At 38.8% G+C, this 144179-nt stretch overlaps 2 protein-coding genes across 2 annotated transcripts in view; one reads left to right on the top strand and one right to left on the bottom strand.

Moving 5' to 3' along the window:
• The first annotated feature begins 26186 nt into the window (after window positions 1-26186).
• Window positions 26187-126449, top strand: LOC120785912 (gamma-aminobutyric acid type B receptor subunit 1-like). Its single transcript, XM_040120891.1, has 18 exons — window positions 26187-26327; window positions 37606-37740; window positions 50530-50700; window positions 51674-51775; window positions 58699-58764; window positions 60407-60598; window positions 76244-76489; window positions 76645-76708; window positions 86416-86493; window positions 98180-98330; window positions 99534-99666; window positions 101718-101834; window positions 104057-104164; window positions 106518-106611; window positions 107406-107533; window positions 117474-117602; window positions 123446-123589; window positions 124371-126449. The coding sequence occupies exons 1-18, from the start codon at window positions 26202-26204 to the stop codon at window positions 124656-124658; spliced, it is 2472 nt and encodes an 823-aa protein (XP_039976825.1). The 5' UTR covers window positions 26187-26201; the 3' UTR covers window positions 124659-126449.
• A 14578-nt stretch (window positions 126450-141027) lies between these two features.
• Window positions 141028-144179, bottom strand: part of tnfa (tumor necrosis factor a (TNF superfamily, member 2)) — a 3165-nt gene continuing 13 nt past the window's right edge. The window contains exons 1-5 of the mRNA XM_040121790.1: window positions 144128-144179; window positions 143093-143472; window positions 142935-142962; window positions 142587-142643; window positions 141028-141979 (exon numbers count right to left, since the gene is read on the bottom strand). The exon at window positions 144128-144179 is cut by the window's right edge and continues 13 nt beyond it. Coding sequence (XP_039977724.1) covers window positions 141504-141979; window positions 142587-142643; window positions 142935-142962; window positions 143093-143263 — 732 coding nt within the window. The 5' untranslated portion in view covers window positions 143264-143472; window positions 144128-144179 and the 3' untranslated portion in view covers window positions 141028-141503. The remainder of the gene's footprint in view (window positions 141980-142586; window positions 142644-142934; window positions 142963-143092; window positions 143473-144127) is intronic.

The following is a 144179-nucleotide window of genomic DNA, read 5'->3' as shown; positions in this document are numbered from 1 at the left end:
TGCAGGGATGGGGGAGTGGATGGTTGAGTAATAGCAACCCCATCTCCTAGAAATGACATTTATATACAATTGATTTGCAACAGCAGATATATTTTGAATGAAATATAATGCCATGCACAGTGCATTTTTAATTAACGTAATGAGGACATGTTGTTAGATGTGGCAAGTCACAAAACTGTTTTGTACTGAATGTATCAGTAAAATGTTCACTGACAATATATTTGGTTGTTTTCCACCAAAATATCCAATCTTGTGATACAATATCTGCTAGTAGTGCCTACAGCATTATTGAATTTTCTATGCCTGTTTAGGCACACAAAGCACTTGGTTGAGGTTACACAGTTATCATGGTCAGATTTAAAACAGAAGAAATTCACAGTGACTTGAATCTCAAAGCATATGTTTTCCCTTTTAAAAAGGAAAAACTGAAATATCAACTTGACATAAGTATTCAGAACTTTTCCTGTGACACTAGAAATTTAGCTCAGGAGCCTCCCATTTCTCTTGATCATCTTTGAGATGTTTCTACACCTTGATTGGAGTCCACCTGTGGTAAATTCAATTGACTGGACATGATTTGGAAAGGCACACACCTGTCTATAGAAGGTCTCACAGCTGACAATGCATATCAGAGCAAAAACCAAGTCATGAGGTTGAAGGACCTGCCTGGAGAGCTTAGAGACAGGATTGTTTTGAGGCACAGATCTGGGGAAGGCTACAGAAAAAATTCTGCTGCATTGAACGTTACCAAGACCACAGAGGCCTCCAAAATTCTTCAATGGAAGAAGTTTGGAACAACCATGACTCTTCCTAGAGTTGGCTACCCGGTCAAACTGAGCAACCGGGGGAGAAGGGTTTTTGTAAGATATGTGACCAAGAACCCGATGGTCACTTTGGTTGAGCTCCAAAGATCTTGTGTGGAGATGGGAGAAACTTCCAGAACGAAGACCATCACTAAAGCACTCCACTGATCTGGGCTTTATGGCAGAGTGGCCATACAGAAGCCTCTCCTCAATGAAAGACACATTAAAGCCACTTGGAGTTTAAGAAGAAGGAGCTAAAGGACTCTCAGACTGTGAGAAACAAGATTCTCCGGTCTGAAGAAACCATGATTGAACTGTCTGGTATCTACTTGAAGCCTGGAGGAAACCAGGCATCACTCATCACCTACCCAATACCATCCCAGAGGTGAGGCATGGTGGTGGCAGCATCATGCTGTAGGGGTGTTTTTCAGTGGCAGGAACTTCAAAACAGGACGCGACTGGTCAAGACTGGAAAGCTGAAAGGAATGAAGTAAAGAGATGTTGCTCAGGAGGCAGAGCGGTTCGTCCACTAACCGGAAGGTCAGTGGTTCAGTCCCTGGGCTCCTCTTCCGGATGTCGAAGTGTCCTTGGGCAAGATAGTGAACCCAAAATTACCCCTGATGTATCATCGTCTGAATATGTGTGTATAGAAAGCGCTGTTTGTACAGAAAAGCGCCATATGAATGTGCGTGTGAATGGATGAATGTGGCAGAAGTGCGAAGCGCTTTGAGTGGTCGATAAGACTAGAAAAGCGCTATATAAGTTAAGTCCATTTACCATATCCTTAATGAAAACCTGGACCAGAGTGCTCAGGACCTCAGACTGGGTTGAAGGTTCACCTTCCAACAGGAAAATTACCCTAAGCACACAGCCAAGACAATGCAGGACTGGCTTCAGGACAACTCTGTGAATGTCCTTGAGTGGCCCAGACAGAGCCCTGACTTGAACCCAGTCGAACATCTCTGGAGAGACGTGAAAATGGCTTTCTTACCAAATGCAATGTAAGTGAACACTTTCCGAATGCAATGTAAGTTTGGCAGTGCAGTATAACTGGGAAAACAATTTAATAATATTTAAACGTAATTTCTACGAGACAAGGCTGGTAATAGACATAGGTATTTTTATTTACTTTACTTTTTTAAGCAGTAATTGTTGTAATGAATAATGACTAGACCTATTACAATACACAGACTAGTTGTTATAATGATAATAATAACAGTGATGCTTATGGGTGTAATAATGGTATTAATAATAACCGCAGCAATGATAGGAGCCCCAATAATAATAATAATGATAATAATGATGATGATGATGGTGATAATAATGAAATTAATAATCATGATGAGTGTTGAGCAGTAGTGGCAGATCTGGATCCTGTAGCTCCTGTAGAGTCAGAGAGACCTGCAGAATGAGGACAGGGAGAGAGAGGACAGATAGGGAAAGCACAAACTATGTGAGAGAGAATACACAAAGTTAATGACATGCAGTAGTGTGATATAAATGAATGGAAGGGAGAGACAGAAAGAAAAAAAAGAGAAGTGAAGAAGTGCTGAGTGCGTCATGGGAATTCTCCAGGCAGCCTCTTCCCAAAGCAACAAGGCTGAGGGACGGTTCAGGGCTCACCTGAGCTAGCCCCAACTATATTCCAAAAGAGATATATCTTGAAGAATCTATGTTTAAAGGTTTTGTAAATAATCAGGTCTCCGCTTAATTATTCGAGGTGAATCGGTGTACACTTTAATTTAAGTTCAAATTTAATCATTTCATTTTAAGTTAGTATTATCTGATCAGTTTTAATTACACGTTTTGGTATAGGATCCAGATATTACATTATCTGCAATTTTTACATTTACATTTGTAAATTAAACCTTTACTTGGTATCATTTAAACGTCATAGTTAATATGTCAAGACATTATTACAATGTTTTGTAAATATTTATTATATTCACATGTAAAAATAATAATGCAAAAAAAAAAAATGCTCAATGTGGTTAACAATAAGTTTATTTTTCCTATAAACAAGTACTATCAGGATATTTTTCTAATTTTGCAGCTCACTGAACAATGATGACAGACAACAAGCTTGCAATAATTATCCTCAGGTCTTTTTGTCTGCAGAAGGTCCCATCGACATGCTTTGTTACACATAGTGAGCAGACTGAGGTCTCGATTTTGCATATAATGAAGAAACACCGCAGTCAACACATTCCGTTTTTTTTCCAATTGGCCACAAAGGTCAATGTGTCAATCAGTCGTCAGTTCCTCGGTAAACAACAAATAAAATGTATTATTGACAGAGCTGCTCACTTGTTATTGCTCCCTGCTGTGTGTCTGTGCAGGAAATCTCGCTATGACAACAATATAATTGCTTCCATTTATGGATTTACTGTGTTGTTTATAAGTGTGATGTTTGTACATGTCACACAGAGGGAAAGGCAACATAATGTATTGGAGCAGAGACTGTGTCCTGTGGGTATTTAGATGCTGGTGATGCTGTATTGTGTTTCTCAGGCTGTTAAATTGGAGGCAGCATTAATCCAGGATTTAACAGTAATTTGATGTGACCTGGAGCTGTGGCTGAAGCCAGTAGGTAGCAGCATGCATTAGCATCTTTTAATTAAGACTGAACCCCCAATATCTCTCTGCCATTACGCCTCCACCTCCTACCTTAGACCAACCCAGCGAGGGAAAGGGCAGTTTAGTGTGTGTGGGAATACAGAGAAGGAGTTAGAAGAAGAGACTTTTGTTTTTCCTCCATTTTTCCACAGATACTTAGAAAATGAGAAACATTAATTTAACTAAACCTATAAAAGGAAAGAGAGCTCATTTTTACATTCAGTGACACTAAGCCAAAGCAGAGTTGGACAGTATTACAAAAGGTCATATTCTCTTCTAAAAAATGCACCAGAATTGAACAGTTAAAGATATGACAAAGTGCTCTTTGTAGTAAAGACTCACATAAAAAATGATCAATCAAATAAAACATTATCTATGATAAAGTTTAAGGCATGTGATTGTAATATATAAACAGAGTGGCTAGAGCAGTTAGGGACCAGGTGGTGAACATAGTTGAGCATTTAGCAGCTAAAGAGCCAGAGATTTCCCTCAGGAGTTGGTTGAGACCAAAAACAGAGCTAAAAGAGAGAAAATATTGCACTTAGATACATTAGGTGGAAACAAACGCCACTCCAAATGAATGTTCCTGTTGCTCTGTTTCCACTGGATGTTTAAAAATATTTGCTAACATGTAAACTGTATCATAGAAGGCCATGATATATCACGTGTGGGATTTTTAACCCCATGCAAGGATGGCATTGGGGAAAATATTGATAAATGCAGCTTTAAATCTAATTAGTGTACTTATCTTACTGTAAACTGCTTATTTATAGGTCTCAAAACTTAATTTGCCAGGTTTAATTTAGAACCAGCTCATCTTCTTTAATTTAGTCGTTAGATTGGTAATAAAGCCCATGACAGGTAGCACTGAATGTCTCAAAAGTCTTAAATGTAATTTTCGGCAGTCCCCAGAACAGCTGATGTGGACATATAGCATATGGAGGAGCAAAGTGTTGATGTACTGCGTTCTAACAATTCCCATTGTCATTTGCTAGCTGAACGGCATGTGTGAGTATACATAATGCATGTATCCATGATTACATCATCTAGTTGATGGCACACATATGCTACTCGGCTTCATCTGTTTTCCGCATTCATGAGCTCCTATGACTGTAGCTGTAAACAACAATATGAACATGCACGTCAGAAGTGGGGGATGGTGTTGCTGTGTAGGTGTACAGACTGAATGACAAGGTGGGTTGTTGTCTCTGCTTCACATCTCCCATGGGAGAATGACTGGGAAAAGACCCTTTCAAGATTAAAACGCCATATGTTGTGTCACCCTCACCAATAAAAACTATTAAATAAATGAGTGTGTGAGAGAACAAGATAACAGGAGAGGGAGAAATGATCAGCAGGCTAAGTGTGGCAGCATAATTAGTGTGTCATGGCCTGCTGATTTAAGATGCTGTATGAATTATGTATGTGGTTCTGACAGAGTGCTAATGACAGGAGAGGTCAGAGGGCATGGCAGGATTCAACAGTACATGGGTGCCCACTTTATTAATCTCAGCCTGAGCATTTCAGCTTGTGCTGCTACCCAGCACAGTGAAAATAACACCTTTCACTTGATTTTAGAGACAATCCTCTCAGGACTATGTCCTCCACCATATCTGTTACTGCACTCAATTAGCCATCACGTCTTATGATAATGATCTCATCATCCACCTGGCACTGGTGCCCAAGAAGCTAATATAACACACTGTTTTGACAATGCTATAACTTTGACATAGATGTTCAGGTTTGCTTAGCACCTTAAATAAACACCCAGAGCAAACTGCAGCTTGTGTCCTTTTAGAGACTGGGTTCAAGTCAGGGCTCTGCCTGGGCCACCCAGGGACATTCACAGAGTTGTACTGAAGCCAGTCCTGCATTTTCTTGGCTGTGTGCTTAGGGTAATTTTCCTGTTGAAAGGTGAACCTTCAACCCAGAAAGAAAAATCTTGAAAAGTCTTCAAAGTTGAGATGACCTGAAGAATACAGAACATCTTTGCAGACGTATTGGGCCCTGGAGGCTATAATTTTTATAACCCTCCACAATATGGAACTTACACACACTAACACATCAACTCAGGTGTAATATTGCCACAAGGTTTAGATATTCTTTTTGTTCTGATTCACCCCTTAGTTAAAATGAGTGGATCTGGGGTAACTGTAGGTCTGATTAATAAAGGAAGAATAAAACAGCTCTCATAACTCATCAGAGAGATTTTTCTTTTCATTTTTATTCATTTTCCCATTTATCCTTTATCATGGATAATTTTACAGTCGGAAAGTATCTGCTGTTATTCAGCAGTATAAACATTTTAATTAAATATCGATTTCAATGAGGATTTCAAATCCCTGTGCGTGAGATATTTACATAATTTCCACTTTCCCTAAAACATATATGTTCCTAAATAAATTCTAGAAATTAGTAAACATTCTCATCATGACCTAGATAATTGCATAATGAGTTTACAAACAGAATATTAATGAATGCCGTCACAAATAATAAAAAGATAAATAAAACAGTTACTGTCTGAACAGTAACTTTACAACCTGTGCTTTGACAGATCTGTTCATAATATAATTACAAAATACAGGTTTTTAATTAATGTGCAGATGCTTGTCAAACAGTTTATTTAAACGGGAAACATGCAGAGAAATTTTAAATTCACACCGCTGCACTGGCAGAAAAACTACACACCCTTATCATTATTTGGACAGTACTTCGAATTTGCTTTGCAGATTGCTGTGCAAAAACAAAGGCATAAAAAGCTCTTTACCAGCTGATCCAGCTGTGCCATTGTCTTTGGAAGCTGACATGCTTCAGATGAAGAGACGAAGGAAAGGACATCTCATTTCTTGATAAATGTGTGTCCTTGATTACTCTGTCCTTGTGTCTTTTCCTTGCATCTCTTTCAGGCATCTTACATGGGAGGGACTGAGATACCAGGATAAGATGCAAGCAAGGGAAACAAAGAGACATTTAAGACATATGAGAAGCACTATATAAGCCTGTTTGCATCCAAGATGACTCTCACTCTTTCTCTTTCTGAAAGGCTGGTGGTGAAAGCTAGAGCCTAGCAGCCATCCAACTTACTTTTGTTTGGTTTGATTGTGTTTATTGTATCCTTTGTTCAGGACACATTTAGTTTTAGGTTAGCTCCTAAGGATTCATAGCACCTAACTCCCACACTTCACCACCAAGCTTTGCTTCAGCACGACAAAGCATAAATCTAACCTTTGTGTTGTTTTTCCAAGTAACATTTTATTTATTTCTATATTGTCTGTAGTAAATATCTGAATGACATTATAGTAGATATTGCGAAAAAACTTGAGTTAAAAAAACTACCCCACTGGTCGTCTGTGCAAGCAGTTTATTATGACCAATAGTTACATTATTATTGTTAGGTGAACTCTAGCAGCAGTAATAATTATGACAGGAGCAAAGGAGGAAGTCAGATAATGTAGTATATAGAGATACAAAGTCCATGTTAGGAGGAGGTTTGGGTGGATGGATGAATCCACAAAACGCAGGACTTTAACACAAACGACTGCTGTTCATTTCCTGTGTGAAACCAATAGTCAACATGGTTTGTTTTATTCAAGACTGTTCCACAACCTTAACCACATGTTTATTACTGTACCCATGGTAACAAAGATCCTCTAACCTTAAGGAAGAACTTATTTTACCTCAAACCCTGATCTTTCCGTAAACCTAACCAAGTAGTTTCTGTGCCTAAACATAACCAAACCGTAATGGTTCCATAACCTTAACTACATGTTTATTAGTGTGACCACGACGACAAAGGTCCATTATGGTAGACCACTGGCACATTCCTATGGGTCGTATCTGAGGGTAAGAACAAATGGCCCATATGGTCGTTTAAGTTGGAGGACAAAAGATTTACAGGTGTAGCAATGGCAACTAATTGAGGTAGGGCTTATCAAAGGGTCAATTAATAGGAGTATTTCCACCGCTGAGGACAACCTTAGCGTTTTTAGGTATAGAAAAACTCCAGCATGATGACCATCTGTTTATTATGTGGGAAACTTGACCAGACATGAAGTATATCTTCTGCCATTTAACATTAAGACAGTTTTGTCCTTATGGGTTATCAACAGGCTGGTGCGCATGTTTATACTTTCTGGCTTTTTTAATCATTCCTTGCCATTCTTTTGTTTTTGAATTGTACATTAGCTATTAATGTCAAATACATCATGAGAATACAAAAATTACAAGAGCACATTTTGAGAAAGAAATTTATTATTTGTTATTTCTAAGCAGTGGTCCTTGCATATTAAGGGTTTAAATTAATTAAACATCTGGAAGTAATTTCAGACATTCACTGCAAAATAATATTCACACATCCTCCCTGTAAAACGGTTGCCGTGAAAGCCTCATATCACATAGTTCCTGTCTCATATGCATGAGGACAGAGTTCCAGTGTTCAGAATGGCCAGAGCAGATTGTCAAATGCATGTCTAATACAGCTATGTGTTGCCTCCTCTCACATTCTGATACTATTATTAATGCTGTGATTTATTGGCATGTCAGTTGCCTCTCTTCTCATCTAGCTGAGGCTTTAGAAGGTCAGCGCAGGTTAAGTGCCTCGCCTGAGGGCAGGAGAGCTATGATCTGAGTTGCATTCTAATATTCGGGGCCTGTCGTGCTTCCAGCAGGGACTTCAGGTTTACTTTGCCCTGAGGAAGAAGTAACACATGCTGCTGTTAAATGGGATCAATAGTGAGTGCTTTGGGGCAGCAGGTATAAATGAAGAAGCATTCACTGTATGTACAAATCCAACAATGAACAGGCACGCCCATAACTGTTATTGTGTCACCAAATATAGTTGAAAATCTGTTCCCATGTTGTCAGAGATGTAAGCACCCACTAATCGACCAGTCATCTGACCAGGTAAGGCAATGTCCATGATCACCCCCGGTGAGAATGGTCTGATTTCTGCAAGTCACTGTACATAACAGTGACATATCAGATGTATCTGTTCATTTTTTCTCACAGTCAATGCAGTTGACTTTGAAAAAAGATAGGAAGTGGACCTTTGAGTTAAGATTATTTTGTCACATAACAGGTTCACAGTTATGTTAAAATGCAATCACTGGAGATTGAATGCTGTTGTCCAACTGTAACCTACTTTAGGCGTACTCATTTTCTTGGGACTCCCAAGGATGTAAAGTCATACTTGGTGTACTCTGTATTAAAAAAATACCTTTTGTGTGACAGTAACTGTTCACATTCCACTTTGCAGTGTCTTTGTAGATAGATCATTTCATTTCGCTTTCTTAATTCCTCTTGTTATCATGTTAATGTCATGTGTTAGCCAATTTCTGTTTGGGAGGGGAGTTATTTTATTCAGTTGGACCTAAACAATTATAATTGAGTGGCATACCCATCCCTTCTATGACATTTTCAGATCACAGAGAAGCTATGGTAGCATTTGCTACAAGCAGCAAATGTAAACTTTTTTGCCACTATCAAGGAAACATGTTGATTTAAAGCAAATCTATAAAACTTATACATTTACAAAATTTACGTTCTTTCTAATCAAAAACAAAAATTACTTGTAAGCCATAGACATAATACACATCTACCCTAACATGTTTTTTGACCGCTACAGTCTAATTTTCTAAAGAGGTTGGGTACAAGGATGTGACTGCGGAAAGTGCTGTTATATCTGTTTTAAGCAGAGTTTCCAAACGGACTAGGAGATGACAACTCAGATGGTTTCTGCTGTGTTGGTAATTATGTTGAAGTAGCAGTTTCAGATGGGGGATTACATTCTTCACTATTACTGTTTGTAGCTGTTAGTCATATCCTAACATTAGGAAGGTGACTGCTACAAAGTCAAATTATATTATATTTTGTTTTATTTATCAGAAGCATAGGTAAGTTAAGTACGCTTGTAAGTTATACAAACTACCTGTTAGCCTAGCTAACCAGGTTTGTTTTTGCCATAAGGTTACCACTAATAGTAACAGCACATATTGAAACATACAACCCAATTGCTTTCATTCTTTTATCATCCCTTCTGTGAATTATGCTCGCTTGTTAGCTCACCAATCTGCAACTTAGCTGGTTATCAACAGAGCTAAGCTACATAGCCTACTAGCAGCCACCAGATTGTATTTTCCAGGGTATGTGAAGATGATGTGGATATTAACCTTAGTGGAACATGTTCAGGTGTTGGCTAACTCACTAACTGCCTGTTGCCATGGCTTTGGTTGTCAACCCTGCTGAGGCCAGACCCATAACTGTTTTTAGTTACTCAGTCAGTCAGCTTTTGATGTGTAATGCTAGCTGTTATCAACTACATTTTAGCATGCAGCTGCTGCAGGTTAAGATGTCTTGGGTAATCAAATCAGCCATATGCACAAAAAGCGATGTCACAACAGTAAAATAAAAAGGTCTTGTGATGAAATATTTTCCCCTTCGATTAGTGTTCTCCTACATATATAAATATAGTCTCACTATAGTTGTTACTTTAGTAAGTCAAATTAGAACAACCTGGTACAGCTACACGCAACTTGTCTACGCTTGTTGCCATTTTCATGATCATTTTCTGTCACTGTTTCTAATAGATGTGGCTACATAGCTATGTACTATAGAAAGATGACATCCCCATTCTAAATCTGGCCTACAAAGCTCTGATTGGTTGATTGTTTCTCCATCTGGCACAAACAGCCATAAGCGAGCACTGAACAAATCACAGATGTGGGCAGTGTTCCAGAGGTCTGGAACCAGTCACTCTGCCTGTAAAATGTCTTTGTGTTAAATATAAACACACTGAAACTAGTAAATGCATTCTTCCATCTAGAAGTTAGTCAATGTAAGCTAAGCACATCACTGACTCCCTTATATTTGCAGTTGTACATAGCAACAGTGACATTCAAATTGATGCATGCTACAGCAGAGAAATAAGCTCTTCAGGGATAACACAGTCACAACAACTATGAGAAATAGAGGAGCCAGAAATAGCCGAACAGGTCCATCCACATCCCCACAGACAACCAGGGAGATTAGAGTGTGTTTTATGGATGTACTGCAGATCACATTAACATTATTATATTGAAAGGGAATGAGCAGACAGAACGATAGAGGAGAGAGGAGAGCTCGAAGGGAGGGAATGGAGATGGAAATGGGTGAGAGAGCAAACAAGACATTAAATGGAAAGGGAAACTGGGGGAGTGAAACGGAGCAGAATGAGCAACAAACAAGTGTGAAAGAAATAAGGGGACAGCGTAACGGAGATGAAAGGTCAAAGTTGTGTATATGAGAATCAGAGATGTTGACAAGCAGAAAGCGGGTTATTAGGAGGAAGGGGAGGGTGAACCATATTCTGTATCTGGACTGCTCCCAATTGCTGGAGACCAATTGAGGAAGGGTGAGCGTGCAGAGAGAGGGTGGTCATCATACAGAGCACTCAAATGATGATCAAATACTGCTGCCTCCACAGCAGACAATGAACTTGGCTGTTACTACATTCAAATAGTGCCATGACAACGGAGGCTGAAAAAGACACACCAAAGGTTCATCACTTTGGATTGTTTGGGTTCAAGGCAAAGGAGGTGACATGAACTAAGGTAGGGCTTTTCCAGTGTTCTTCTTTCAATGTAAGACATTGAAAAGATCAGATCAGCCTCTGCATGAACACAAATTCAACCCTACATTATTTTTGTAAGAGAATGTAGTTTTTATGCTGCCTCACTAGCCAAAGCCCTGGCCAGAGGCACTATGTTTTTGGGTTGTCTGTCCATCCGTCCGTCCGTCAGTCCGTCCATCCCATTCCAATGAACGTAGAATTTCAGGAATGCTTTGAGGGGATTTCTTAAAATTTCTTACAAATGATCACTTGGGCTCAAGGATGAACTGATTGGATTTTGGTGGTCAAAGATCAAGGTTACTGTGACCTCATGTCCATCCCATCCTTGTGAACGCTATATATCAGGAACGTCTGGAGAGAATTACATTACAATTAGATTAGAATTCAGTGGTCAAAGGTCAAAGGTCAAGGTCCCTGTGACCTCAAAAAAAATGTTTGAACGATAACTCAAGAATTCATATAAGTTATGAAAAAGTAAACTGTTCTTAAAAATTATTCCTTCAAAGTTTTCACTACATATATATGTCTGGACAGATATGGATGTACACTGCAACTTGACAGGTTGGTGGAGGCATACAGGTTGCAAGGAAGTAATTCCAGTTTTCAGTTTTGTTCACAATATCGCTACAAAAAAATCACTGCACTTTTCTGACAACTTTCGCCAGTAATATGTCAACTTCCATTTTAGATTTTATTTGGCTTGATGTATGCTTCTCAGGCAGCTCTTACTCTGAGGTTGTACGTGGCCTACACTAACTTAAGTCCCACTAAACTACAAACATTTCAGTCCAGTATTCCTGGACTGAAATGTTCCAGTAGGAACTGTGTTCATGTTAAGTGATTCTGCTATACACAGTTTATGCCCAATGCTAACCTTCAAAGCCGATGCAGGAAGTAGTGAATCCTTTGTGTAGTCAGATGGAAAGAAAAGCGTATGGAGGTCAGGGTGGTGGGTCAGCATGTAGTGTGTGAAACTTTCATGCTGACGTCATGACAGATTTTGCACCCTGTCACAGACACAGCTTTCTGTTTCTTTTTAATGATTACCACAATCTCCTCCTAACTGTAACCAAGTATTTTACTTGCATAAACTGAACCACATCTGAACCATAGTTTAATTGCAATTACCAAAGTCTTTCCTTAGCTTCAACAATAGCTCAAATGAAAACTGCAGTTAATTACAACTTGTTTTTCTTTTTGTAGGGCTGCCATTGGTTCTGTCTGTTATGAAACATTGTACTCACCAAAGTCATTCCTTCAAGTTTCTCCACAGATTTAATATGGCGTGTAAGTCTGGGCTTTGGCTGGGCCACTCAGCCAAAGCTAAATTCAGGGAATGGTTGCATGTAAGGTTTATGATTGTGAATTTTACTATGTGGGAGTTACTGACCAAAATGTTTTTACCTTGATTATAGCACCACCTGTTAGAGGACATGTGTCATTTTTCGTGTCTGACATGTGTGCACCCTTCTATATCTCCCCTGAAAACTTCACTTACATAACTTTCACAGTTTGTGCTGTAGTACTACTTTCACTAATGGAAGAATTAACAATAAAAATAAAAGCCTGAGTGATTGCATGTGTGGCCCCCAGCCAGGCAGACTTTGACCCCTAAAAATCTGAGCAATTACAATAGGGTTCCCATAACCGCTGGTACTGGGAGGCATGTTGCTTTGCATGCGTAACCCCCAGCCCCAAGGGCTATGGAGCCAGAGCTGCAGCTCAGTCCCCAGTCCTCATTTTGCTGAACCTATCAGCAGCCTTTGACACGGTGAACCACTGCCTCTTGCTATCTGTACTCTACAATACGGACATATCAGGCAAAATGCTTGGTTTTAATCCTGTCTGACTGGGCATTACTTCAGTGGGTCATGGCAAAAATATACAGTTATGTACATGAGCATTTGGACAGTGACAAAATTTTCATAATTTTGCCACTATACACCACCACAATGGATTTGAAACGAAGCCATCAATATTTGATTGAAGTGTAAACTTTCAGCTTTAATTCCAGGGGTTTTACAAAAATATCACATTAACCGTTTAGGAATTACAGCCATTTTTATACATAGTCCCTCATTTTCAGAGACTGAAAGGTAACTGGACAAACCAAGATAATTATAAATATAACGATGATTTTTAATATTTGGATGAAAATTTGTTGTAGTGAATGACTGCCTGAAGTCTGGAATCCACGAACATCACCAAATGTTGAGTTTCCTCCCTTGAGATGCTTTCCCAGGCTGTTACTGCAGCTGCTGTCAGTTGCTGCTTGTTTGGGGGACTTTCTGCCCACAGTTTTATCTTCAGGAAGTGAAATGCATGCTCAGTTGGGTTGAGGTCAGGTGACTGACTTGGCCATTAAAGAATATTCCATTTCTTTGCCTAGAGAAGCTCTTGGGTTTTTTCCTAGTATGTTTTGGGTCATTATCCATCTGTACTGTGAAGCTCTGTCCTATCGATTTTGCAGCATTTGGCTGAATCTGAGCAGATAGTATAGAACTATACACTTCAGAATTCATCCTGTTACTTCTATGAGCAGTCACACCATCAATAAATGCCAGCGACCCAGTTCCATCGGCAGCCATACATGCCTATGCCATAACACTGGCTCCACCATGTTTGACAGATGATGTGGTGGCTTTGGATCAGGAGCCGTTCCTTTCCTTCTCCATAATCTTCCCTTCCCATCATTCTGGTACAGTTAACCTTGGTTTCATCTGTCCAAAGAATCTTGTTCCAGAACTGGGCAGGCTTTTTTAGAGGGTTTCAGGAAAAGTCTAATCTGTCCTTGCTATTCTTGAGTGTTACTAGTGGTTTGTACCTTATGATAAACCCTCTGTATTTACATTCATGAAGGCTTCTCTTGATCGTGGACTTTGACAATGATACACCTACCTCCTCCAGAGTGTTCTTGACCTGGCTAGATGCTGTGAAGGGGTTTTCCTTCTCCAAGGAACGAATTCTGTGATCATCCATTCAAGTGGTCTTCCGTGGTCTTCCAGGCCTTTTGGCGTTACTGAGCTCGCCAGTGTATTTCTTCTTTTTTTAGAATGTACTAAACAGTGGATTTGGCCACTCTTAAAAGTTCATTCCATCTGTCTGATAGGTTTCTTGGGTTTTCTCAGCCTGATGATGGCCTCCCGCATTTGCATCGACACCTCTTTGGACCATATATTTCGTATAGTTCCCATGTACAGTTACCAAATGCAAATTCTACACTTGGAATCAGTACCGGACCTTTTATCTGCTTAATTTGTAATGAAATAACAACGGGACAGGCCACACCTGGTGGTGAAACTGATTGTCAGTCAATCGTCCAATTACTTTTGAGCCTCTAAAAATGAGGGACTACGTATAAAAATGGCTTTAATTCCTAAACAATTAATGTAATATTTTTGTTAAACCCCTTGAATTAAAGCTGGAAGTCTATACTTCAATCACATCCTGATGGTTTTGTTTCCATTGTGGTGGTCTACAGAGGCAAAATTATGAAAATTGTGTCACTGTCCAAATAGTTACGCACCTAACTGTAAATCATAATAAATGTCAGCACAGAAATTTCAAAGAAATGTTTGAGGTCATTTAGAAATTTTGTTTCTATTACATAGTTTTTCCACCATGGAAAACTGACAAGTAAATTTTTACATAAAAAAGTCCTCTTTAGTACATATCTTGGTCACAAATGTGCGATTGCACATTATTCTCAACATTATTATCAAATGTTTATGTTATGTGTTTATGTAAAAAAAAAATATATAAATTTTCTTCTTTTCATGTCCTTTTTAAAACTATAATCTTGCAGCACTATCTTTATTCTTGGATGCTGTCCATAGAGGTTGACTTCATGTAATGTCCTTCACACTGTCTGATCAGTCACTGAATCACCAGTTTCCAGGGATAATCCATATGCCAAATCAGAAGCACTTCCTCATCTGTTTTTCAATGCAAGACTGTGTAAATAGCGAATTGTCCGCAATGTCATTTTTTGAGGATGGCCACTGCACATTCTGTTGTTGGTAGTATGGCTCTTCCTGTACTTCCTAACCACTGTTGCAACTGTGTTTCAGCTTATGTTCAGAAGCCTACTGATACTCTTGTACCCTCTCCCATCTTAATGAAGTCTCACAATCTGGATTTTTACTTGTTCAGGCAATTCCACACCATGTGGAGCCATGTTTCATCACACAGGCCAAAACTTAGAAAGCGGTGGTGTCCATAGATTCTTTTACAACCTTGTTTATGCAATTGGCCTTAACTGGAAATCACAGGTATAATCACTTTTGTTGCATTGATCACAGGTAAACTGACTAGCCTACTTGTTTTTAAAAATTTCCTACACTTCAATTTAAAAATAATAAAATTATTGTAAGATGGTACAATTTTGAACCATTTAACACATTAGTGATATTGCATAGGGGTGTACCGGGTTTCGTTGTATGCTGTTATTATATTACTTACTTCAAAGTATTTTTAAACCTGGTTTTAAAAACTGGATTTACCTGCTCTTGATTTTTTGAAATTATTTAATCTGATTTGAATTAAATCTTCAGGGGAAGTCTTGAAACATCTGAAATTTGACTGTGTGAGCAGGGGGAGGTGTTGGCCGGAGTGGAGTAGATAAGAATATATGTATGAAGTTGACAAGAGGGAGCTTGCAATAGCGTACAAAGAGGGAACATGAGGCATCAGAGGGTGTGGAAGAGCTGATTAGGATTTGGAGGGACAGACGGTTTAAACAGCAGGTGTGTTTGAAAGCATCGGCCGTTCATATTTCACACTCCAGTTCAACAGAGCAGATTGGGGGGTGGGGTGATCCAGAGGGGGGCTAACAGCCATAATTCCATCACTGACTGTTTCTGCATTAGTCGTGCGTTGTCATAAAATCTGCAACAAGAGCGCAGTTTCCAACTGTGTCAGCCCAGAGAGGAATCAGCTGACAGATGACATCATGAACTCCCAATGCACGTCAAGGCTTTTATTTTGACTTTGTAAACTGTTAAATGTCTTCTTCTCACCAATGGGAGAGCTGGAGATTGGTGTGATGTAATTTGTGTCTAGAAATATATGAACAAATGCCATTTAGTGTCAAATTCTGCAAACGTGTCTTGAGACATGTAAGGAGGCTGCTTTTAGTGAAGAAATGATGCAGCTCATTGAGGCCAGTGTGAGGGAAATGAGGACAGGTTTTATGCGGGTCAAGGCTTTATGCTTATTGTTCTATTTCCCACGCTTTTAATATTTAAAAAACAAACTTGTCCGTAAGTAAAGAGCATGCGTAATGGGGAGGAGAAATTGTCTGAAGGTAGTTGAATAACAAATCATTTTGATATTTCATGAGTAAAAATTCTGATGCAAATTGCTATGTGCTTGAACTACTTCTTAGTGAACGACAACCTGGTGCTGTAACTGTGTGCAGCTTCCTGAAGTCTTTTTGTCAAAGTGAGATTCTGGTTCTTCTTTAGATAGTGATGTAATATAGAACACCATTTCCCATAAGCACTCCACCACCACGAGTTAAACATCACCAACTTTACAGAATGAGGGGAGTTGAGTGGCTGCAGCTAGTTCAGATATGGCTGAAACAACAGCAGGAAAGACAGTTCTAAATGGTGTTGACATTTTTAGACAGCAGAGAATACAGCAAAAAAGTTGGAAAAATGACAATGACGTTTCATTTTTAAGAAAGACTGAGAATTACTGAGTTACAGACGCCAGCAGAACAGTTGCTAGACGGGAAGAGATGTCAGGACTCCATACAACATGTTAATCAGTGAGCTACCTCTATCCCCTTGCTTCCAGTCTTTATGTTAAGCTAGGATGACCACATCCTGACTCCAGTTCTGTACTTAAAAGACAGTCACGAGAAGTATTTTCAAAACTTAAGGTGAAGGTTTTTTTTAAAAAATTAAAGGGTGAAAAAAGACTTTATTATTAAAGTTTAATTAAAATTTGAGATGATGCATATTCATCCAGCTTGCAAAACTGTACAAAGGCATCCCTATTTCAAATAAATGGGCGCAATTCAGTTTGATATTTATTTAAAGGGATTAGTCACTTGAACCAGTGTGTAAATGAAATTTAGGTAGTAGATGCTTTGTATCATGAGGATATGGTAAAATGTCAAGTCAAAATAGTGTAAATACAATGTGGTCATTATGTAACATTTTGGCTGTTTTTTTTTACAATTTTAGTCATAAATTGTTAACTGTTTGCAAATTGCAAATTCAATTTCTGTCACAATATTTTATATGATGTTCTCTTTCCCCCACTCAAAAGGAAGTGCATTTTGCATTGCTAAACTGTTTGCATATCAAGCCTTTAAGAATTTTATGTCTTTTGTGTCTTTTAATGCTGGCATGCTTTTGTTTTGGATAGAAATTTATATCAGCTGTATTTCTCAGAGTTGGGTGGTAAATTTTTAGCTCCCCGTCTCTACCACCATTACCTTCTGCCTGCCGTGGGCTTGGCAGCCTGCTGAGCCAGTCGGGTCGCCCTGTGACATGCCTCCCTGTGTGACCTGACAATCCCCATGCCCATACACAAAACCCTGAGGAATCAATCAAGGCCTTGCAGCCTAAAGTGAAGTTCCACCTTCAAAGATGCCCGCAGTGGAATTCATCAGCAGAATGCCAGAGGAAAAGAGGTCTCAGGATCAGATTTGTCTTTTTTTCCTAATATGATGCAGATGGTGTGAAGATGTTAATGAGGCTTGCTTGGCACGTCATATTTATTTGGATCAGCTATTTATTTATTATTGATTATTTTATAGGCTATTTTTAGTACTACAGTATTACTATATAATGAGAATGAACAGCTCTATGTGCACCACAGGTCGACATCTCCTGCTGAGTGTAGTACATTAACTGAAATGAGTAATAGAGTAAGATGTATTATCTGACTAGGATTGAAAGTGTAGGCTCTGGATGTTTCTTTCTGATTTCTTTGTCACTTTGAGCCTGTACTTTAGTTTAGAACAACCCTCAAGGCTCACTAGTGAGTGAGCCAGGGACAGGAATCCCATGAATATCAGATGTAGCCTGCAGCTCCTGGAGTCCAGGACCATCGCACAACCATAGATCCCTCCTATTCACTTCACCCACGCCCCCCTCTAATTGCCTCTGTTTCAAACCCCCAGCTGTAACAAGCCTAGCCACTTTCATTATTGTCATTAACAGATGTCAGCCACAGCCAGCATATCTAAAGTGTGAGGGTCCATTGGGAGGTTAGAAAGCACTGTCTGTCTTCAGGACATTGCTGTATGAAGCCTACACAATCTGGTAATTAAGGTTTAACCTTAATTCATCTCCCCCTGTAACAAGAGTAATTTAGTTTAATGGCTGTGTTTGAGGCATTGGTTTCACACATGTCTCATTTAGAAGAGGACACTTCAGCAATAGACTCAGAAGCTCTGGACTCAGGGGGATGGAGAATGAATGCCTGGTCATGGCTACTGTAGCACTTACCTGGATATTATCACCTAGAACAATTTGTCAGTCTGACAGTGTAAGGATTGTACATTATTCCATTATGAATGTTTGTATGTAACAGTGTATTTACTCAATAGTGAAAAAAATATACTATGGGCAGAACTCTTCACTGACAAATGAATATTCAGCAGGTGACTAGTGAATACCCAGTTACTGACCAGTATTTATCAGTGGAAATGTAGCTACTGACCAGAATGCATGCAGTACCGTGTCTGGTTGTTAGCACTGTTCTCCAAGCTGCTTTAATTTTGGTTTTTGTGCTGTCATCACCATGGCTGACATTTGTCTCTGGTGCGCTGTTGAAACCTGCATGCTAATGTGGTTTCATGCAGCCAACCCTGACGGGACCCAGTTTTGACAGACAGCAGGGATAGATTTCTCCTCTGTACATGAAATACATATAAAGAGAGCCAGCCTCATTTGCATTGCAATTTCACCACATTAACCTCATTCAAATCATGTAATCGGCTAAACTGGGTTAGAAATGATAGTAGTGATATTGTAGTTGTTGGTGTAGAGATATGTTCAGTCAAACAGGCAATCCTTACACTCCAGACCAACAAGTTATAAACAACAAAACAGGTTGTTTGTCATTGCCTTCCAAATGACCAACATGAGCCTCTTCTGATCTGCTGTCCCTATGGGCATGGTGACACTGATTGTCAGTGACTTCCAAGGACCTATATGAAGGCAATATAGCACTCTTGACTGACTTAAATGAAACTAATTCACCAAATAATGGGCCTTAACTTAAATCAACTTTCAAAACAATTGAGTAAAAACAGTTCTGAGCTTTTTCTGATCTGCCACCTTTTAAGGTTAAGATTTTGTGGTCCTATAAGGTGACAACAAAACTATTTTTGCTTTGCTTTATGGTTTCTCCCACAACCACAAGAGGCCCCTTATCAGGTAAACAAAAATACAGGTCAACAAAATAATCTCTGCTCAAGGTTTACTCTATTTACACACTTGTTCTGTCGCTTTCAACCATATCACCCTCTCTTCATCAGCAGGTGAAGTTTGTTCAGTTGTCATAGAATTGTAGCTGTTCCATTTTTAAAAGTGGTTTAGGTCATCTCATCCATTTTGCCTTAAAAATTGAGCTTTACAGTTCATTCTTGACCATGGAAACTACAAAGCCACTTTTTTCTGCAGTAAAAAAATCTATTTCTTTAAAGATTATATATATTCATATATATTGTATATCTAAAATGTATATATATATCTCTTCGATTCATCTGATTTTTTTCTGTTCGTGTACAGTAGAACTACAGACAGACATATCTCCACTGAAGAAACTCCTTAGTTGTAAGTTTTATATTTAGAAAGAGATTTAGATTCTGGATTGTCTATTCAGCAAGAAGCTAGATTACCAACTAGGCAAAAGTGAGGAACTACCACAGGGCCCCAGCCCCTCAGGGATGCCCCAAAACCCCAGGTTGCCTGTGTTTGTGGTAATTTGATTAGTGGTTAGTGAATATTTGCCACTTCATTACAATATCACATGAAACAATGTTGACAAGGGCATTTAAACAAGTCCTGCATTATTATGTAATCTTTATGCCTTGTCTTGTAGAGGGGCCCTGAATGTTTTAATATTTTCAGTACTGAAAATTAAATTGTGCTCACATGATGTGTATTCCTAAATAAAATTTTTAATTTTAACCCTTTGAAGTGAAAGAGGACACAATGCAAAGAGAAATAATGATATTGTTTGGGGAGGGGGTCGATAAGGACTCACAACTCCTTTTTGCTCCAAGGGCCCCCTAGTGGGTAAATCCGGTCATGCTGCTCTGGTCTCAGTCTTTACTTGGTATTCTTTGGACATGGTCTTAATTTACAATAAACTGGCATGTCATGGATTCAAGGTGGATTTATGCTGTCCTGCGCGCTGCCATTTATACATACTGTGCCTAATACACTACATAGTGTAGATTAGAAGGTAGCTTTATACAGCTCCACTCAAAAAAATCTGGAGCACAGCAGCAGCGTAAGTAATGGTAACGTGTCACGTGCTATTTTTTAGTAGCTATCCCGCATTGGCTTTATTGCATTGGCAAATATAGAAATGTAAAACTTGGATATAAAAGGGAGAGTGGAGAAGCAGAAAGTGAGGAGAAGAGAGAGGAAAAGGCAAAGCAAAGAGAAGAATAACTGAGAGAGAAAGAGAGAAAATGAACCATTACAGAAGCTCTCTGTTCGATCCATTATTTATACTCAACAAAATTGGGCCATCTGTTTCTGTTTTTTTAACCTTAACATTGTTGAAAATGTCATTAGAGTTCATTTGTGGAGACAGTGCAAGTGATCACTATTTGTTAGTTTTACACTAATCAGGAGGTAAAAGAAGACTACATTATCAAATACACCTTCATGCTAGACATACTAATTGATGTATAAAGAAAGCTGGATTACCAACTGGGCTAAGAGAGGAACTGCTCTAGGGCCCCTGACCTGCAGGTTGTCTGTGGGGCAATGACTTTGTTATTATTTGATTAATTACAAATTTGGTTTAAAAAAGGAAGGTGGATCCTGCAATTTTGCCTAATCTTGCAACCTTTTCCCCCAGAAATTATACTTATATGCTACAAATGTGCTTTGCCTAATGCATTTTTAAGAAAACATAATTACCTCCGCCAAGGACGTTATGTTTTAACCTATGTCTGTTTGTCTGTTGGTTTGTTTCATTATTTTTTAGCAGAATTACGCAAAAAAAGTATTGAACTGATTTGAACCAAAACCAGGTGTAGAGGTGGGACATCGGCCAGAAAAGAACCCATTTAATTTGGTACGGGTCCAGTTAAAGGGGCAGATCCAGGAATATTTTATCACTTTCCTTAACATTGCAAGATAAGGCATTTTTTGACATTTTTTCTTCCATATTGGGCCTTGGCGGAGGCATGCGCTCTGCTGAGGGCCATTCTAATTACTATCTGGATTATGGTCACTGCCAGTTTTTTTCATCCATGGAAGTGTTATGTTCTTGAACCGAAAAGAAACTGTAGGGTACTTAAGGTAATGATCATGGTTATGGCAATTAAATGATAGTTAAAGTATGGTAAAGCTTAGGTAACTAAAACACTTGGTCAAAGTTAAGAAAAGATCACAGTTATGGTTTCAAAAAATCACACATTAACTGTTAAGTCCCATTTTAAGACAGAGTCATGGAAAATGTGTGTGCTATGGCCTCCAATCTGGTTGAATACATTACTCTCATCCATCAAACCTAAACCCCAAACCCTTACTTTCCGCTTTGCTGCATAAAGGATTCACTGCTTTCTTCACCGGCATTGAATTTAATCATGCACTGCAAGTTTGATTGTAAATCCAAGGGATACTTGGATGTCAATAAAAAAAAAAAAGTCTTAAAAACCTCAAAATTTAATTTGATATTATGCTTAAACAGTGCATAACCTTAAATTAATTTATATTTAATCAAATGATCTAACTGATGTCCAGAAAACCCTAGGCCGAGAAGTAGTCTTGCAAAGACATACTGGTTAGTTTCAGGTACCCTTGGGAAAATGGGTTGAGGTAACGTGTTATGGGGGACTAAATAAGGTCCCACAACTAGATTTTGCCCAACGACCCCCTAATGGGTTAATTTGGCCCTCTATATGAACATGTTCCTTTCTTTAGAAAATCATGATTTGTACAGTTTATAGCACATAAATGACCTTGACTCATGCATAACTGAAGAAGAAAGCGGAACAGGATTAGAAGAGCTAACTATCCTCTGCTCTTTAATTGTATTAATTGAAGACCAGCAGCTCTGCTTTTACCCACTTCATCGTCAGTGCTCCATTTTACAGAATGAGGCTATTACTTAAAAAGCCAGAGAATCACTTATCAGCTCTGCTCAGGGCTATTTAAATTTATTGAGGGAGCAAAAACTTCAAACAGATCAGGAGGCATATTAGCGCTATGTGTTCTTTCCAGTTTCATGTCCATGGAAACTGGTTTAACAAGTTGTGTGAGCAGAGCTGTCTACTCTTAAATCATGGTAAATGACAGCAACGTTTGTTGATAGAAACAAGCTGGAGCCCAGGGATGTGGGATGCACAGACAATGCATGGATAGTCCCAGAGAGATGGCAAAACAGATAGGAGGAGACACAGAGAAATACATATCAACCCAGCCAAGCAAGTGAGAGTCGGTCAGGTAGAGAGGTAGGCCTGGAAACAGAAATGGGATGGAGCAGAGAGAGATAGACATTATGCTGCAGTACCAGATTGAAGGGGAAAAAGCAGAGGTTCTATGGCTGCTGGAAATTATAAGAAGGAACGATGCAAATAATGACAATGAAGGGAGAAAGATCGGTGTCAGGCCACACTGTGCTGATACATTATTAAAGAAACACTCAGCAAGCACACACACATACAGGGACAAAATGTCAGGCATCACCACTCTCAGGAAGACAAAGTGATGAAGAACGAGTATATGGGGAGAGGCGGGGCATGATTCATTATGGCTCATTAGGCTCTCTTAAATGTGGTTTACTAAATTAAAATTTTTTATCGGCCTATGAAGAAGAAAACAATGAAGGAGATAAATAGATGAATATTTTAAAGAAGCAGAGATTTGTGCCATTAAAAACACAAGAAAGAAAACATCTTAACTGTTACCTAACTTTTTAAAAACTTTCTAATTTCAGAATTACTATCTCCCACCTTTTTAGAATAGCATATATTTTGCAAATAGATTAATAGCATATGTCATAATATTGATAAATATACTAAACACTATTTAATATATTATTTAGTATATTTAAACTCATGTATGTTATCATAGCATATGAAAAAAGAAAAACAAATGTTCAAAAATAGTTGCTGTTTGACACTTCAGTAATGTGGTATGCACCTCAACCATTAGGCTGTCAGGGTGTCAGGGTAAAGTATTGACAGTACTAATACTACAAATGCTAATAGCAGCAGTACTATTACTAATATTAGTTTGACAAAGAAAAGTCTTTACTGAAGGTCCACTTAAACTGGACAACTGACAGTGGGAACTGAGCAAATCCCCTCCTCTGATGAATAGTCACCAAGATATGTAGTGAGTGTGGAAGTGCTCTCTGGTGGCGGCATATATTCCAGTCCTGAGAAGGAGAGAAAAAAGAGATCAGGTTGGAAATGAGAATGCCCAGCGCATCACCAGCACCAACATTTCTTTGATAAACTAAAATCAGCGGAAGGTTATGGGTGAGTCATGAACAAAAGTGGGTTACCAATGAAGGGGGTAACTGCGCTAGTTTGACCCATGTTTGGCCCATGAGGCTCCCAGACCCTCATGGGCCCCAAAGGCCTAAGGCTTGCTGTGCCGCAATTACCTTGTGGTATTTTGGTTAATTGTTTATAATTATTTTTTAAGGAATCTCCACCACTACCCCAAAATATAATTATGGCTAAGGGCCGTTCCTGTATTTGTACTTTGAGGCCCTGTCTTAAGGTACAAATACAGCAACTTGTGAAGGGTTGGGTGTGAATGTTGGCTTTTGGGTACTAGGTCAAATTTAGTTTAATACCTTTATTATTTCAATTGATAATATGTAAACATACAAATGAATGCATACGTACACAGTATATGTCTATATACACATGGTGCATATTCCTAATTTAAATCTGTGGCATGGTTGGTTTCTGGGGATCTGGTAAAAAAAATATAATGGCGCCTCTATTTGTGCACTTTGCGCCCCATGCCTGATGGGTAAAGCAAGCTTATTTAACTCTTGCTGAACAGCAGCCACAAGTGGGTGGCAACTGTTACACACAGTCTCATATTAGCAAAAGAGTCATAAAGTCAGTAAACTGACTCAATAATGCCAGCTACACAGCAGTATCAATGTAAAGTTATGTTTGCTAACATTACCTACAATTGGCCACCAGAAAGCGATTGGGTCATACCACACAGAGTAAGACCGTAGATGCAAAACATGAGTCGGCTGAAGGGTGGTGCAATTTATTTCCTACACATTTAACTATGAATGATGAGTGATTTTTATGTTCAAAGGTTACAGTGTTGCTTTAAAGGCGACATATTAGATGCACAGGGCAAGGAGAATGGGAAAAACGGGGGGGACCAGTGGGGGGCCCGCAGCTCAATTTTGCTCCGGGAGTTTGAGTGGACAATTATAGCGTCCCATAATGGTGTTGATAAGGCTTTTCCACGCTGGCAAAAATACAGTTGGCGGGGAAGAATTGACACTGTCCTTAAATTGTGAACGTGAAAGGACGACGGAGTAATGCGCGAACTCAGAACTCTCAAGATGGGGGAAGTGCGTCACCAGCTGAAAACCAGTCCACAAGGTGAAGTTAGGTAGACGGGAAAGGAACATTTGTCCCATGGTGGAGGGTATAGACACAGAGAGGGCAGGGGGAGAGGAAGGCTTGTCTCGGATGAGCAGGTGGAGAGGGGGGCGGAGGAGGAAAGATAAATGAGTGGGACAATGTGAAGGGATTGCAAATTCAAAGTGGATTGTGAAACGGAGAGACTGAACATCCCTCCTCCTCATTCTCCTCCTCCTCTCTCTCTCACTCTCACGCGCTGCTGCAGTCAGGCACAGTCCAACGCACAGAGCTGCGAGCTGAAAACTGCTCCCGTCGTTTTCTCCCTTTTCTCCTCCCGAGGGGCTGACCGCATTCCAGCAACGATCGGGCGACTTTTCTCATCCTGAAATCGACCGCGCTCACGTTAGACTCAGTTGGATTGCTGATGACAGACATATCTCGCGTGTCTCTGCTCCGATACAACATGCTATGTGCGTTAAATGGGCTCTTCGACTGGAGAGCCGTGAGTCTGTAGGCGGAAGGATGAGGAAGGGTAGATACATGACAAGAGCATCCGGACAGAATCAAGCTCGCCGTGTGTTTCCCCATCAGCTCAACGTGGATGTTTGTTAATATTTCATGAGGAGGAAAAGGGACGAGGTGTTATCATCTCTGCTAAAAAGGCTCAGGCTGAATCACGAAGCTTGCGCGAGTTTAGTTTCAGCACCTTGGACAGCTGAAAGAGCTTAAAGCCTGGTTTAATCACGAGTCTCGACTTAATATTCAAGTTCATTTAGAGAACAGCAACTCCAGCCTGCTCTCATGTGATTGAACTGTCTCTGTTCATCACTTTACTCATTCTGTGCTGCTTATTGGTTGCGTTAAATTAGTTGTTCGTTTTACCCGCAACCGCAGGTAAAAAAGGTTATAAAAGCTTTGACGTTGACATTTAATGAAGTTCTTCTACAAAAATGCCAGGTAATAAAAAAATCCAGTGCTAAACCTGCCAGACAATAGCCGGAGTTCACAGCAGCGGAATGACGTGGTTTTCTATTCATTTCATTGGTTTGTCAGCTGTCAGATGTTGTTCTTGCAACAAAAAGCAGTCAAATTAAAATTGTTCACTTCCAGTAAATTAGTATTCTGAATGTGCTCCCATCTCTGAGGTGCATCAACTTGTGGGAATTCATTCCTCCTGACCGGCGCACATTAAACCCTGCAGATTCAAAGTTGAACAGTACCACAGGACTAATCTGACATCATCGGACTCCAGCATCCACCAGCTATGGCTCAGCTCTGCCAAATGCCTCTCCGCAGGTCTGTCCTGCGACACTCTCTGACCCTTACCCTCTCTGTCCTCCTCTCCTGCTCCTGCCTGGCTCTAGGCAAGAAAAAGCTCTACATTGGAGCCCTCTTCCCGATGAGTGGAGGCTGGCCTGGTGGACAAGCCTGCCTCCCTGCCGCTCAGATGGCCCTCGACCTAGTAAATGACAGGACTGACATACTTCCGGACTACGAACTGGAGCTGATACACTACGACAGTATGGTGAGTAACTAATAAACTATGCTGCTACGCTGTTTATTTCATTCCCAATATAAGACTCAGTTCTTCCCATCTTTCACTTCTTTCCATATGTTGATCACAGTCAGAGTTGGTTTGATTTGTCACATGAGACTGCAAGTAATGTACCAGGAATTTACCTTTTCAACTGTGCAACATCCATGCAATCATTAGCATAATTTCCCTAACCTCATTTCCATTTTACAATAAATGCATGTCTGCATGAATTGGAAGCATGAATGCATGAGTAAAATTTACTGTCGTTTGGGTTATTAAAAAAATAGGAATTTCAAGATGAAACCCTTCTTTAATGAGTTACAATCACCTATAACAACAGGCTTGAGGAGGTTAAGTAGAAAGTGTGAGACCCATGAGCATTTATCAATAGATTAGCAAGGTATGTAAATACGCTATTACTTTAAAGAAAGGATAAAAACACCAATCGGATAGTTCACAACCTAGCCACTAAACATTTGTTATTATCAATGGCTTTAACCTAATCCGTAAAGAATTCATGATTTATGATATAATAACAATCGATAAAGCCATTAGTTACACCAATAGGTGCAAAAAAAGCTAACCATAAGACTTTTGTAAAAATGACATTATTTGTGAGATTGTCATTTCTGCGGTGAAGGCATTCATTCCGCCTCCTTATGTACTGATCATATTCATATCTTTGGAGTCCACATAGCAGACTGTTTCACTGTGGCTATTTTATTTATAGCTCCACACTGTGATTAATTTTCCCACATCATGTTAAGCCATTATCAGGATAATTGGAAGTCTTCTGTGTATTGTGTGTTTTAAAATGCAGCATACATTTCTTTCATCCCTAGAGAAATTTTCTACCTACAGTGGCGTAACAACTGCATCTGTGTGTGTTTGCGTAAGAACAGCAGCTATACAGCCTGAACACGTTCAAATAGCACCACACTCCACACCAGGAAATGATATGGTTGAGGAAACACAATTAACAGAAAGTCGTTTGACATTAGAAAGGTGTACTGAAAAATAAAGGTGGGAAGTTCAGGAGAATGAATGAGCAAGAAGTGAACGGATGTTTAAATGGCTAATCATTGTTCAAGTCTACTTGCATATACAATAATTGTTTCACTAAGTCATGTGACACTGGGTTGCCTCATTTGTCTCTAAAAAGTTAAACCTAACAACCAAAGATCTACTGCATGTTAGTTAAAAACAATATAAATATACCTGTAAGATTGCACTTGATAGACTTTGCTGCTGTATAAAATTTAACAGCTGAAATGTTCTTACCTTATTTTTCTTAGACCCACACTCTTTGCAAGGTAGTACTGTTACATTTCAAAAACCATACAAGCAGCAATTCTGTATCCTTCATATCCTTTACTACTGCCTTCCATTGCCAAATGCATTATGGGGGGAAAGTTCATTACTACCTGGCAACTGGCAACATACAGATGGTTGACAAATTAAAAGAAAAACCAACATAAAATGCCCTAGTAAAGTGCTGGGCCACCACGAGCCATCAGAACAGCTTTAGTGCACCTTGGCGTAGATTCTACAAGTCTCTGGAACTCTACCGGAGGGATGGGTACCATTCTTCTTCTTCTACCATTCTGTGTTGATGATGGTGGTGGAGAGTTCTGTCTAAAACATCGATCCAAAATCTCATATCGGTGTTCCATTGGGTTGAAATCTGGTGACCGCGAAGGCCATAGCATATGATTCCCATAATTTTAATACTCATCAGATCATTCAGTGATCCCTCCTGTCCTATGGATGGGGGGCATTGTCATCCTGTTTCTCAACTCATTTTTCAGGTTTGTCATTTAATTTGTCACCCATCTGTTATTTCCAAGAAGTGTAATATCCTTACACAGAAGTTCTTGGACTTATAAATCACAGGACTTTGACACACAGGGTCTGCATCCTGCTTCCCATGTGTTGTTAGTTCTAGGCTACCAGAGACTACATCAAGATTAGAGAAAGATAGTGATTTTATTTAAATACTGAAAAAGTAAAAATCTCCACATGGTGCTTGTCATCATCATTTTCAAAATTTAACCAAGACCAAGATCTTTCCCAATGTTAACTCTGTTTTAGCTTAAACATGCCACCTTCACATATGTAAAAAAAATGATCTAAATCCAGACTGCACACCCTGTTTATCAGTTGTCTCCAAACCACAGATATGGATTTAACTATGGTTCAATGAATTCTGGACAGCTTCCAGAGATAGTATATAATATTTGGCTTTCTAGGGTCTGTGGTAGTCAACAAGAATGAAACTCTCCAGAGTTGAATTTGTTTTCTAGAGTATGCGCCGATCAAAGTGATCACTGATATTCTTTTTTTTTCCTTTTGTCTAGAGCATAGCATTATTTAATTTTCTCTGGGAAAAGGCAAATAAACTGCTTTTGCAACCCTGTCTCTTAAAAATTACATTTCTATACAACAAAACTGCAACAGCAAATAGATTTTGCAGGAAACATAATTGAGACTAGTTTACATTTTCTGTTAACATAATGAGGATATGTTTTTAATTTACGAATTAGTAAAGTTGCAAACATTGTACGTTGTTAACAACATGTATATCTAAAAGGTTGATAGACAGCATCTTTATTTTCTGTTAAAATATCCGATTTTGCAGTACAAAATCCACTTGTACTGACTATAGCATTATTAAATTTTTTTAAACGGTTATGTTTAGACATCACAGCAGTTGTTTAAGGTTAGGGAAAGATTGTGGTCTGGTTTAATAGGCTACAGAAAAAGTTCACAGTGATTTTCAGACGCAATGTGTTTATTTACATTGAAGCAAACCCACAGTCTTTCCCTACCCTTAACCAAAGTGCTTTTATTGCGTAAACCAAAGACGAGACTGGATGTGAACCCCGGTCTCTGGTGAGACAGTTGTTTGCTTTGTATGCCCACCATCCACCCCAACTGCCTCTCGGTGTCTTTAAAGCATTTAATCAATGTAGCGCTTCATTCATTCAAAAAATACATTGCCTCTCAACATAATCAAGCCAGAGATTACGTTTCCTACCAAACATATTTGTTGTTGCAGTTTATTTGTATAAAAATGTAATTGCCAGGAGACAGGGTTGGCTGTTGGAATGAACACTACAGACTAGGACCATTTTCAGTTTATACATGTAGTATAATAAAGCAGTATAATAATAAAGTAAGACTGTATATAAAATTTCCTTTCAAAAAAGTATAGTGTTATGGTACTTTTACCAACATAACCATAAAAATGTTAATCATGCTTTAGATGTCAGGAGTAGATATTGTAGGAAAACAGTTGACACCTAATTTTATGAAGATATGTTCATTATAAACATTTCCTTGTTACTGGCTGATAAAACAAATGGACTCTATGTAGTATTACATTACCGCTATTATGCTATAGTTGTATACGAACAGGATCGCAAGGAGATACATAAGGGTGAAAAAATAATGTAAACGCTACATCCAAAAGGGCTTTAAAGGAAACTCCATCACCTTTATAAACACTGTCACAAAGGTGGTTGTTATTTTACCTGATAATCAGACTGAATTTAAATTTTGTTTCACTTTCATCAGTGAGTGATACTATGTTCATGGTCTTTTTCTTTCATTCAGTAATGTTGACACGGAGGTTATGGTAGTGGTTGTTAGGAGCAGTTAACGTAACATTAAGAAATATTCCAAGAGTTGTTATTTCTGTAAGTCAACTAACAACAACCTGTACAGTTGTATCACTTTCATTGACACTTTTCACCATTTTTGTGGTCATTTTTCATGGCTGTAGCTTAGTAGCAAGCTAGCTGTGTAGGAAGATGACATCCCCATCCTACAATTTTCTGACTAGTCATTACTAGAAACAGCCATTAATAAGCACAACACCAGACCTATAAGAATCACTGAAGAACTTGGAGATGTGGGCTTTGATTCAGAGGTCGAAGTCCAATTACCTTTTGTTAGCTATTACAGAAGCCCAGAAATCGGTTCTTTGTTAACATGACCTTTCATGTTATCCAAGACATGAGACAAACTGCATTGACAAAGAGGAACAGCTGTTACAAGCTGAATCTGACCAGCAGGAATATGATGAATACCTATACACTTTATAAAATAAGCTGTTGTCGGAGCACTGTTTGCAATGCTGATTTAGATACTTTTAGTCAAATTAAGTTTGGTTGATTACATGTTGCATTTCTCCCAAGATTAAAAAATGATTAGAAATAATAAAACATATCAGAGATTACAGTTTTTTTTCCAGCATCATTCTGTGTGACTGGTCAGTACTCATGTTTGTTACTCGTAACCATCAATTAGTCAAATAGATGTTTAAGCTTTATTAATAGCTTTGAAATCCGGACAGAACACAATTTTCATATTCTTTTTTTTTTTTTTTTTTAAATCTGTTTAAGCTTTGAAGCCTTGGGTTTCTATTCCTAAACATCTGTGAGAATGAGATATATGGAAGCTTTCATCTTCAATGTAACTGTGTGCACTGTGAGCAGAGATGTTTATATCTTTATGATCATTCATTTTTAATTGGTAAGATATGGTTGTAGATTTCCTATTTTGAAGCCTTTCACTGCTGATGATAACTTCGAACGGTCTCATTCTCTCAAACTACCTTTTCTCACCTGAGCCTTTCCAGACACTGCATACCAACACACACACACACACACACACACACACACACATACACAAACACACACAAGCACAGACACACACACACACACACACACACACACACACACACACACACACACACACACACACACACACACACGGCTTTGCATTGGATCCTCACTACAAAAGCCCGGAGAGGGTAGCGATAAGGGGGTGTAGAGATTGGCATGACAACAGTAACCAAGACAACTGCAATTCAAACAAACACAGATTTGGCTCCAAGAAAAAGTCAAGATCATGCACCTACTATCATTGCACAAACGGGAGCAGATGGATGGCTCAGTGATTTAAGCTTGTCCATGTGAGAAGGCCATATTGAGCACAATTAGCCAAACGTAAGAAGTGCTGAAGAAGAGTACTCATCAATCACAGACCTCTACATCACCCCACTGCTCTGCCAGGCCAGCTGCACATCACACTGAGCATCCTCTGATTTTTTATTTTGGCCTTTCAGACATCACAGCATACAGTGCTTGACTGTAATCGGCAAAGATCCATCAGACATTATCAGGTGGTGAACAGAGCAGAACATTTCTCAAGATTTTATTCAAGATCTGGTGAAAGGATGATTAAATGTCTGTCCAGTCCCTGTGGTGCTGAAAGTTGAATGCAGGTCCCAAAGGTTTTAGAGTGGGATGAAGTTGTGATTGGGGGGGGCCTGCTACAGTATACCATTTGAATGTGTCAGTGATTTCCCCTGAGTGCCAGGGTTAATCAATGAGTCAGCTGTGAGGAATGTAGCTCCGGATTACTGTGGGCCTGCTTTACAAACCAATCAATTTGATTCAGGACTGAAGAGGGCAGCTTTCTCCAAGCCGCTTGTTACTGAGCCTGTTGACTCAATATCATTAGGTGAGGCGAGGAAATCCAGCACATGCCTCAGCACCTGCCTCCTTTAACTCCACAGGAATGGATTTTAACCCTAAAGACAGGATGTAGAACATTTCAGGAGCTGGTTGCTAGGGAACAGCTTGGGTTCAAGGTTATACTCTGCCAGCTATTGATGTTGATAAACACTGCAGCAGGAAATTAAGTCTTGCCCATTTTAAATGTTTCTGGTTTTAACTGAAATGGTTTCTGACGTTTATCATGACCCTTTGTCAGAGCTGTTCCTAACACGTAGAGAGTCAGCAAGCAATTTAATGTAGCAGCATTTTATTCCCATTTTCAAAAACTTTAATTTTCCCTACAAAGACAGTTGAAATGGAGAGGTTCATTATTTGATTTGAAATTTTGTTCATAGTTAAATTTACACTCAATATAAACTATTGAATATGAATACATTCAATAGTCAACGCTCAAAGGCTTTATTCTTTACTTTGGATTGAAGGATTCTTTATTCAAGGCTGTTAACAAGCACTTCCCCTTGCTCCCCTGGGAAATTACTTTTTAACTTTGTTGTTTCTGTAATTATGATTGAAGCTCTGAAGTTCATCCAGAAGGCAACTTTTTTTCCCTGTGCATTTAAAAAGTGATGGTACACTGCTATATCTTTTTTCTGTTAGATAGCACTGGCTTGTCATATGAGAGAAAATCAATCATAATCATCCGGTAGACTGTATGTTATCACACATAATTACAAGGCAGCTGTTTCCCAAGTCAGCATGGCTAGAAAATGCATTGTAAGCTTCTGTGGTGCACCACTGACTGGAGAAAAGTTACATTGTATTTCACAAATATTGACACAGGACATCTCCCCCCCCCCCTATTTTTTAAGTGCACATGGTGTTAGATGTCAGACATTTGTAATTTAAGATGTCTCTTCGAAGCTTAGTGAGCCTAGCTTTCTAAATTATAACACTGATTCACACAAGGTGTTTCACAAAGTACTTGTCACGTTGACTAGTAAAACCACTTGGCAATAATAATGATTGTAGTGACCATCCCCAAATTTATACAAGTTAATATATAAAACGTGAATGCCCATATATGCATGTTACTGTATATGCATAATGCAGAATCTCCTCTACATTCATTCTGGTGTAGCACGACAGCAGTCCCCTGTACATAATATTGTCTTATTATGAGTAATTATATTTCACAGTATTTTCATTGTCATAACTAGAGCCGAACTGCTAGAGGTGTTCAGTACATGTACAAAAAAATCTTTATCAACTGATTTGATGTGGACTTACTACACTGAATCAACATTGTCACTTACTGAACCAGTAGCTTTTAGCAGTGGAGCTCCTCACTGGTGACTGAGAGCATTGTTGTTAGCTCAGCTGTGATTTATGTTACATTATTTCCTTATTAAAACCTTATTAAAAGACAGCAAAAGCCACAGAAACAATCATTATGTCATAAATCTGTGGTTAATAAGTGGCTGCTGAGATATTAACCTTATGTACAGTTATTATATAGGCTATTTTTGTACTGAACTGAACATGACAGCTTGGACCACAAACAGACGGCATGTACATCTGAACTGAAAACAGTCAGAATCGGAGCTGAACGTAGAGGATATATGAATGAAGATGTGTTCACTTGATGAATGTAAGTGCCTTTGAATGGTGACTGCTGATGTGACTGCTTATCTTAAGAAAAAAAAGTGAATGTACTACATGGTCAGCGACTATGAATATTTGAACTAAAAGATTTACAGTGATCAACTTTCCATTGTTTTATTGTATTGAGTTTAAAAAAATCTCAGTCAGCACTATGAAAAGCTAGTTAAGGAGACTTTACACTGATAAAAAAGATGCTTTCACGCACATGTGAAATGGTCAGAGGCTTTTCTATTTTGCTTGTAATGTAATGTAATGAGGATGAGCAATGCCAGTCAAACCATAAACTACGGAGGTTTATACGTTTTAGTAAAGATGCATTTTAATATAAGCTTATGGTTCAGTTATCTATCTATGTGTGTACTGGTCTTTGTGCATATTTTGTGTCTGTTCAACTGCAGTCACAGCTCATATTCCCATTTATATCATTAAGGGCACAAATAGGCAGGCAGAGTATTAAGGTGACCTGCACAGCTGTATCGTCCATGCTTGTTGCCATTTTTTGCTTTCTCTCTCTAGTTGATGTAGCTGGCTAGTTCACTATGAAGGAAAATTATGTCCCAATTTTTACACCTGCCTACAAAGCTCTGATTGGTTGATTGTTACCTCAACTGGGGCAACTGTGTTAGAAAATATCTGGTTATTTGATAAAACATTAAAGGTATATGCCTGTGTTTATAAAAAAAAAAAAATACAGTAGCGATGTTAACTAGAAGGTGAATTCCAGTAAAAAAAAAAAGCTTGCAATAGACGAGCAGACTATAAAGAATACACTTTATAGAAAATGTATTTTAAAATCTGCTACTTGAATGAGTTCACTTTTGGAATCTAGGTCAATTTGGAGTTGGATTCTGTATATATGTGACCGCGTTTTGTTCAAAACTGAAACAATTTAGTCTTTTGAATTCACTACAGCTGATTTACAAATCTGACTGGCTTTCTGTCCATATCAATCGTGGCCAAGGCACATGGGTATTGTATTACTTAGAATGATCCATGTGTCGAACTGATGGAAAATCATTTCAGCTTCAGATAGAAGTTAAAATGATTATAACTGGTGGCCATAGCATAAACATAAAATATTGTTATATTATCTGAGAGACTGTGTTTCTTTGTTGAGAAACATTGATGGTATCAGTAAAAGAAAACTCTGAAAAAGGAATACAGTGAGGTGAAAAAATGTGTTGCTTGTACCCTTGAGTAATAGACTTCTTTTTCATACAAAATCAGGCAAAAAATATCAGGTCAAGAGTTTTATATTTTCTGTTTTGCTTTGAGTGGTCTGTGTGGAGTAATATGATGTAATGATAAATGCTTTTGATGACTAAAAAAATCAAATTTCCAACAGTCTCATCTAAATCTGACCCCCTTTATCTTTGTTAAATGACTAATGGACACCACGCCTTCACCATTATCATTTAAATTACTTATTGATTTTTATTGACTCTGAGTTATAAATGAAAAGCGAGGGACACTGTTTATAATGTATGGACAGGATAATGGGGCTTGACAGGTGGGTTAATGTTTTCTCCAGCATTACAGAGATAAATGCTGTGTCTGCCTCCCCATACAAGCCTGTCCAGACTAATGTTGAGGTGACCTTGAAACGTGCCTCACCTTGCCCCCCCGGCTGCTTGTTCTGCCTCAGCTCTGTGTATGGTTATATGTAGCATGTGCACTTGAGTGTACAAGGAACAGTGTATTTTACAATACATACTGATTTTAATAGCTTCTTTTTTGAGCTGTGCTTCATATCTTCTCACATCCTATGTTCAGTTTCCCTCCACATTCATCTACTCCATGACTCAAACAGAACTTTACATACATACACATACTGCATATACCTAACAGATAGAACACCTCAGTTTATTGCTTCTCTAGTTTATCATCAAAAATCCCAGCACTGAGTCCAATGGACTAAACCCCCAGAGTGTCTGCAGGTCCTTCAAACTGCAGTCCTCAGTGTTCGTATCAAAAAGACACACAGCTATGCAGGCCACTGAAAGTAACACACAGACTGCACCAATTTCCACATGTATTGTGTGATTTTCTGCGAACAAAAACTTGTGTCAACATAGTAATTTGAAAGGTGCTGTAATTACATAAAAATGGCTTTAAAGCAAGAATACTGAAGTGTTGAAAGAACTAATAACAAAATATTCTTCTTATAAACGAAAGGCTGAATTTGTAAGCAATAAAACACACGCTAGCTCAGTTCAGTACACTCAGGGGTTTTGTTGCTATACAGCCTTAGTATGACCAGTAGCATATGGTGGCTATTGATATAGTAGCTGATGTTAGTAAACTTAACATACTGTATATATTGCAGTGTAACTGTTATTACTGAGTCAATTGTCTTTATAAATCCAGTTGTGCTACTGTCATGCAGAGGTTTAGCATAACAGTTTTTCACTGTGGTGGACTTCCAATGTGACACATGTTTCCAAGGGGAAACATGTCCCATTGAAGTGTTTGTGTTGTTTCTGTGGTTCAAAAACTGATTTAAATTTAAAATTGGAGTGGATTGTGAAGTGGACGTGGCTTAGCAAATTTAGTGCAATGCAGAGCCTTGGAGAGATATGGAACTGTGGGACTGTTCACCTCAACACACGCCTCCATCAACTTCATTGTTAGATCAGTAGGAGGATGTGGGTTAAATTGAATAATTAGACATCAGCCACATTCTTTGGGAATGTAAACAACAGATCTGCTAGCTGAATTCCAAACACACACCTATTATATTGTTCTGCTATCTACCCACATTAAGTCTGCCAAAAATCACTTCAATCATTCACTACTCCCTATATAATAGACACTCAATAGTCACTCAATAGTGAGCATTAAATTTAGATTTCAGACACTACCTAATCATCATCATTTTGTGTCATCTCTGTCAGCCAACAAGTCCTTTGACGTAAGTCCTCTGTTTGATGCTTTCACAGTGGACATGTGGGCTTGTTTTTGACAGTTTCCTGACAGCTGTAAAACTGTTCTACAACTTTCTCAACTATAAAATGCAGAGCATTGCACTTGCATTGTTATTGAACATTGTGGAATTTTTAAGGATACTACAAATTTACTCACTCAGAATTTCGAGTCTCAAATAAAATGGCAGTAATTATAGTGCACCATAAAGTAAATAGGGAGTGATTTCAGACAGTCAAGTGTTTTATTTGTTGAGCGGGGTTAGCTAGCCACCCCGAATCACATTTGATTAAATAAATATATGTAACCGTTCAGAGTTCAGGATGAATCATTGAAAATACATTGAATTTTACAGAAAAAGCAAAGAGAGAAGGAGTTTGATATGAAAATACTGCCTTTTTTTTAGCATATAACAAGATACATAAATAATTAACAGAGGCACACAGGATTAGAACATGGAAAATGTATTTTCCGATTCACTGTGTTTTTAACTCACAAAAGTCCTAAATGATCACATTAAGGTCTAATATCTATTTATTATGTTAAGATAATGAATTGTGTATTTTCATTGTAAATTTTATCTGCTTAAGTTATATCATATTATTGCACTTTGAGTTTGACAAACATGTATGTTCTTCTGTTAGCCTAGTTCCAGACCCTTGAACACTCACCCACATCTCTGAGTTTTTTAATGATTCTAATAGTTCTGTTTACATGAACATGATGTTAATCCATTAGGTAGACTGGCTTGGTAGTTTGGTCTGATTATCAGGGTTATCCCCAATTAGATTAATTAGATTAATTAAAAACCTCTCGAACATAAAGTATTTGGCTTTGTGTCCCTAACTGTTTAATTTCTGAACGTTAATTTCTTTTAGTGCTTTTCTTATTCTGTTATAATTTCAGTCCTTTCTTTAGCTACAATTTACTGCAAATAGTGTGATTTACGTTTTTTGATTTCACTATATGCAAAACTGTTCCAGATGTCATTTATAATGTCTTTTCATTATGAAACGCTGAATATTCCACATATCTTTGGACACAGGGTCCTTGTTATTTATCCGATGTTGTCGAATAATATACTGCACTTACTCTGTAGGGATGTTGGGCATAGTGTGTTTCTTACAGCCCTGCTTTCTGTGTCTGTGTGTTCTCAGTGTGATCCAGGTGAGGCCACCAAGCTGCTATATGACCTTCTGTATACAGAGCCCATTAAAATCGTGCTGATGCCAGGCTGTAGCTCCGTGTCCACGCTGGTGGCTGAGGCTGCTCGTATGTGGAACCTCATAGTGGTAAGAACCTTCACCTTTCTGTTTGTGGGTCTTAAACACAAAGCAGTCATATTTCACTTAATGTGTAAATACAGCAACATAACACTGAACCAAAATGTTGCCACATTTTGAGTCAGTTTAAATTTGTCACTGCCTGGTAGGGCTTTCTCGGAAAGAACTCTTTGGTAAAACAGAAAGTTATCTATTTACATTTGTATAGAGGAAAAAACAACAGAAGAAGCATTGGATAGCAAGAGAAAGAGGAGCTCCACACAGTATACACAAACACTGTTACACAGATAAAAAAAAAGGTAGCCAGCAGTGATTAGTTGATAAGTGATCTCTGGGTAGTACTGTGTGGAAACACCACAGAGAACACTTAGCACCAAAGGTGAAGCCAAAATACAAAAATAACACCACAGGAGGAAAAACTTAACACCAGAGATATAGTCAAAAATCTATACTTGCAGATAGTGAACTGAGGCATGTCATAGTGAAATTTTATAGTCACATTAGAGAAGTGAACATAAAATACTTGGTTACAGTTGTGATACTGAATCATTCAATTATTCATGCATAATTGCCCCCCCTCCAAGAGGCATCCCATCACCTTTTTTTTTAGAACGTTGCAATTCATTATGCCAGATAAGTCAAATAGGAAAAAGGGCCAGTATTCATGATCATTATTCCAAAAAAAAACTTATTTTGTAATTATTCTTAATTAAGATTAAAGGTACCTTTATGGGATAAATATATTGTAGACGTATTCACTGTACATTGGGTGTTTCTTATTGAAACACGTTTTTGTGTTCTTGACGTCAGCAGTGATTGTGTGTCACTGTTTGTGTTTTCCCCTCTAGAGATGTGGTATATCACATTGTTTGTGATAATACCAATATCTCTCTCCACCTGCACCTCATTCTATAATCAGCACTGGACTATTTATACCAGTTCTCTTCCTTTGTTCTTTGTCAGATCATCTGCTCATGCTCCTGTTTCAATTCCCATGTGTTTTCCCAGTGTCTGCTACCTGCTTTTGTAACTTGTTGCCTGTTCTTGTGTTCCTGTTTGCCATCTTCTTCCCCTTGTCTGCATGTAAGCCTGTTTTTACCTTATTTGCCTTTTGCCTTTAAGTCTGCATTTGGGTCCTCTGCCAGTGCTGTCACAAGCAATCCTGGACAAAATGACCAAATATGGACCCAGCAGACACTTCTTTTGAGGATGAACTTTTTTATTCCCTCGTGTTTTGGTGTGGAGAATGGAAAAAGAAAAACTCCAATAGTGAGTATAAATAAGTTGCTTTACATCTATGAAGATTGTCAGTCATCCAGGTCATGGTATTTCTAAGTACTATACAAAAGCAACTGGACTTTACTGAGGTCTGCAAGAACCTAAAGCAAGTCAATTTGCCTTCGTATAGCACTTAGAGAGGTCGCTTTGCGTCTGGCACACAGGAAGTGTCCTCAAAGCCATGGCTGAGGGATGCTATACCTAACTGGCTTAAGGACTTTATAAACATCCCTGACTCCCATGCAGTCTCCCCGCCTGCTAGCCACCACCCAGTCTCTCGGCCTGCTAGCCTCTTGCCTCCTCGCCACCAGCCAGTCTCTCGGCTAGCTAGGCTCTGTCTGCTCCTGTCTCTGAGCCTCCGCTGCCCAGCGACCCCAAGCCTACGTTTCCCAGTGCCACCATCGACACCCAGTCGGGCACACAGCTGGTCACATAGGTGGCTGTCGCAGCCAATGTCTTGCCTGTTTTTGAGTCGGTCACCAACAAAACATGTCACTGTGATGAGCAACATGATGTGATAGAGATTGTTCTGCTTACATTTAACAGTGGTGTCCCCAGAAACAAAGGCGTTATTATAAAAATTGTAGTTTATTTGTGGCTCATACCAGAATTTCATTAATGTTGCTTAGACATAAAATATGTACGAGGCAACTTATTTGTTTCCAGATTGTCAACAATTATTTTTGAATGTAAAACTGTCAATCTAAGTGACTTAATCTTTAAAAACAATTTCATAAAAATACAAAATGCAAAAAACTAGCCCGCATTTTTAATTATTTCATTTTATTCATGGCACTATGGTCTTATTTAATTGCAGATGGTTATTGTGTGGATTATTTTTATGACAACACACACTGTTACGCATGGAAAACATGGATCTTCAACAGGTCCAGAGAAGTGAACTTGAACTTGAGTCATCATCTGCATCAGCTGCTGTATTCATGTGATTTTTATGTAAAACTCTGCAGGTCCAAGTGAACACAAAGTTTCCTCTGAGAAAAACTCTTCACAGGATTGTTTGGCACTATACCAAATGAATTTGTTTGTTTATTTGTTTATTACCAAATAAATTTATTTGGTATAGCACCTTTCACAGAAATAAAATTAACAAAGTGCTTTACAAAAAACAAAAGAGAAAACCATAAAAACATACAACAATAAGAACATAAGTTAAAGAAAATACCATAAAAACAAAAGCAACCGAGGACCCCAAAAGAAGTACAAGACATCTTACAGTGAGAGGCCAATTTGAATAGCTGGGTCTTCAGTTGCTTTTTAAAAGCTTCCAGAGATACTGCAAACCATATGCCTAATGGAAGCGAGTGCCATAGTCTTGGAGCCACTACTTCAAAGGCACGATCACCTTTTGTTTTCAGTCTAGAACACGGGACAGCCAGTAGGCTCTTATCAGAAGGCACAAGAGACCTACTGGCGATATAGGGAAGTCACAGATGTCCTCAGGTGCCTGAGTATGAATGTCTCTATACATGAGAACACTTACCCTTAAAATTACTTCTAAACCTGATGGGAAGCCAATGTGATGAATGTAAAATTGGGGTGATGTGAGTTGTCCTGCTGGATCTGGTTAAAAGCCTAGCAGCAGCAATCTGGACCATTCGTAGATGGTTCAGAGATGATTTGCAAAGACAAGTGAAAAGGGAATTACAGTAGTCAAGCTTGGAGGACACAAAAGTGTGTATATTCATCTCCAGCTGAGATCCTGACACAACAGACCTGAGCTTTGTGATATTACTTAGCTGTAAAAAACACGTGCAGGTCAATGATTCAATATGGTAATCAAAATGCATATCTTGAACAAAGATAACACTGAGATTTTTTAAATTTGACCATATAGCTGAGGAAAGGGACCCAATACTTTGGGAAAACTGTGATGGATTTCTTTCTTAGTGACAAAAAGTCTTCAAGCACAGATGGTACGATTCAAGATCTTTACTACAAAAAACAAAGACCATTATTATTGTATCTTCCTCTCAGTTACGGTTTCCTCCCACTTCCTTGCTTGGTTGGGCCAATTACCGATATATAAAGGTTGATCTCCAAGTTTCACGTTTCCAGAAGAGGTTGAAATTATCAACAAAGTGAATGCTGTTGGTGTTACAGGCAGACGGGAGCCAGGTGTTGAGGCTGAGAAGCCGTGTCAATCGTCCCATGCCACGACCGTCAGTGGGGGTTGGACTGAACACATAAACATTGCTATGGGACTGAGGATGCTAAGGAGATGGGTGAAATTTTGGTTTAACAGCTTGGACCGCTGTCTTCTGATGTCATTTGAACCAACATGAACAAGGACCCTGGCAAAGTCCGGATAGGAATTTAAAATGCCTGGAATTTTATCAGCAATGTCTTGTACAGTAGCACCTGGGAAGCACAGAGTTTGCGCTCCGCTGACTCCCATGTCTGATGATCGAGTCGCTGATAATGACAGGGGGAGGCAGCGACCGCTGATTGGGGCAGTGGGAACGGACAGCAGCTCCGCAGGTTACCGTACTGGTTAGAGGGTGGTAGGATGAAGACTTGCGCTGTGACCTCTGTCGTTGGACAGCAAGTGGTCCTGGCAGGACAGCCAACTCTTCCCCAAGGGCCTCCAGACCAGCAGATATATTTGGTATGAAGAGGGAGCTGCAACTTTAGTCCCGTTATGAAGCGGACGTGCAGTGGAATGTCTGGAGACCAAAGTCTGGGTTACAGCAATCACAGCAATCTTCTTACTGAAACAGAGACAGCTCTTGCACCCAGAGGGTGAGGTAAATGGAGGCTTTCCTGAACATTTGCTCAGATTGTTGCTCTAAAAAACTTAAAACCAGAAGTCCAATAGCTTAAATCTATTATCCAGTAAAAGGTATTATTAAAAACAACCAATATAAAAAAAATGATTCATAAAAAGCAGCTCAAAAACCAGATAATAGTCAGTTTAATAAGCTGTTCTGAATAAGTCTAACAACAATTCTGTCTCAACTAAATATCACCTAATGTAATCTGAATTTATTGGTACTTGAAAACTTCATTACTTACTGGACTTCAGTTCACTATTTACTGTATTTAAGACATTTAAATCCTTTTGAGCGCTGAGAGCAGGCCCTCGGTCCAAGACCTGCAGACTGAGAGAAGATAGCCTGTAGGAAGGGAGAAAACAAGCTGCAGAGAAAAGTTTCAGAATAAATCAAACCGAGCCATAATCATTTTATAGCATTTTATATTTGGTTTAGTATCCTTCAATAAAATCACACTAAATCAAATTTTTGGGGGATGAACTTAAAACTGCATCATAGGTGCCTGACAGGTGGTGTCTCAGACCACCTCCTCTGTTTAGTGACGGTTGTTCCAGATTGACAAAAATGGCTTCTTTCACTCCTCTTTCAACCCATTGGTCTTCTCTGGCCAAAATGTGTACATCATTGTCCTGAAAAGAGGGTCCTTTGTCCTTAAGATGCAGGTGGACCGCTGAGTCCTGACCTGAGGAACTGGCTCTCCTGTGTTGTGCCATGTGTTTATGTAGCGGTTTTTTTAGTTTCCCCAATGTACAGGTCTGTGCATTCCTCGCTGCATTGGACTTGCGTAAACTACATTGTTCTGCTTGTGCCTGGGTATTTTGTCCTTAGGGTGGACACGTTTTTGCCTCAGAGTGTTAATTGGTTTGAAATGCACGGGGATATTATGTTTGTGGAAGATCCTTCTGAGTTTTTTTGATAATCCACAACATAGGGAATGACAATGTTGTTTTGTTTATTGCAGTTTTCTTCTTTGTCTATTCTGCCTCTTTTTGTGGTTTTGACGAAGGCCCAGTTAGGATAACCACAAGTTCTAAGTGCTTCTTTGATGTGTTTATGTTGCTTCTCTTTCTCCCATGACCTTGTGGGAACATTCTGAGCTCGAAGGTGTAGGGTTCTGTAGGGTGTTGAGAGTCAAACAATAGGTATTAATTTTTGTATGTGGGTTTATGGTATACTTCAATGTTGAGGCTTCTGTCATTCTCAATGTGCACCACACAATCCAAGAAGGCTAGGCTATTTCCACTGACATCCTCAAAGTGAACCTGATGTTGCTGTCCACTGCATTGATGTGTTCAGTGAAGGATTCAATGTCATGGGTTTTGATTTTGACCGAGGTGTCATCCACATACCTAAACCAGTGGCTGAGGGCAGCTCCTGGAAAAGAGGTCAAAGCTCTGCTCTCTACTTCTTCCATGTAGAGATTAGCCAATATTGGTGACATCGAGGAGCCCATGGCACAGCTGTGCTCCTGTCTGTAGAAACCTTCATTGAATTGGAAATAGGTGGTTGTCAGGCAGAGGTCAAGCAAGGCGCATAAGTGGTCAGGGGTGAGGTTGATTCTGCTGGGTTAAGTGCTGTTTTGTAGCAGTCATTTCCTAACTGTTTTAACTGCTTCTGTGGTAGGAATACATGTGAAGAGTGAAGTGACATCATAGGATACCATGGTTTCATCTGAGTCCAGTTTTATTTTTCCAACCTTGTTGGCAAACTCCTGGGAGTTCTTGATGTTATGTGGAGTGTTTTTGACCAGAGGAGCCAGGATCATAGCCAGGTGTTTAGCAATTTTGTAAATTACCGAGTTAATACTGCTAATGATTGGTCTGAGTGGGACTCTTTGTGTATCTTTGGGAATTTATAAATTCGAAGGGTGGCTTCCCCGGGGTACGGTCTGTAATAAAGAGATCGGTCAATATCATTGTCCTTCTCCAGTTGTTGGAGGCAACTAACTGCTTTCTTTTTGTAGCCACTGGTCTCGCCTTTGTGCCCCATAGGTGGCTGTGTCACTGAGGAGACTGGTCACATTGGCGTGAAAATTGGGTGTGTTTAGCACCACTGTGAATCTTCCTTTGTCAGCTGGAAGGATGGTGTTGTTCTGGTCTCTTTGGAGCGATGTCAGTGCCTTCATTTCTTGGATGGTGAGGTTGGAAGGGGGTGCTTTTGGACTGTTGAGAGCAGCTGATACCTTCAGTCTGAGTTGTTCGACCTCTGTATTGGTTGTTTCTGATAAAAAAGAGAGGCAGCTGTGTCATTGGAGAACAGAATTGGACCAAGAACTGAGCATTGTGGCATGATGTATATTAACAACACATATGGAGACAATGTTTTATTGGACAGATGCAACTGAGACTACTCAGATATGTAGAGACAGCTACATTGTTTATGGGCATAGAGCAGTACATGTTTAATGCATATTATGAGGAATAAAACTATTGCAACAAAGCATAAACACCTGATAAGACTAGATTTGCATAACCTGCAGTGTGCACAGTTTGAGACACAACCATGGATCAAAGTGTAGCTGCTGAGTTTGCTGCCTCAGTTTCAGTTTCCATCTTGGGAAATAAATAGAAATAGAAATATTGATTTGTACAGCTTTAAGTTTGTAGCGCCAATAGTAACATTTGGTTAAGAGATCTGAAGTCCATGTAACATTAATAATTATTCAGAGGTTTGTTAGTTATTCCTTTCTAACATTAGCTTTTACCTAGACTCACTGATCACTTTATTAGCAATTTATTAACACCATAAAAATACTGGGTAGGGCCTCCTTCTGCTCTCGAAACAGCCTCGGTTCTTTGTGGCATAGATTCCACAGGATGTTGAAAATATTCCTTTGGGATTCTGCTCCACGTGGACATAATTGCATTGTATAATTTCTGCCGGATTCGTCAGCTGCACATTCATGCTGCCAATCTCCCATTCTACCACTTCCCAAAGGTGTCATGGGTAGACTAGTTCTCACCCTCATTCCCTCACCCTCTTACAAAAAGCTGTTTCTACTCAAGGTGTTATGCTCAGGCAGGGCCAACAGTGGTTATGGACTTAATTAGAAAACAATAAAGCCATGGCAAACCAGATTACAGAACTCACCCATCAAGTTTCTCTGTCTCCGTTCCGGCCTCAGCTGCTCCACCAGCTCAGCTCAGTAATCCAGCCCATGCACCATTGCCTCCACCACTACTTAGAGAGTTGTTGGACATATGTAGAGGCTTCCTTCTACAGTGCTCTATGGTGTTCAAAATGCGACTCCTGACGTTTACATCTGACCTCCCAAGGTGAATTACGGGATGGGGTTGTTGAAGGGAAGAGGTATGGAGTAGGACATTTTCTTACTATTTGCCCTATATGGCCAAAAGACAAAGCTCATTAGTAGGTATTGGGACTGGTGAGCCAGACAAATCCCCGCCCCCATCTAAATCCCAGATTTCAAGCCACACTCTGCCTCTGCTAGCCCTCATTGATTCTGGTGCTGAAGATAACTTCCTGGATCAAGAGTTAGCAGTTCAGTCACTTTAGAGCCCCTACAAAAAAAACCCTCACTGCTATTGCTCTGGAGGGGAGATTTCTTGCCCGCATAACAGTTCACATAGTTACCATAACCCTGATACTGTCTGGTAATCATCGTGACTCCATCAGATTCAAGGTGATCCCAGCTCCTTTAGGATTTAGGACATTGTTTTAGGTCATCCCTGGCTAAAATTTCACAACACTCGCATTGACTGGGCAGCTTGGTTGGAGTTCATTCTGTCATTCTGCCTGTTTGCAATATGCTATCTCCATCAGAGTGCACCATCGACCTGCCAGGACCGCTTCCAGAATCTCCGAACCTGTCTTCCATTTCTGCTGAATACCATGACTTAGGTGAGGTGTTTAGTAAGGATTTGCTTTGTCGCTGCCCCCACAGAGACCATATGATTGTGCCATAGACCTTCTTCCTGGAGCCCCTTTACGTTATAGTTGTCTCTATTTATAGTTGTCTCCATTCCCGCCTGGAGAGAGAAGTCATGGAGAAATACATTAAGTATTCCTTGGCAGCTGGCATCATTCGACCTAACTCCTCACCCTTTGGTGCTAGCTTCTTCTATGTGGCTAAGAAAGATCAGATTCTGAGACCCTGCATTGACTTTTGTGGTCTGAACAATATCACCATCAAAAACAAATATCCCTTGCCTTTGACCAATTCTGCTTTGTAACCCCGCCAGGGAGACATGGTGTTCACTAAACTGGATCTTACCACCTTGTCAGAATAAAGGAGGGAGATGACTGAAGACAACCTTCAATACACCTCTTGGCCACCTCGAGTACCTGGTTATGTCCTTTGGTTTGACCGGCCGTGTTCTGGTCAGTGAAGTATTAAGGGACTTGCTTCATCGATTAATTTTTGTGTATCTCGATGACATCTTCATCGTCTCCAGGAACATGACTGAACATGTCTCCCACGTCTGTCAGATCCTTCAAAGATTGTTGGATTGTTGTTAATTCTAGTACTGTGAGCATTTTAGGGTACATTGTTGAGAGTGGACAGGTGAGGACGGATCTCAAAAAGGTTAAAGCAGTGGCTGAATGGCCACAACCCACCACCAGGAAACAAGTGCAAAGGTTCCTAGGCTTCGCCACTTTCTACAGGAGGTTCATACGAGAATTTAGCAGAATGATAGCCCCCCTTACCAGACTCACCTCTTCATCCATTCCGTTTGCCTGGTGCTCTGAAGCTGACTCTGTCTTCAATAAAGATAAGAGCCTCTTTATCTCAGCCCTGGTCGTGGTTCAGCGAGATCCCTCGAGTTAGCTCATTGTTGAGATGGCTGCATCTGATACTGTAGTTGGAACAGTACTTTTTCAAATTTTTGGCCCCAACCAGAAACTACCTTCTTCTTTCCTGAGATATTGCGTTCACGAGAATGTAATGAACAAATGGATGAATAGTTGGACATGTTGTACGTACTGTACATATGGACGCACAACCTGGGTCCAGGGTCCCAAAATGTGAAACCTGATGCTCTCTCCTGTCTGCATGTTATTGAGGGAAGAAGAATCCAGCCCGGAGACCATACTTTCTCCATACCATGTTGTTGCAGCAGTGACCTGGGATCAGGACCAGCTCCAGGTCTTAGCTCGGATAATTGCCTTTTTGTCCCAGATTTTGTCCGTTCGCAAGTCCTCCAGTGGGTCCATGCGTCCCAGTTCTCCTGCCATCCAGGGATGAATTGAACCCTCTCGTGCTTAAGAGACACTTATGGTAGCCTACTATGGACGCTGACACAAGGGAGTATATGTCTCCCTGTTCTGTCGGTGCTCAAAGTAAGTCTTCTCATCGTCCACCTGCTGGTCTTCCTCACCCCTTACTTCTTACTGGTAGCCCTTGGCCTCATATTTACTTGGACTTTATCACTGGGTTACCACCATCATGAGGCAACACTACCATACTCGCCATAGTCTATCGCTTCTCAAAGGCTGTCCATTTTGTTGCCCCGCCAAGACTGCCATCTGTTAGTGAAATTTTTGTGATCTTTTGATTAATCATGTCTTTCTTCTACACGGTATCCCAGTTGACATCATCTCCGACAGAGGTCCCCAGTTCACCTCCCAGATTTGGAAGGCTTCAGTCAAGCGTTAGGATCCACGGTCAGTCTCTCCTCCGGGTTCCACCCCCAAACCAATGGGCAGATGCAGAGGACCACTAAAGATCTGGAGTCTGCTGTGTGCTGTGTTACAGCCTCCAATCCATTTACCTGGAGTACTCACTTGACCTGGATTGAATAAGCTTTCAGTTCACTGACCTGCACTGCTCCCGGTATGTTCCCGTTTGAAGCCTCTTTGGGTTATCAACCTCCTCTGTTTCCCTCGCAGGAAAGTGAGCTTGTAGTCCCATCTGTACAGCATCATCTTTGTCGCTGTCGGAAAGTGTGGATAGACTCAGCTCTTCTTGGGTCAGTGAAAAACAACAAAACGCTGGTGGATCGGCATTGAGTTCCTGCTCCCAGCTACAAGACAGGTCAGACAGTTTGTTTATCTTCTAGAAATATTCACTTAAAGACTAATTGTCTTTTATTGAGAAGATGAGCAACCGTACTGTTAAAGTTACCTAGTTCCATGAAGATTCATTCTACCTTCCATGTGTCCCAGTTGAAGCCATGACCATCCTGCCTTCTCCGTCTGCTGGCTCATAGATGTGCATTGCTGTGGTAGAGGCCTACATTACCTAGTGGACTGGGAGGGTAATGGCCCAGAACAGTGTTCATGGGTTCCGCACTCCATCATTCTGGACTTGCGTATGTTGAAGGAGTTTCACAGGACTCATCCCGACTAGCCTGGTGGCTCGCAGGGGGTACTGTTACGGGTGGACTAGTTCTCTTCCTTTTTACCTGTGTTCTCCTCCTCCGTGTATCTCCCACCAACTCACTGGCACAGCTACTTCTAATCTACTCATCAACTCCTCCACCAGCTCCAGTATTTGACCTCGGCTCATCCCTTCAGTTTTTGTCAGATTTTGAGTCTACCTTGTGGTACAAACATTAAGGCCAAGTTCCAGTCTATTGTTCCTTATGTGTATTTGCATGCTTCCCTGTGCTCCATTCAGTCTGCTGCAGTTACCGGTCACATCCAAGTGCTTCCTCTTTCCCTTTTTCCCCAGCTCCTTCCTTGTTGAGTGTTTCCAGTTTGGATCATTGTTCCCACTCCAGTCCAGCTCTGCCACCAGCTCAGGGCTGGCCTCCTGCTCTCCTTGGAGATCATTGCCTCATGGCCGGTCCACCTCTGCCACAGACCCCCAATCGCCAACTGGATCAATCTGCCCTGAAACACTTACCCATTCAGTTCCGCCTGCTCCACCAGCCAAACACCAACCCCCTAACCTAAAGGATTCTGATGAACAATATCCTACTATCTATCACACTGTCTGCAATAAATCCTACTTAACCCTCCTCCTGTCCGGGTTCTGCATCTTTGGGTCCAAAGCATAAATCATTATAACAAAAAGGTTTTCTATTGGATTCAGATCTGGTGACTGGGGAGGCCACTGAAGTCCACTGAACTCACTGAGTGCATTTACAGTCCTGGTTGAAATTATTGGAACCCCTGAATTTTAAGTACAGAATTTGGAATATCCTCAGAAATAATTGCTATGGGCCAATTTTGTTTAATCAAAATATCTTTATAAAATGTCCAAAGTTACTGAACAACAACAACCAAAAAAATGCTTTCATATAGTTAAATATTTTCATTATACAAAATTGGTACATTTGCATTTATTTCTGAATATATTCTAAATTCTGTGCTTAAAATTCAGGGTTGCTAATAATTTCATCCAGGACTGTACATGTGCATTAGTATCTATCTTGATATGAGTCTTATCCTGGTTTTTATTTTATTCAGGATATGACGTTTACATAGGATGTGAGAAATCTGGTTATTCTTATCCCTGTATACATGATCGTAACAGTATCCAGGTTTCTGATCATCTGTGTGCAGGTGTGTCTTGATTTCTCAAAATCTCAGCCACTATGAGATGGTTCAGAAGCCTGGATAATGTGTTTACATGCCACAGTATCCTGGTTTCTATCAGAGTACTCCAGATAGTATATCCAGGTTTCTGAAACCAGGATAAGCTGTTTACATACACAAACATTGCCAGGATAGTCCAAAATCCCAGTCATAACTAGGATACTAGGGTGCATGTAAACACAATCATTGTCATGTTCATGAAACCAGTTTGTGAAAACTTTTGCTTTGTGACATGGTGCATCATCATGATGGAAGTATCCATTAGAACTTGGGTAAATTGTGGCCATAAGGGGATTTACATGGTCAGCACCAATACTTAGATGGGCTTTAGCATTCAAGCAATTACTGAATAGTATCAAGGGGCCCACAGTGCTCCAAGAAAACATTCCCCACACCATTAGACCACCACCACCAGCCTGGACTGTTGACAGAACGCCAGTTGGCTCCATGGATTCATGCCGTTGATGCCAAATTCTGACCCAACCATCTGCGTGCCTCAGCAGAAATCCAATTTCATCAGACCAGGCTACATTTGTCCAGTCATCAATTTTGCAGTTTTTGGGGAGCCTGTGACCACTGCAGCCTCAGATTTCTGTTCTTGGCTGACAGGAGTGGAACCTGATGTGGTCTTCTGCTTTTTGAGCTGATCCACCTCAAGGTTGGACATATTGTGCATTCTGAGATGCATTTCTACTTACCATAGCTGTAAAGAGTGATTCTCTGAGTTACGATAGCCTTTCTGTCAGTGCCAACCAGTCTGGCCATTTTCCTCTGACCTCGCTCATCAACAAGGTGTTTCCGTCCACAGAACTGCCGCTAACTGGATGTCTTTTTGTTTTTGGCATCATTCTGAGTATACTGTAGAGACTGTTAGAGATCAGCAGAAATGCTCAAACTTGCTTGTGAGCTTGTGAGGCACCAACAATCACACCAGGGTCAAAGTCACTGAGCTCACATTTTTTTACCCATCACAATGTTTGATTTGAACATTAACTGAAGTTCCTGACCTGTATTTGCATGATTTTATGCATTTCACTGCTGCCACATGATGGATAATTGCATGAACGAGCAGGTGTACAGGTGTTTTTCTCATAAAGCACTCAGTGTGCGTACTTTAAAGTGTTTGTTTACTGTGAATTTCTTTTTTAGTCGTCCTTTTGCAGCAGTTTAAGCCATCAGGATGACATTAGATTTTAACATGATTGTTTGTGTCTCCCTGTGTAAGTTGTCGTATGGTTCAAGTTCTCCGGCTCTGTCCAACCGCCAGCGTTTTCCCACCTTCTTCCGCACTCATCCGTCAGCCACACTGCACAACCCAACTCGAGTGCAGCTCTTCCAGAAGTGGAAATGGACCAAGATTGCCACCATTCAGCAAACAACAGAAGTTTTTACATCAGTGAGTCGTGTATTTTGCTAAAACTGTTGAAACGTAGCAGTAAAATACAAAATGCCACTCATTATCATTTAAAGGTACTTTCAAAGATTTTGTTATAGAACCCCAATTTCCAAAATTTCTTCCCAGCTCAATTATTAAGTTTGAACTTGTGTGAACTGACAACATGATAAACCCAAGCCTGCCAAGCTTTGGATTACCTGCATGTTGAGACCCCCAGGCGGTGTGCCTGGGGATCTAGTGAAAGAGATACTCTGTATTTATAGGTTTTGTAGGGTTTTTTTTTTTTTTTTTGCCTGTCAAAAACCAAAAGCAAAAGCACAAAAGTGTTAGGACTAGATTAACAGAATGTTCATCTTTTTTAATGTAAGCTGCAATTGTTAGCATGTCCTCCCAAAACCCCAAAAAAAAAAAAAACTAACAAAAATCCAGCCCTTCTAGATAATCATACACAACAGTATGTCCAGATAGTCTGAACACACTGAAGGTATATTCAGTCTTAGATCTAGTTCACATTTGCCCATGATGATGCGTTGTGTTGCAAAGTGTTCAGAATTAATTAATCTTGAGCTTTTCTGAATCTACTTCATAAATGTACAAAGACTATGGATGAAAATTAGAGAAGAAATGGTATTATGTGGTGATTTTGAGTCACAGACTGCGTTTGTTGCTAGCTAGCTAAGAGCTAATATTTATACTGTTGGCACATCAATTCAGCTGAAGAATGTGAGGCAGAAGGGATTTTTTACCTTTTTAGGTAATCCCTGATAAAAAAAAAATTGTCACAATTTTTGTTCAAGTAGTTTTGAATGCATTATTCTGTTGTAGCTCAAGTATAAAAAAATCTCTCTCATCTTCTGCATGCTCATTATTTTGTGTGTGTGTGTGTGTGTGTGTGTGTGTGTGTGTGTGTGTGTGTGTGTGTGTGTGTGTGTGTGTGTGTGTGTGTGTGTGTGTATGTTTCTTTTTTTTACAGACTCTGGATGATCTGGAGGAGAGGGTGAAGGAGGCAGGGATTGAAATCAGCGTTCGTCAGAGCTTCCTCACTGACCCTGCTGTGGCTGTCAAAACCCTCAAGGTACCATAACCTCAGGTTGTGCGTCCATATGTACAGTATGTACAACATGTCCAACTGTCCATCTATCTGTTCATTACATTCTCGTGAACGCCATATCTCAGGAATACCACGAGGGAACTTCTTTGAATTTGGCACACATGTTCAGTTAGACTCAAGAATGAACTATTTAGATTTTGGTGGTCAAATGTCAAGGACACTATGACCTCACAAAACATGTTTTTGGACTCAAGAATCCATGACACTAATTACAGTATGACAATTACATCACAAATAATTGGAAATATCCAAATAATAGGATAAAATAAGGAAGTGATGACATTTTATATCTAAAAGGTTTAAAGGTCAGCTTTACTTAATCATAATGTTCTGCAAAAAACACTTTTCTGGTCATTATTCAACACCATAATTCAAGAAGAGAAGGGGAGATTGTGACCACATTTCACATTTGGCCAGATACTGAATTGGTGACACTAATCTTGGGTACTCGCCTTGAAACTGTGGTGATGGTATAGATCCTCTGTGCTCCTGGGTTGAGGATGTGTGTGAAGCATCCATGTTTTAGAATTTGTAGCTTCTTTGAAGCAACATCCATTTTGAAGCATTGTCTACTGTCATGGCTACAACTTGTGTTCATCAGAATCAGCTTTATTGGCCAAACATATGCACACATACAAGGAACTTGACTCTTTTTTGACTGTTTTTTGTTTTGTGTTTGAACTTACACACTGATAGAGTAGACATACAGCAGAACAAAAACAACAAAGCTTAACAAAGCCAAGTCAAATAAAAAAATTTATATATCCCTATATCACTAATCAAAAAATAAACTTACCTTTTATTAAATTCCTTAACTGGTTGGCAGAGGCATACCACCACAAGGTGGTAACTCTAGTCAATTCATGTAATTACATCATAGATAGTGTATATTCTCAAATAGTGTCTGAAGCCTTTATTTACCCCAACAGTAGAGAGAACCAGACCTTTTTTTGCAATAGGCTTATATAAGAGACAGGGAGTTTCTAATCTTTTTCTAATCTGTTGAGTATAGTTTGTCCTAGTTTAGTTCCTCTGCTCCTGTTTTAATTTTCTGTTAATGCAAACTCAACATGTCGTCCATGTTTACTTGTTGTTTTGATAAAGGCAGTATAATGTACATTTCATTAACATTCATGTCATATTCAACACCTTGCGCACTTTAAGAACTGTTTCCAGACACACTTTCATGCAGTTCTATACAAACAGTGCTTTTCTATACACACACACACATTCACACAGTTGGGGTTCAGTATCTTGCCCAAAAAAAATTCGACATGCGGACTGGATCGAACCACTGACCTTCTGGTTAATGGATGTACCACTCTACCTCCTGAACCACAGCCAAATCAATTTTGTCATTTTGACTTTTAAAAATGTTTTTCCTTGAAAGTTTGTCACCTATTAATGTCTAAAATTAATCTGGTTGCTACACTTAGAGCAACCTTCTTAGAACAACACCGCATTGGAAAATTGTTCCTTAATAATAATTACGGCCTGAGTAATAAAAACAGTTACAGTTAGGGATAGAAACTAGATAAACAACAGAATAACTACAAAAAAATCCTTTTTGTAAAAGTAAGTTTTTGAGGAGTGATTTAAAAGAAGGACCTGAGTTTGCTAACCTAAATTCTCAGGTAAAGAGTTCCACAGCTGTGGGGCTCTAACAGAAAATGCACTGTTTCCTTTTGTAGTGACGCAGGCTATGGCAACAGTTAGGATGGTTGTACCTGAGGAGAGCAGGAAGCAGCTAGGCTCATAGGGCGCGAGTAAGTCTATGATGTAGGTATTAGTAAGGCCATGTAGGGCTTTAAAAGTAATTAGTAAAAGTTTTAAATCAATTCTATACCTAACAGGTAGGCAGTTTAGTGAAGCAAGGATGGGAGTGGTATGGTCTTGTATCTTAGAATTTGTTAAAAATCAGCCAGCCGGATTTTGAACAAAATGAATACAGGAGATGACTTTTTGACTGAGCCCCAAATACAGGAAATTAGTATAATCCAGACATGATGAGATGAAAGCAATGATGAGTTTTTCAAGGTCTGCTTGAGAATATTTTTTTACTTTTGCAATGTTCCTAAATTGGAGAAAATATGATGGTATTACTTTGGTGACTTTTATGTCAAAACAAAGATCCTACCCAAATTGCGGACAGAATGCTTGGCGTTGGAGGACAGATTTCGAAGATTTTTTTTCAAGTCACAGGTCAGGTTTTGGGGGGCCAAATAAAAGGACCACGGATTTGGATTTATTGACCCGGTGGAAGTTTTGTGATATCCAGCATTTGATATCAAAGAGACAAGCCATTACATGAGAAAATTTGTCTATGTCTCTATTAGTCAATGGAACATAAAGTTGCGTGTCATCCATATCAAATGAGGAGCTGAAATCAAATTCAAATTCAGCAAGCCTCAGAATCAGCGGCAAGCAATATATTATTTGTAACCTTAAGAACTGTTTCTGTGCTCTACTGAGCATGGAATCGTGATTGATTTTGCTAAAAAATATTGCTGTTATTCACGTGACAGATTGATTGACAGGCAACAGACTTTTTTTTAAATTTAGATAAAAAAGGTAAGTTTGAAATTAAATCTAAAATTGTTTAAAACAAGAGGGTCAAATGTAGATTGAACAAGTTGAGCTATTGCAATTTGGAGGGAACAGCTAGTAGACAAAGAGGCAAAGAAAAGTTGATACTACAGAGAATTGGTGGTCCAATAGTATGAAATACCTCAGAAATCTAATGGGTATAACGTGTAGTTGACAGATGGAGGAATTTACGTGGGAGATTAACTCCGCAAATTCTAGCTTTGGCATCTACTTGAAGTGAGACATACTGACGGCGGGTTCAGTACAGATGAGATTTCTGGTCACAGGTGTGGTCTGGAACCTAATGTCATGTATTTTATTTATGAAATGAAGGAGAAATTGGTTGCTTACCTCAGTACTGGGTAGGAGGAGGATTAACCATTGAGTTCATTGCCTGAAATAAACCCTGGGTTTGTCACAGCTACTAGCATCAAATTGGAAAAATAAGAATACCTTGCTTCTTTAACTTAACTTTAACATTAAGCTTTGTAGGACATCAAGAGTTACCTTCAGTTTGTCTTTCTTACATTTACGATCAGCTCTCCTACATTGCCTCTTTAAATCCCTTGTATGTTCATTAAGCCAGGGAAGGGCGTTATGTTTTGCACATTTCATATTCACAGGGGCAATGTCATCAAGGATAGTCTGACATGTTCTATTAAAATGATCTAGTAGATCATTGACAGAGAGGCCCTTCTGATTAAAGGTAATATGGGCAGAGGCTGCTAAGAAACTGCTAGCTGACTTGGAATTAAAAGACTGAGAGGGGATACAGGTATGTGGCCTATGAGCAGGAGGTGGGAGCAAAGTATGGAAAATCACAGCCTTGTGATCAGAGACAATAAAATCTAGCCATTCAATATTATTTAGAGAACCACCAAAGGACAGCACAAGGTCAAGGGTATTTACCCTTATCATGATTTGGGTGTTTAACAGACTGTTCAAGATTGAAAGACTCAGTGGTTAAAAGAATCAGCTTTAAATCAGGATGTGGAGGGGCAACAAACATGTATATTAATATCACCAATAATAAGAGCACTATCATATTTGGACATAATAAATGAAAGAAATTCAGAAAATTCTTGAATAAAACCAGTGTTACCCTAAGGCAGCTTATAAATTAAAACACACAGTATTGGATGCTGGGCATTTAAAGGAAAATCCAGAGATCCAAAAGAAGAAAATGTATTAAGAGAGACAGGGGAACATTTGTAGTTGTTATTAAAAATTATAGCTATGCCACCACCATGTCCTGATGGTTGATTAAAACAGGAGTGGTTAGGGGGGCATGCTTCAGTCAGTGGGACAGAGTATCCAGGGCTTAACCAGGACTCAGTAATGAATAAGAAATCAATATTGTTAGTCATAACAAAATCTTGGCATATAAAAGACTCGTTTGCAAGAGACCTCACATTACGTTGACAAAATACAGCTGATTCCACAGGAAATTGAATCAGCAGTAGATACAGTTGAGGGGTGTAATTTATGTTGAATTGTCATTGGAGTGGGTTGTATGAGAACTCTGTTTGCTCTTATTCTAGATTTATCAGAGCAGCTGGGTCTATAGGTGGCAGAGTTTAACTTGACCCTAATAGATATAGTGTTGTTGGAGGAGTGTTCAGCAGGACCCAGGGAGATATGTTCATCAATATGGACAGGAGTGGCTTCTATAGTGGGGTCCTGCTGAGATAGATGTCAGTCAGAATTAAAATCAGTATGTTGGATGTAGTTTTTAGCAAATGTGTAACACCCTTTGTGTTGGGGTGCAAGGCCATCTGATTTGTAAAAAGGCATTATCTGTTCCAAATACAGTCAAAGTGGCTATTCAAGCCCTGCCCAGTTGCAGTGCAGAAGGTTTTTAGCCATTCATGCAGAATATAAAGACAGCTGAAACGTAGTGGGAGAGTGGGAAGGGGGCCAGGAAAAACCATAGGTTTTGCCCAGGCTCTGTATTATGAGTGCAAGAGACTCTAGTTGATTGCAGAGATTAACTGATTGTTTATCCATGACATCATTGGGACCCACACGAACAGTTAGCGTGTGGGAGTTATACAGGTCTAACGATGGAATCACCAATAACAAGGATTTCAGGTGGTCTGTTCCTACAGCCCCAATTGTAGACGGAGAGTTTAGATGAAAGAGGTAGCTGATTAGTCACATTTGTTAGGGCAGCTTCAAGGACAGCAGAGTTAATTGAAGCTGTTTAACCATGGTATGAAGACGGGGTAGAGCCATTGGAGATGCCGTCACCACCAGCCACAGCAGCTTCCAGTGTTGCTTTAGGCAGGTGGGTTGACGGATGGAGGCCAGGAGGAGCACACTCAGAGGGATAGTTTTAGGGGAAGTTACTCCTTGAATTTCTTCACACAAACCAGACATGATGCTTAGAATTGCTTGTCAGTCTGGGAGTTTCTTCCATCTCCACACAGGATCTCTGGAGCTCGGCCAGGGTGACCATTGGGTTCTTGGTCACCTCTCTTACAAAAGCCCTTCTCCCCCGATTGCTCAGTTTGGGCAGTCCAGCTCTAGGAGGAGTCCCGGTTGTTCCAAAGTTCCTCCACTGAAGAATTATGGAGGCTACTGTGTTCTTGGGAACTTACAGTGCAGCAGAAGTTTGTCTGTTTGTTTTTTTTTGTAGCCTTCCCCAGATCTGTGCCTCAAAACAATCCTGTCTCAGAGCTCTGCAGGCTGTTTCTTCGACCTCATGCCTTGATTTTAGCTCTAATATGCCTTATATGCTCTATATAATACCTTATATGGACAAGTGTATGCCTCTCCAAATCATGTCCAATAAATTGAATTTACCACAGGTGGACTCTAGTCAAGGTGTAGAAATATCTCAAAGATGATCAATAGAAATGGGAGGCTCCTGAGCTAAATTTCAAGTGTCATAGCAAAGGGTCTATGTTAATTTATTTTAGTTTTTCGTTTTTGATAAATTTGCAAAAAATATCTAAAATTCAGTTTTTGCCTTGTCATTAAGGTGTATTGAGTGTAAATTGATGAGGAAAAAAGTGAATAGCATAAGGCTGCAACATAAGAAAATTTGAAAAAAGTGAAGGGGTCTGAATACTTTCTGAATGCACTGTATTTCTTTATGAACAGCAGCATACAGTATCTGTCTGCCCAGCACTTCTTTGCATCCTCTCTGGCTATAGTGCAGGTTGCTAGATACTGTCAGTTAGCACAGGTTTTAGTTTTGGTTTCTGGATATGCACAATAGTACCATACCTAACAGGCTCACTGTGAGAACAAGACTTCAGGAAGCTGTACATAACCTTCACTGCAACCAGCTGTTGTTTGTCAAGAAATAGTTCTAGCACATAACTCTTCCTAAAACCACAAATTGCTGATTTTTTATATTTCTGTCGGTGTACCAATTAAACAAACAAGACGCAGTGTTTTAATCAGTGAACTTTCAGGGTGTTGGTAGGCATATTTTTGAAATTTGGACAGAGCCAGGCTAGCTGTTTCCCCCTGCTCCCAGTCTTTATGCTAAACTAAGATAACCATGTACCTAATCCAGCTCCGTACTTAACAAATAGACATGACAATGAGATCAATATGAACATCTCATTCCCAGACGGAAAGCAAATAAGTAGTGTTGAACAAGTGTTTTAAAAAAGTAGAGATACCCTACGTGCAATCTTGCTGGAAATGAACCATGAACTGCAATTTGAAGCATTAAACCACCACTGAATTCTTTATAACATCACACTATTTTGTTTCAGGGCAGCTTCCAACTACATTACTGCAATGCAACAGAGAATAAAGAAATAAGAATCAGTTCTATTTTCCAGCCACATGCAGGAATGCCATTGACCTGATCAAGGCAAAGCTGTGTGCTAAACTTGTCTTTTTTGTTACAGATTTTGGGGGGTTTTGTAATTTCAAATATGAGTCTGATTCAGGGTCTGCCATGAGTTTCAGCTGCATTGTCTCTACAAAGTGTTTAATGAAAGCACAGGGATGTGGAACCTCTGTCTCAGCCCTCTAACTAAATACTTCCCTCCTTCCTCCACCTGTGTTAGCCTTACTTGCTTCCTTCCTGGCGCACACACACTTTTCAATGACCTTGTAGAGCATGTCGGCATGTTTTGGTGTGCAAGATTAATTGGCCATTGCAAAAGAATCCATGGTAACTGCATGAATTTAGCACAGTGGAGAGGAAGTGTACCGCTGTGTGATGCAGCAGCTTTGATGAGAGTTTGCTCCTGTGTTCGTTATCCACACTGCAGGACCTTTAACTTTTTATCTCAACCCCGCTGTGTGACTCTGTCCTTTTCTTTTCCACTTCTAAGCGCCAAGATGCCCGAATTATTGTTGGCCTGTTCTACGAAACGGAGGCCAGGAAGGTCTTCTGTGAGGTAATGTATTTTCCTCTTCATATTCCTTTATGACAGACCTGGCTAACATTAATTGAGGGTGTATTCTACGAATAAAACAAAATATAATAATAAGAAGGATAATTACAATAATTGAAGCAGTGGGTGTTGAGCAGGATAATGGGGCCAGTTGGTGGTTTGCAGTCACAGATCCAGACTCTACAGCACCATGAGCAGAAACATCTGCAGAAAGTGGCAGAAGGAGAGAAGAGAGAGACGAGAAAGCACAAAACTACGGGAGAGAGAGAAGTCAATTTGATTCGGGGGGATATGAATGTGTACAGATGGAGAGGAAGAGGAGGAGAGAGGAGCTAGGTACATCATGGGAAGTCCCCCGGCAGTCTAGGCCTATAGCAGGATAACTAGGGGGTGGCTCAAGCCAAGCCTGAGCCAACCATAAGTGTAAGCTTTATCAAAAAGGAAGTTTTTAAGCCTACTCTTAAATGTGGAGAGGCTGTCTACCTCCCGGACCCAAACTGGAAGATCGTTCCACAGGAGAGGAGCCTGTTAACTGAAGGCTCTGCCTCCCTTTGTACTCTAAAAACCACAAGCAAGCCTGTCTTCTGGGAGCACAGTGTTTTAGTGGGGTAATAGGGTACTATGACTTCTTTAAGATATGATGGTGCCTGACCATTAAGGGCTTTGTAGGTGAGGAGGATTTTAAATTCTATTCTGGATTTTACAGGGAGCCAATGCAGAGAAGCTAACACAAGAGAAATGTGATCTCCTTTCCTAGTTTATGTCAGTACTCGTGCTGCAGCCTTCTGGATTAGCTGGAGAGTATTTATAGATTTGTTGGGACAGCCTGATAATAAGGAGTTGCAATAATCCAGATTAAACGTAACAAAAGCAAGGACTAGTTGTTCTGCATCTTTTTGAGACAGGATGTGCCTGATTTTTGCAATATTACGTAGGTAAAAAGTGGAGTGGGAGTTAAAGGACATATCCTAATCCTATCCTAATCAAAGAGAACTCTGAGATTCCTAAAAGTTGTGCTGGAGGCAAGGGCAATGCTAACTTGTGTAAGTACATCATTAGATAATGTGTTTCTGTGTTATTGGGGGCTGAGTACAATAACTTCAGTTATGTCTGAGTCATCCAGACCTGGTCATCCAGGTCTTATGTCCCTAAGGCAAGCTTGAAGTTTAGCTAACTGATTTGTGTCATCAGGCTTCATTGACAAGTACAATTGAGTATCATCAGCATAACAATGGAAGTTTATGGAGTGTTTCCTAATAATGTTGCCTAAAGGAAGCATATATAAGGTTAATAGAATTAGTCCAAGCACAAAACTGTGTGGATCTCCATGACTAACTTTTGAGTATATGGACCGATTTATTGCAGGACCTTAGTATTGTACAGTTTTGAGGTTTTTGTCAAAAATTTGTTCCTCACAACACTCTTCACTGACTTTGAACAGTAAAAGAACACTTTACTGCATGCCAATTTTGCTATATACAATGTAAAAACTCAATATCTCAAAGCCACTCTGATCTCTGTTTCTCTTTTCCTCCAATATTTTGAAATATCAATGTCTGTCACACAGTAATATGTTCTTCAATACAATAATGTTCCTGCATCACATTCTTCTCATTTGTCTCATTGTCCCATTCTCCCTCCGCAGGTGTACAAGGAGAAACTGTATGGGAAAAAGTATGTGTGGTTCCTCATCGGCTGGTACGCAGACAACTGGTTTAAGATCAAGGACCCATCAATAAACTGTACAGTGAAACAGATGACAGAGGCTGTAGAGGGTCATGTGACTACTGAGATTGTCATGCTCAACCCAGAGACGGTGCGAGGAGCCTCCAACCTGGTAAGAAAGGCATTACCTTACAATGTGGTTTATCAGTTCTGCTAAACAGAATCATCTGCAGCTGTAGAGGCTGCTGGGAATGTATCATGAATGCACTAATGCAATTTTTCTATTTTGCTGCAGCAGCAAAAAAACTTTGTACACATTTTAAAAGGCATTGCTGTCTAAACTCAGGATGGTCTTTAGTGGAGTATCGTTCTTCTATGGCTATAGACCTACTATTAAAATGTGTGAAAAAACCTTTGAATAAAAAAAAACTTTGAAAAAACATGTGTTTCTAAGAATGAATTTCACTTTAATGGTTAGGATATTTTACCTAAATCCACTACAAATCTATTTGTTTCAAAGACTACATAGAATTAAGTTTTTCTTGATTGATACTGTTGCAGCAATCTGCTTTAGTCTTGTCTTAGGTTACTGACACTAAGTTCCAGAAGATTATTGAAGGAAGGGAGGCTACACTGGAAACAGGTTAAGCTAAATACCATTTGCAGGATTTTCTCTTTTTTCAATGAAAAATAAGCTTTCAAGTGAGACCAAATCAAGCGAGACCATTGAAAGCCAAATAACTTGTTAAGGCAGATGGTTTTTGCAAGTATAAGAACAACCACCTGTTATTTTATATGTTTTGCGGTCTTTATCTTCCCTGCATTTTAATGACACCAACTTTCAATCAATGCAATAGCTACACAAATACAAACAAAACAAGGACTGACCAAGTAAAACATTGCTCCACTAGTAGTTAAAAACTCCAAAATTGACAAGCTCCATCTCACCCTGCAAAACAGCTATGATTTTTTAAAAATATTTAACCAATACCACAATTTTACCCTAACCCTTACTAAATGCTTTGAGTTGTCTAACTATAAGCATAAATGCGTTAATAATGCTTAGTTTCCGGGAGTGTATATTACTGTATGAACCTAAGACCATTTTGCATTGGGGAATTATAGTGCTACTGTTAATAGTGTTAGTAATACTGTTATACTGCAGATATGTTCTATATAAATGATTCCTCATTGTTGAGAAAAAAAACATAATGGAGACAGCATTCTGTTTCAATCTGTTAAATGTTTGTGTAATTTTTAGGAGCCAGGATTACACTAAGTGTCTTGACCCCACTGTTTAGAAGCCATGCATTCTCAAATCTCGATTTAGAACCCTAAATGACTGATATATTTTCAAAACAACATGTCCCAACAATTAGAAATATGAGTGGCCGGATGAAATCTAGCTCCATTCTCTGTTTGCAATTCAACAGATCAACACAGAACTAAACTTTTGCAGGCAGTAGACCCCCACTTCATTCATATTTCGGAGAACTGGAGGCTGAACTTCTTTAATAGAGCATGTAGAAGAGAATGCAGAATAACATCAGGGCAAGGAGGGTAATACCACTTATTCTTACTTGAAATTCTTACATTGGCAGGTATTCCCTTTTTTTTGGGCAGCTGTGGTTCAGGAGGTAGAGCGGGTTGTCCACTAACCACAAGGTCGGGGGTTCAATCCCTGGCTCCCCCAGTCCAAATGTTGAAGTGTCCTTGGGCAAGAAACTGAACCTCAAATTGCCTCCGATGTATCATTGGTGTGTGAATGTGTGTGTTTATAGAAAGCGTTGTTTGTATAGAAAAGCGCTGTATGAATGTGTGTTTGAATGGGTGAATGCGGCATTAGTGTAAAGCATTTTGAGTGGTCAATAAGACTAGAAAAGCACTATATAAGTGCCGTCCACTTACCATTTTGTGTGTCTCTTGTGTCTGAAATGTTTAATTGAACTCACCTGAATATATTCTACAGTTGCTTCAAAAAAGTATTCAGAACCTTACTCTTTTTGCACACTTTATTGTGTCGTGTATTTATCCATTTCAATCCACACTCAATAATCCATAATGAGAAATTGAACCCATGTTTTTAGAATATTTTTCAAATGTATTAAAAATCAAAAACTGAAAACTCTCATTTAAAAAATTATTATTATGCTTAATTGACTCATTAGGACTTGTAAGGCAGGTGAGGAATTGTCATTAGGAATTATCAGATAATGATTACTTATCTGACTTTTCAAACCTTGTGGAAGGGAAAGTTTGTGGTAGGAGGCAGGAATGGCTTCTTATTGATCAAAGTTTGGTGAAAAGACACCGGCTGTGAGAGGCACCGACATCATCCAAGAAAAAACAGAAGTTTAAAAAAAAAATACATCAAGTGAAATTTATAGTAGATAATATGAGATGAAAATGAACACAAAGACAACAAATTCTGATCAGTTGGGAGAAAACCATAAGATAAGGATAAGGATTCTGATTTAAAAGAGGACACTGACTTTGCCTGCCTGAGATCCTGGGGCAGGGAGATCCATAGCTGAGCCATCCCAAACCTGTCTCCTAGAATTTAAGTTTCTATACAGCTAAACCGCAACACCAAATATGTTTTGAAGGAAACGTAATCTCTGCTGGATTATGTTCAGAGGTGATGTATTGAATGAAGCACTACATTTATTAACAGCAGCGCAGTTGCCAGGAGGTGGTTTGGGTTAAGATGGTTGGTTAAGGCGACAAAAACACTTTGGTGGACCATAAGCTTTCCCTAACTTTAACCAAGTGCCGTGAGTGTCTAAACATAACCATTAAAAAAATCTATTAATACTGTGGTCACTACAAGTGGATATTGTACAGCAAACTATGTTATATTGGTTGAAAACAAATACTGTACTATTGTATACTATTGTCTGTAAGCATTTTACTGATACGTTCAGTATCAACATAATTGCGAGTTGCCAAATGCAGCAATTAACATTCCTCATTATGTTAATCGAAAACATAATCCAGTCGCAATTAGGTTTCCTACAAAATGTATTTCCTGTTGCTGTTTAGTTGTATAGAAACTTATTTTTTAGGAGACAGTTTTGGCCAGCCTGCTTTTGTCCCCACTGTTCTCCACCTGCTTTGGGACAAGTTCCTAGCAGGTGATACTAAATGCAAGCTCCAGGTACTTTTTAGAGATTTCAAGTGGTGTGGAAAGGGATTAGTCAGGCAGAGCTACAAGGAAATGGGGACACAACACACACCCAAAGATTGAAGGGAAAAATTCAGAAGTTGAAAAAAAATTATAGAGAAATAAAGGATTACAAAGTTTTTTCCTCCTGCCATTTTGGTCCAACATCTGGTTTGGGCCAGCTCCAGCAGTGACTTGCATTCAGTGTTAATGATAAAGAAAATCAATAATAATATCAGTACCACATCTTCCATTATTGTCTGTTTTACTACTACTTACTTCACTTTCTTACCCTGCCAAACAGATCCCACTGTCACCTCTTGGTGGCGTATGGCATATATTCAAAACGTCTTGATTTGTAAAACACAGTAAAAGGGCATTGAAGAACCTAATATCAGAGCCTCAAAAGCTGCAAAAAGTTCAGCTTATGGGAAGCCCCAGGTTACAGGTGTTTAAGTTGTGGAAAAGGGCTATTAGTGATAATGTGAGATTTTAGTAGAGCCCTACTAGATGATCTCAAGCAGCGATCAGGTTTGCAGGGGATCACAGATATAAGCAGGAACTATGGCAGCTATAAAAACCAGTAATAGAATCTTCATTTCAACGTATGACAGGTAAGCAGTGAAGGTTACTTTTCTCACTTAGAAACAGCTCAGAAATAAAGGTTGTCAGTATTGAATAAAGACATGTTCTGTCACATTTATGGGCTTTTATCTGTGATTAAGAGAGGATGTGTAGGTTCTGGAACAACTCACACTGTTGTGTGACTGACTGTATTTTCCCAACTGAAAAGAGGAAGGAGTTATAACTCTGATGAAACAGAGAAATGACAGACATATCTGGCAAAATTGTATTCAATCATCCCTTCTTAAATAGAGAATATTTTGTAGCTGAAATACTTAAAAACATGCCAATCCTGTCTATTGTCACATGGCACAAATAATATAGAGTTGTACTGTGATGATTGATCGTTGATGGTAACTTAATGGTTGGTGATTTTTTATGATGAATGGATCACCGCTTGTTACATCACCAATTTCTCCCTCTATCTTACTCATCCTGTCTGTTACGTTTGCTGGTGCTGCTGCCATCTGCATAGCTGGGAGCAGCAGGTCGATGTGCTTTCTACAGCAGAATGTCCTGGATGCTCTCTGTAACTTTGATCAAATACTTTCTGTCTTCCTCTGAGCCTCTCCTTGCAGCTATCCTGCTTTCCTTCTCCTGAGATATACTTGATGTCCTTGAAATTATACTTGATTTCCTTGACACCTGTACATTTTTACCTCAGGCAATGGGTAAACAAAAAAGCGTGGGAAGGAATAAACAACATTACTACAGTACTGCTACTTTTGGGGTTATAGGGCAGTTATAATGTCTTATGATAGCACTTATGATATTTTTATATAGCACTTTTCTAAGCATAGTTACAAAGTGCTTAACAGTAAAACTGAGTGAACAGTAAAATGCTAATACTATTTGCTGAAGAATTTAAAAGTGAAACAAAAAACAATACAACACTGAGGAGCATACAAAATAAAACAAAAACATAATAAAAACATAGGTACGATTTAAGAGAAAGCTTTCCAATAAAAGGTTTGTTTTAAGAAGTGATTTTAAAAAACACTGTTGGCTGTCCTGAGATACTCAGACAGGGAGTTCCAAAATGGAGGGGCGCAGATCAAAAAGGCCTTGTCACTTTGGGTAACATTTGAGCATGAGAGACAAACAGGAGAGATGGGTAGGTAGGTAGACACAGAAAGTAAAGGAGTCTAGGCCGGCTGCAACTATTGGCCAGGGTGGGCTAAACCCACCGAAAGCTGCATCTTGCCCTCGAAATCAAAAGTTAAGAGGTAAATTTTTTTTGTTCGACCAATGGAAAAATAGCACAGAAAATACCTTAACTGATTTAACTAACTTCTGATATGGTGGGAAGCCTATAGCCCACATTCAAAGTTGACCAGATTGCAAGTTTCTCAGATTGCACAAATGGTCCCACTGCTTGTGAAAAATCACACACTCAAACACATAACCTGCTCTAACAGATTAGTGTTCTAAATATTAGTATAACTTTAGTTATGTTTTGGTTTATTATGTTGATTTTTGTCAGGGATCATGTTCAAAAACAGTAATATCAGAGAGAGGAGCTGCTTTGTTCCAGAATTAGCTACTATTGGGATTCCACCAGCAGTCCATTTGCATCAACTCAAATTAATTCCATAAAGGGCGAAGGACAGACAGACAGGAGAATGATCAGTGTCTGTCAGACCCCTAACCAAAGTCCTGCCCCAAGCAGCAGAGAATAGTTCCCCAGCAAGCAGTAATGACTATTGTTCCACACCCTAACAGACTCCACACCACACTACTACATTTTTTTAAAGATATTACTGTGACTTTTCTAGAAAGTGTACCCATTCTCTCAGTTCGTGAATGCTGTGCTTCTAATGAGAGCTCATAATTTGACCTAAATTACGTTCCAGTCATTTACTTTATCCCAGTTGCTGTGCAGTGTACTGTTTTTTTAACCTATGAGCAAGCCCAGAGTTGCCTATGCCTCTAGCAATGCTGCTGCTAGCACATCAGAGGCTCTAGCTTCTGCTTCCATACCCTCCAATAGCACCGCCCCTATACCCTCCATAAGCACTTCCTCTGTACCCTCCACACGGACTGCCTCAAAGCAGTTGCCTCTCATGGCTGCCTCAGTCCCAAATCACATGGTTATCGACTTTAATGGCAATGCAATATCCTAGCCAATATTAACTAGCCACCGAAAGTCACTGTTGGAAGTTTGTCACTGCCAGTGTTGTTTTTACCTTGCATGGTTATAATGACTGGAAAGCGGCCCTCGAGCACAACATGGGGTTACAGAAGCATGCATCCAGCAATAGTCATGTACAGGCTACAGCCACCTGGTCCAAGCACAAATGCAGGGAGGCAACAGGGGAAACCATTGACTATGTGCTGGTAGGTAAAACACAGCTTGAAAAGAACTGATATTAAGTCATGAGCATTGGTGGTGTAGTTAAGTTTCTGTATGTCAACGAGCATAGGCCTCCGTGGAACAACAGAAACCTTAAAGCGTGACCGCCGGGACACCAATGCGGATGACATTGCTGTAGGCCTTTTTTTGAAATTGTTTGAATATACCTTACAGGAGTACAACAAGCTAGTTGATATTGATAAATGCCAAGTACACCTCAGTATGTTCAAAATGAAACACTGCCAAACATGGTTCTTGGAGAGGTCGAATAAGCTATGCAAAAGCTGACTCTGCTGGGACTAGGGACAGGTGTAATTTTGAGAATTTGTCCATAATGATTCAGTTTGTATCTAATTCCATGCCAAAGGAGCATCTGATTGGGTTGCTTGACTTGTATCTACTTGATGCTGAGTACATGTCCTGTAAAATATTGAGAAATCTTTCTGATGGTGGCTACAGAGCAGAGAACATAGTTAGTCAGTGTTATGATGGTGTATTTGTGATGAGTGGAATATGAGGTGTCGTGCAAGCATTACTTCAAAAGAAGCTTGCGAGATATATTCCATATATTCATTGTTATAACCACATTGGTTGTGCATGCCATACAGAATGAGCCATGTGCCAGAAAGTTTTTCGACCTCTTTAGTTCCCTGTATAACTTCTTCCACCAACACTGTGTGTCAGAAAAGTATGATGCTCTTTGTTTCAATGGACTGCTTGAAATTTGCTGGACAAACTACTGTGATGTGACAAGTTGCATTGTTGAGAATAAAAACTGTCTGAGATCACGGAGGATGACGATGCCACAGTTGATATGTGCACTGAGGCATCAGGACTGTTAATTCAAATTAAGAGGCATCATTTCTTTGAGATTGGCATATTTGGTAGTGCGGGTGCTTGGTGTCGTGAAACCAGCAAATGCAGTTCTACAGTCTCAGTCTGTGGATATGTTCACTGCTTGTGAGGTTTCTAATGCATCACATCTTAAAAGTCATCCTTAAAGATGATTGCTGTACAGAGTTTTCTCAGGCACCTGCTGGGGAGGATTCACATCCTCCAAAGACAAGGAGAATATTGAGTAAACACCTTGGTGAAAGCATTGTGCTCTCACCTGTGGGTCATATAGATTCTGATGATCACCCCCCTGTCAGTCTGTGACATGATCAAGATCCTTGACAGGGTCCTTTCAGAAATGAAAAAACTGATTATACAAGAAGACTTTAAACCTAATTGACAACCATATCCAGTCTTGTACCCAAATCTGGTGCATTTCTAGAATCCACCTTGTTGCACCTTCTGAGTGTGCTTGCAGACACTGCAGCAGATTATGTGAGTCTGAAAAATTAAATTCTTGTTGCAAAACCAATGTCCAAATGAAACAGATCTGTCCACTGTGTGTAAACAACTGCAGGAGTATAAGTAAGCTCTACCTGTGTTGCAAAAATCATATGTAAGAGCCCTCGTAATTGCTGTGTCTTCAGCATCACGTGATATTTGATTCTCCACACTGTCATAAGTCACTAACTAAGTCACTAACCCCCTATCGTCACCACAATGTTACATGGACGATAGAGGAATTTAGTGGTCTGATTTGGTGAGAAATTAATACCAAATACCTTACACATCGATAAATTTGTTAGATTTTTTGCCAAGGAAAGCAGAAGACTGATGTTATAGATAGATAGATAGACAGATAGATAGATAGATATTGATCTACAGTATGACTGATATACTGTCAATATACGTAGTACCATATACTAGTTTGCTTCTCTACCCTCTTGGCTACCTACAGCTTGAGTTGCCCATCTATCATTTCTAGAAGCCCACCCTAAAATAGCAGCTTCAAACTGGCCCCTGAAAGGAGTTAGAGCTGTACAAGAGTTGGTGAGCAGCAGAGACAGAATTATGTTAACATGGTGCTGGCTGGACAGAGAAAGAACGTTTTAGAAGTCAAATTTGAATGAGGTGAGGATAAGAAAATTACACAGTGGTTAGAAAGTTACACCTTTGAGTGAGTGGGAATGATGTAGGAATGAAGAGACAGAGAGGAGAGAGAAAGAAAGAGAAGATGAGAGGGAAACAGAGGAAAATGGACAGGAATTGGGGAAGAGAGGAAGGAGAAAGAGAGGATAGGGTAGAAGTAGAGGAAGAGCCCTCTCAGACACGTATATTTACACCATTAAACAAGGGGCAACAGGAACTTCTCCAATGCAATCCTGCTCAAGTTCCAACATTGTCAACTGGCTTCCTGGATTAACTGCAAGAGTTTGTTTTTAGGGATCCAAGGACGTTCAAAGCTAGGATCAGACCAGTAGGTAAGCAAAAGCCGTTGGCAGGTCAGGAAGATCCTGATGGATGATGCCCTCTTCTAAAATGAGAGCAATGTTATTGACTCTTGCAGGAGCGGAACTATCATAATCTTCCAACACAGTGCGTATAACCACAATAAGGCCCCTTTTCTGCTCCTCCTCTGGGTCAGTTGTGTGTCACCTTGTGGTGACAGACATGAAATGACCAATATGACGATAGTAAGTCATACTGAAAGACATTTGTCATTAAAGTGCTGTTGCTAAGAATGGGCTCTTATACATGAATAACATGTGTTTGACTTATTTAACATTTCCTATTCATAATCTGCAACCAAAAATTTAATCAGCCTGTACAGTGCATGACTCCAATTACATAGGCAGAAAAAAAAAATTCCTAGAGAGACTGTGAGCATAGAGAACAGGGAGGACAGTGGGATGGAGAGATACACTAGTCAGCCCCAACATTAAAACCAGTTACCTGGTTGTGGCTGGTCGATGTAGTGGGAATGGAAGAAAAGGGGGGAGAGGTAAACGTTGAAGTCAAAGTTAAGTACAAGATAAATAAAATATAAAAACAGGAATCTTTATATTTTAAGAGTCAGAGATCAAATCGGCAACTAGGACAGTAAAAAGTAATCTTGAAGATCACTGGTAATGTTTACGGTTCCGACTTGCGGTCCCTAGGCACTCACAAGACAATTTCTTCTCATTAATGTCACAGAGATGCAAGGGAAGTCCCTTCAAGGATGCTGCCTGTAATAAATAAATATATATATATATATATATATATATATATTTATTTATTACAGGCGTATATATATATATATACACAAATATATAATTAGCATGTAGAATGCTGAGAGCAAACATGGAATGATGCAGCCCAGTTGAATAACAAAGTTCAGACAATTTGTGTTAAAGCTGCATTAATCAGCTATTTTTATTGCCACTTAGGTCCAGGAAACTTGACACACACTTTACATTTTATGGCTTTAAAAAGTTTATATGGCTAACATATTTGCAAACAGCTGCCTCGTTCGACGTCCAGTAGACAAAGAGCAACATGGTCATCTCTAGCTCCACAATCTATTTGCAGCTAAGTCAGCTCCATCTGTTGCTTTATGAGTGCAACATTCTTATTACTTTTCTTCACTATGTCATAAGTATGGTTATTTGTATAATCAGCAACGTGGTCATTTTCTCCTCACTTTGCTCTCTTCAAAGAAATTCTCATATTCTGTTTAATGCTGACCTCGTTAAGACCTGCCTGATGTAGTTTGGACCTGTAATTACTAAGCTCTTACTTTATGCTCATTTTCCATCCATCATACCCCGTTCTCAATCTGGTCTTGATCAGGATACGCTTTAACTCCAAAAATATTTTAGGCAATCTTGTACAAAAGGCCCATTTTCAAGTCTCTTTACATGCTTATACTGTTCTTGGTCTTTTCATATGTCTGACTGCCTTTGCGCAACTTCAATTCCACATCATATGAGAAGGCTGGAATGGGAAAAGGAGGAAGGCCACTCAGAGATACTAAGTAGATAGTTTTTGATGTAAACTGAGGAACCTGGGATGACTATCTGGAAGATAAACTGGCTGTGTCCACGGAAGGACCTAAGCCAACTTAGTCAAGACTCTTGCTGAACAAGTGCAGGTGGTTCATCCAAAGGAATGTGCAAAGTGGCATGTTCATGTGGTAACTCAGAAATATCAATCAAAATACAGAGAACACTAATGGTCCTCAAACTGTAGTGTGAAGCTGCCTTGAAGCTGGAGATTTTCATGTAGATTTTTTGGCAAATGTTTAACTGAATCAGGTAACTGAAGAAGCAACACTTCTTGGGGAGATTTTCATCAGCAATAATAAACCCTGCATTAAATGGGTTTCAGACGGCACAAACAGAAGGCAGTTTAGCAAGCCAAGAAAATTTGGAAGTCAGTATTGAAAGTTAGGCATATTGGAATAGTATTGAGCACATATGTACATACCTTTAATCTAAAGTGACTGGTGTAATAATGTAATGAACTTTAATTATATAGCAACTTTCGAAAACAAACCTACAAAGTGCTTTACAATAAGACAATAAAGCGTACAATAAAAACAAAGAACCGAAACGTAAGATATAGACAAGATAAAATAATTAAAATAATTACAACAAATAACATCCGTTAAGAAAAAGTCATTCAATAAAAGTGAGTTTTGAGACAAGATTTAAAAGAGGACATGTCTGCCCATCTGAGATCTGGCAGGGTGTTCCACAGCAAAGGCCCATTCACCTTTGGTGACAAGTTGGGATATAGGAACCATAAGTAGGGCCTGATCAGAGGATCGCAAGCAGTAGTCAGGCTATTAAGGAGTTAGCAGATCGCAGATACACCATTCAAAGCTTCAAAAACAAGTAAAATCTCGAAATCAAGTCTTAAACTCACAGAGGGCCAGTGAAGGTCAGAAAAGGTGAAATGTGGTCATTTCAGTCCTTGTGAGTTAACAGCCTGGCAGCAGCATCTTGTTTCTATCTGTAGTCTTTGGATGTTTTGCCTTATGATATCAGAATAGAGTGCATTGCAATAGTCAGGTCTGGAGCGATAAAAGCATGGATGACCTTTTCTAAATCCGCAGAGGAAAGAAATGACCTAAATTGGGTTGGCCATCTCAGTTCGGCAAAGCAGGACTGCGCCACTTTAGTCACCTGAGCATCAAAGGACAATTCTAAATCAAAAATGACACCTAGGTTGCAGGCCTCTTTTCAAACATTATTGAATAAGACACCCAGAATAGAGGAGAGATTATTAATGCTGTTAGTGCTGGGGCCACAGGGGGTAATTATAATTACCTCTAATTTGGAGTCATTTAGCTATAGGAAGTTTTTGGACATCCAAGTTTTAATTTCAGCAAAGCAGGACATACAGTCCTGGTTGAAATTATTGGCACCCCTAAATTATAAATTCAGAATTTTTAATATCTTCAGAAATAAATGCAAATTATCCCATTCTGTATAATCAAATTATTTTAATTAAAAAAAAGTCTCCACTTCAGGCATAGGTTTCAGAGGACCTGACAGGCTGGGAAAAGGTCATTCACATTATGATGCATGCAGTCATTTGGTTTGAGGAAACCCAGAAAATTTAGTGAAAGCATGTAGAGCTTCTAAAGGTCGCGTGTAACTTGTAACTTGAATTCTGGGGGCCTCATGTATATGACATTCCGTGGATCCTTTAAAAAAAACATAAGCAGTAATTTTGGAAAACGCTAATTAATAATAATGATAATAATAATGTATAAATTTATATAAGCACTACAGTGTGAAGCTTCCTCCAATGAATTCAACTTGAAATTATGTTCAGGTGAATGGGCATCTACACTTTCCCCACAAAGTCTCACAGTCAATTATTTATGGTGAATGAAACACCCTTCATGTAAATTCCTTTGTGATTGTTCATTGCTTAGAGTTTTACAACATCATGACACAGGATTTTCTAGTTAGCTTCTAGTTTCTAAGTTATAAAAATAATGAAAGCAGTAGAGTTACTGAGTTCACAATACATTGTAATCTAATGAGAATGTGCACTTGAATTTACATCTATGTTTGAACATCAAAACTTTTTCCAAATGACTGCGCAGATTTGCCGCAAAAGTTGGGCAAAGTCCAACTTTTTTGCTAAATGACAATGTCTCTGTTTGATTGTTTGTCAGAAACCTCTTTAACACAGTGGTCTCATTGAAATGAATGGGGAATCCAAATCCAGTATCAAATCCACTTATTGAATTTGATTAGGTTCAAGTTTATTAAACACCAAAACACTACACAGCAGGAATTTATAGCTCTGCAGTGTTATCAAAGTAACCATCATTTTATCATCCATCTTGGGGACTGTGATGTAAAAAATAGAACTACATGTTAGCAAGTAATTTATGGCTTTTGCCTTATGTCAAATGGCTTCCACTCATGTAATACAGTGGTCATATTAAAATAAATGAGGAGGCTGCGTTTTTTTATCACAGTGTTATTGATGGTTGAAAACTAAAAAGATAAATTTGAGCTGAAAGATGCAGACAGGTAACCAATCAAGAAAGAGAGTGCAGTGTCAGTATGTCCCTGCAGCATTGTATGCTGTACAGTAGCTCCCAATGAAAGATCCCTTGCAAAATAAAATTAAAAATAAATGAACAGTGAAGCTGCGATATAAAGGTTGTTACCCAGAATCACAGTGCTGCATAGGGGGTGTGTTAGTGCCAACAAAATGCTTAACGTACTTAAAACAAGACTTGACTCACAGGGGTGGCTCCGGGTAAAAAGTGGCAGCTGTGACTCAGGAGGTACAGCAGGTTGTCCAGTCACTAGAAAGGTTGGTGATTTGGTCCCTGACTCCTCCAGTCCACATACCGAAGTGCCCTTGAGCAAGATACTGACCCCAAATCGCCCTGATGGCTGTGGCATCAGTATGTGTTAGTATGTGTGAATGCGATTTATAAAGGTGTGTGCAAATGGGTGAATGTGACAGTAGTGTAAATTGCTTTGAATGGTTGATAAGACTATAAAAGCTCTACATAAGTGCAGTCCATTTACAATTTTCATGTTTCTTATTTTCATCTTCTAACCTGTGATTACAAAAATATTGAAACAACTAACCTCAACATCTTATGTACATTGTGAACATGGTGTTTAAAACATTTAATTTGTGGTAATTTATGTAACTGGGGGGCACAACTTATGAACCCATAATGAAGGGTCAGTGCAAATAGAGAAATGCATAATGGGAGCACTAGACAGCTTTTAGATTATTGAAAAAAAAATAGAGGATCAAAGTGCCCACATTGTTATCATTGACTCATGAGGTAATACGGAGCAAAAGACTGATGGCTCCTGACATCGCTGTCAATGAGAGGGGCCTTCTGAGTACACAGCAGTACTGTGGTTAAAACCATCCACAGGAGACAATGATGGAGGACCAAAGCTGCTGTTACTGTTCTGCACTGGTTGTGTCCTCTAAATTCAGACAAATGGAGGCCGCATTTGTCAGAGCCTTTGTTATGGCTTGTCTTTACATTTGGATATCTTTGGTCTTGAAATGAGGCCTAATTAGGTTGTTACACCATCTTTTATTTAGCCAGCTGCACATTCATGCTGCAAATCTCCTCTTCTACCACATCCCATTATCATGCTGGAAGTGGCCATTAGAACATGGTAAATTGTGGCCGTAAAGGGATGCACATGGTCAGCAAGAATACTCAGATAAACTGTGGCACAATAATTGATTGGTATTCAAGGCCCACATTCCCCACACGATTACACCAAAACCACCAAACTGGACTGTATACACAAGGCCATTTGGGTTCATGCATTCAAGCTGTTGACACCAAATTCTGACCCTACCATCTGCGTGCCTCAGCATAAATCCAGATTCATCAGTCCAGGCTTGTTTTTCCAGTCTTCAACTGTCCAGTTTTGGTGAGCCTGTGCCCACGGCAGCCCCAGATTTCAGATTTGGATAATTCCATGAAAAAGCAGGTGTACAAGTGTTCCTAATAAGATCCTCAGTGAGTGTATGTTTATGATTTTGACAAGCGACCCCTGGTGCCAGTGTGAATAAGATTTGTCTGTCAGGAGCAAAGGCAGATTGCTGTTTTGTTTCCTGTTTCCTTTTTCTTTTATCCACGACTACAATATTTCCCTAACCTAAACCATGCAGGTCATATTTTACCCACCCTACGAAGGTTCCCTAACCTTAATGAAGTACTGTACATGTTTTTCACCCATGATCAAACCTAAGCAAAATGGTTTTTCTGTCTGAAGGCATTAGTATGCTTCAAATGGTCAAACAGTGTCTAAAACTTCCTTCCCTCATACCTTTAAACATCAGAATTGGAGGGGCTGTGAACATGAATTTTTGTAATTTTCAGAAACTCACAATCTGATAATTACCTCCACTGCATATAGTGATTACCCAGGTGTGTTGAGGGGACAAAAAAGCAGGATTTTAACTCAAGCTACACCAGTTGTCACTTTTTTGTGTACAAATGGGTGCAATACCATGAATGCCTTTGAGAGACACTTCAAAAGTGTGTACCATAATTTCCATTAAAAAATTATTGCTTCTCGTGCATCTCTAGGATAGCAGGCTTTTCACCCTCCTTACAGTGTGACCATTCAGAACAGGTTCACTTCGCAGATACCCCAGGCTAAAACCTAACCAAACCTCATGGTTTATTACAACTTGGCATATATTTTTTACCAAGGTAATTGCTGTATGTGTTTGTTGCAAAATTTTGAGTTAGAAGAGAAATAGATTGTTAACTGTAAAATTACTACCTAAACTGTTTGTTGTAAAAATGCCTAACAGTTTACAAACCCAATTCCTTTGATCTACCTTTCCTGCCCTAGATTATCATCTGTTTTTAGAGTGTGCTCACTTTTTTTTTTAGGTTTGACTTCGAAATAAAGTGGTTTAGATAAAATTTAAATAAACACTCGGTTTGTTTACAACCTTTTTAATTGTTTGATTACTCCTATTTGTAATCAAACAAAATATTTTTAAAGACTTTGTTCCCCTTAATTAGGCCTACCAAGTAAAAAGTCATACTTATTACAGGTTGTGTGTCACCCAAAGGAGCAGCAAGAGATACCATGGCCTGCATTTATGATGCAATTCAAAACCAATCCTCCGAATCATGCTTACAGTTAAAATTTAAAAAAAAAAAAAACTACTACTACTCAGAGAAATATTTTAAATATTCATGAGGGTTCCTATGCAGTCTCAGAAAGGAGAACAAGTTCACCCTTGAGAATTGTGACAACTCCTCCCACCCTACCTGCCTGCTTGTTTTGTTATGTTATTTGTTTTTGCAGTTACCGGGAGTCAGTTGGTGGGTGGCGCTGGGAGGGTCGTCTGCTAAATACCTGCCCATCTGGGCATATTTTCCCAAAGGCATAAAGGACTGTCCTTCTGGCAGTCTCAGTCTCTCTCAACTTGGCTTGCTGAACTCTCCTCAGCCTTCTTTCTTTGTTTGGTTTGCTGCACCATCCAACATGCATCACACCATATTTGCACTCATCCACCCGCTTCTAACAAGATTGATTTCTCTTCAATTTACGCTCCACACTATTTAGTCAGTTTGTTAATTTGGGTTAAATAAATTACTTTTGACTGATATTTCTGTGTGTGGCCTCCCTTTCCGTTGCCAGCCTTGAGCCATGTGGTAACAGAGTGAATAATATCACCATTTTACATCTTTCAGAACTGTAAATTTACTGATGTGCACTCAGCACATTCAGACCAAATGATCCAGATATTTTAATTATATGGCCTGAACATTATCCCTGTGTAACCATGCACCATCTCTCATCATGTTCTCTCCTCCCCAGACATCTCAGGAGTTTCTAGCCCAGCTGATGTCTAAACTTGGGGGGAAAAATCCAGAGGAAACGGGTGGTTTCCAGGAGGCCCCGCTGGCCTATGATGCTGTGTGGGCTCTAGCCCTGGCCCTCAACAAGACTGTGGGGCCCCTAAAGGCCAAGGCCCACCGGCTAGAAGATTTCAACTACAATAACCGAGATATCACCGGAGAGATCTACCGAGCAATGAACACCAGCTCCTTCGAAGGAGTTTCAGTAAGTAACAAATCCAGAGGAGGCAGGAGGACGGAGAAGGTGTAGAAAGTTAGAAAGGGTTGAAAGTGCTGGATAGTAATATGAGATTGAGAGAGGCACCATGTGATGAATGGTAAGGGATGTTAAAACAAAATAACTATGCCTTTTTCTTTCAGGGACATGTTGTATTTGATGCTCAAGGTTCTCGAATGGCCTGGACTCTTATTGAACAGCTTCAAGGTATGCCACAGCCATATCCATGCTTCAAAATGGAATTCATTTTAATAATCATCTTATTAGGTACAATATGCAGTGATTTTGTCCTTTCCATCAATCTGTAAATATATATCCATATAAAGATATTCATGCATATACTGTTGACACTGTTTGAAACATTTCCCGTGTAAGGTTTTCAAACAAATTCAGAAATAACATTTTTTGTATTTCCTGTGGTCAATGTCTTTGGCAAAGCCAGACTGTTCTGGCTGCCAAAGGAACTTCTGGATAAAAAGTTAACAGCTCCTTGAATGTTTTATTGATAGTTGGAGAATTTCAGAAAAGCCACTCTCATATCCCTGCTAAGTAAGTTTTTATGAAATGCAGAACAAAATCTGCTATTTCAATAAAGTCACCTCATCCTCATTGCCATCCCCTGGCATCAGAAACATTATATAAAGTGACTCACAATGGAGGATCTTTAGAAAGAAAACAGATATCAGGAAACTATTTTTTCTTCTTATAATATACTAATAATCCACCAATAAATTACAAATTTGGCTCAGAAATTCGAGATTCACGTACTTTAATGGTTTAAACTATGCTGTTGATCAACTTAACACCTTATTTTAGCCTCCTTCACATGCTGTCAAACCCAGAAACACACCACCACCTCCAACTCCCCTGTCAGATTATTGCTTTCCCCCTGACAGTCTACACCAGATGTGTTTCAGTTGTGTTAATGTCTAGATCATCCCCGACTTTGAAATGCAAATGGTTGATTGGTAAATAGGGCTGCAAAGTTGCTAAAAATGGAAATACTTTTTAATAAGAGAAAAATAAATATTAAATTCATTTAAATCAAGTTCATTACATTTTGGAAAAGAAATTTAAATTATTATAAATTTAAATTAGAAAACAAAACCAATTTAAAAAAAAGAAATTGCTTTAATTATGTTGAATACCCTTAAACTTCATGAACCTTGGCATTCACATAACTGCACATTGACTCAACATAGCACTCAGTTTGGTTGAGTACATGGAGAAGGAAGGTACTCTTCCTATGATGTGTGATTAGCTAGCACATTAGCAACATATTTCACCAGGTGATTGACTATGCACTGATGCAGCCTGTGTGGACCTACCATTGAGCTATCATGGGCTCAATGGCAGATCCATTGAGCCCTTTACACAAGTCCAGCTTGTGTAAAGCTGGACTTTTGTTTAGTTGAAATCGAAGTCCAGGTTTGATGTGACAGTGAGATGCACATTCTCAACAAATGACTTTAAGCTGCAGTGTGACATGCAAGCACCACCTTATAAGACGTTAGTTCAAGTCCACAGTGTGACTCTTTCTGTAAATTGCATAGCAGTGACTGTCAACTATAATGTTCTTTCATTGGTCTTCCTTATTTCTGTCTGGCAAAAAATGTGTACAATACTGAAGAAATGTCTGTAGTTGTGAAAAATTTCACATCTAAGATTTGGGGACTGAGTCAAAAACAGTTTGGTACGCCCAGCAATGTAGCTAGTAATATCCATTCATATTCATTCAGGTGTGCATCATGGACATTATAACCTGACACTTTGTCACTGTTATGTCTGATGATCACGCTCGTACAAAGGCCATATCAGAATTAGCCAGAATCAGTTGACATAATACATTACTGTATATACAATTTACTGACTCAAAAAGTGGATATAGTATTGAGATACTCTGTGGAAGTGTTTTGTGATGGATGCTTGCTTGTATATCTCAGGAAATGAAGGCTAACAGTGTGTCTGTTTTGTTCAGAAAATAGTATACAGCCACAGGAAAACATCCTCTCCTCTACAATAATCAAATTATTACTCTGAAGTACCCCACAGGCCCACCAGTTTTCATTTTGGATGGTTGCATCACTGTGTTTTTCATGAAATGGGACATTAGTGATTACATGGCGATGGTATTGTCTTATCTGTAGTGATGTGAGACTCTGGTTGGCTGGCTGCCTTTTGATCACTGAGCCTGTGTTCTCCTATCCAGTCTGCCTGTGCTTTGTTTTTCTCTGACAGCACTGAGATCTGTTCCTATTGGAGGCTCAGTGTGTTCTTGGGACTGATTAAAAATTAAGGTTGTTTTGCCAATTTTCTTTGTTGGTGCTGGCCTCCCTCAACCCACAAGGGGAGGATCAGTGATGAGCTTCAGTTTGTTTGATGGTAATTGGAACCGTGCTGGCCCTGGGCAGTTCTTTGGTTTAGTCAAAACTAAGTGGAAAGAGACATGGAAATAAAATGCTCATTCAAGCCTCTTGTCAGCTTCTCAACATAAACATTAATTAGCTTTGATAGAGTCTGCAGGTCCACAGTTGTAGCAGTAAATAGTTGTTGTAAGGCTTTGAAAAGAACAAGGAAGTAAAGGAAGCTTGTGTTTTTTGTCATGTGCTGGCCCATATACAGTGTTTTCAGAGCCCTTCACCTTTTTCAAATTCTGTTGTGTTGCAGACTTATGCTAAATTGTTTAAACTCATTTTTTCCCCTCTTCCAGCTACACTCAATACACCATAATGACAAAACAGATTAGAATTTTCTGCAAATGTAGTAAAAATAAAAACTGAAATATCACATGACATAAGTATTCAGACCCTTTACTCAGTACTTAGTTAAAGCACCTTTGGCATCAATTACAGCCTTGAGTCTTCTGGGTATGATATGACAAGCTTTGCACACCTGGATCCTTTAGGTGCTTTTTTTCAAACTCCAAGCAGGCTTTCATGTGTCTTTCACTAAAGAGAAGCTTCTGTCTGGCCACTCTGCCATAAAGCCCAGATCACTGGAATGCTGCAGTGTTGGTTGTTTTCTGGAAGTTTCTCCCATCTCCACACAGGACACCTGGAGCTCAGCCAGAGTGACCACCGGGTTTTTGGTCACCTGTCTTACCAACGCCCTTTGACTCCGATTGCTCAATTTGGTTGGGCAGCCACTGTGGTCTTGGGATCGTTCAATGCAGCAGAAATCTTTTTTGTAGCCTTCCCCAGATCTGTGCCTCGACACAATCTGAGTCACTGAGCTCTCCAGGCAGCTCTTTCAAACTCATGGCTTGGTTTTTTTTTGCTCCAATATGCATTGTCAGCTGTGATACCTTCTATAGACAGCTGTGTACCTTTTCAAATCATGTTCAATCAATTGAATACACCACAGTTGGGCTCCAATCAAGGTATAGAATCTCAAAAACGGTCAAAAAAAATGGGAGCCATCTGAGCTAAATTTCAAATTCATAAGGCTGCAACATAAGAAAATGTGATAAAAGTGAAGAGTTCTGAATACTTTATGATTGCACTCTATCTATAGAGAGAGAGTCTGGAGCTATGCAGAGGATTTTTCTGTACCCAATGTGTAGCAGCTAAAAAACAAATATATTTTGGGGTTGTAGGGGCTGTGTGAACACTGCAAAGAACTGTGACTGGTCAGCTTCAGCTGCTCTGTGGTAGTGTTTGTAGTGTGTGCTGTGAAAGATAGCATGACTTGGGTCAAAGAAGGGTTATATTTATCCATTTCAGTAGTGATACAGCAAAGCTATTTCCAGCACCAACTTACTCCTCACCGTATCGTCTTTTCCAGACTGAATATAAGCATGCAAACACATTTAGCTATATAATGAATGGTTGATTCTGCCTGTTGATGGTGTGATGCTACAACATCAAGGGATAAAATTCTATAAAATTCTTAACATGCAATCTGTATCTAGATGGCAGCTTTTTTCTTAAGAATGTGATCATGCTACATGGACTGTATTTACAGTTGGTGGAGATCTGACCATAGTGTGACCAGACCAACTCCAGATGTGGTCTGGCCGATTCTGACTGCATTCCAATCACAGTGTGTTTTGCATACATTCATGCCTTGTGCTAATTTGCATTTTTTTTATTAGCCAGATAAGATCTCCAGATATAAATCATATGTTAATACCAGGTAGAAATGGGGTCATAGACACTGCCTGCTTGAGGGTTCTCTGGTCTTTATGCACACATTCTGTGAGTCCACAATTCTAAGCATGAATGCTTGCTGTGGCTGAGCGCTGTGAAGAAAAAATGGACATTGCAGGTGAAAGTGAGAAGGAGAGAAACAGAAAAGGTTTTGGTGAGAGGGAGCATATTAAAAGGAGAAAAGAACTGCTGGAAAGTGACAGTCAATGCTTGAAAATGAGGTATATTCATGAGCACCATTTCCATCAGGTGGAAGTAGCTCCAGTTATTCGGAGCTATCAGAGCTTCACGGTGATCAACATGTCCAGTCATGCTCTGAGGCATTGCCAACCGCAAAACAAACAATCCAAAATTTTTTCTTTGATGTGTTACTTTTAGCATGATGGTAACTTCCAGAAAAGTATATTTAGTCAAACAGTTGTGTTTCCTTAAAGAGTGAGCTTAAAAAAAAAACATTCCAATAGATTAACTGTGTATGGACTATGATCCTCACTTTACTGTCCACAGATATGCCATGATTTCAGAAAGTGTTTTTACATTCCTCATTGTGTTCAGTCCTAGAAAGCGTGTGTGACCTGTGAGTGTTCATGTCATGGAACAACTCAAGGTTTGTTGTATGATTGCACAGTTGGTAAGTCAGGGTTAAAACTACTGTGTAATGCGATATCCATTAAATTTGCATTTAATTACCTTGAACGACATTCTGTGGCTTACTCGAGGTGTCAGATTTTCAGATCCTTTAGAAATTTCAGATCATATTATGACTTGGATGTTGATGTGAATATTAATTTCTCGTAATCATGATAACTGATAAAGGTGATAGCATTAGTGTGCACACTGGAACTGGCCTATGACTTTCTTAATGTAATGCTTAACAAGGATGATGGGGTAGGACAGAAGACAGTGTAGGATCAATCTTAAGAGTAAACCAATGGGCTCAGAGATAGGAGAGTGGCGTATTGATTTGACAGGATGTGTGTAGAAGCAGACTCGGGAAAAAATAATGATTCCTTTATTTGTTGAACTTTTTAGTTACACCCACTAGAGCAGGATGAGCTCACCACTGAAGATGTACTGCAGCTTTTTATTCCAACCTAATGTTAGGGTCTATGTGCAGGTTAGACCCTATTAAATGTACATAATACAGCTAAAAGCTGCAAAGAGCTGCTGGGTTTTGATTTTCTATGAGCGCTGCAGTATTAGCAACCCTGTAATGTTACATGGGGCTACTTGATTCAATGGTGTTTGGAAAAAAAAAAATATCAAATTTAAAAATATAATGTCATCAAGGTTTGGTCCTCAAAAAGCCAGAGTTTCTGCTAAAGAAAAAAAGGGATAAATAGAGATTTTCTCTATATCTATGCAGCATCACACCAAAGATAAATTTCCTTTGGAACTTTGTTCCTCTGATGTTGGAAAGGTCTCTGAAACAATCAAGCCCAGGGCCTGTAATATCAAACCTGTAAGACCAACATTACAGAAATGTCATGAGTAAAAATGTTGTTGAGTATGAGCAATATGATGCATTTATCAGTGAATTCCTCCTACTAACAGCCACATGTAAGTCACTTTTAAGAGACACTCTCAAGAAATCACATGACTGCTCACATGTCTGATCAGATACAGACTTACCCTACATCTGCCATATTGTACATTTTTAAAAATCGTTTACATTTAGTGATCTGTTATTCTGCAAGAACATATAGGACATAATTTTTTTTGTTTAAAGTGTCTGAACACTGAAAAGTGAGACTATGAAGAGTTTTAAACAGTGACTGTAAATCAGATCCATTTCAGATTTAGCTTCCTTGTTTGATTTCAGCCTGATAAAAGACAAAAGAAAAGACAAAGTGGTGTACCATACTATCAAATGTTTTAGATTTAAATAATAAGACTAAAGTTGAGACTAAAACTGCTCTATTAATTATTCTGTTTCAGCTAATTTAATATTATATGCAGCTCTGTGAAATTTAAGAAACATTTAAAGTCAGAAGAAGCTTGATAAATAATTTTTATTCTTAAAGTGACGGAGTTTTGCTTTTATTCATTTAAATCCCAAATTTTACTTTTAGCATTTTGATAAATATGGGCCCTGGTGTGTTCTCCTGAATTTTAATCTCCTTTATAGTTAGAGCCACACCTGGCTTGAGTAGAAAGAAACCCACAGTAATTATCAAATCCAAGAAAGACATGTCAGTACTTGTTTATGTGGTAAATGTTCTACCAATTTGTCTTGAAAAGATGGACCTCTTCGTGGGATTTTTCCTTATATTTTTCCTAATTTGAAATTGTCAGTTCCCCTCGCACTGGAGTATTTGTCTAGTATTCTCCTAGCTTCCACTCTTGTCCTGGGGAGGGTGTAGGTGGACATCTTTAAGATCTTTCTGACACATGTATGTTGTCACCAGCTACTTCTTTTCAACTACTAGTTCAACAACTCCATTAGGAGGATCACATTACCCCCTTAAACCCCAACCCCCTTCTGTGCAGGTGTCCCAGCTAACCAATAATATGAAAGTACATTTGAAACACAGGTGTGACTAATACCATTAATAATGGCCTGACTCAAAGGTGTATCAGTTTCAGGACCCTGGGTTTGTCTATACTAGCACACTGCAATGGCAGTTACTGGGAAACCTGAATGGAACAGCAGTAACTCTTTCTCACAGTTGTATTTTTCCTACCACGACACGTTTAAATGATTGATGTGACATTTTTACCTCAAACCTAAGTCTCTTCAGTGGCAGGCAAGTGGTTTTCCTTTGCCACCCTATTGGTGTAAACTTTCCAGAAGACTGGTCAGATGATGTGCAAATCTGAGCCAAGAGTCCTGTTTCATTTTTGACAGTCAAATCATCATCTAATTTTGCAAATGAGTTTTAAAGATCTTCCTTTTTTTCCAAGCATTTGTTCCTTTCTTTTGGAACAATGCTTTGAATATATTAAGCAGAATGCATCTTTTTTGTGGTCATAAAATGTGTTCTGATCTTCATCAAAGTCACAAAAACAGACAAACACAATGTGCTTAAGATAAAAACACACAATTATAATATTTCTCTGTATTTATTGAACACACAAATTAAAAATTCACAGTGCTGGTGGAAAATAAGTGAACCCTTGGATTTAATCACTGTTGAACCTCCTTTGGCATTAATAACATCAAACAAGCGCTTTCAGGAGCTGCTGATCAGATCTGTACAACGTTCAGGAGGAATTTCTTCCTCACAGAACTGCTTGACCTCAGCCCTTTTCACAGGAGGGACACCATGCTAAATGCAACATGATTTGTGTATAGTAGGCTCATGGACAGAGATATGAACCAGTTCCAATTATTCCTTTAATCCTTTAGCTGCTACTCTGGGCTTCTTTTTTTTTCACTTCACTGGGTCATCTTAGCTGGGCGCTCACTTCTAGGGAGAGTAGCCACAGAACTTTTCTTGATGTAATTAGCCTCAGGGGTTCACATACTTTGTCCGGCCTACACTGTGAATGTTTGAATAATGTATTTAATATGGACAAGAACAAAACAATGATTTGTGTATTAGAAGTTGAAATAGATTGTTTTTTTCTTCATTATTTTAACCATATTGTGAGCATATTTTAAGAAAAATGTATATATAAATGCAGATAATTCCAAAGGGTTCACAGACTTTTTCTTACCACTGTAGTTGTGGAGGGCAGGAAGATTTTGTCTTGCCCATAGGACAAAAATCAGCTCTTTATGTCAGAAAAGAATCACTGATTTATAATGATGATTAGTGTGCTTTATCACCACTACATCAGCTGACAATGACGAGAGTCTTACAGAAGCTGTAGCTGCCTCAGCCTTTGCTTTTGAGCATAATAAGTACTCCTTAGTAGAGTCCTCTTGGACTGTAGGAATTATGCCTAATGATTACTTGATAATTAGGAGTGGAGTCCAGTGGGTGGTGGTTTGTTGCCCTTTGCCTCACTGTGCTACTGCATTGGGATATTATAGTTTTATTACAGCAAACCACAGGAATGTGCTACAGCTGATGACAGGCCAGTTTCCAACACAGATAGTTTTTTTTCATCTAAAGAAGCTTGCAGGCATCCCTCTGGCTCTGTGGCTCTTGGAGTAGAAGGACAACCACCCAGGGCGTCTGATTTCCCAGAGGGAAAAAAGATTGTCAAAAGGAGATTTGTGTTTGATGTAAACCAAAGCTTTATACTTAAGGGCAGGCATAACTGGAATCTGTTTATTTGTCCAAGGGAAGCTGTTGTACTGTAAACATTATCAATTTTTTATATGGGTTTTAAAATCTAACAAGGGATCAATCACAAGATGGCAAGAACCTTAAAAGGAATAATTCAACATTTTGGGACATGCACTAATTCAATTTCTCTCTGAGAGTGGGCTGACAAGTAAGTGAGTAAGTAAATCTTTATTTATACATAACTCAATGAAAGACAAGCAAAAATTATTCAAAGAATAAAATGCCTTTGAGAACAGGTCGGTTTAGAGATGAGATTTAAAACACTCAACAGTGCTTGCTGACCTAACCTCAGAGGTAGATTGTTCCATAGGCTGGCGGCAAGAACAGCAAAATCTCAGTCATCACGGGTCTTTAATTGTGTGCCTGGCACAACCGGAAGCCCTTGTTCTGATGTCCCGAAAGGCCTAGTGGACCTATATGGCCAGTAATTGACTGATATATGGTGGCACCAAGTTGTGCAAGGCCTCAAAAGTAATTGGGAGGATTTTGAATTCAATCAAAAATTAACAGGGAGCCAGTGTAGTGAGGCCAGCAGCAGGATGATCTGAGAATTCTCTGGAATCTTAGTTAGCAGTTGTTCAGCAGACTTTTGAACTAAGTTTCAGTGCATTCACATGCATTATGTGACAAGGTTATTCAGAGATTCCAGGTTACGTGGGTAATAAGGGAATGCATTTACATGCATTGTAGTAATCTGGTCACTGTAAATCTGTGGATACATGCAGCAGGTTGCTACCTCTGAGTCATTTTGAAAGCATGGCTCTTTGATTTTAACTGTAGAGTGGTAGAAGACGCTGGTTCCTGACATTTTTGCTGTGTGTCTGTGTTGTAGCAGCCTGACAGTGTGAAATTTCAAGGATCTGAGTGGGGGCATAGAGAAGAACTTTGTTTATGTTGTGATTCAGCTGCAGGAAACTGTGAGACATCCAGACACTTATTTTACTAATACAACTGTGCAAATTAGACAGATTTAAAAGTTCCCCAGTTATCACAAATACATTGTGACATTCTGATATTTTATCACAAATGGATACAAAGAACTTACGATTTGATAAATAGAAATATAACCATTCAAGTGCTCTACCAGTTAGATGGATAACAGTCTCATGCCTTTGTGTTAATACAGACCTGGAGTCAGGATGCAGTTAGTCTAGGTTAGCATAAAGTCTGTAATCAGGGGGAAATAGCTAGCCTTGTTTTGTCCAAAGAGTCAATATCACTACCAAAACTATAGTTTTGTGATACTTCTTCAAATCCACAAACCTAAAGTTCTCGAATTATAAATGTGCAAGAATTGTGGCTATTATGAATAGATTATGTAGATTATCAACGTGACCAGATATTCATTGACAACTTTTACTTTTTGCTTTACAGTTTTTGATATTCCCTGCTTTGCACGCATTTCACTTGGTATTAAGGTTGGATACCCAACCTGACCTGGTCAAACATTCATTATAGTTAGACACATTAGAGTCCAGTATGATCCTCTTGCATTCTCCCTTTCTCTTTATCTTTTTCTCTTTCACAGGAGGGAGCTATAAGAAGATTGGATACTATGACAGCACTAAAGGCAATCTGTCCTGGTATGGGAATGACAAGTGGATAGGTGAGGGACATTCCTCTTCTTAATCCCCTTTATTTTTCTCTACCACTGTCCGTTGCACTCCTTCTGCCTTCTAATCTCCTGTTTTCTCTGACCCTGCATCGTCACCCTCTTTTGTAATTCCTCTTTCCCTCCACTTTTATTGCCCTCTCTTCTCTCTCTCTCTCCCACTCTGCATACAAGGTTAGCTGTAAATGTTCCTAAATCAGTCACATTTTATTTAGCATGTGGGAAAAGCAACGCTTCTACTAACTTTTCACAGCTCACCAGACATCCAAGTGATTCAGTTGCGAATAGAGCCACAATTAAGCTCTGTAATGGGCCGATTTGTTATGGAGCGATAATTTGGTTCCATTTACTTATTTAACATGAGAACCAGTTCAAAGCCATGAAAGCAAAGCAATAAACAGAAGATGATAGTTGACAGTCTAAACAAAACAGGTGAAAGCAATCTTGGTGGTAGTGTAATGGAATTAGGCTCCATGACCTTGACTTTGAGGAATGCAATTGTGTTCCCTAACCAGTACACAGGGGAGCTCTGTGTGTGTCCATGCCTGTTCTGCCTGCCTTAGCACTGACAAGATGCAGATCCAACAGTGGTTTATGCTCTGAAAACTGTAGAGAAAAACCTGTGAAATGGAAAACAATACTAAGTGATGTAACAATGGAGGAGATGGGGTGGTAAATTCGAATTGCCCTTCAGTTTTTAATTCTGTTTATTTGTTTGTTCAACTGTCTGTCAATTAATACAGTATTGGTGTTAAAAAGAGCATGTATTCTCTGTAGATGTGATGAGTATGACATGACTCTGTTATACTGATACTGTGGAAATGCCACAAAATGACATTGTCTGAATATGGGCTTTTATTTGTGAATTTACAGTATTTTAAAGGACCTGTCCAGTGTTGCTGAATATCTTGTTAGTACTTCCCAAAAACCATGGGTATTTTATTTATTAATTGCTTATTATTTCCAAAGCATACTCAACAGTGTTAGATTGTCCTGCACTCTACACAACCAAAACTTTCTATTCATTTCAGTATGGTATGAAAATCAACTTTCAGTGATTCTAACTTAGGTAAAAATAGGGAGTTGTTGCTTTCTATAATTCCACAATGACAGCTAGTGATTTCCCATACCGGTCCTCTAAAAACTAGGCTGCTGATTCTCAAGTCTGTGTCTAAATTTCAGCTGTGATGATTCGAGGCAGGGTGTAATGTCCCCTAGTAGTACTGATGTCACTCTTGTCTATTGTCACTGAGAGGAGGTAAGCACTGACACATTGTTGGCTGTGTGCCAGAAAACAGTTTTGTAACCAAGCCAACAGACAGCAAGGTCATCCAAGTGGCCTCTCGCTCTGATATGACAAGACCCGAGGGAGGGCTGGAGGAAGCATCAACCTCCTGTGTTTTTGGTGTTTGACCCTGTGGTCACGCTGCCTTCAGTGAGGCTGACTGGGACATCTGGACTGTGTCAGCAGATGCTTTCAGACAGTGGACGAGCTGAGTGATACTGTACAACAAGCCAGTTAGTTTAATGTGTGTGACAGCCAGTCACCCAGAGGTATTCGTCAAGATGTCCTCCTTCCTCCCTGCCAGTATTGTTGGTCAGCAGCGTCCTTCCTGGCGGTGAACACAAAAAATAGCCAGGGCGCTGGCATTACAGAATTAGGCCTCCACAAGGTCACCACAACTTGTGACTTGTGTTTGTAGATTGACTGCTACATGCTGATGTGTCACAGTTATAGGTTCAGTTCAATACATATAACTTCTCTCCTCCAAATCCCATTCCTTCTCTTCTTCCTCTTTTCTTTCATCTATTCCTCCTTAATCTCTTCTTGAACTTCTCTTATTTATATATATTTCCTCCCCCTCTTATCTCTTCTCTCCTTATGTCTCACTTTTATTTCCCAGTATTTATTCACAATGCCATCCCTTCTGCTCCCTCAATCTTTTGGTCTCCTTGACAACCACTGCTGCATTGCTGCCTCTATCTCATATTGCCTTGGTAACTATAATAGGGCCGGTCGCCATGGTAACATTTTATCCCGATTCCACCATCAAGGGCAGGGAGAGGTATGAGTGTTGGAGAACACATTTTCCCAAAGGACACTCACTTACAGACAGAGACAAGCAAACTCTTTGTGTAACCCACACACATGCACAGGTATACTCTTTATATGCATTCAGCTAACACTTACACTCACTCACATGCACAGTGTGTAAGCTTTACGAGTTATGGTTCTGGAAACATTTAAAACATTTAAACATTTAATGGAAAACGCAGAAGTAAACAGAGGCAAAATCATGTTGTCCTTGCCACACTCCCATATAAACCATGAGTGTCAGAGTGTGGCATACACTTTTGTTTCCACGGGCTGTTGCAAAAATTATGTTTGATCTTTCAAGGTAACAGGAATAAGAGTCTGCAGTCACTTGGGCACAGCTGTGTTTTGAGCTGAATGCTAACATCTCCATTCTAACATGCTGACAATGACAATGCTTACAGGTTGATGTTAACCATGTTTGCCATTTTAGTTTAGCTTGTTGGATAAATTGAAATTTTAACTTGATGATGGCACTAGATGTAAAAGTCAGGACATCACTAAAGTGATTACGGTTCATTTTGAGGGGGACATAAATTTCTGAAGCAAATTTCATGGCAGTTCATCAAGTAATTGTCGAGAGATATCACTAAAAGCCAAAAATGTTAGTGCTAGGGGAAAAGTTAAGGCTTCACCAAAGTCATTGGCATTCACCATTTGAGAAACATGGATATAGTATGTGTTTCAGATTCCATGGCAACCTATTCAATACTTGTTGAGATATTTCAGTAAAGCCCCAGTCTGGATCAAAAGTGGTGGATCAACCAACAGACACCGCCATCCCTAGAGCCACTAGAATGGCTAAAAATGAATTATTTGGACAATGTACATCAGCCTCAGCCTACTAAAAAGATGTACGATAGTGAAATTTTGCTTTTTCTTATTAAGTTTGATGTTTTTAAAATTTCACAGAGAGGCAGTCATTGCCCTCTTATGATATATAAAGTGCTACCTATTTTTGTCCAGAACAAGATACCTTGACAACTACTGCCAGGTTTCCATAGAATTTAGTAGCAATATTTGGGGTCCCCTGTGAACCTGTCCTTTAATGTAGAAGGGTAACTCTGCAACACAGGCACAGGCAGTACTATTTCCATTCCCAATTCATGAAATAATTAGTTAATTCAGGTAAATGCAAGTGTTCAAATGTAATATGACCCCACTTTTTTTGATGTAATCTAAACAAAAAACAATATTGTCTTACATTTAGGCCAACGCTATAATTTCTTTTGCAAGTAATATCTTACATTTTTCAAGTAACTTGCCCAACACTTATCAGTACTAACATCAAGCTTTCACATGCTTTTTGGGGAGCTAGTGAAGAAAAATAACAATACGGGACTCTTTCGAGGCCCTGTAATTGGAATGAGTACACTTTGATACCAGCAGCTGCGGTAATTCCTGCTCCAATAGCGTATCTTAAAGTTGCTGCAGTTAAAAAACTCGTACTTGGATCTCGGGATCGAGCTGATGGTCTGCCACGAGGCAAGCATCCGTCTGTCCCAGCCCCTGCCTCTTAGTGCGCCCTTGATACTCTTAGCTGGGTGTCCCGCGGGGTCTAAAGAGTTTACTTTGAAAAAAATAGTGTTCAAAGCATGCCTGGGGTCACCTGAATACCGGAGCTAGGAATAAAAGAATAGGACTCTGGTTCTACTTTGTGGCTTTTCCTTCTTAACTCAGGTCATGATTGAGGGGGATGGTGGGGGGCTTTAGTATTGTGCTGCTAGAGGTGAAATTCGAAAGTCGAAAAAAGCGAAAGCATTTGCCAAGAATGTATGATTTTATTAATCAAGAACAAAAGTCAGAGGTTTAATGAGGATCAGATACCGTCGTAGTTCCGACCATAAACATTGCCAGCTAGCCATCTGGCAGCGTAATTACCATGACCCGTCAGGCAGCATCTGGGAAACAAAACTCTTTGGGTTCTAGGGGGAGTATGGTTGCAAAGCTTAAACTTAAAGGAATTGAAAGAAGGGCACCGCCAGGAGTGGAGCCTGCAGCTTAATTTGACTCAACACGGTAAACCTCACCTGGCCCAGAATTCAGGATTGACGGATTGATAGGTCTTTCTCGATTCTGTGGGTGGTGGTGCAGGGTCGTTCTTAGTTGGTGTAGCAATTTGTCTGGTTAATTCAGATAGCGAACAGGACTCCGGCATGCTACCCTACCCATACCCCTAACCCTAACCTGGGAGGCAAGGGCTGGGGGCCTGGAGATCATTGTAGCACTTGATCTGGGCTTTATGGCAGAGTGGCCAGATGGAAGCTTCTCCTTAGTGAAAGACACATGAAAGACTGCTTGGAGTTTGCAAAGAAGCACTTAAAGAACTCTCAGACTGTGAGAAACCAGATTCTCTGGTCTAATGAAACCAAGATTGAACTATTTTGCCTCAATTCTAAGCATCATTTCTGGAAGAAACCAGGAATCGCTCATCACCTGCCCAATACCATCCCATCGGTAAAGCATGATAGTGGCAGCAGCATGCTATGGGGGTGGTTTCAGCAGCAGGGACTGGGAGACTGGTCAGGGTTGACGGAAAGCTGAACAGAGCAAAGTACAGAGATATCCTTAATGAAAGCCTGGTCCAGAGTTCGCATGACCTCCGACTGAGCTGAGGGTTCACCTTCCAAAAGGACAATGACCTTAAACACACGGCCAAGACAACGCAGGAGTGGCTTAGGCACAACTCTGTGAATGCCATTGAGTAGCCCAGCCAGAGCCCTGATATGAACCCAATCAAACATCTCTGAAGAGACCTGAAAATGGCTGTGCACCAGATGCCCCCATCCAACCTTACAGAGCTTGAGAGGATCTGCAAAGAATAGCAGAATATCTAGGTGTGTAAAGCTTGTCACATCATACCCGAGAAGACTCAGGGCTGTGATCGCTGCCAAAGGTGCTTCAACTAAGTACTGAGTAAGGGTCGTAAAACTTATGTCAATGTGATATTTCAATTTTTCATTTTTAATGAATTTGCAAAAAAATCTGTATTCACTTTGTCATTGTGGGGTGTTCAGTGTGGATTGATGAGAGAAAAAAAAAGAATTTAAACAAATTTAGCATTATGCTGCAAAATAACAAAATGTGGAAAAGCGAAGGGGTCTTATTACTTTCTGAATGCGCTTTATGCAGTACTACCCCCCAAGACCTGTAAACAGACTTTGATGTGTAAAATCAGTGTTCTTTTTTAAGGGCAACACACAGGGGCAATGTATGACGTACATGAAAACACCTGAACCTACTGTTTCTATATAAGTCCACAAACTGGTGGTGTCTTGTCATGCAGGTCACGGTTTCACTCGTCATGAAATGCCACTGTCTTGTTTCCCAGTACTGATACTTTGCTTTCTCAGCACATGCTGGCTACTGTACATGACCTGCATTAGATAGTTTATGATACAGTGTGTTACTTCCTAGCTAAAAACCTACTCAAAGACAGTGAAAGCCACAGAAAAAATCATGAGAGGGGGTTGCTGAACCATTAACCTTATCAACTAATGAGCAAAGGCTAAATCCATAACTGAACTACAGATAGTCAGAGGCAGTTCCCTGAAGTCATGACTTAATGAGTGATGGTCTGACAGTGATGTTTGGACAGTGGTGTGATAGCTAATGAACTACACAGCCAGTGACAAATTTTGTTCTGAACAGTGATTCAAAATTTCAACCTGGAACCTGGCTATTTTGGTGAACCCTGGTCCTTCCTCTATCACCGCTGTCAGTGTTGTACCACAGCAACTACTTATGCTCTTGGAATACCACAATCATCAGTATGTGTTTGTCTCAACAAACACATTTGTAAAATGAGAGGAAATTAATACTGGACTACAGATTTTCAGTCTCAGCGCAGTATCCCACAGAGCTATTGGTGAATGCAGCATTATGCCCTTTATGTATCGAAGCAAAAAGTCCGGGCATGTCTGACTTTTATGCTGGAGACCAGAGTTTGGGTCCTGCAAAGACCTGCAATGACTGTCTGCCATTTTTGCCATTCTAGCGAAATGGTTAATGGTCAATCAGTCAGTCACTCAAATACTCACTTTTTTTCACACTGAGATATCACAACACCTATTATATGAATTGCCATGACATTTTGTTCAGGCATTTAAAAAAAAAAAATAAATAAAAAGCATATGCAGTCTGTGGTTTTGTAGCTCTATCGGTATTAGAGTTGATAGTTTGTTGGATGTTAGTCTGAAATACATTTGCAGCTCACAGTATGTGTCAAAAAAGCTGCTGCGCTTACTCTCAATGTAAAATCCACAAACTAGGAATGGCAGGACCGAGCAGCACATCCAAACATGTCACTGTCCCACTTCCCAGAAAAGTTTTTTTGTAACCATCTTGCCACATTCCAGCAACAGTACCTTAACTTCACATTTCAATCTTCTTCTGCGGTCTTGTTGCTGTTACACTGGATTAGGAGAAATTCATCACTGAGGTGTATAAAAATATAAACACCTCCAGGAGCACATTGTTAAAACTCCCCAGTTCCTTCTGTTGGAGGTTGGTAGTCTTTTGATGACATCATCCACATCATTTTCTCAGACTTTGGAAAGCTCCTCCAGAACCACAGAAGACATTATACAACTGTTTTCACAGGCTGAGTAGTACTGTACTCCACATGAAAAGTTAGTTGTATGTCTACAATCAGTGGCTATCCCCTTTAAGTTAAAGCTGGTTTGGAAATGGTTTAACTCATGTTTAAGGCTATATGGTGTAGTAAGTAGTTTAGTAGGTATGAACTGTCCAGATCACATTAACATTATTAAAGTTAACATCTTTCACTGTGTACTGTGTAATATGGGCTGCTCTAACATTATGTAAGTGTAAAGTAGAGATGTCCTGAGCTGACCTGGTCACATTTTAAATGATCAGGGTCGGCTAAAATAAAGCTGATTAAAATCCAAACCTTTTTTACTGTACTCTAATGTTTTTTATCAACTTCAGCCTGGTAGTGTTACAGCACTGCTCTCCTGTACAACACCGGGCACTGCAGTGCAGCATTTGACCCGTGTGCTGGAGAAAATTGAAAGTATGTGTATATGACTATTTATGTGCATCGGCGCAAGTAACTCTTGAGTTCTGATAACCAGATTGGCAAAATAATGTCTCACTAAACTACGGTAGTGTTTTTCTCATTAGCAAAGAGCAGTGTACAAAACATTAAGGCAGAAGATTCTACTTTTTAGTCGGCACTGACTGCAGCAGGTTATATCAAATGTTGTTAATTTATGTTAATTTTTTTTTTTTTTTTTTTTCGCTAAAGTGCTCTCTGCATACGGTGTCTGTTTTTTTTGTTTGTGAAGAATCTGTAACACTGCGGTACAATCAGTGGACTGAGTCAGTTTCAGGAGTCACATTCTCCAAATTAAGCTTTGTTTCATATCATATCAGTAATTCAAGCTGATCAACTTCATTTGAAATGGGATCAGGGTCAAAAAAGTTGATCAGGGCATCCTTAGTGTTGTGATTACATACTTTTGAGATGACTTCAGATGTTGACTTTTGTGATGAGGTTGTAGGTAAGGCTTCCTACTGATGACTCATCCATGCAGACCCTGTTTGTGCATCCATGCTGCATAGTGGAACGGTGAACTACCACTCCTGTGTCAGCTAAGCCTTCCTGCATCTCCTCTGCAGTTATATGGGGTTTGGCTTTGCCTTTCTGCCCAGCAAATTTGCAGTTTTATCTTGACGTTTTCTTGGTCTTCCAGATTTTGCCATTTCTTAATGAAATTTTAAACAATGAAAATTTCTGCATATTCAATCAATTAGCTTCATTTTCATATCCTCAGTCAGTTTATTAGAGGAGCCCATGGTTGTTGAGTTCTATCACAAGGTTTGAAGAGTCAGAGAATTTATCATAACCTGACAGTTCCTAACGACAATTCTGGACCTGCTTTATGGTGTGTTCAGATAGAGCGCAAAATTAATTTTCTCCTCAGCTCACTCATTTTTCACTTGTCACTCGACACTTGTCCTTGGAGTATTTCGCAATCTTTGATTTTTTGCCCCAAACAGCCAATGGAACTGCTCCTCCCAGAAAGGAGGAGGGGCTTACCTCCATACATACAACTTACCTTAGCAACGTTTATCTGTGTCATTTACCATGACCGAGATTGCCATTGTTGCTGCCTTGTACCTATTGTGGAAGTTCATGGCATCATCCAAATAGCAATCTTGCGGTGAATTTCATTGCCTTCATCAAGAGCTAGCCCCGGATGACTGCTGCTTCCAGTGCAACTTGGGGCTAACCAGGACCCAGTTTAATGACTGTACATATACTGCTGCTAGTCTGTTACTGCCACAGTGTCTGTACAGAGCCTAATTACTTTTTGGAGAGCTATACATTCTGCGCCACGGTTAAAAATAGTGTAAAAACTAATCATCACTACTCAGTAAGTTTACTGATTTTCTCTAATTTTCTCTCAAACACATTGTAGCATTTGCTCTTCAATTTTAACTGATTTTGTTCTGTAAACAATATGTATACAGAATGAGGAAGTATTTGACACTTTAACTCTCACTTTGACATGAACCAATATTATATCTTCTGATTTGCTATGATTGCTATTTCTTGGGTTACCAATGACTATCACAAGATAAGGTAATGATGAATAAGTATGAAAAGAGCATTGCCCTAGTACAGTTTTGTATGATTAATTTTTCTATATGTCTTAGTGTATATGTTTTTTGTCCACACTTCTTCATAGTTCACTTTCAGCTCTCTAGAGGGTCAAGTCAAAGAAGCTCTGTATAGACACTGTTGGAACAACTTAAGCAGAACCATTCATTTCTGAAAAGGATGAAAATCAAATTTAAAAGCAAAACCACATATTTAGGATTCTTAAATGCATGCTCACCATGATGTCTGCTTTTATAGTTATCCAGGATTTGTTATTATTATTGTGAGGTAATACAGCTTTAATTTGGAAAGTCTAAACTGTATAACACAGAAACATAACTGACAACAATAAAAGCACACACCACAGTGATCACTGTGACACCAAAACACCAACAATCCTATTAAAAATGCAAACATATGTCAGATTACTTTGATTACTTTTTTACTGAGAACTGTTTGCATATGATAAATTCCTTCAATAGAGATTGTATTAGACTGTACATTGTGTGTGTGTGTGTGCGTGTGTGCGTGTGTGTGTGTGTGTGTGTGTGTGTGTGTGTGTGTGTGTGTGTGTGTGTCTGTGTGTGTGTGTGTGTCTGTGTGTGTATGTGTCTATCAATGCTAGAAATATAATGGAAACACCACATTTTGTGGCAAAGAGAAATCATTGCATCAATGCAGTAATTTGTAAAAGCTGATATTTGTGAAAAACTGAAATCAGGCAACAGATTAAAGGATGTGATTCAAACAAGAAAAGTAATAAATACGTTACTTTTCATAGAACTTAGAGAAATTATCATTAGAAGTAATGCTCATTTGTAATGTCTGTTTGCTGCAGGGGTTGTATTTACTTCTTTTCCCTTCAAAAATCAACTAAATATGGAATTTGCCCAGGTACGCCCAAACCCTACAACTACAAATGCTTTTTTATAGCAGCCCTGTAGAATTGACTGGTCTATTTCTGTTTAGCTTGCATTCACACTCTAACATACTATAATTTACTCCTGCATATACTGGCTGTTATTTTCCTTAATTTCTTTGGTCAGGTTCATATTTCTGAAACTGTGACATTCAGATTGATTGATTGATCACTGTGCGCTGAGGGGCAGCTAGTTTTTATTATATATAGTATATGCTTAGTGTCAGGTAAGATTGTTTTCGAAACGAAGAGAAGCCTGAGAGTTAGTTCAGGCAGAGAACTCCAATCCGCAGCTACTCTCACATGGCATACTCTTCTCACTTCAACATATATAATATCCAGTCCACCAGTTGCAATGTAAGGATATATTGAAACCACTTATTTGTCTTGGGCAGACTAACGGACTAGCTATCCAGGCTAAATGTAATTAATATGACGTTCTTTTAATAGCAAATGCACTTGCGCCCATCTGAGTGCCCATAGGTCTTAAAATGAGGTGTGGTCAGGTGCATTGTTAGCGTATTGCTATCTTGAATCAGTGAAAGACAATTGTGCGAAAGACCAACAAAAACCTGGTCTGAAGTCAATGGCTCAGTATTTCACTGTTATTTTAAGGGGGCATTATCAAGATAGTAATGTGTGCCTACATACACAGGTGCACAACGCACCTACACTGTGTACATACACTTGTTACCCAAAAACGGAAATGCAGCAGCGTACAAACATGCAAAAGATTAAAAATTCACTTTGCCCACAAGCAGATCCATTTCCTCTGCAGAGAAGCATTCTTTCTTACTACCTGGCAAATCCACCATTATAATAGCAATCTGCCAAAGTGCAAGCTCACCTGGCTTTCGAAGAGTATGGGAGATGGCACTCTGATTGGTTTATTGCATGTTATGATGAAAACACACCCATGATTAATTAAGAGACTAAGTACAAACCTTTGAACTTGCACCTGTCAATGCGCCCTTTTTTTCCACTGTTAAACTACCAAATGTGAATTTGGACATGCTGTAAATGCACTTGTTCAATGAGCTTTAGACCATGTGCTTAGATTATAAAAATAGAGCCTATTGTTTCGTATTCATTCATTTGAAGTCAGTCGGAAATGTGTTATTCATTGGAGAATGGTATTTCTGTTTTAAATTACTGTCATTTCAATTCAATTCAATTCAATTTATTTATATGGTGAACCATAACAGAGATTATCTCAGGGCACTTTTCATATAGAGCAGGTCTAGATGGTAGTCTTTATGGTTATATTTACAGAGACCCAACATTCCCCCATGAGCAAGCACTTGGCAACAGTGGCAAGAAAAAACTCCCTTTTAACAGGTAGAAACCTTGAACAGAACCTGGCTCATGGTGGGCAGCTGTCTGCCTCAATATGTGTCCCCCTTTGGAAATTCATGTGTTCTCATCACAACTCTGTTCTTCAGAGCGTACTTGGCTTCAAAGTAACAGTTCATTATCTTCTTTGCTTGTAGAAATAGTAGCTATGTGCCTCTCATGCAGTTAGTGCATTACAATCTAAAGAGTTATATGCAGCTAATAATTTTATTTTTAAACTGCTGAACATCTCATGCATGCATTTGCTCAGCCTCATTTGATTGAGCCTTGCGCATCACATTGAACAGACTTTGCACTTCAGCAGACCAATATTGCTTTGTAAAATTAGGAAATGACTCAAGAATAATATAAAGTAGAGGTCAATTAATGAAATGAACTAAGACCTGAAAAGTGACAGTTGTTTTGTTTAAGTCCTAAGCTGTGTCTCCTGGTTTTGATTTGAATGTTAAATGAACCTCTGTAATAGAACCATGTACTGTGTATGATTCACATTATTGGGACACTGGAGGCTGAGGCATGGCTGGACACTGCACAGATAGTTAGACCAGTAGTCAGAACAAACACTGGTAATGCATTTAGCTATTCTGCTCTACTAATTCACAAGTTTTCTTTGGCCTCTCTCCCACATCTCCTCTGTTTTCTATAGTCTCTTCATCCATTACATCATCTCCTCTGCGTTTTCTAGGCTCAGGACCCCCTGCAGACCAGACGGTGGTTATCGAGGAGTTTCGCTACCTATCCCAGAAGCTCTTTGTGTCTTTGTCTGTCTTTGCTGGGTTGGGAATCCTGCTGGGAATCATCTGCCTCACCTTCAACATCTACAACAGCAATGTCAGGTACAAAAGCTTATTGTAGACTAGAAATTTTTATATGAAAAACGGCTAAAATCACTATGTGCTATGTGAAAGGAATTGGCTTGAGTGACAAACCAACAGAAAATAATTGCCCTTCACTGCAGGCCCCCAAAGGTCTAAGAAACATGTTATCAACTTTCATCACATTGTTTTGGTTTTACTGCCCACTTACTCTGCTCTCATTGACCTGGTTTCCAGCAGTTGTAGGCAGCTGTTATACTATAACAACTATTATTCAGTAATAGAGGGTACTATCATGCCTTTCAGCAAAATCATTGTTACAGTACACAAAAGTGTATTGCACAAAGTTGCACAAATCAGTTTTAGAGAACAAGTAAATATTTTTATGCCTCCGCTCTGGCAACAGCCATGGCCAGAGGCATTATGTTTTCGGGTTTCCGTCCATGCATCTATCCCATTCTCATGAACGTGATATCTAAGGAACGCCTTGAGGGAATTTATTCAAATTTGGTAAATACCCTTCTGTGAATGATAGTGTGAGTGTGTGTGCATGTATTTCAACACACCTGTGCAGTTCTTTTTTCACTGTGACCCTGAACTTGAATGATTTAAAGAATTTTGTTTTTCGGTTTTGGTAAGTGTATGAGCATGCATGCATGTGTGTGTGCTCAACAGCAGCATCTTTAGCAGTTAATATCAGTTAATGTGCCCTGAAAGCCATAGAAATGGCAGGTGAAGAGTTAGAGATGAATACAATTGAAATGTCGTTGTTGCATAACCACTGAAAGAAAGCAGTTGAAATTTCGGTGGAGGTGGAAGTGATGGAGCCAGGTCCAAGTGTGTCCACTGTAAGCAGTTCAAGTGTCAGTTGGCATGTAAGCACTGACAGCAGTCAAGATGTCAGTTGAAGTGTAACACCTGAAAGTATTTGAACGCTCAGTTGAAGAATAAACTCTGTGTAGGCTTACATGTGACAGATGAAAGCAATTAAAGCATCAGTTAAAGTGTAAGCAATGAAAACACATGAAATTTCAGTTGTTGTGTAAGATAATGATACAGCTGAATGGCTCTCTTGTTGCTTTGAGAACCAAAATTCAAAAGCAATAAGTACTATCTACACTGATCACCCACGACATTAAAACCGGTATCTAGTTTTAATGTTGTGGTTGAGCGGTGTATAAATGGTTATCTCCACGAATGTATGTATTTCTGTTTTTGCTCCAGGTACATTCAGAACTCTCAGCCGTACCTTAACAACATAACTACAGTGGGCTGCATGATGGCTCTGGCTGCTGTCTTCCCTTTGGGCATCGATGGCCTTCATGTCCCCAGGAGGCAGTTCCCTGTAGTCTGCCAGGTACACTTTGAAAGTTGCTCCAAACACAGTGGTTTAGTTTCTAACCTAAAAACTGCTGAAAATAAATATCAGTTAATGGTGGGAAATAGGGGTGCAGATTGATTATCTTCATTGTCATTCTTCATTTGACTGATTGTTCATAAAGGTTCAAAATGATGACAGATGCCTATGACGGATTACCAATAGTACTTTTACAAAACATTCCTAAGTCAAGGCCCACTTACCTGCTTTTTTATGGAGCTTTTAAACATATTGTACAATCCTCATTAGAATTAGAAGATGGGGTTTTCTCAGTTGTCAACGGAAATGGATCTGTCGACATGTGAGCTCAGTAGCTGTTTATCTGCTCTGATTTTATGGATGAAATCATGGATGAAATCATACCACCCTTGTTTGTTGATTGATATTAATTTTCATTTAGTAGTTTCTAAAAATGTTTTTAAAATCATTCAAATTGTGAGATAGCCTGATAAAGATGCTCTGTAAAGAGATTTCTCTACTAAATTAAGTGAACAGTAAACAAGTGACAATCATGTCACTTTCAGCACTTAAAATCATACAATATTCTCAGGTGTAGGACACTTCAGCAACAGGCATCTTGAGTAGGAGGTGTAATATACTGTTCAGAGCTGTTGACAGCCTGTCATCTAATTAACACGTCGCAGCTACCATCTCCACAGCATATACAATATACAGTACATACTGTAAGAAGGAAGAGGCTACTGCTAGTGAGCTCATGTGTAGAGGGCACCAAGGAGACATTTGTTGCTTAGTTTGTTGAATGAGCAGAGGGAGTTCCAAAGCCTATTGAAAGCTTCTTTCAATGATTTTCATAACTACCGGCTGGAAGACGATAAAACTCATAAAAATGGAGCCTAGATATATTATTAGAATTAATATCAGTTGAAGTCTACTTCCAGCATGTCACTCCACCTTAAACCACAAATTGGTGTTTTTAAAAAAGTGTATTAATTAGAAGCTTTAGAGGTGTCAGTAAGTGTATTGGTCCCAGTCTTTATGGTAAGCTAGGCAATCTCCTGAGGGTGAAGCTATTTGATGTGAAATGTAAAGAAACAGAATTTTGATGTATGAAGTATTTTATTGTAGGAAAATCATCTTTGGCAGAGCATTAATGTGCTCAGCCAATATCATAGATATTGCTTGTGCACATGTGGAGTCCACTGGGCATTTTTGGGAATATTTATTTAGTACCATAACAAATCAGTAGTTGGTAATGTAATTTTCCCACCAATTCATGGATTTAGCTAGGTAGCCTGCTAGCTATCTAGGAATATGACATCTCATTCTTTTTCCCATCTAAAAAGCTCTGATTGGTCGATTTTTTCTCCAGAGAGATGTGGCGGAATGATTCAAATGTCTTGAACCAGGCTAGGTGTTTTTTTATCAGAAAGCAGAATTTTTACTCGTTGCAAATATTGATTACACTTTGGACCATAAAATGCCTGTCATGGATAACAGTGAAAACTACTTTTGATAAACTGGTTTATCAAGTTAACAAGCCTGTTGTTGTTGGTAATATATTGGTCGCATGAAATTTACTTCGGAGACATGTGATTATTAAGTTGTTGTGGATCACTGGCTCCAGTTATAGGCTGAAATTGACATTCCCCCAGAAAGGAGGTCAGAGCCAAAACAAATCCCTTCCAAACTGGGCTAAGTAAAAATTTAATTTAAACCCCGGAAATATTCTGTAGTTTTAAGTCTTTAGTTGGGGTCTCAGCTGTCCTTTTGATTTCAGTGGACAGGCAAAAAATGTAATGTCATCCTTCCATTTAAAAACCTTCTTTAACTTTAGCTCTTACCTCTCCTGATGTTTTCAGTTGTCTGATTTGTCAGACAGTCTCACTGCTGTATGTCAGAGGATAGAATATGAGATAGACAGCCTTAGAGAAGGAATTTCAAGGTTATTTTTGAAAGGCTATTAAACAGTGCTGATGGCGGAATGACTCAGGAGCTGATTTGATTAATCTGTTTGATATATTAATATCAGTTTAATTATGAAATTTTTCATTTCTTTTTTTCTGTGCTAGTTTCGCTTGTGGCTGCTTGGTCTGGGTTTCAGCCTCGCGTATGGCAGCATGTTCACCAAGATCTGGTGGGTCCACACGGTATTCACCAAGAAGGATGAAAAGAAGGATAAGAGGAAGGTAAAAAGGGATTTTAAGCTGTGGATTTATATACTACTAGGAGTGAACAATTAAATCCACCCCAGGCTCTTTTGCCAACCCAAGGGGGATTAGGATTTTCGATCATCCTTCCCTTCAATTGCAGCCTCCACGGCTAGAGATGATATATACCCCAATTAAGTGTTATCTTTGTACATTTACTCTTTGCTCTGCTTTTATGGTTGGCCCACAGAGTGACGGTTGGCTCACTGTTTGCCTTTGAGAATTGTATAGCGTTTATTTCTCACGTTGCCTGGCCAGTGAACTCTTCCAATTGGTCCCCGTGGTAGAAGGCATCCTGTAGTTCTCTATCATCTACCCCTCTCCTGCCTCTTCTCTCTCCTGTATGTAAAAGGATGTGTCAGACAAGACGGATGCTCCTGCTAGAGCAAGAGATACAGCCCATTACTGAATATTTAAGAATATTATTACCTGAAGAAAGCCAACCAGGTAGGATTATTGTATCAAGTTGTGTCAAAACTGACTGAGTTCACTTTAACTCACTTAATGCCCATGCTGCAGCTGCAGTAGTTCATCTCTCTGAAGGTTGAGGGGATGCTGCTTCCACATTTAATTTGAACATCTAACAAAGACATCCCCACGGCAAAACTCGTGCTCACTGAGATCTCTATCACAGCTAATTAAAATAGGTAAACAGGACATTGTATGACTTTTGTCTCCCATTCAGTAACAAGACAAGGCAAAATATAAGTTACATAGCTGTAACTCCAGTTTTAAAAATAAGTGCATAGTTCAAACTTGCTCTATATCACAAAGTAAATGAAAGAATGTAAACACAGTTACTGTGTAGACTATAATTAAAGCACCGAGTGTTGCGGTGGTAACGCTGATCTATAAATCAAAAACTTTTTCATAGTAATCTACAGGAGGACTGCTGCTAACCTCTTTTGGTAAATATAAACACAGCTTTAGGGTTAGAGGGATTAGTGAGGTTAGGGTGAGGGATAAAAAGTTAAGTGTTTGGGTAAAACTGACACATAACTTGGACCATATGCACAAAGGTGAGATTTATGCTTTATTAAAAGTGTTTCTAAATGTATGTTTTGGTTTTAAAAGGGAGAGCTTCAAGAGTGAGGATTAAATGGTTTGTTTGGTGATTGTACATCAGATAAACTTACCCACCTCAGATAAAGAGCAGTGCACAGCTGCTTCCCTAAACTATTCAATAGGAGTCATCTGAGACTGTCTCATCCACTTCTTGAAAGCATTCCCAACCAGGGCTAAGGTGAGGTTGGAAAACTTAAACACTTGATCAAGATAAGGGGAAAATCTCGGTTATAGTTTAAAAAAAGGGAACTATTAACTGTTGGATCATGAGGGGACACAAACTCTGGACTCCCACATGAAAGTCAGACATGCTACACCCCCATCCAACACCCCAACCTCCCACTTCTTACTTTCCACTTACTGTTACATAAAGGAAACACTGGTTCCTGTATTGGCACTAAAACCATTAACATTGGATTTAAATAGTTAATAGTTAATTTGTCCAATATAAATGCAATTTCCTACAGATACTCAGTAGGTAGTACAACTATTCCCCCCACTATGAGGCCCCTGGCCATTGAAATGCTTCATAATAAGGACTAACATCCTTGGAGAAGGGATAAGATTCTATAGAAATAAGCAGGACAAAAAGAGCCTATTTAAAAGAGAGAGGATATCAGTCGTAGCATAAGGATAACTACTGTAGCTATAGCTGTGATTGTGTGGATGAACAGTGTAGATTATTTTATGGTAGTAGAGAAGGATCAGATCCCACTGCTGCCTTTGTATCTTTTTTCATATTCACTCTGGCTGAATAGCGAGAAAGCTTTGATCTTGTGGAATAATGCAACAAATCAGTAACCACTTTATAGTGTTGGAACTGTTTCCACAAAATCATCTTTAATGAATTAAAGATGAAAACATAAAGGAACACCTTTATTTACTGACTGAATCGGGGAGCTGTGCGCTCTCATCAGTATGGTCTCTTGTCTGTTTTACTGTCATAGCCCAGTGCTTTGAGAGCAGATTGGATTGGCCTCAGTTAGTGATGGATCATTGTTTTCTCATCCAGTTTAAGCTAGTCTATTTATGGCTTCATAAATCCCTCCCTCACAAAATCAGAGAGAGAGGATTTGTGCCTTTTCCTGATCCCTTGCCTTGCTGCTATAGTGACCACAACCCCTGTTTCCCACTAGCACCTGGAGCCATGGAAACTCTACGCTACTGTTGGTGGTCTGCTCGGCGTCGACATCCTGTCTCTCATGATCTGGCAGATTGTGGATCCTTTGCATATCACAGTGGAAGTATGATCATCCATTCATTTGTTATATGTACTTAAAACTTGGCAAAAACCATTATAAATTCCTCTTGAAATCTAATGCAATTATAAGATCCACCTTATATCTACTACTGTATTTGTTGCGTCTAAAGAATATTAACTGGATTAACTGGGAGGGATCTGAAAAAATAATAAAGCAAGTAGAAGGATGAAAATTGTGGAAATTTGTGGCTGTCGATATAAAAATGAAATAATTTAATCAAAGTGAAATTTTGATTTCCATTTTTGTGTGCATGATGTATTAAAAAACAATTACTGCCAAAATGAAAATCAAAAAAGATATAATAAAAAAATTCCCATTGATTAATTTTCAGTGCACCCCTAAACATAACACTGCCATCATGATAATGAAATTGGTAGTGGGTTTTCTGCCAATTTGAAAATGAACAAGAAAAGTCCATTTTTACATTTATTTTATCCTTATGACAGTGTACATAGAAAATTATGTCGAGTCTGTCAATAGAGCTTTCATTTCCATTTATAGGGCTACAACTAACAATTATTTTAAGTATAAAATTAATCTAAAATAATGATAATATTTTTATTAATGTATTTATTTATTTATTTATTTATTCATTGTGCATGTGTGTGATGCGCATGCACCCAGTTGCAGTTGCTCCTCTTTTTTTCTAATTTTTCCAGCTTTTTTAGCTTTCTTCTTTTTTCATACTTGTTTAAATGTTTACTAGTAAGTAGAGGCGAGTTGTGGTTTGTTTTTTTCATCAAGGATTTACTTTGTAGTGAGTGTCGTGTTATGTGTTTACATTCAGCTACGCTACTGTTGCACAGCAGCTCCAAGGTTGCATTGTTTACGCCGGGGACAAGCTGATAGTGAGGAATGCCGGTGTATGGGAGTAGATTTGTCTCAATATTATTTGTTTGAACAATCTACAATCTGTGTATAAATGTGTAATCTGTAAATATAAAACACCTTCCACAAATGCAAAAGATTTATAAACTCACAAAAATATCTTGGAAATATTAAACAGATCTGCAAATAGACAAATTCCATGTCATCACCTGCTGACATCATTTCCACGTTTCAGTAAGAGTACCGAGTCTTTCTATGAGCTGTTTTATTTAAATAATCAGCGATAAAAAACGTGCATTCATCACTTCATTATGTTAATGTGACACATTGAGTTTTAGTGTGTGTTTATTTATTATATGTATATTATCTAGCATACACTTTTGTATACATTTCTGTTTGAGTATGAAAGGTGAAGGATTAGTAAACTGTGCGCATAGATTTGCAAAGACTTCCTTCTGCAGAGAACAAGGAGTGGAGCATTTCGAGGGCAACAACATCCGCCAAGCAAGTCTAGTTTATCTAGATTTAAGGGTATATTTACGGCTATATTGCCTTTTGCATTGGACATTTCACAGCTACAACATGGGGTTCTGAGACTACCTACTGTAGGAGTGCACCTTGATAACTAACTGGAGAGAGCCAGGCTGAAACTGGCAACAGGTTATATGACATACAGTACAGTGTGTAATTCGGACAGTAAGATGTTACTTATTTTGGCTCTGTGGTGTAGCTTATTTGATTTGAAATGAAACAATTACTGATATTAAAGCTCTGGCTTGGCTTTGAGCAGTTTGTGTTCATATCCATAATGGGTGAGCGGTGAAGCATCTGCCACCTCCTCTTTTACATATTCTGCCAATTTTAGGATAGTGTATGAACATGAGAATCTTAAACATACAGCCAATCTAGCCATGGAGTTTTTTTATGGCCCAGCAGAGGGATGGTCTTGACTACCAAAGTCACCTGACCTTAGTCCAGGGCAGGGGTATCACTCATTGAACATAAGACCAAAGGCCACGTCATTTAGCAGTTGAGGCTACCATGAGGAGATACCACGCATCAGAAAATCAATGAATGAAAAGATTTGAACCCAAATAATAGAATACACAACAAAAGTTTAACTGATCAAATTATCTTTGGATATGTATTAGATGTATATGTGCAAAAAGTTTAATAAAATGGATTTTACCATTTTACCTAGACATTTGTTTTGAACCTTATAAATTTTTCTTTGAATGCAAAGGACCAGATCAGAGGGCTTGAGAGAAACCAGGAATGAATGCTGTGGATGGAGTGTCACTCACCTCAGAGACTTATGTTGGGATTTCAGCACATGTTAGCCATCTGAGTCCCTGAGATAGCTGGCCCCTGAATCTGGCTTTCACAGAGAGACATGGTTTCATTTTCATTGGATGCCATGGACTTCTATTAAATTAGACTCATATGAGTAAATTTGATTGTATTGCTGTTCTTAACCTGTGTGTTCATGTTATATGCATATGAGCAGAAATTTACCAGGGAAGCCCCCAAAGGAGACCTGGATGTTTTGATTCAGCCTTTGCTGGAGCACTGCAGCTCAGAAAAAATGAACACCTGGCTGGGTGAGTGGAATACCAACCAAATCCTGTATTACTATTTATGTCTCTATCACTGTGCATCTTTCTTTATATATAATCCAATACCAGTGGTTCTCCATTCTTCAGCCTAATAAATAACTTTAAGCGACAGTGACATTAGCATTCTGTCCAACAAAACCCGCAGCTGCTTTTCTGGAGCTTTTCATTATATCACCTATTTAAAAATTACAGCTAAATGGACTTTGAGGTGAGATTGTTTTGTCACCTGCTGTTAATAATGTCAAGGATAAACTTTGACACTTAACATTACTTAAGTAGCTGCAAAGGCTTCAGTTCAGGTAAATGAGAGATCAAAAATTCAACAACAAGTCATCACAAAAATATTTTAACAGCCCTGCCTTTCTGCCTGTCCTATCAAACCAAACTGCATTCCTTTACAACTAATATAACCAACTACTAATAACTACTATTAACATAACTAATATTTAATATAATAAACTGATAGCATAACCAACAGCCTATTGGTTTAGCTACTGGCAATGCAGGTTCATTACCAAATGATGGAAACAACTATAGTGAAACTTCCATAGCATAATGACAAGAACTGACATGAATCTCTGCCTGGAAGTTAGAAAACTGGTGTAACATAAAATAGGATTTGAAAAATGTAAAATCACTGGAATGGTCTTTTAAAAAATACAAGTTTGTAACAAGAACTGAGAACTTAGTCTACAACCTCTTTATGAACTGAGTGAAATCAGCTGCAGTGCATATAGTTCCATCATTTTTCACTGCTGCCATCTCATCCAATTCTGCAGGTGTGGTGTATGGTTATAAAGGCTTACTGCTGCTGCTCGGCATCTTCCTGGCCTATGAGACCAAGTCCATCTCCACAGAGAAGATCAATGACCATCGAGCTGTGGGCATGGCCATTTATAATGTTGCTGTGAGTTCAGTTAGTTGTGTGTGTGTGTGTGTGTGTGTGTGTGTGTGTGTGTGTGTGTGTGTGTGTGTGTGTGTGTGTGTGTGTGTGTGTGTGTGTGTGTGTGTGTGTGTGTGTGTGTGTGTGTATCTTTTACTAGTTTTCTGTTGGGACCAGTAATCCTCTTCAGGACCAAAGCCCGGTCCTAATGAGGCTTAACGTCATTTCTGAGAGTTTTGGAAATTTTGCTGATTATTGGTCAACTCATCAGTGAAGAAAGTGTTCAGGAGCCCAACATGTGTTATGCTGAAAATATTTATTTAAGTTTGGCCAAGGAGATCAGAGAAATTATCAATACAAGTTTATGTGCATGATGCCGTCTCCATTCTCAAGCTCAGTCCCCTGTGCTCAGTGTTTTAAGGCTTACAGATTATGCTGCAAATACTTAACGCTCAGAAAGGGTCATGCTCAATGCATCCAGAGTATGTAGAGTTATTCCATTCGTTCACTATTCTGTACACAGGGAAACGTTTTTACCTGTGTTAGTTCAGATCACCTTGCATATAGCCTTCAGTATAACGTCAGGGCATCCTGGTCTGGAGCCGCTGTTATCTGGCTGTGCCCGTGGATTTTAACAGACCCCAATCTATGGCATCTCGGCGGGCAAAAACAGTCATCTCCTTTGACCTTGGCTACTACAGCACTTTTGCTTCACTTTTATCAGAATGGCTGTTTTCCCCAAATAACCACAGACAGCTGCCCAACATCTCAAGGCTAGAAGACAGTGTGCCTTTCAGAAAGATTTGCTGCTGTTTTGCCTGAGAGGCCCACCCTCCCTAATTTAAAAGGTTTGACAACACTGGTGCTGTGTTGAAGGAAAAACTTGGAAAACTGAACAAATTATTATTTTGGTTATCAACCTTAAACAAATATGGACACAGGTACTTCACTGTACCTGTACCCTCATTTAACTGGATATTATGACATGTACCTATCGCTTATCATAATATCCAATTAAACACTGAAGGAGAGGTTACAAAATGGCCTACCTTCTTATTAAAAATAACATGGGCCACATAAAATAAATATAATATTATTTATACGTTTATTTAATGATTGGTAAGGCGATAGAGATTCAGCCTTTAGTCTGAAATCCTTGTGCAAATTGTTTTGGAAGAGAGGTGACTTCACACAAAAAGCTAGCAGGTTTATTCCTGATTTTTACCCCCTAGTATTGGTCAAGCTCCAAAAACACTGGATGAGACAGCTGCCATAAAGCTTGGCAGACAGTGTACACATTAAACCTGATTATAACCCCTAATTTGTCACCCCAAACTAATTATACTATTGGGCCAAATTTCCAACTTTTCACAATTTTTAAGGTTGAATTGTCACAGGACAAAACCAGAAGTTAACACAATGTACAAGATTAATAAAATAATACAATGTCTGTCCATGTGATTCAACCAAAATCACCTTTTCATTAGAATAATCCTGCTTGGTAAACATTCAAACTCCACCCCCCAAATTGTAAAGCAGGCTTTGTGTTACAGATTTCAAGTCTCATGTACAAAATGAAATAACATGATGAAATCATCGGGATTGGTCCTTTAGACCACTGCAAGGAACTTGTGATTATTTTGAAGTCATCAAAACTAGAAATTGGTCTCATTAAAACAGGGCTACAATCACTGAGAAAACATATAAATTTGAAATATTTTTGCGGATGAATGGTTGAATTTCCTCCAAACGCTGCTTTGGGAGATGTACAGAGACTCCACAGTGTTCCAAGCAACCATTAACAAATCTTGGGGAGCATGTCAGCATCATTAAACATATATTTAGACCTTCACTTTCAGTGTTCTCTGAGAATTACTGCAACAGGAATAACACAACCGCATTCATTCACCACCATGTCCAAACTACTGCCCCAGGACACTGAATGTACCATTGTAGGGTAATCTCAGAAATAAATCTAAAACAAAATGTTCCTGTGGACTTTGAGCTCTGTGCCTGGCCCGCTGGTCTATATATAGTCACCATATGAAAAGGCTGATTAGTGTCTGTGTGTTTGTGGCTATAGCTGTTGGCAGCCAGACTAATGTGTTTGTCAGTAACGTGCCTCTCTGCAGGCTCTGTGTTAGTCTGCAGACTTGGTCGTTCACTTCCAATCCTTCATCAGCACAGGTTCTCTCAGCAGGTGTGTTGACTTTTTCTTTGACCTCTCATCCTTTGTATCATGCTCTGCTGAGGAAGATCCGCCGTCCTTGGTGGTGAGGCTCAACTACAGCCCAATTTGTGGGCTTAGATGACAGTGGAGCCAGCCGGTGGGCTCTGCAGCCCAGCATGTCTGTCCTAAATGACGACACCACCACAGTCTCACATTCTGCCTTAGGCTCTGCAGTATGCCCACAGAAAGTATAAGACCTGAACAGGGCTGTGATGTGTCCTCATCATCAGGAGTAAAGTCACATCTCAGAAATGCTCACAGATACGTGTTCCACATTACACACTTCTATGTCCCCTATACCTACACATGCACTTTGTTTTAGTTGTTCACTGTCTAAGGTAGGCTTTTGAATAGAGCTGAAAGGACTAGATGACTAATTGATAAGTCATCAAAAGGAAATTAATCAACTTTTGGTAATTACTTAATCATATGAGTCACTTTTTAGGCAAATATTGTTCAATGCCAAATATGACCTGATGTGAAGATTTCTCTCTTCTTAGAATCCTAAATGTGTTTTGGACTGTTAGTTAGACTAAACAAGCAATTTGAATATGTCAATTTAGCTATGCAAAATTATGTTTGGAATTTTTAATTTTCCAACATTTTACAGGCAAAATGATTAAATGATTGATCAAGGAAATTAGTGGCAGATTAATCATTTTAACCATTTTAAAATAATTGTTGCAGCTCTTCTTGTAGGTGAAAGGGGATGAAAAGAGGTGACAGTTTTTGAAACTGAACCCCTGTACCAAGCTTAGGGGGCATACCGATTACAAGTTCTTGATGTTGCTGCTTAGCCATGTGCTTCTTTCTTGACACTTTTTCTTCTTTTTCTTCTTCTCTCTGCTGCCCTTTTGAATAACTGACAATGATATTCCATTATTCTAGTGCACATACTGACCACATAACATAGTGCTGTGTCATTTAATGCATGTCAGTTGACGCTTGTAGCACACATTAACTCCATACAGGCAGAAGAAGTACCCAAGGAGTAGCTGGGTTGTGAAAATCCTTGGAGCAAATGTGTTAAAATTTCTGTTTTTCCGGGGAGTTGACATGCAATAAGCTGCCTGTGTGGAATTTTACATAAAAAAATAAATGGTACAATTGTTGCCATTTACAACCACTTGAGGAGTGAATCTCTCGCACTGAACTGAGTGGGTCTGCACCATTGAGCCTGTCCTCCCCTAAAAAATGAGCCCATAGGTTGTCTTTGCAGCAGCTTATTATGACCCATAGTTACATTTTAATTGTTAGGTGACCTCAAGGGGCCATAGCAGCTATAACGGGAGAAGGGGAGGATGTCAGGTGATGTTCTATAAAGAGCAACAAAGTCCACATTTGGAGGAGATCTGGGTGGATGGATGAGTTGACGAAACACAGGACTTTCCCACAGGAGACTGTTCATTGTTTTGCATGTGAAACCGAGTTTTTTAACCATAACTGTCTCACAACCAACGAAGGTCCTCTAACCCTAAGGACATTTTTATAGTAACCCAAACCACGATCTTTTCCTAAACCTAACCAAGTTGTTTTTGTCACCAAACTGTGATCGTTCCATAAGCTTAGCCACGTATTTATTATTGTAACAATGACAACAAAGTTGGTTGGTTAAACAGCACCATTGCAAGTGGCAACAACTGATAACGAAAATGCTGACCACAGTGTGCTTTCCTAGCTGAGTAGCCAAGCAGGCTCCTGGATCAGGTACAGGTGGGTCTGTAATGTGTCGAGGCGGAGTGTAGAGGCTGAACCAAAGTTTTAAATGCAGTGGTTATCCACATACAGAGGGTTTCAAATTCTACATTTCCCCCAGCAATTTCTGCAAAAAAACAACAACTTTGCAGGTCAAGCGAACAAATTGCTTAACATCATCCTTGGTGTTGCTTTGGCTGTTTAAGCACTATTGGTTGTGTAACCAAACTAACTGGAAGGCATAAAAGTGAAAGCATTACAACCCTAAACAACGTTACAAACTCACTTGAATACTACTTAGATTTTAACAATGTAGGTGGTAACTGACTGGCATGTTTTCAGGGTGTACCGTTGCTGTATACACTCACTGCTCAGACCGTTGAGTACTGCAAACCCATACAACCCATATACTCAACTCAACTCGGCTGCTGCTGATACCAGCTCTCATACAGACTTACTGCTCTCGACCCCTAAATGCCAAACTGTAGCCTGTACGCTGAAGAATACCGTAGAGAGCACTTGGGAATTTCAGGGCTTCCCAAATTTATTAATGTACCAAAGTCAGACAGTAGACTCAGCACAATTTAGCCTGTTATCTTGTTAGTCTGTGGATATTATTCCTGCTGCCTGTGGAATTTGGAGAGACTCACTGATGCAGTTTTGTTAAGTTACACAACTCTTGGTGCATTTTAGTGTTACTAACTGTTTTGCATGTTGATTTTAAATACTTTTATCATCTCCAAGTCATTTATTCTTTCTGCTGCTGTCATGATACAACATACATAAGAGTTCATAGATTTTTGTTTATTTACTGAGACAATAATGCACACATAGCATCAACACAATCAAAATTATTTTTTGAGCCCAATTCTGATATCGCTGTTTGAAAAATCCTATAAACAAATGATCTAGTAGTAGATAGTGAGCAGTGGAAAAACTACAGCATGTAATGTTTCTAAATCAACAAACATATCTTTGGAATTTCTGTACTGACCTTTCTTGTTATTTTTTGGCCAGTGTATAGACCAACAAGATATTCATTGGATAAGTTAAAACAGGCACATAATATTGGCTTTTTAATTTATCGGTTGGGCTTCAATTTACCATAGTGCTGCTTCCAAAATTCCTTTGTTTTCTGTCTGTCTAAAAGTGAAGGCAGACAACGTGTGACTATGACCAGGTTTCTGAAGGCATTCTTTCCTGAAAAGTTCTTTAAAGACGATACTGGCTCTTTGTGTCTGTAATTGGCTGGGCCTGTCTGCTCTGTCACACAGCCTGATAAAGAAGTCAGTTGTTCCGCTTCTTAATGTGTATACAATAACAAGAAGTTCTTTCACTGCAGTAAAAATTTCACTTGACAAATTTAAGTATTCTGTTCTGCATGACAATATAAAAGACCAATGAGGCATCTGCTGCTGGTTTCAAATGCCAGTCTCTTTCCAACCAGTCATACACACACAGACACACACAGACACAGACACACACACACACACACACACCTCTCTTCTTCTTGCTTTGGTCTGTAGCCTGTCAGATTACCCTCTCTCTTTAAAACAAATTAGTTGGAACAGGAAGTGGTCCATAATTCATAGGGACTAGAGAAAGTAGTTCCACTCAAAACTGTTTGCAGTATGCTGTGACCCTGTGTCTGGAAAGACAGGTTGCTGTTCAATTTTTCAAATGCCATTTTTCATTTTTGTGAGCACCACAAACTAAATATTATCCCCTTCTACTGTATTGGAGTGCATATAAAAAAAACACAGGAACAGATGCTGTAGGGTTAAATACCACCAGAAGGAAATGACAGAACATGTTTCTGCATAATTTGGGTGAACAGACTAAAACTATAGACTGGACATTTGAGATCTGGACTTATTCAAAAAAAACTTGCTGCTGTGAGACTTGACCTACTTGAAACTTGAAAGTCTCAAGTTTTCAACTTGTCATGTCAAGAAACAATTATTATCAGGCCTTTGGATTCCAGTGACTTGTTCTCAGTTATGACTGTCAATCTCATCCACACTTGTCAACATTTTTGTGGCCATTTTTCTGTTCCTTTTTTTAATCAATGTAGCTACTAGATAGGAAGGTACCATTTCTATTTTTAGTCCTGCTTACAAAGTTCTGATTAATTTGTTTCCCCAACCAGGGAGCACAGCACCAGGCCGATTTGAAACGCAGAACAAATGTGAGACATGATTCAATGGTCTGGAATGAGGCAAGGAACAGTAGTGCAATGAGCAAATTATGACAATGAGCAAAAAGCACAAAACTTAGAGCATTTATACCCCTTAGAGAGTACAGAAGAGAGGGGTTGCTATGTATCTGTACAAAGGGATAAAACACACACATATACTTAGCTCCATAATTAATTTGTGACATAAATTACAGCTCAGGGATAAAGGACAACTGCCTGGTACCAACTGGTTTGTTTTATCCCTGAAGGTCAGGCTGTTCATTTCAACTTAACATTGAGTAATCAGTGCATTTCATAGATAATATAACTACAGCTTAACAGGCAATTAGTAGTAATTTGATTAGTATTAAAATTTTAATTTTTCAGTAGACAAAGCTATCCAATTAGGCCCATATTGTAATAGCGCATAACTTTATCATGGTAACTGGTTTTGATTTTGTTTTAGTCTTAGTCTTTTTACAAAAATGTATTTGTTTCGGTTAAATATTTCAGTCATTTGATTTTGTTAATTTCAATCTAGTTTTTAGTCAACAAAAACTAAAGATATTTTATTATAGTTTTGGTCAGTTACATGTTAGTCTCATTTTCATCATACATTTTTAATTTTTATGTGTTCAATGCATTTTGAGGCTACGGTTGTCGCCATCTTTGTGTAGAGTTACCATGGTTACAGGTGTAACTCAGCTCTGTAGTAGTATAGCCTGACTCACTTTAGTAAAGCCAGGTAGTATTTCCAAACTGTCTGTAATTTAATCTAGGACAATCGTTTCTGCTAACCTAGCATTACTGCAGCTACGTGTGCTGTTAACTGCAGACAGTGAGTCATTCAGAAGCTGGATTCACTATCTTTTTCATTAAAATACTGATCATTTTCTGGATTTAGTTTGAGAAGAGCGGCTATATCACTGGATAATATCAATACAGTGATCTCTGTTTAGCAAACATCTAGAGGATGATTTAGATGGACCACTGACATTAATCCTGGAATTTATTCACTCCTGATAGCAATGCTAAAGATGGCTGACTGAAAGTAACGTTACCTTTACCTTCACATCCACAGCTGCTGCTGCCAAATTAGCAATCACAGTATACTTATATTCGCTCTTTATCTATCTTCACTGTTTATTCTGTGAATTTTTTAACTTGTGAGTTTTCTTATTATTTTTTAATGGTTTTTAATGGGGAATAAGTGAAACATGATGAAATATGGTGAAACATGATGAATATCTGACAAATTATAAAGGGTACAAGACTGAAACTTGATGAACTGCTTCCCAAGATGTGGTGAGAAATGAGCTAACAAATACTGCAAAATGATTTGTCAAATATAGACATACTTTTGACTCCCTATCCTACAGCCTTCATGCAAGCTTCACCAAGCATGGTACATGCCATGTTTGTATCACCCCGATATCTAAAAACTTACAAGCTAAAAGACTGAAACTTGGTGAAGGCTTCTGCATACTACAATAAAAATTAGTAGAGTAAAAATTCTTGTTGCTATGGATTCAAATGGATGATGCTGAAGAGATTGATATAGGTCACACCCATTTGCATCGTAAACATTTTCCCACCATTATGAATTTTTTGATAGATATACTTTTGATTCCCTATCCTATATCTTTCATCCAAGCTTCACCAAATTTGGTACATGTTCTTTTTATATCACCCTGAACGCTGCCTATGTGTTTGATTTTAAATATTTGTATCGTTTTTCCATGATTGGCTGACCAAATTTGGCTCAAGTGTAGAGAATGAGACCATAAATAAGACTGCCAAGTTTCATGCAGTTTCCCCTCTAGGGGGTGCTATACAATAAAAACAAAAATTGCTTAATACAAACTACTATTCCCAAATAGTGATGGCTAGAAACATTGTTCCACTTTTAAAATATTTAGCATGACAAGGCCATATTAACTTGTTAAGTCAATATGTAAGACAATAAGGCAACAGCAGCATACGCAGCAATCACAAGCATTTTCTTCAGGAAATGCAAATGGTCTAGTTACATGAGCTTATATTTCTGCATGTTTTTGTAGTTTTGTAGTTTTTGTAGTCAGCTGTTTTGTTGCAGCCTCTAATTCTCAGTGAATTGTAGATGAATTTATAAATCTTTTTCTTCCAACAACAAGTAACATCAGATAACTTTACTGACACATAACTTTGCAAGGTGGTATTAATAGAAGTGCAACAGCTTCAAGCAACTACATCATCTTCTGAACAGTGGAGGAAACTATTTTACTAATCATTTTGTTTTTATTCATTGACAAAAATAAATTTTACTTTTTACTTTTTATTTAGTTTTAGTCTTGTTTCTGTCCTGAAAAATAGGTCATCAATTAATATTTTTCGTCATAGTTTTCATAAATGAAATTAACACTGGTTTGGAGACAGTCTGTCTCCAGATTAATGACAGCAGTTCACCTTCCCCCAACAATCCCAAATGCAAAGAAATGCAGTTCTTTTTCCAGTGTGGTGAGTGAAATGATTGGACAAGTTGTGTGTGAGCGGAGGACAGGATTGTTTTTGTGTGTCTCTGTGTGTAAGCAATGGCACAGTGGAAAAAATGTGGCTGCTGCTGGTGCCTGCTGCTTCTATTTGCTAGTCTGGATTGGATTTTTCATCTTTTGCACAGATATGATTGACTGTTGATCAATACACATTGATTTCAAACTTCACCTCCACCTCTCTCATGTTTCATTTGATGTTGTGCTTAGTTGCTCTGTCCCTCACTCGTCCACCCTCTCGTATTCTATCTCAGACAACCTCCAATTCATCTCCTCCCTGTGTAATCTCTCACACACTTTTGTTCTTTCTCTGCTCTCACTGCCAACTCTCTCTCGTTCCCGTTCTGTTTCTGATTCTAATTAAACTTTCTTGGTATGACAGAAATGAAACCTGATACCATAATTGTATGACAACTGCCAATGAAACAATATTGTCAGGATATTATCCAAAACATGCACTGAGAAGTCATCAATAAAACAGTTAAATTCAGTGAATTAAAATGCCATCCTTAATGCATATAGACGAAGAATGAAAAACATGTACATGCCATTCTGCTCTGCCTTGAATTCTTGCTGATAATATTGAGTTATCTGTTTTCTGTCAGTAGCTGGTATGATTGAGGAGAGGTAGTTTCCTGACTGACTTTCTCACTTATCTTTAGTTATATCTACTAAGTTTTTATTTTACATGTCAACTGTCTCTTTACAGAATCAGAAATAGAAAATATATTTGGTTTTTGCAATTGGAAATAAAACTTAATCAAGTAAATATTAATTAAACAAAAACTTTGCTAATGATACAAATTAATATAGATGCATTAAGGGCAACATTCAGATTAGCCTTTATAAAAATGTACAGGTCATTTGACTATTTGGTTTCCATGAATGAATTGTACCCACCATGGTAATAGTTGAGATCTGGGAACACAGTGATGTTATGTCCAACAGGTCAAGCAAACAGGAACAGTTGAACAATCAGACAGGTTTGAAACAAGCCAGCAGCAAGGAAATATAGTATTTACTTTCTTTAACTGAAAGATGTTTCTGTGAAGGAAATATGAAGAGAAAGGCTGAAGCTCCTCAGAATTATCATCAGAATTCCATCAGCTCTTCTCATGGCTGCACCCCAGATACTAACAGGTCAGCTCACTCTGTTGGGAACCTGTATTTGTTTATTTATTTTAAGAATAAAGTCAACATTTTCTGGTCTATAATGGCTGTAGAATCCACCCTGCCTTTTTCACTTGCAAACCCATGGTGACCTGACCTGTATGCGGTTTCTTTTTCTGTAGTAAAAGAACTAAACATGGTGTTTCAATCCACTGTTTTCCTCAGGTGCTGTGTATGATCACAGCTCCGGTCACCATGATTCTCGCCTCCCAGCAGGACGCCTCCTTCGCCTTTGCCTCCTTGGCCATCATCTTCTCGGTCTACATCACACTGGTGGTTCTGTTCGTCCCTAAGGTAAAACCAGAGCACTGTAGTCCTCTTATCATCTCCTCCCTGCAGCAGTTTAAGTGTCAGACTTAATGAATTGCCTTGCATCATCTTGGCTGGTATAATACAGTCTATCACATGACCTGTAGATTGGCCTTCCCTTGCTGTGTCAGCATCAATACCTGCTCTTCAACAGCCTGCTCTGCTCTGTCAGCATCATGTTGTGTGTGTATTGAGCTACTCTTCTGGAGGCCAATATTTTGCGGAGAGTGTTCTTAGCCATACATTATATTGCCAAAAGTGTGTGGACATCCAACAATTACATCCATATTTGACAATTAAATGTGTGATTCTGACACCATGGGCAATAATGTGCTGCTAAAACAGCCTCCACTCTTCTGGTTTTAGAATTTGAATCAGAAATTTTGGAACCTGGATTCAGCGATTTCTTCCATTCAGCCACAAGAGCATTAGGCCAACATTCATGATGGTTGATAAGGCTGTCAGCATTTCAGTTCTTTGCTGATTTAACAAACAAGAAATTTTAATGAATTAGTTGTATTTTTTAACTTTGGACAGAGCCAGGCTTTGTGTTTTCCCCCTTCTTTCAGTTTTTATGCTAAGGTAGACTAATCATGTCCTGACTCCAGCTTTGCACTTAACACACAGGCATCAGATTGATATCCCTATTCTTGTTTCACACTGAAGAAAAGAAAATAAGGAAACTTAAAGGGGCCTGGTAAAAACTATGAAAAACAGGTGCAGTAGTGTAAAGTTGTGGACAGGGGTGCTTCCTGCCATATAGTATTTGAAAAAATGGTCATGATAAAATGTGATTTTACACATAATTCTAACCAAACAGTGGCTTTAGAGAATATTCAGACCCCTTCACTTTTTGTGCACTTTATTGTGTTGTAGATTTAATTGTAAAAAGAATTGCCATTTTTGCCCATCAGTCTACACTCAGTAACCCATAATGACTAATAAAAAACATGTTTTGCAATCCTTTTGTAAATTTATTAAAAATCAAAGTATTAAACAGTATCAAAGTATTCAAATTCTTTCTTGTGGCACTACAAATTGTGCTCAGGTCTATTCTGTTTTCTTAACTTAACCCTTGACATGTGTCTAGAACTTGACTGGTGTCTGTCTGTGGCAAACTGAATTGACTGGACACATAGACAGGTGACAAATTAAAGGAAAAACCAACATAAAGGGTCTCAGTAAGGTGCCGAACACCACGTGCCACCAGAACAGTAAGGCTAATAAGGCTACCAGGTAGAGTGCAGTCAGTGAACTATAGCTGATTTTCTTAATTTTAGAGATAACATGCAGATTGTTTGTTCACCACCATGATTCGATTGTTTGAAGAGTGGGTATGATATCAGTCAACTAAGATTTTCTTTTGTTGACTACAGCCCCTAGCAAAAACATGTATTCATTTTGTCACTATGGGTTAATGAGTGTAGAGCATACATATCCATTTACAATTAGATCTACAACACAATAAAGTGTGCAGAAAGTGAAGCGATCTGAATACTTTCAGATTTTTTACAAATGAATACAATTCTTAAAAAAGAAACAAAGCAAAAAAAAACAACATACTATTATAAGAGTTTACTTTGGAAAAAGGAGATAATGATATTTTAAAACTAGACATGTATAACCAGTGATATGTACAGTATATAACCAGTGGTCAAATAGTTGCATTTAGAAAAGTTAAGAGTTTTCCGTTATCTCTTTTTTGTTTATGAAACCTGTTCGCTCACTGTCATTATTGCTGAGATTCAGTGACACAGCAACACAACCTGACACAGCTTTATAACGAACTGCACAAGGAACGACATCATATCTAGTCAGACACATTGATGGTTTAACAATCTAAAATCCTGATTTGGAATCAAAAGCAAACTTGATTTGTGTAATTTATCATTCAAGCTGTCCTTTGTTAACACCCATTAGATTTTATTTTGCAGTTGCCTGGGGTTTAACTTTGACATCCCCTGCTTACCATAGCTGTGCAATGCAGTGGAGACAAATATTTCTGTGTTTAAAAGGTGTTACCATATAATAATAATGTAACAATGACAAGAATTAATGAAGAGTTCATGTTCAAAAGGTATGTTTTTTTATGTTTGCTTTTTATTATTTTCAATTTATGGGGAGGTCCACTGTATAGGCTCCTTGACCTCTCCTGTCACACCTGTCTCATTTTGGTTTTCTGTTTTATGATTTTTGTATAAGGGCAAAAGCAAAAAAGTAATTACACAACCCCAGCAAGTTTCAGTAGTCTGATAATATATCACACCATACAGAAATTAATGGAAACCAATGGCTGTCTTGAACCATAGCTAGATCAACCTGTTAGAGTGGCCATTTTCAGTTGGGCCCCTGTTGTGGTAATTAGTTTAAACACCACTTTATTTGGGAATATGTACCCCTATGCACGACACTGTCACAAATTAAGCTAACACTGCGGGATACACTTTAGTTGATAGTGTTCTTGATTTGTTCAAATTCCTTAACAAATGTGCAGTTAATTAAATTACCAAAAGCCAATTACCAGACAGTGAGTCAGGATCTTGTGGGACCTTCGAAAGCCCAGGGCCCCTGAGCAGTTGCTATTATGTTCAATTTGTTTAAATCTCTCATTATTTGAGGGTACATGTCTCTTGTCCTGTTTGACTCGATTGTTAGGGTGTGTACTGATCTTGGTGTATCCGCAGATCAGCAATTAAATGTGAGTAATATGCTGGACAAAGGTAGTAAAAGACCATCATTTTTTAATTAAGGACTAGTAATGGAGTTCCTCACATGATATAATCCTGATATAATAGTGATTAATGTATGGCAGCCTGTCCTGAAGAATATTACTGCATTTTTTCTGACCATCTGTATATCTCACCTAGAGATTCTCCACATACAGGGGAAGTTACTTTTTTATCACTTTAATTCGGTGCAGTGCACAGGTGGTAATGCAGAATTCCAAACTTTGCATTTTCAGCAGAATATTCATAATACACACACATCAGGATTTCCACGCACAGCACAAATGTATAGTACTTGAGAGTCTCTGTGTGTATATTATAGCAGTTTTATTTAAAAAAGATTAAATAAATAAACAAAAATGTTTCTGATTGGAAAAATAAAAACACTGAGTAGACAGACCCATAGACGGAGTGTGCAAAGACACTAATGTGAATCACTAAATCTAGTCTTTTAATATTGAGTATATGGAAATATGGGGCAAAGATTTATTGTAAATTCCAAGTTAGCATGGATGAATTACAGGCTGAAGTTTATTCAGGAGAGTTGTGTAAATAACCAATCAATGATGGTGATGCTTCACTGCTAAAATGAGTACAGGGCAGGCTGATAAACGTTATGGTAAACAACAGTGTTTTTAAAGGGATGGCAACATCTCAAACATTGACTGATTCACTAGTTTTCTTTCTGTAGTCAACTGGGAAGCTGCTTCAATTTTTCTAAACTGCAATCCAACTTTTGTCAATAATTTTATTAGTAGTCAGTGTATAGAAATTATAACTATGTTTGTCATTAATCCATGTCGCAAGGTATTTGTAGTTAGGCCCATTCTCTATCTAAGCAACCATCTGAGCATATATAAGGACCAGAGATTGAGAACTTGGCTTTCTTGAAAAAAAACAAAAACAAAAAGGAATAACCAAATAATCAATCAAAAAAATTAATTGCCAACTATTTATTAATTGATTAATTGTGTAAGTCATTTTTAATCAAAAATATCAAAGTTCACAAATGAAGATTAACGCTGGTTTTCTGAGTCTTCTAAAATAGTAAATTCTAGTTCTATTCTAATCTAGTTAAATCTTTGGGAATCACACTGTAATCTGAATTTGTCAATTTGGGCCTTGGGAAATTGTGAAAGGTAATTTTCACAATTTGCTGATATTTTATAGACCAAGCAATTGATCAATTTCTGGGATAGATATTCTCCACTACTAAAAGTAGAATAATCATAGAGAGACACACATTATTATATGAAAAAAGATTCTCTGGGATTCTGGTTCATGGTCTGTCCCTCCTCAGACCACTGTCTGAGCTACTCACCACTTCTGACTGGGAACATCCAGTGAGCCTTGCCGTTTCGGGGAAGCTCTGACTAAGTCCTATGGCCTTTGTCAAAGTTGCTCAGGTCTTAACACCTGCACATTTCTCCCACATCCAGTTGACTAGAAGAACAGTTCACTTATTGTCTAATATAGTGGCTTCAGAAAGTATTCATACTTCCTTTGCTTTTTTGCACACTTTATTGACCATAATGACAAGCTGAATATGTTTTAGAAATGTTCAAAATTTAATAAAAATCAAAAACCGAAATCTCTTATTTACAGACGTATTCTGACCCTTTACCATGGCACTCTAAATTCTGCTTTAATTATCCCTGTAGCAAACAGAATTGATCGGACATAGTTTAGAAAGGCACAAACCTGTGTGTATAAGGTCCCAAAATTCACACTGCATGTAAAGACAAATACCAAGCCATGAAGTCCAAGGCACTCTTTGTAGACTGCCACCATTCAATTTTGTGATGAGGCATAGATTGTGGCAAGCATATAAAACCGTTTCTAAAGTTTTTAGTGTTCCCAGGAGCACAGTGGCCTCAATAATACTGAAATGGAGGAATTTGGAATACCATCCCTACAGTGAAGCATGGTTGTGACGGTGGTGCTTCTCAGCACTAGGGACAGGGAGACTGGTCAGAATGGAGGGAAGGATGAATGCAGCCAAATACAGAGAGGTCTTGAAAGAAAACCTGCTCCAGAGTGCACATAACCTGAGACTAATGTGACAGTCATCTTTCAGCATGAAAGTAGATGAAAGGATCTGGCAGGAAGAATGGGATAAACTGTCCAAAGTCCACGTGTTCCAAGCTTGTAGAGACTTACTCAAGAAGACCTGAAACTGTAATTGCTGACAAAAGAGGCCTCCACAAAGTACTAAATTAAGTGTCTGAATACTTTTGCAAATTAGAGATATCAGTTTCTGATTTTTAATACATTTAGAAAAATTTCTAAAAACATGTTTTCATTTGCTAGATTGATGAGTGAAAATTAATAATAAAGTTAAATCTACAACACAATAAAGTGTGCAAAAAGTGAAGGGGGTGTGAATCCACTGTATATTCCAGACCTTGTCATGCACAGTTGTTACAAGATAATGGTGATCCGCTTTATGAGCTGACATAATGTTTTGACTCATTGGTACATACAAAACACATATAAGTAGATACATACTCTCTAAGTATACAATTAGACAATAATAAAAATCAGAAAAAAATTAATAGAGTAAAATCATCTAAAAAAAATCAAATATCACAAGGATAAAAAATTTTAGTACATTCAAGTACATCAAGATAACCATCCCTGAACATGAAGATATCTAAAGGTATTTATAGAAGGTTAATGTAAGGTTGTATAAGGCTCCCGCAGAAAAGGTAAATATTAAGTGTCATATATTATGTCACCCCACCTATTCCTATTCTGCTAATTCTAAAATTAACACCTAGGAACACTAACAAATAACTTTGATAATTACATATATTCAGGTAAGGGAGAAAAATATGTTTAAGTTAATTACATTTGTATATGAAGTTACATATTTCAACACAAACCAAGAGTCAACTGTCAATATGAGGAGAGACCCCACCAGTATTAAGTAGGAGCCCCTTTTTATCGCAGGATTGAGGTTAAAAGAAAAACCATTATTCATGCTCTAAATGTTACAGTCAAAAAACTGACCCCTGATGAACTCCTCTAGTATTTGGTGAAAATTCATGAGAAGTCTTCACATGTACAGTATAGTAAGGACAACATGTGCATGATCTGTAGATGCGGCGTCTGATCACCCGAGGTGAGTGGCAGTCAGATGCCCAAGAGACCATAAGGACTGGGTCATCCACCAATAACAATGACGAGGAAAAGTCCAGACAACTGGAGAGAGAGAACAAGGAGCTACAAAAGATCATCCAGGAGGTCAGCATTGCCTTTTCTCTTTTCCACATTCTCTTTTTTCCTTCATATTTAGCCGGTCTTATTGTCTTATCGGGATAAAAATATCTTTTTCAAGAGACCTGGCCAAGAAGGCAGCTTAAAATGAACGTGATGATCTTGAATTTATAAGTTTTAAATAAAACATGGCAAAACAAACAAAGAAAAATGTTAGTTTACTGCTTTTTCCAGAGCTTTCAATCTCATTTCACAGCCTTCCTCAGCGGATAGAGTTTGCTTAGTTGTCATAACATCTATCCATAATTCATGTGATGACAACTCCAGCATCTCCATGACAGCTTAGCAAATGCCTTCCACTGAGATACACTGAGAGATATAGTTGGAAAATTTGTTGGAGATTTTCTTTTGTTGTTGTTGTTGCGTGTGGGTTTTTTTTTCCAAAAAACAATGTCCAAGGTCAAGAATAAACTTTAATGTTCAATTTTTCAATACTTTGAGCAGCACACATTCAATTCCATTTACTTCTACTGTTTTGTGTCAAGAAAGAAATCTCAGAGACAAATATCTATCAACATGGATAGGGACCACTAGATGAATGTGAGCGAATGTTTTTGTAATTTGGGTAATCCAAACTTTGTAAGCCATGTTTCGGGAATCAACCTGAAACTAGCCTGGGACCTTGCTCACCCCCATGTTTTTAGTCTTTCCAGTGAACTCCTGTCAACTATCAAATAAATTAAAACAGACTCAGAGGACTTGTCCCTATAGAAGATTGGTGAGTCATTGTTACCATTTGTCCTCTCAGAAAGAAGAGCGTGTGTCGGAGCTGAGGAACCAGCTGTCTGAGCGACAGGCCCTGCGATCGAGAAGAAGAGCATCCACTGTCACCAATCAGAACCACAGCCCAACCTCCCTCGCCATCCCGCAGGGTGACCCCAGGTCCCTGGCCCCTCCTCCGGGGTACCCTGCCCTCACCTCTGACCCCCACCCTGTTCCTCCATCCTTTGCCAACTCAACCAGCCTCTACCAGCCAGAGAGCAAGATTAGCCGAAATAACTGCCATACCAGCCGGCTACAGCTCCTCTACAAGTGAGATGGTGATGAGGACAGTAATGACGATAACAGCTAAACAGAGGTGGAGAAGAAGTACAGACACCAGTTCAAATAATAAATCAGTGTCTGTTTGAGGAGGTGACGTCAAAACGCAGTCCACCAATCAGAAGAGGCTGAAGGATGGCCAGTGGAGAGGTTTAGTTTCGAAGAAATCTTCAGTCTTCAATCTCCACTTCTTTCCCTCTTTCAAAGTTCATCAATGTTATTTTTATTTTCCCCCCTAAGAAAAAGAGATGTACATACATTTTGTTCGTTATAAAATGTTGCATCTGTCATCAATGAGTGATTTTTCATGCCATCTAGAAATTGAGAAAAAAATCGCTCAGTATTGACCATTTGCCTTAGCCCATCAGCTAGAGCTACTAATCTGTCAAGTTTTCCAATATAACAATGCACATAGAGTAATGGTGGCAGATTTATCATCAGAATTTGTTGGGATTTCTGAAACAAAAAGTCATTGCCTTTAGACAAAAGATGACATAAGCAGCTTCTCATTTTTGGCGGATGAAATGAGAAGTGTGGGGGGAAATTTTATTAGATGATTAATTGCTAATCAGGTTAGCATTAATGTTAGATCCATTGATTTGTTAAAAACTCTGTCTCCAGTTGACTCATTAAAAAAGGAGAATCCTGTAAAAGGATCTTTAATAGGCACATGACGGCTACATATATGATATTGTGCTAAAAAAAAAACCTGAGACTAAAGCTACGTGTCCAAGGGAAAAAGTCAGCATCCCCACCAATTGATGATCCATGTAGAAGACACGAAAAGGAGCAGTATTGTTCTTGTACCACATGGTGGCTAGTTAGTCCTAGGATTATAGTGCAGTATCATAAAGAAAATATATGATCAAACTGTTATGTCTTTCTATGTACTATGTACTTCAGGTTTACTACAGATTAAAAGATCTTGAGGATAAAAACTAACCAATGAGTTTTTCAAACTCCCGTGTCTCATGCTATCCGAGATAAAGCTGCTGGAGTGTAAACCTCAAATCCAATAAAGAGCACAAAATAGCTGCTAACATTAGCCTAAACTCTGATATAGTTGTATCCTGGACTGGCTTCCACACTGGACATTCCAGTCCTGAACAGGACTTTTAAGGTAACCTGTAACCCCTCAAAATAACAAATGACTCTTAGCCTTGGATGTAACGCTACATTACTTGTTTATAAGCTAGTTAGTCAAACATGCTTACCGTTTCAGCTTACATTATAGCAAAAACTGTGTTTATTAATAGTGATATTTGGTAACCAAAGTATTTAGTGGGTGGTGTCTTTTTTAATTTCCCCTCCAAAATCAAAAACACAAGAGCTAAAGTGTAAGGAATGAAATATACAGTGTGTTCAAAATGCCTCTAAACATGGATCTCATTTTCAAATGACTCAGCTAGAAACACTTCCTCAGCCATCGTTGAGTTGTTGTTAATTAGCAAGTTCCAGCTGATAAAATCTTGTAGCGATATTTGTCATTTTAACCAACAAAATCAATGCCTAATGACTAAAAATGAGAATAAAGCTTTTGTTACTTATGTGTGAAATCAAAGACCCACTGACTTCATAATAAGTGATGACAGTTTTGTGACAGACTAACTAAGCTCCTCTTGTTAAATGTTTGATGGTGGTTTTTTACATTGTTACTGGTCTCTGTTCAAAGAGACTGCTGAGTCATTGTCATTCTACTGAGTCATACTTGTGTGCGTTCATGCTAAACCCCTCACTGTGGCTGAACCCAGTCCTTTTGATTCAGGTCTGGAAAGAAGCTGAGGATACTGCTTTCATCTGTTAGGTATTTAATGTTAATTGTTGTGATGCCACCCTCCAGAGCTGACAGAGCCTTACATTTGGCTAAAAGCATTTACTAAAACACCTGTATGTGTTTAATGTTAGGCTGCAGCTGTGCCTGGGTGTTTAATTTTCCTTTGAAAAAGACAGATAAATACCAGAAATTAAGTACAATGGGCCAGCTGTCAATTTACAAGGCATAAATGTCAAACCTATGGCTAATTTGGGCACTAAACACAGTCACCTAAGTTTTGTCTTTATTTAGCAAGAGATAATTCTGGCATATCTGTTCATTAATTTGTTCCATGCACCGACAAAGTGAGTCAAGAGGACCATAGCCAGCCAGAGAGAAAGAGATGTAGATTTGAGTATCATCAACATGAATATGTTGATCAGTGATGTTGTTAATCAAATCTGGCCTAGCATGTTTAGAATTATTAGAAGGGAGCCATGTACTGATCCTTGAGGTACTCCACAGGTCATTCCTCACCCGCTTGGAAATAAGATTGTCAATGGCCAGTGTCTCAAATTCTAAAATCTAAATACAGATAGATTTTAAATTTTAAAAAATTCCAATAGAAATTCAAATACAAGCAGCACCACAGTATGGTCTAATACCCCACATGACCCACAAGCACAGCAGTTTGTCACTTATTTTTGTTTTTGATGTCTGACTTGCTCTCTTGCCAGAAGTGTTAGTTTTATCCTCCAGGATTAGTTAATAACAGAGGCCATCATTCTGCCTCAAGACAAGTTCAGTTTGTTTCAACAACACCTCACCATTTCCTCCACAGCTATAAACAAACACAGTTTCTGTTTTTTCCTGAAAACAAAACCAACAGGCTGACATCAGATTTCCCCTGTACAGACTGCTGCAACATTTCACTCTTCTGCTTTTTTGGTCTCACTTAAAAATACCATAGCTTTTTGTGGGTATTTTGTGGAGAAACAGGAAGGCTTCCTGATACAGTTTCAGCAAAAATGTTTCAATGGGAGAAAGTGAAACTACAACACGTGCTTGACTTCTGTATACTGAATAATAATTCAAATATTAACAGAGATAACATCATGGGCATTTTGGTTTCTTAGTGTGTGTCATTGAGCTTTGAGATGTTTATCACATAAATGTCTCACAGACTTAAATGAACACTAGGGTTATTTCAACTAAGTCTGTACAAACGGTGTTATTTCAGTCTTTAAGAAAAGGTTTTGAAAGTTCAAAAGCCTTTACTGACCCAAACACTGATCAAATCTTTGGCAAAAACTCCACTTTAAGCTATTGCTCAATAGAAAAGAAAGAAAAAAATAAATCAATAAAACTAGAAACTGCACTAAACTCTTAATTGATAGTAAATGATCCAGATCTGCACCAAAATTTATTGAGTTCTTCCCTGGCTTCAGTGCAAATTGGTCAGTACTTTTTGCGTAATCCTGCTGACAAACCGTCAAACACACAGACATAGGTGATTACATAACCTAATAAAGAGGTAATAAAGCCATCACAATGCTGGGACACAGTTTCACTTCTCTGATTCTGGTCTGGCATTGATTGAATTAGAAAACCAGCAGTTATAATCCATACAATTTTCATTTAACCATACCCCGTTTTTGATACTATTAATGGTTTTCGTTTTTTCTGCAATAGCCATTCAATGTATTGACATACAGTAGTTATCTCTCTACAAAGTATTTTAATTGTCAGTGGCAGAGTCGACCATTCCTGTGCTAGGTTCAGATTTCCTAGTTAAACTCAAGGCATTGACAGGAAATTATGCATAATTAAGCACAGTTTTAACTGATAGCCCCACCGTTTAATTTTCCTCACCTTTGGCTGTTATTGAGTGCCAAAAGTCTTTATTAAAACAAGGTGACTTTGTTTGGCTGCAATGTAAACAGATACACCAGCTGCTCTTCTCTTATATTTCTGGCGAAATAGCTTTTATAAAGGGGTTGCTATAGTATTAAATCACATTCGTTGTTTCCATGGTAACCATGCATATGCACCAAAGCAACCAGGATGCAAATCTTAAGGATTATTACTGTAGAGCAGGTTGTTCAACCAATGAATTCTCCATACTAAAGGACAAAATACACCATTACAAAAAGATTCCTAAAAAAGATTTGCGTTTTCTGATCTGCGACCTCTGTTTAAGTTTTGGTTAGAGTCAGGATCGAAACAATTTAGTTTGGGTTTAATAATTGTGGTCATGGTTACAGGAAACTAATAGTGACTGTCAGTAAGAAACAGGAAATGAACAACAGTCTTTAATTTCAAAGTCACTCACTTCATTGACTATGGCTCTTTAACAGCCTTACCCTCATCATTGGTCTTGACAGATCGAGTCAGGCTTCACACAGCTAGTAGAGATTTTAGTTACTTAATATTTAACACAATTTATTATTAGGCATTTGAATAATGACTAACAATGTTGCTTTTCTTGTGAGGACAGTCTTGTTCAAACTTGAACCAAAACCAAAACAAAACAAAACAAACTAGCTATATACAAAAGTAAGAAAACGTGTGATTTCAGTGGACTGACCGTTTAAGAGATTTTTCTTTCCATTATGTCACCATTTTACATGTAAAAAGTCCATTTCAACTTTGTCATGTAGAGAGGTGTTTGATGGGCTTGTCAAATTTACCTCTGTACATGACTTTTAGTTAATTTCACAGACTTCTAATGGACATTTGCCCCAAAAAAAAAAAAAAAATTAATTCAAGGTTCACTTACTAGCTTTTCCTGGCACTTTCAACTGCATGTAATTTATTTAGTCAGCAAAAGGAGTTTGCTTAAGTTGTCATGGAGACCATTTCTATTTCCAAGGCCAAGAATAAATGTTCCATGCTAACTTTGTGAGATGTAATTGTCAGCACAGGATTAACTAAAAGTGCTATGTGTATGTTTGTCCCTCTGCACTAATACAGTACCTATATATATATATATATATATATATATATATATATATATATATATATATACTGTATTTTCATTGAAGGTCCATCTTTTAATTTTGATTGCATTTTTCATTGTTTGCAATACTTGCTCATAAGTACTTTTTTCAGTCTTAAACTCTCATGACAAATTATATTGTGTGGTGTCTACCTGAGGAATAGAGTTGGTCATGACTTCTCTATGTGGTAGCAGTTTGTGGGTAATTAGAGTTTTCGTAAGCACTTCTGAATTGACTAATAACTACAATGTGAGGCCCAGATGTGTAAACTATGAAAACATTGTGCTCCTGCTACATTCTTTCAAAGTGACCATGTGTAAATATCTGCTGTAGGTTTGTCTGTAGTAATGTATTTTAACCGTTGAGTCTGAGCAGTGAAGATGTTAGTGATGTTGATACACATGTAAGTATGCACATGGACTGTAAATAATGCTGATGTAAATAATGATGACATTCAGCTTTGCATATACAAGCTATATTTCATGTGGTACAGTCATCAAAATATATTTCTATATCCTGTAATATCTGATATTGAAGATTATTTGAAATGCAAGAATGAAAATGAAACTAGTTGTTATTCACAAAATATCGTCTATTTTTAAATTACAGTAGATTACTTTATCAGCAGCATGGTCAGGTGTTCTAAGACTATGGTCCAGACTGAAATAACTCAACAACTATTGAATAGAAGCTGGTGCAGACATTCATGTCCGTAGAGGATGTATCCCACTGACTTTGGTGATCCTTGGACATCTGCCATCAGTAGGTCAAAGTTTTCACTTATACAGTGAAATATTTCAAAATCTACTTGATGGATTAACACAAGGTTTGATGGTTCCCCGGAAAATGTAGCTCATATAAAAGCCACTTTTAATTGGAAGTAGTTAAACAGCAAAACCACACTTTTGTTGAAAGTAGCAAGCTACTCAGCAGAAGTATCTTCAGACATTAAGTTATTTCACACAAAGAATGATTAGCATTTGGTTTTACTACCTTGCTACTAAATGGAAAAAAAAGCTACTGCAAGCACATGATTTTGGCTACATTAATGCAATGCTACTGGGAAATGTAGCACCCATTCGTAGTAGCATGTAGCCACTGGCACCACCAGCAGATTGATATTTTTGTTACACAGTGACATGTCTACGCTATTGGATTGATTTCTATGAAATTTGGTTTAGACATTCATATTTCTCTCAGAACTGTAATAATCCTCTTTTCCATGTAGCGCCATTTTTAGGTCAACATTTTTATTTGTAAAAATAATGTCATTCCCATCAGTCTCAGCTGTTCATTATGTTTAAACACCAACATGTCACCAATTTCATTGTGAGCATGTTAGCATTCTGACATTAGCATTTAGTACAAACTCACAGAGCTGTGTGGCTGTAGACTCTTACACTTGTTAAGGTAATAATGGCTTGTTTCGTTACAGAAATAGAAAGCGATGGTGGGTTACATCAGGGACAATCCAAAACCTCTATTGCATATGGAGCAAATCACACTATAAAGGAAAGAACAAATGAGTTTCACTGGGTCTTCCTTAGGTTGTGGTTGGGGAGGTGCTGCACTGAAACAACCTGCATCTTGTGCACTGCATTGAGTACATTGCTGTTACAGTATAGTTTCATACTAAGCAGTTACACAACTTAACTTGAATCTTGATCTGAATCTCTTCAGCGTGGACTGAAGAACTTGTTTTTCACCTTTGAGAGTTTTGTTGTAAATTGAAAATTAGTTTGATTATTTCTATGTGAGTTTGCATTCATTTTTTTCATCATGATATACTGATATAAGCAAAATATTCTTAGAATATTGTATACTGATTTCCACCATATCACCCAGCCCTACTCTGATAGAGTGCAAGTCACTGCACTTTAGGTATCTCATTTTATCAAGTTGTTTATTCAACCAGTTCCGATTCTGTGTGCATAAAAATAACGAGCATAAATGTGAAGTTATTGCTGATTACCTGATATATTTCTCTGTCATGTGATCTGTTATATTATTCAAGAAAATGAATGCTTAAATTTTACATAATATATATAATGTTTTTAAATTTTCCTATTTTTCTCTGTCATCAAATTGTATATATACATTGATTTTATCCACACTTTTAGAAGCCACAGTATCAGTATAATATTATTGTGACTAGCTGATTACAGGAAACGGGAAAGTAGGCGGAATCACATCAATATGAGCATTGACACAGTTAGCACGTTGGTGTGTTTCAGCACAAACAGGAAACACACACCACTGCAGTGTTATCAGGTTTTAGCGCCAGTTCACCCCTGTGAAACTGAAGCAGGGGTTACCAACGTTTTCTATGATTAGGGTCATTTTACAAAGATGGCATTTGTTAACATGCACGTAATTCATTTTTAAAGTATGCACTCATATTATGTTACACTATTATTGGAAGTTTGATTTTGTTTATAATAATAATAGAGCTGTAGGCCTACTACTTGCACAGGTTCCCCTCTCTCAGTTACTCAGTACCACGTACAAAACCATGTTATGATGTAGGGTAAACTGGGTTTACCAGTTAGCACAATCCATGTCCCTTGTTTTTACTGCTTATTCACTCCATGTCTGGTCTGTATGTTGGACACTGTCCTCCTCTGTGCATCAGCTTATTACAATCCATAGTTACTTTTTATTATTAGGTGACCTCTAGTGGTCATTGTAATTATGATGGGAGCAAAGGAGGAAGCCAGGTGACATTGTATAAAGAGCGTCAAAGATGCACACATACCTATGAATAGTCTGTTGTCAGATGACTGTGTGATGTGGGATGTCACTGATGTCCACATTTTCATCCACAACCACACTGTGCATTTGTCAATGCAATAGTTTGCTGAATATGTACATTTTCTGCCATTTCAGTAATATAACTCTCAAGAGTCCTTTTGGAGAGAGGTGAGTCTTTAATCCCAGATATAATAGTGTCTCTATTCAGCAGTCCATCGAACAAAGCCTTTACACTGTGGAAGAAAGTCTCTTTTATGTCGTCTCCATCTGTGAAAGGTTCCCCATGTTTAGCAATGCACTGAAATTTTATAGCTGGCCTCTGTAGTCTGATGTTTAAGGTACACAAAACATAAGACTACTTAAAATACTTAAAATGTGCTATTTTGCCAGGCTTAGTTTAATACTGTGATAATTTATCAGATGGGTAAGCTAATGTAACTATCAAGTGCTGTGATGTGGAGGTAACGTTACTTTCAGTCAGCCATCTTTAGTGTTGCTATCAGGAGGGGTGAGGAAATTTCAGGATTAATGTCGGCAGTCCATCTAGAACATCCTCAAGATGTTCACTAAATAAAGATCACTCTAATCATCTCAAACTGGTTTCATGACCATAACAATGAGTTCAGTGTCCTTCAGTGGCCTCCCTAGTCACCAGATCTGAATCCAATAGAACACCTTTGGAATGTGGGAGAATGGGAGATTGGCAACATGAATGCAGAGCTAGCAAATGTCAAAGGAATGTTTCCAGCATCTTGTATAGTATATAGGAAAAATATCTAACTAATCACTTCTATGGTAATCTTCAAAATATTTACCATTAACTGACAATAACACACACCAGTGATAATGCAGAATCCTGTATTTCCCTGCCTCAATATGCCGTCTCAAACTTCTCAAAAATACTGCAAAACTGTGATCTTGCACAGAGAACCCTACACCTTGATTACCAGAAAGGAAAAGATATTAAAGTGGATATGAAGCAGTCAATTAAGTTAACATGATTTACTAATTGATTTCCACTCTAATCAACAATTATATAAACATGACAAATGTAATCATATATTTTTTAAAAAGAAGCCCTGTTATATCATTCATAGCAATGGTGCTGCCATCTTGCAGTACTATGACCTCTGACGTCATGGGGTTGGTTGGCTTGGCTGATTTAGACAAATTCAGCGGTAAAGACATGAAAGACAGAGATAGTGAAAGGTTGAGACTGAGGAGCCACAGGACATCAGGAGACAGAAGGGAGGTCACTATTGAATTGCTCCTGGATTTAAAAATTTTTTAAACAGGGTTAAAGCCAAGGACAAAACAATCCATTTTCATAAACTGCTGCTGCAACAGTGAACAGTACTGCTGCACTGGCTGGTGAAACTGAAGAGAAAGAGCCCTCCGATTGTTACAGACCCCAGGGTTTGCAGTTAACATTTTTTGGAAGAAGATTACATTGAGGAGAAGACCTATGAGTCGGACAAGCTAGTTGTTGGCCAGGCCAACAGACTAAAGCCTAAAGTTGTTCTGTCTATTTTCACTTTCATCACCTATACCGTTTGCCCTACTGACGGCCCAACATACTCTGACAACAGCAGTACAAAGGCATCAGTCCGCCGCAGGGAAGAAACCCACCAGCCAGGCAGGGAGCAGAAAGTTAGGGCATTTAGCAACCCATAGAAGTTGGCAGGCACTAAGACATCAACTATGCCCATAACAAAAAACAGAAAAAAAGACACAAAACAACCACAATGAGACAAAAAACATCCAAAAAGAGATGTGAAATGACCACAAAGAGATGCAAAATGAACCAAAATTGGTGCAGAAAGAGAAAAAAACAAACACAACGAGCCAAAAAACATCCAGAGAGACATAAAACAAAAACGCAAAAGAGATACAGAGCTAGCACAAAGAGGCGTAAAAGAGAAACAAAATAACCACAACAAAGCACAAAATGTTCACAAAGACATGCACAACAACCACAGAATACAGAAGGCCCACCATGAGCTGGGTTCTGTTCAAGGTTTCTACCTGTTAAAAGGGAGTTTTTACTTGCTGCTTTTGTCAAGTGCCTGCTCATGCGGGAATATTGGGTTTCTGTAAATATGACTCTGTTATGATTTAGTGCTATATAAATAAAATTGAATTGAATTGAATTGAATTTGTATATTTGTGGATTGCTTCCTGTCAGTTTGTGGGCTACGTAACATTTGGGACTTTCCCTTTATTTGTTTGGAGATTTTTGTCCTGTTCGTACCACAGCTGATGCAGAAAAAATCCACAAACTACTACTACTGGAAGAGGGCTAAAACAAGAGTCTACCTAACATCCCCATTAGTACAACAGGATGCAACAAAGAGAAGGACAGCGGGGGTTGTAGCGCTGTGTAAGGCAATGACATTAAACGTTAGGCTTGGACATGACATAGGAAATGCATGTACGGATTTCACAATAATTGGTCATTCACACTACAACTGGAATTAGCAATCAATTCAATAGCCTACATTTACCACTGTCAGGTGATTAGTAAACATTCTGACTCCATAGTGATGGAATCAGATGTAGGACAGTTGGCCTGATTAATGTAAAATGATGATTATCCTAGTGACAGTAATTTAAATGCTAAATGCTTTGAAAGCCATGATGTCACTGGTGCGTTTCTGCTACATGATTATGGGAATCATTTGACTTGGATTTTCTCTGACATATCACTGATCCTTTCATCCTTTTATTTCTCCCCATCGTTTCAGCAGCACCTTGGCATCATCTCCTGTCCCAGGGCTTGACAGTGCAAGGGTTTCACTCACATATGCGACTAAAAATAGTAAAATGTATTTTGGAGCACATGTGCAAATAAAAAGTATTATAAAAGTCAGCCCAAAAGCATCCTTCATTTTTTAGGAGAACTTGTGCTACTTGAGATCGTCAATCCCTGCTCCCAGCTGCTACCATCACTGGACTCCAAGCCACCATCAACACTGCATTTTACTGGTGCTGGCTAGCTGGTCACTTCTGTGATTTTCATCTCCATCTAAACTTTTCTGCAAAAGTATATGGTTTACTTTTGAGTACTTTATCACAATGTACTTGTTTTACATTTATATTTAAACAAATATGAGCCTAATTTGAGAATTGTGTTTGTAGTATACAGTCATGTATGAAAAAAGTATAATCCAAATTATCATTAATTACTACTTATGTTTTACAGTATACATTTATTTATGTTTAATATATGTTACACCTTCCTGTCAGAGTTGTTAAAGAAATCTTTGTAAAAGTATATGTAAAGCACAGTAGTTATTTATTCCATAAAGCGCACTAAGGAATAGTGCATTGCAATTGACTTATAACATACTTACTTCAGTCTTTGGTATAACATATAATACCGTTGTAGTGAATACATTAAATTGCAATTCATATACATGCCTGCTGCATATTGAATTACTTTTTATAGGTACAAATAAATACTAGTGTATTTAAATTAACTTTGTTTATTCAGACATTGTACTTAATGGTGTCACAAGAATCACATGTTTTTGGCCATACAATCACAATAAATTCTTATTATATTTATTTACATTATACTTAGTAAAATATATATTTTAGTACAGACATTGGTATTGTCTGCCAAGAGTTTTGAAAGAAAGGTTTGTAAAAGTAAATTTTCACATGTATTACATAGAGCCCATGTCATGCACATTAATATACTTATTATAAGGTATTTAAATACAACTTGATTAAAGTACACTTTAAGACAGTACATTAAAATACAAAGTTAATACACTTTTTTCATAAGTAAATTTAAACACACTAATTAATTTAATTTAAACACTAAATTTAATACAAAAAATGATAATGTGCTTGAAGTGCACATTATTGCAGTTATTACATGCTCTTTTACATTTTAGGTACACTTAAGTGTATTTTATTTTGAAAAGTTAAGTGAAAAGTTGAAGACAAGTCACCTCTTTTCGAAGCAGCTGGCAGGTGGATGATTGCGTGATACAAGCACAAATGCAACTTTTTTATTGTTTTATTGGGTTATTATTTTTAATTGTTGTTGACACCCTATGACCAATACAATTTGGACCACATTTTTCAGCTAAGATGTTACATCATGCCCATCATGCACCAAGGTCTGGACAACTTCCACTGTTTCCAAATACATATTGTGGTGGAAATTTTTTCCGTTCCATATAGTACTAGGAGTCAACTCTTGTCTTTCCATAAGTTTAATTCATCATCTGCAGATTGGTCTCAAGCATACAGAGATCAAAGGTCACAGTAATGAGCAGTGTATGAGAATGAGCAAAGTATGAGATCAGAAGGGAGGGGTTGCTGTGTAACTGTTAAAAGAGATAAGAAAGACATTACAATATCAACACCATTACAGAGTTTTGGAGGGGATTTATTGCCGCCCTGAGCATTTCCATTTGTTGGTCACTCAGCGGGATGTCAGTTTCTGGCAGAACAACTCCAAAATCAGGCTCGTGTGGATGGCCACTGTACTCACAGTCAAGGTCCTCAATGTAGGTGTCCTGCAAATTACAGTATGAGGACAACGACATCAGGTTACATTATAATACAGAAAAAAATACAGTGGTCATATGGAAAAATGTTCCTAAACTGAAATTGTAGTTTTGGTCTGAAAAAGCAAAAATTAATGGTTACAACAAAGTGTAGTTAAAAGTAGGCTTGATTTTGATGATTTCCTTTTCTATGTTTGGCTTTCTCAGTTATTAAGAGCAATAATTTGTGCACTATTTACATTACGATGATATCATAGAATGAGATGTTGGCACACCCATGTTTGATGTAACCCATATTAATATACCCTTAGATTTTAGCAATCAAACAGCTATAAAATCATCGCCATCATCCTCATCCTTTATTCAATTCTTGGGAGAAATTTGAGGGAAAGACCCTAACTTACAATGTTTCCAAGATTACAAAGCACGATTACAGTGTAAAAGAAAAAAATTAACAAGTGTTAAAAATGGAAATTTAAATATTATTTACATTTCAAGCTTGCATTTCAAACTTAGGAGCTGTAATACACTTCAGTCAAGTGAGCAGTTTCTTGTGAAACCATGGTCTTACCAGCTGATCTTTATGTTCTGCTGGGCACCTAATGGTTTAGCAACAGGTGTTGAAGGAGTGTAAGTAGTTAGTAGTTGTATTAGCTGTAGTTCTATACACAACCACAATGAGATTTGAAACAACCATAATAAAACAAAACGATCAGGAAAAAAAATGACAACAAAAGACGAGACATAAGAGAGAGACAAAACCAACACAGAGATGCAAAAGTGATGGAAAACAACAAAGAGATACAAAATGACCACAAAGAGATGCAAAGCAATCCCAAAAAGACACCAATCGATTACAAAGAAACAAAATGATGACGAAAAACACAAAATAGCCACAATGATACGCAGAACATCCACAGAGAAATGCAAAACGAGCACAAATCAACGCAAAATGAAAACAAAGAGATACAAAAGAGATGCAAAACGACCATAAATAGCACAAATCAACCTCAAAGAGACATAAAATAACCAAGAGATGCATAACAATGAGATGCAAAATAAACCCATCCGATACAAAACAACCAACAGACACAAAATGACCACAAAGAAACAAAAAAAGATCAGAAGAGACATAAAACAGATGTTAAACAAACACAAAGAGATATAAAAGAGATGCAAACTGGCCACTTGCATGATGAAAAACAACCACAAGATGCAAAATGTCCACAAAGAAATGCAAAATAATCACCAAAAAAAAAACACAAAACAACACAAAGCAACCAGAAAGAGACACAAAAGAGATGCAAAACAACCACAAAGACATGCAAGAGAGATGCAAAACAACCATAAAATCACATGAAACACAAAACTGATAATGAAATGAAGGTATGGAGTAAAAAAAAAAAAATGAAAGCCCATTGTAATCACACCCTCACACCCAGAAAAACATTTTGCATGGCTGGTGTCCGGTGCTGGTATATAGGCTTCTGGAGGAGGAAGCAGGAGGATAACCAGATTACCAGGGAGTTCCCCTCCTCCCTTCCAGTCCGTATAACTGTTGAGGAACTGTTACTCCACGGGAAATTTTCTCACTGCATTGTAAGAACTGCATGTTAAATGAGTAGGAGTAAAGAGTCAGGAAAAGGCAAGTCACATTATCTTATGTAATACCAAGGCTGTAATTATCCACTGTCACTGATGATGACGTCAGAGGCGTACTCTGTTGGCTTTCTGATTTAAATAGTGCCAAACCCATCCAGAGTCTTTTCATGAGTAAATAAATACCAGCTGTAGCAAAGTAACTGTCAGGGCCATCACCATCATCATCCTTTTTTGAATGTTGAGGTAGGAACTGTCATCTTAAAGGCTGGCTTTGGTTGTTTCTTTGTTTTTTTAAATCCACCCACTTTATCAACATAAATCAAAAATAAGGCATTTTCAAAAAGAATGCTGTGGATTCATCAGGGACTTTAGAAGAACATGTCTTTTATAGGCTTACAAAGAGAAGTATTGAATTTAGATTTATTACTCCACCCTGTTTGGTTACTGCAACCGGGAAATCCAAATTTGGGCAAAGGGCCTTGGTAGAGCAGATGAGGGATGAGTAAGAGATATCAGTGGCGAGCAGTAACCACCACAGCTCAGTGTGATAGGCTGAGACACTTGTCAGTTCAACAATCATGCCCCTAATGCTCCCCAGTATGAATACCTGCTCTTTGTTCGCTGTCACATCATCTTCTGTGCTGTCCCAGCATTAGTATTCCAATCTTTTGGATTTTTGCCTTCCTGTTTATGCCTCTGAATTTTGTTGCCTTTTCTGACTGCCTGCCTATTACTGAACCCCACATCTATCAATGACCCAGTCAACTTTGCTTTAACCTTGCCGGTTCAACTGCTCAAGCCAGTACCATTCAGTGGCACAAGCATCGGTTTCAAACATCACTAGTGGTCTCTGCCCATCTCAAATCCATTCTGGAATTAATCTCTGAGCAAATACAGCAGCTGTAGTCCAGGTTCAGCAATCAATGCCTCCTGCAAGCTCTACATTAACTCATTGTCTTGCTACAGCAGGTGAACTTGAACTTGAACTTGAACTCCTGAATGGTACTAGGGGGATTAGGTTCGTCAACTGCCGTACTTTTTACGTTCAGGAGGCTCCTGTGTAGCAATTGTTACATTATTTCCCAGCTCACCGGAAGGGCGAGAAATCGGGCAACCCCTGCGTGGGAGAAGTCCCTGTCTGACCCTCAGTGATGTTATTTCCACTGACAAAGTTTTAGATCACACAAGCACGTCAATTGAGGAAGCTCAAAACCTGTTCAATCTTCACCAGGTAGGAAAGTGGAACTAACAAGTTTCAAATCGTTCATATAACAGTGACTTTAAACAATACTCCCCTGTGGACATTAAAGATGACAGTGAAAGGTCTTTGGCTGGCTCCATTGCATGGACAGCAGCCAGAGTGAGCCAGGATTCAGAAATTTGCTGGCGACAAACATGCGTATTTGGCCATACAGTATTTTGCTGAAAATGTGAGTGTTCAGTGGAAATATTGCACATTAAGATGGACAATTGCAGAGAAGAGAAGTACTCTAGGAGAAGTTTTTGAAGGTTTTATGTACATTATGATACTGTCGGATGTGCTGTGAAACTAGGACATTGTTGAAATCCATTGTAAATGTTGACTATAGCTGCAAAAGGGCAAGTTACAAAATTTTCTGAGCTACTGTGTGTGTAATTCTCAATATATAGATTTTCAGTGGAGCATTCCATTAAGGCAATTCCACCTAAGCTTCATCTGAAGCAATGACCAGGACCAGATTCGCCACATTTGCCCAAATTAAATTTCGGTGATATATCAAGAATTAAAGTCTAAAAGTTTCCTCTACAGCAGCAAGCCAAAGCTGCTTCCAGAAAGTTCATCCCTTTGATATACTTTGGTATACAGCATCAGAAGTCAGTGGCACCGATCAACATGAGTATGCTGTATAATGTGTTTGTGATAATCACCTCACAAAATGAAGTGGTATCTAATTATGCAGATAGTCTTGGTTTCTAATAAGGAGGGGCCCGTCACTCCCTATATCACAACGAAATTCTATTAACTTCCATTGTAGTGGATTGGTGACAAAAATTTTAGAGAGGCAAACATCTTAAAATTTATGCAGATATAATCCAAACTATGTCCTTATCATGATACCAATGGGGATAATTTGGGTGAGTGACACATTCAAACATCAAACTGATAGTACAGTTTATCTTTTGTGTGCTTCAGGGAAACATGTTAGAGCCTCTTCCACAGTGCACAGTAGAACTGTGGTACTTGTGCCTTGTGGTTGACAAGTTAACCACAGTGCATATTTTAAATACTGCAACTTCCTCCCAATCAGTATCAGTTGATACTTTTCTTCCATCTGTATCTCAATTATTTGCCCTGTTTAGTTTGACCGTATTTTGTATTTATTAATCTATTTCTTTATTTATGTTTTACATGTAGTTATTTAGATCGACATTCTAGTTCAATGAATACAATGCAATGAAAACACTTTTACTTCCAAAATGATTTCTTATTCAAACATTTTTACAGGAACAACAGGCACCATGGCCTGACCATTGTTTGCAAATGTCAGAAAAAAAATACACAGACAAACATCAGAGCAAACTGATTATCTGTTTCAATAAATCATTTAATAAATTATGTATATATTCCAGCTCAAATACTGTTTAGGATATTCATCAGAAAACCACATGAAAACACACAGAGAAATAAATAAATAAATAAATAAAATAGGTATGTATTTAATCAATATTATGTTGATTAAATACACCCTCTAAAATCCACTTCTGTGAGCCTGTAGTGACACAATAAATAAATAGACATTATAGTACACATTGTAGTACATTCTTCCAAATGTCAAAGACAGTAGAGACTGAAAATTGCAGTACAGCAAAAAGTACTGACCCTAAGATGATAGTACATAGTACATAACATTATAGACCCATAGAGATATCTATAACAATACATTACTTTACAGTGAGCTCTTTTGTTCATTGCTACAGTCAACATAACTTGATTTAATTGCAAACTTTAAATAGCTTGCTAATAAAATCATTTAAAGTTTGGGTGTAAAGTCTATACTGAAAGTTGCATTGACTGTTTAGTGTAGTGTAAACATTCAACATTACATTCAACAGTGTAAGTGAGTTCAGGTGGGGCAGTGGGCGACAGGCTTCACAGTGAAGCAACCATGAAGCCTGATGTCTCTTCTTCTTGTACAGTCAAATCTTCACGTATATTCCTCTGTCAGCGGTCCTCACAAGGCAAACACACCAAAGAAAGTCTTTCCTGGCTCATCTTCTAGTTCAGGCAGCATCTTCTCCTCCATCATTGTCTTCAGTCTGTCCCCTTTCCTCAGGTTAAACACAGCTCCCATGTATACGGCAGAGAACCAGTTCCCCTCCTCACCCCAATCGCTTCTGGCTGTCTTTTGGCAGGCAGTGCGGATAGAGTGCAGGATGGTCTGGTAGGACTTCTTGGCATTGTCATTTCCATATGAGCTGGACCAGAGCTTCACAGTGTGGCTCAGGTGGACCATGGGCTTCGATGTGGTGTCATCAGTGTCACTGCTGCTGCAACTCACACGGAACGATACTTGACTGTAAACAAAGTAGAGACCATTTTGAGGGATCACAATCTCATTATTGTTGAGTTCCAGCCCTCCTTGAGAGTGGGACTGATCCACCTGATTCTTCCACTCCACTGAGGTCTTCATTTCAGGGTTGTATTCACCTGTTGAAGAGGAAAGAGAGACGGTAATGGAGGTGAGTGTGAATTTCTGACAGTTGGAGTGAAAAAAACTGACTATTAGGGCAAAGGTATGAAACATTTTTCCACAGTTACAGGATGGAGTCCAGGGAATGTGACTATCCATCAGAATGCAATGGAAATTTTTCTTTGAAAGGACTCAGGAATGAATAATCAAGATCTAATGAATTGCATTACAGTGAAATAAGCAATTTCTCATTTTGCTTTTGAGCTCTACTACATCCTTAGGTTTACCTAGAACTGCTTCAAGCATCCATAATACCCATCGAAGAGACCAGAGCTGCCTTATTTGGCCCTACAACAGTCCCTACAATTTCTTCAATAACCCCAAGAACTCCATCCACACCCCCCTGAGCTCAAGGATAACTAACCCTAACCTTAATCCTGTCCTACTAAATGGCCCTCAGAATTGCCTCAAAGACCCTTGGTTTCAGAGCCACTGGACTAAGTAAACCAAAGTATAAGATGCTAGTCCAAAATATATCTGTCGTAGCTTTTCTTACATTATATTATTATATGTATCACATAACCCCAGGTATTCTTTGACACTGAATATATTGCTTGGTTTTACCTTCCAAATGAATGGCCGCTCTTACATTTGAAATTTGCCTCAATGTGTGACGAAGATCTGGAAAGAAGAGAGGACAGAGGTTTATGAAATCTGACATTCCACAACAGGTCACCTTTTTGCCATGTGACTTTCTGGTGCAATTAGTACCAGAATGAGAGTAGAATAAGTGCATCAGCAAGAATTACACTGTTATATTGGTTTGACAACAGCTAAAGACAAACTGTCTGGAAAGTCTGATGAAATAAGATAATTATCATTTATTAGATGCTACAAAGCTATCAAATTCTACTGACAAATACAGTAAATACAGCATTAAACTTTTTAGAGAATTAAGGGTAACTTTCTCACCAAAATTGTCCTCATCTTGTCCTGGGCCCTGTTTCAAGATGGGAGGAATACAGAGACTGTTATAGATTGGCAGGGTTCAGGTGAGTGTGCCTACTGGCTGTGAGAGACATCCAGGCACTTCAGTAATTCAGAGACAAATCTAAGACTTGTGTTCCCACCTTGGAATGCATGTTGAAAACAAGGAGAGCAGCAGCAGCAGCAGCAAGGCAGAGTGTCATCACCAGCAGGGCCGTGGATAGCTTTGAGCTGGGTTTAACACTCGGCATTGTTTGTTTCCTGACTTCTGTGTCGACAGTGGCCTCCAGGAGTACTTTGCATTCACCTTCCATTGTTTTTAATGAGTTTCTTCTATTACTTAAAGTCAAGCTGAGGACTTAGCAGTCTTTTTGAGAGCGTTCTTTCTTCCTCTACTGCTGCTTAATGACTGATACTCAGCGACAGGCTTTTTTAAGAACTCCAGGGGGGGAAACTCCAGTGATGTCATTCATTGTGAGTGAGTGGTTTTGATGAGGAAGAGAGACCCAGAGCTGGGGAGGATCTTACATACCACACACTCCCACACACAGGAATCTATATGACTGTCTTATCCCAATACATGTACATACACACACCTGAGTACACGCACGCGTACACAAACACACACCACAAATCTACAGATACTCACACACAAACATAATATACACATAATGACACATGCTCTCAAACACGCCTTCTTTCACATTCTGCTGTACACCTGCATACAAAAATGCAGGCAAAAACTACAGAAAATTCACAGAACACAAGTCCACCATTTTAAACTGAAAAACACACATTTTAGCTAAATTACGTCAAAAGCCAATGTATGTTACGGTGTACAGGTCATCTCTATGTGGGTCAAACATATGGAAACCGTGTCAAAGCGTGGGGTAACAGCCACAGACACATCACTCAGTTATTCATCAATAAATCTGCCGTGTTTGAAAACATTGCCAAAAATTGGTCACAGTTTGTTTCAATAACCATGTGTAATATTTCCTTTGTACTGATTTGCATCAAGGTGATTGTGGAAAATAGAGAATCTCAACTCAAGGCCCATTTAGTAGCTTATCTGGTGCTTTTGATTTGATAATGCAAACTCAGCGCAAGAATATGGAATCAAGTTTGTATCTCTTTTTGGTTTCATGTGGATAACAAAGATGATAAATGATAATCACCTTTTGGCAGAAATCCTAGATCTGGATCACAACCAAAGTTTAATCAGTGGCT

The sequence above is a fragment of the Xiphias gladius genome, chromosome 24 (genome assembly GCF_016859285.1).
Source record: "Xiphias gladius isolate SHS-SW01 ecotype Sanya breed wild chromosome 24, ASM1685928v1, whole genome shotgun sequence".
In the NCBI taxonomy this organism is placed as follows: Eukaryota; Metazoa; Chordata; class Actinopteri; order Istiophoriformes; family Xiphiidae; genus Xiphias; species Xiphias gladius.
The sequence above is the reverse complement of the archived record's forward strand: the minus strand, read 5'-3'. Positions and strand labels throughout refer to the sequence as shown.

What these genes read in the sequence shown, in the direction of transcription:
- LOC120785912 (XM_040120891.1), top strand. Translation starts at nt 26,202, where the DNA reads ATGAGTGGAGGCTGGCCTGGTGGACAAGCCTGCCTCCCTGCCGCTCAG. An exon ending in TGCGAGGAGCCTCCAACCTG is followed by an intron (nt 60,599 to 76,243) that starts GTAAGAAAGGCA and finishes TCTCCTCCCCAG; the next exon opens with ACATCTCAGGAGTTTCTAGC. An exon ending in AAAAATGAACACCTGGCTGG is followed by an intron (nt 106,612 to 107,405) that starts GTGAGTGGAATA and finishes CCAATTCTGCAG; the next exon opens with GTGTGGTGTATGGTTATAAA.